The 143,886-nt window shown below is 40.9% G+C and overlaps 1 protein-coding gene across 3 annotated transcripts; it reads left to right on the forward strand.

Moving 5' to 3' along the window:
• Positions 1 to 1,970: 1,970 nt before the first annotated feature.
• On the forward strand, positions 1,971 to 121,612 carry EDAR (ectodysplasin A receptor). Of its 3 annotated transcripts, none has more exons than XM_056807974.1 (12): positions 1,971 to 2,101; positions 77,954 to 78,022; positions 79,599 to 79,721; positions 82,323 to 82,504; positions 90,249 to 90,334; positions 103,084 to 103,170; positions 105,408 to 105,536; positions 105,644 to 105,718; positions 106,036 to 106,108; positions 111,923 to 112,082; positions 112,575 to 112,635; positions 118,425 to 121,612. In XM_056807974.1, the coding sequence occupies exons 2-12, from the start codon at positions 77,972 to 77,974 to the stop codon at positions 118,745 to 118,747; spliced, it is 1,350 nt and encodes a 449-aa protein (XP_056663952.1). In that variant the 5' UTR covers positions 1,971 to 2,101; positions 77,954 to 77,971; the 3' UTR covers positions 118,748 to 121,612. The 3 variants fall into 3 exon arrangements, with proteins under 3 accessions (XP_056663952.1, XP_056663951.1, XP_056663950.1); XM_056807973.1 differs by lacking the exon at positions 1,971 to 2,101 and adding an exon at positions 39,385 to 39,583 and having other exon boundaries at positions 105,411 to 105,536; XM_056807972.1 differs by lacking the exon at positions 1,971 to 2,101 and adding an exon at positions 39,386 to 39,583.
• Positions 121,613 to 143,886: the final 22,274 nt, after the last annotated feature.

Here is a 143,886-nt window from a genome sequence, read left to right on the forward strand (position 1 = left end):
AGCCACATTTAAGCTCTTTGAGCCTCAGTTTCCTAAATTGTAAAATAAGTTATTTGGCCTCCTTGGACTCTAAAGTCCCTCATGATTTCCTACCTTGAGGCTCACTCTCCGCATGGGTGAGTCCCAAGCCTAGTTAACTATTTCAACGGAGTCACGTGAGGCCCAAGCCTTGAAGACTTCAGTCCCTACCGAAACCACCATAGCTCACTGATTGTCTCTAAAGAGACATATCATCTGTCTGTCTAAAGGTATTGTCTACCTAAAGGTACGTATAATTTATCTAAAGATATATAGCATTTATCTGCCTATCTATGTGCCGTCTATCTAAAGACACACGTATTATAAGCATTGCATATGTGTGTTTGTGTGTGTTTTAGCTAGATGGACCTTTATTCAAACAGGAAAATGGTTCTAATCTCACCAGAGATATGTAACAGCTGTGTGACCTTGGACGAGTCACTTAACCTGTTTACCTCAATTTCCTCATCTGTAAAATGAATATAATAATATCACTTACCTCCCAGGGTTGTTGTAAGAATCAATTGGGATAATTGTAGAGCACTTAGCATAGTGTCAGGTACATAGTAAGTATAATATTAATTTTAGTTATTTTTATTATTATCACTATAACATCTTTTTACCTGCTAACCTATAGAAAGATAGATAGATCTATCTAAAAATCTACATAATGGGGGCAGCTGGGTGGCACAGTGGATGGAGAGCCAGGACTAGAGCAGGGAGGTCCTGGGTTCAAATCTGGCCTCAGACACTTCCTAGCTGTGTGACCCTGGGCAAGTCACTTGACCCCCATTGCCCAGCCCTGACCACTCTTCTGCCTTGGAGCCAATACACAGTATTGACTCCAAGATGGAAGGTAAGGGCTTAAATAATTAATAGAAATCTACATATTAACTTACTACTAGCCTATAGATAGAAATATAATTTGTCTAGCAAAATACACCTTCTATCTGTCTGTAGATATGGATATTATCTAACTAAAGATATATATATATATATATATATATATATATATATATATATAATTCATGTACCTTTCTATAGATACAGGAATCTATTCCTCTGCCTTCCTATCTCTGGCTGGCTCTCTAGCTAATCTCTCTGAAACTGGGACCCAGAAAAGTAAAGTGACTTGCCCAAGGTCACCTCTATAGAAAGTCCAGCTCTTGAAGCTGACTCTGCCCCCCAAAGCCGCTGCTTTGGATCCTACACCATGAAAGGCTCACTCGGCCTTTGAAGATGTTTGAGTCTGAGGTTATACGGGAAGGGGGCGGGGGGGGGGGGGGGGGTCCCCCCCGCAGTCTCAGCAGTCACGGGCTCCCGCTGACTCAAAAGCCTGGGGTGAAGTATAGCAAGGGGAGAGCTGGAAAACATGCACACACGCGTCTGGGAGCTAAATGAATCCAGCAGCACCCTCGCCTGTGGGTGTCTCAGCGGTGGGTCCCTTCAGTAAATGAGATGCTTTAAAGCTGAGTTGCCTTTTGAGCACTCGGATCCCCAGGGGCCTTGATGGCTGTTACCCACAGAAGAAAGGACACCCCCGCCCAGCAAGGGGGGGGGGGGGGCTCGGCATTTTTCGCGGAGGGTAGCCTCTCGCACAGGGCAGGAAGCGCGCTGGCCCCGGGGGTGTGACGGGCAAACGGGGGAAGCAGGGGGCAGAGAACTGGCCTCAGGCGGCTGCAGGGAGGCTTGGCTTTTTCTCCGTGGCCGGGAGAGGCCTCTAGGGGGCGCGGGTGAGTTTGCCGTGAAGGAAAGCCCCTCGCTCGCACACGGACTTCTCCAAACTCCCAGCAGGCTCGGGAAGAGTTCCCGGGAAATCTTTTGAAAGTAGTAGAAACTGGAGTTCGGGGCTGAGACCAGAGGCGGGGTGCTGGGTGCTGCTGATCCCCGGGCGCAGAGGGACCCGGCACGGATTGACAGCGCCGCGGCCACCAGCTCCGGGAGCTGGCCATCTGTCTGCAGCTCGGGACGGACAGAACCCCGCGCCCAGAAGAAGCGGGACCTCTCCTGGTTCTCCCTTCCAGCCTCATCGACCCGCCTGCTGCTGCGGGGGACGCTTGCGTGGGACCTGCCGCCAGCCCAGGTGAGTGAGGGGCTCGCTTTCCTTGGGCGGCCCGTTTCTTCATGTCCTCCACCGCGGAGGGACGGGGACGTCTGTCGGGGGAAGAGCCCAAGTGCGCATTTTTGAAATGCATCTCGTGTTTCGTTGTGTTTGAACAAGCTGTACCCCGTGCGCCTGGGAGTCCGGCTCCGGGCTCAGAGACTCAATAGTCCGTCTTTGGGGGGGGGAACACCAGAAACCCGATTCCTGCCTGGGCTGAAGGCTTAGAGGGTAAGCCAGACTTTGCATGTGCTTAACCGGCTTCAAGCACTCGGCTACTAGAGCCAGAGTGCCACCGGAGAGCACCCAAAGGTGTGCCTTCCGGGGCACAGTCTGAGGGGGACAGTGTTGGCCGCTGCTCTGTTCCTCTCACAGAGCCCGTCAACAAACAGCCCCGATGCCCAGAGGGCTCTCCTAGGTGAGGTTTTGAAGAAAACTAAGAGAGATGGTACCAGAGCGCTGTAAAGTCATAGGACAGTAATAGCAGCAGCCCTGGTAGCGGCAGCAGTTCTATTACTAGGGGTAATAGCAGTAGCAGTAGTAGAAGAAGTCTCAGTAGTAGCAGTAGCAGCAGCAGTAGTAGTGGTAATAGCAGCAGCAGAAATAGTAGTAGCAGTAGTAGTAGCAGCAGCAGCAGCAGCAGCAGTAGTAGTAATAGCAGCAGCAGAAATTGTAGTAGTGGTAGTAGCAGCAGCAGAAATTGTAGTAGTAGTAGTAGTAGCAGCAGCAGCAGCAGTAGTAATAGCAGCAGCAGAAATTGTAGTAGCAGCAGCAATAGTAGTAGTAGCAGCAGCAGTAGTAGTAGTAGCAGCAGCAGAAATTGTAGTAGTGGTAGTAGCAGCAGCAGAAATTGTAGTAGTAGTAGTAGTAGCAGCAGTAGCAGCAGTAGTAGTAATAGCAGCAGCAGAAATTGTAGTAGTGGTAGTAGCAGCAGCAGAAATTGTAGTAGTAGTAGTAGTAGCAGCAGTAGCAGCAGTAGTAGTAATAGCAGCACCAGAAATTGTAGTAGTAGTAGTAGTAGTAGCAGCAGCAGCAGCAGTAGTAATAGCAGCAGCAGAAATTGTAGTAGCAGCAGCAATAGTAGTAGTAGCAGCACCAGAAATTGTAGTAGTAGTAGTAGTAGTAGCAGCAGCAGCAGTAGTAGTAGCAGCAGCAGCAGAAATAGTAGTAGTAGTAGCAGTAGTAGTAGTAGCAGCAGCAGAAGTAGTAGTAGTAGTAGTCACAGTAGATAGTACTGGTAGTGGTAATGGTAGTGGTAGGAATGGAGAAGGAGAAAGCTTTTCTATAGTGCTTTAAAGTTTGCAGAGCACTTTATGTGTTATTGCATTTGATAAAAAGGGAAGGCACCGGGCTCCTTAGCAGACTCAAGTTGAAATCCTAGTGCTGACCCTTAAAGGATTACTACCTAAGTCTCATTATCAAATCATTTCCTATCTTTAGGCTTCATTAGTACAATGATGTCAGTCTAGACGACCTCCAAGGTCCCTTCCCACTCTAAATCTATGATCTTGTGAAGCCCAGCTTTGCACATCAGCTCTGACCTACTTACTTGCTGGTGTGAACTTGGGACAATCCCTTCTCTGGATCTCTGTTTCATGATGTGCAAAATAATGGGGTTGGACTAAGGTACAACTAAGTTCTCTAAGGTGTCTTGCAGCTATAAATTCTGGTGGCTGGCCCTATATTTCTGTCTAGTTGGTCCTACAAGTAAAAGTCAGTTTTGAGCAAAGTCTTGATATTTCATTTCTAGCTCAGAGGGCTAGAACCCTAAAAAATAGTAGTTCGTGTCCCATTTGAACTCAGTGGGACCAACTTCTTACTACCAAATGTCCTAAGTAGTTCTCATTGGTGTCAGAGTAAAAGACTCAGCTACTAAAGACCAGGGAGACTTAAGTAGAAAATGCCAATAGGGTAGAAAAAAGCACCCAAATAGATGACATTTTTACAATATAAATATCCCCTAGCCTACAATGAATTGTATTCATTTAATGCCCAAAGTCAAATTAGAAGCAGATACAGACATTGAAGAAGGGATGGTGTTGAGAGAAAGAAAAGAGAGACAGAGAGAGAGAGAGAGAGAGAGAGAGAGAGAGAGAGAGAGAGAGAGAGACAGAGAGACAGAGAGACAGAGAAACAGAGAGACAGAGAGAGAGAGAGAGAGAGAGAGAGAGAGAGAGAGAGAGACAGAGAGACAGAGAGACAGAGAGAGAGAGAGAGAGAGAGAGAGAGAGAGAGAGAGAGAGAGAGAGAGAGAGAGAGAGGGAGGGAGGGAGAGGGAGGGAGAGGTTTAGAGAGAGACAGACCAAGAAAAACATAAAATGAAGTGAAGAGCTGGTCAGTTGGAGAAAGATGAAGTATTTGTCTGGATTTCAGCTAGACAGAGGAATGTATTACTGAAATGAATAGTACGGAGAATAGGGGAATACAGAAAAATAAAAACAAAATTAGACCTCTTGTGATCCTTCTTTGACAAAGTAATCTAAGAATCGAACAAATTGTAGCAAATCTAAGCCACGAAAAAGGTAGCGAGTTTTGGGAAGAGGGAAGAAGCCAATTCAAATCATTAAGGTCAGGAATATTTAGTTTGAGCTTCTTGCTTGTCATTATCTAAGAATGCCAAGTCATAACAACTTGAGCTCTTGAATATACAATTTACTAATTCCAGCAAAAGGAAAAATTGTCACCAAGTTAGGAAAATTACAACTTGTCACGATTCTCACTAGTGTTTACACTCTTCCAGGGATGAGGCAGTGAGAAATTTTGAGAATTTAGCAACAATCTGCTTTACTTCCTAGAGCATGCAGCATCTTGCCCTTCATAGACCTCTGCCCTCACCTTAAGCTTGCCCTATGGAGAACTCTCTGGCAACAACAGTACATCTGGAAAAGTCCACAGCAACTCGCCCTCATCTTTCTTTAGGAATACTAGTTATCTCAACATCAAAGTAAAGGATGGGGAAGGGCAAGGTTTCCGTCTGTAGATAAGTCAAGTGCCACTGGCATTTTCCTAGCAGTCAACATTTGCAAAGCCTGAGAATCAGACTTGGCTTGTCCTTCAAGCCATCAGGATGTCATGTCCTCATTCCCATTTCACAAATGGCACAACTAAGAGTCACTGGAGACCTTGTAGCAAAGTGCTTTTCTGTGTTTCTGGCCAAACGGCTCACTGATGAAGGAAAGGACCTTAGACAGGTACCTTCTTGAATGGGCAAATGGAACCTTGGTCACCTGAGTCCCAGTCCCGGGTCCAGATAAGTCCTATGGTTAACAAAGAATGGAATTCATGCTAAGGAAAATGCACAGGCTCATAACTTCAAAGAGTCAGCCAAATCTGAAATTCAAACACTTGCAGACATAAACATGATTGATTTTTGGAACTCAGCCCCACTGCTAAATGGCTCTTTTTTATGCCTCCCATTCTGTTTCCTTGTTCTTCACTTCAAGGAACATATCTCCCACATCCCCTCTGCCCTCGAGCCCAGTCCTTTTCGAATATCACAGAGGGCACCTACTCCATTCACTATGTTGGCAGCTTTTGTGTGATCTGAGTGACTCCAATCCCCTCCAATATCTTTCTTAATCTATGTGTAATGAGCATACTTCATTAGACTAATGGGGGGGCGGGGGGCAATTCCCACCTCTTCAGTAAAAGGTTCAGTGGTCAATGGCTTTAGATATATCATCTTCTCCAGTAGGGCAGTTCACTCCTCTCTCCCAAGTGAGTCCTTCTTTAAGAGAGCAGAATGAAGGAAATAGAATGTGAAGTGAGCTGCCCTGAGAAGTGGTGGGTTCCCCTCCTTGGACAGCTCTGATTGTTCCTTTGGAAGATGGATTGGATCAACAGGTTGCTGAGGTCTCTTCCAGTGCTCAAATTCTGTGAATTTTTACTCCTGTTGACCAAGTATTTTATATCTATTCCACACTAAATGTCTATACAGGTGAAGAAGGGACTGAGCTACCTTCCAGGTTGAAATCTATGATCCTATGACTTTTGCAGAATATTAGGTGAAATTTAAGTAGCTGATCAGGTTAATTTATTTTAACAGCCCCCATTGATCTAGCTAGCCTAAGTCAAGACACTTGATGAGACTTACTTTCAACAGAAGGAGCATAGTGTTAGCACTGGATTCAAAGGACCTGAGTTCAAGGCTTGGTCCTATTCCTTCTAAGCTGTTTGATCGTGGGCGTATCAGTTCACCTTCCTGGTCTTCAGTTTCTTACAAAATTATGGAACTGTACTAAGTGACCTGTAGAGCACTCTGCACCACTCAATCGATTGTCCTCTGAACTAGAATCTCTAGGAAAATCAAGAGAAGGATTTCAAGCCCTCTAAGTAGCAGACGTGATGCACAGAGAAATGTTGGGGTGGCAGGAGAGCTGTTGATATTGAATCGTGTCAATGAGATGTTGAAAGTAATCTTCAACTTCTCTTTTTTTTAAAAAAAGACCTTTATCTTCTTTCTTGGAATGAATCCTAAGTACTGGTTCCCAGGCAGAAGAGTGGTAAGGGCTAGGCAATGGGGGTTAAGTGACTCATTGAGGGTCATACCAGGAAATATCTGAGGCCAAATTTGAACCTAGGACCTCCCATGTCTAGACCTGTCGCTCTATCCACTGAGCCACCCAACTGTCCCTTCAACTTCTTTCCTAGATCCTCTTCTGTGTCCTCCTCAACCTAATCAGGAAAAAACGAACGGACGTAGGATTGGGTACTAAGGCAGGGAGGAGGCTAGTATACCTCCCAGTTCAAAATGAGGCAATCTAACCGTGAATCCCCTGCCATCTAATCTCAGTGATCCAGAAGCCGAGGACCCGACTGGTACGCCAATATCCACCCATCATTTTGCTATTTAACACTCCTCCTAGGCAATAGGCAAGAGCAAGTAGACGGAATGAAATTCAAGTCCAATGAAAAGCATGTATTAAGCCTTTCCATCGTAGCAGGCACTCTGTTAAGTACTGAGGATCTAAGGAAAAAGCGAAACTAGTCCCCTCGTGTTCTAATTGGAGATAATATATAGAAATGTTTCTAGCCAGGATACACACAGAGCAAATGTATGGGAACCGTCGAGGGAAAAGCACGAGCCGCTGGAAGAAGGGTGGGTTTCTAATCCTGGTGAGCCGTCTGGATGAAAGGCCCAGAAAGGGAGAAGGTTGAAGCTTGCACGTTAAATAAGGTTTGAACCCCTGTCTTTTGTTAGCAAAAAAAACAAACCTGGGAATTGACTTTTTTATTTCTTCCCCTCATCGGCGTTCCTCTCTGGGCTCTCAAACATTGCCAAGGATGGGTTAAATCCTTTCGGGAACACTGTGTGAAAGTGCTTCTGACGGAGCTGTCAGGGTTCAAGTAGGGTCCCTTGCTTTTCTGAGAGTGGGTCCCAGACCACCAAGATCCCCCAGTAAACAAAGACACAGACTCCAGCTGGCAGCTGTGTGTGTACCTCTTGGGCTTTGCCGTTGCAATTGGAGGCATTTAATATTTCTCAACAGTCATTAGCCTGAGGATGCAAAATCTCCTTGGCTTCCGAGAGGCCCAGCTGCCTCCGTATCTCAGAGCCTGCGGCCACAGCCATCTATTCCGGCAACTACTGCTCCCTGCCTGCCTGCTTCCCTTTGGAGCCCTCCTCTTTTTATTTAGACATTTGCATGTGTAGCCAACCAGGAATGCCTTTGTTCTCCATTTCCTACAAGCCAAAGGACTCCAGAATAAGTAACCAGGATAAAGATCCCCCAGGAAGATGCTGCATTTGTGAAGAGGCACCCTAGACAAGCCACAGTTCGTCCACAATTCACTTTACAAGCTCGTAAACCCCATCTCTGTCTTTTCCCCGTGGGTTAGTGGTGGAATCAGCAGGAAGGGCAGCGACAGCAAGACGCAGCAAGGCGAGCACGGGCTCGAAGATGAATCAAGGCCTGTTCTGAGGTTTCTCGGCACCGTTAAGCTTGGCTTGCCATTCATTTCCACTTAAAAGATCAAATGGTCCAAGCTGAACATAGTCAAGTCAAGAAACGGTATCATGCTCTTCCCAAGTGGAAGGAAGCTGTATTTTGATGTGTATTCATCCCGTGCCTCCTTTCCTGGACGTGCCATGGTGGAACTAAGCTAGAGATCCATTTGGCACCCAGTTTAGCACGCCAACCTGCAGTCGGCTTTTTATGGAGTGAGCAGAGTCTCCTTTTGGCCCTCTATTCAACAGAGCCGGGCATTCACTCCTATTAAGCTCTACAGACGACCGATAGAAAAAGATAGGTGATCTGTGGAGACCATGAAAACAAATGGCTGTCTTGTTATTGGAAAGGTGCCTAAGCGGATCATCAGAGAAGAACTGGAAGGTTGGATTGATGCAGATTCATGGTAGTGGTGCTGGTACCATTCAGGAGGGCCAGTCAAGTGTGCAGGGCTCTTAGGCAATGTGAACATCTCCTCGGATCATCGGTCTTATGTACTAGGAAGATAAGATTTCTTACTTTCTACGTGCATTGAGGTTCTGCGTCCGTGTGCAATATTAATTTTGGGTTTTAATTCTTTCAAAAAAAGGTAAAAAGAAAGGCGTGGAGCTTTTTTAAAGGCACCTTGGAGGGCTCTTAAAGTGTATTTTCTTAAGATTTAGTCCTTAATATTGCTTTGGGTTGCACTTGTAACAGCTACTGCTAATACTTCCTGACCATAATGAAAAAAATAAATCAGAGAGTACACATTGGGGATGTCGTTCTTTAGACACGCTATATCCTACAGAACTGGAGCACTTCTAAAAGAAAGATGGCCAATAGGATCTTTGGCAATAACAGTCTTTCCAAGAGTCAAATGTATAATGAGAGCAAATTATCTCTGTTGGGTTAGACTTGGAAGAATGTGGTTTTCTCCTGAAAGAGTCCTTTGCATAAAATAAAAATGACAACAATGGTAAGTTAAATGCAATAGTACTGCATCATAACGCAGCCCCTTGGTCCAAACAAGCAACAAATAAACATTTGTTAAGCCTAATATGTGCCAGGAATTGTGGTGGTGCTGGAAATACAGAGACAATAACAAAACCGTCCCTTCCTCTTCAAAAACTTACCTGTCATAAAGATAGCACACTGAAAAATGAGTCATATACAGAATTTTTAAAAAACCAAACTTCTTGCCTTCTATTCTAGAATCAAGACTAAGTATTGGTTCTAAGGCAGAAGAGCAGTAAGGGCTAGTTAAGTGACTTGCCCAGAGTCACACAGCTAAGACATGTCTGTGGTTAGATTTGAACCCACAACCCTGGCTCTCTATCCCCTGGTAGAAGGCAGATGGAAGAGGGAGCATTCAATATGTATGACTTAAAAAAAAAAACAACAACAACCACACTTACTTTTTGTCTTGGAATCAATACTAAGTATTGGTTCCCAGGCAGAAGAGTAGTGAGGGCTAGGCAATGGGAGTTAAGTGACTTATCCAGGGTCACACAGCTAGGAAGTATGAGGAGAAAGAGAGAAGGGAGGAGGGAGTGCACTCCTGGCAAAGGACATGGCCAAGGCAAAAATATGGAGGAATGAGGTAATGTTGTATAAGAGCATGAGCAATAAGATGGTTTGGGATGGACCATAGAGTATGGAACAGGTAGGGGTGGAAGTGAAGGAAATGAGCCTTTATATAGCACCTACTATATCCTAGGTATAATCCTAAGGGCTTTACAAATATTATCTCACTTCATCCTCTCAACACCCCTGCAAGGAAGGTACTGTTATTATCTTCATTTTACAGTTGAGGAAACTGAGGCAAGCAACGGTCAAGCAATTTGCCCAGGATCACACAGCCCAGTCTCAAGGCTTCATTTGAACTTGAGTCTTCTTGCTTACTCAAAGCAAGCAATAAAATACGAAATCTTCAAAGCTCAGCACTGTTATATATAATCCACTTGTTTGGAGAGGTAGGTTGGGGCCTGGTTGGGAAAGACTTTAAATGCTAAACTAAAAAGCTAATATTTGGTCCCAAAAGAAAAAGGAAGCTGTGGAGTTTACTGAGGAAGGAGTAGAATTCCAGTTTAGAAAAGCTATAAAAATGTGGATGAAGCATGGCTCAAATAACATCTTCTGAAATAAAAAATTAAGTCTGATAGAAGAAGTATAGAAAAACGAGGCAACTGTGGCATAGTAAATAGGGAACTGGCCAATAAGGTTGGAAGGTCTAGGTTCAAGTCTTGCCTGTGTGTGATTCTGGGTAAATAAACCACTTATTTTCTTAGTTAAACTCAAATAGAAAGAGGAGAATCACATTTTGACTTCGAAAACTATTTTGTTGTTGTTTGGGTGTTTCAGGTGTGTCCAACTATTCTTGAGAAAACCCACTTGTGGTTTCCTTAGCAAAGATACTGGAGTGGTTTGCCATTTTCTTTTCCAGCTCATTTTACAGATGAGGAAACTGAGGCAAACAGAGTGAAGTAGTTGTCTAGGGTCACACAAGCTAGTAGGTGTCTGAGGTCAGATTTAAACTCAGACCCAGATCCCTATGCACTGAGTTACCTAGCTGCCCTATATATTAGCATTATCTATGTTTTACCATATTTGTATTTTTTTGTTAATTGTTTCTTAATTATATTTGAGTCTGGTTTGGACCACACTCTGGAGTGTTGCAGGCAAGGCGTATGACACTTCTACTCTAGGCAACACTCCTGGATTATAAATTGCAGAGGTGCTTTCCTGCATTAATAGAAGGCGTTTCTTCCTCTAGGAGCTCTGAATACCACTGAAATCATAAATTCAGTCCCTATCCCCCATTATGGAATTAACCGGCAACAAAGTTTTATTGATGGTCTTTTCTTGCTTTAATTAATGTTTCCCCTATGGTCATTTGAAAGAGAGAAGGCTCTCCCCAATATCAGCATTATTCTATTACATATTTTCCAATTATTTTGCTCTCCTTTTGTCCTTCCTCCAAGGGATCTCTGAGTAAATTCATCTTACATCTTCATTTGCTAGGGAAACTGAGGCAAAGGAAAGCTTTAGTGTCTCACCCAAGATGACATCATTTCCTTTTTATAAAATAAGGGGGAAATAGCAAATGATTAAGCTGTGAAGGGAACTTGGGATTGTGGATCATTAGTCATCCCTGAAAATGAGGATCGAGACCAAACTTTCTCCTCCATTAGTGCCAGTGGGCTTTCAGCTAGAGGTTTCCACATGAAAATCATTATCCAAACAGACCACACACATCTATCCAACTCTATTCATTTGATGTGAGTGTGTATAAAGCAGCCGAGCTGGAGAAGGCTACACTGATGATTATCATAGTTGTTGCTTTTGAAGGCAAATATTTATTTTTGTGAAGATTGCAAAACCAAGAACAGTAGAATATGAAATCTTCCGTGTGTTTACAGAATAAATAGTGAGGAGGCACTGACAGATTCTGCTTTCCCTCCTCCCCAGGGAATGGCTATTTCCCTTCTTCAGATGCCAATTAAGTAGAAATAGTGGCCTCTGAGAGGTGTACAGCACTAGGGATGGTGAGCCTCCCTGCCTCTGGGGACATCAGTATTTCTTCCACCATTATTGTTTTCTCCTCAAAAAAGGCAACAGTGGGATGGTCCTGAATTTGGTGGGGAGAGTTTGTTGGAAGCCCTCTTTCATCTAGGCATTTGGGACTAGAAAGAAAGAAAACCATTTCAGTCCCTCCCAAGGTCATGCCTTCATTAAATTAGCAGCATTAATTAAATTAAACCCACATAATTAAGCATGATTAAATGAAATAACCAGCCTTTATTGATCCATCATGGTCTGGGCACTATGAAATAATCCCAAAGGCTAAGAAAACAGAGCCCCTGCCCTCATGGAGTTTATAATCCAAAGAAGCAGAAGAACACATCCTCATGAGGCAAACAAGAAGATAGAAAGAACAACCGAAAATTAACTTTGGATATAAATGAAGTGTTGAGGAGCCTGGGTTAATGGAGAGCCAATGGGTTAATAGTCAAGTGAGGCCCTTTTTAGCTAAATCAAATAGTCAACTTAGGTCAAGATCACTTTGCAGGCAGGATGGGGTTGAGTGGAAAGTATTCATGTGAATACACAATTTGGTAAATTTTCTTAGTAAGGGGCTGAATCCTGCAATGCACATAAACTTTCTAGATCTGTGCTTTGGCTGGCATCCAGATTCATTAGCTTCAGATGCAGCTGTGAAGAGATGGACTGGAGACAGGAATTTTAGGGAGGAGAGGGGAGGAGGAGACTTTTGGGGGGTCATCATCAAAGATGATAATAATCAGAGAAGCAATAGCAAAGCCAATCAGGAGACTGGGAGAATCTCACTATTTCTGAATGACAAATTAATTTCAACCTCAGAAATGGATAACTAGCCAAATCAAGTAGTAAAGTGAGAGTCGAAATCACTTTGCAAGGGGGGTGAAATTCTTCTTATGGATACAAAATTTGGAAAATGTTCTGATTGTTCTTTCTGGATACAGGGATGAACCGGCCAGCCTTTATTTGCTATGCCATGTTCTAGCATTCTGAGAACCTCTCTTTTCAGCTTGAGGGTCAGCTGGAATCCAGTACCATCTGAGGAGTGAGAGCCTCTGCCCTTGAAATGACCAGGCTAACATGATAAATTTATAGACTCAGATTTGGAAAGGCCTGCAAAGGTCTAGTGCAACCTCCCATCTAAATTATGACTTCTGTCTACAACATCACCAATAATAGTTCCCTTTTATATAGAACATTTTTTAAATCACCCTCTTTGTAATAACCCTGACATGTAGGTTATGTATCATTTCCCATTTTGTAGCTGAAGAAATGCCACTTGACCTACGCTGCATAGCTGTAGGTGGCAGAATTAAGAGAGATAGGTAGAATTAGAGAATGATGAAGAGAGAGGGGGGGGAGAGAGAGAGAGAGAGAGAGAGAGAGGGAGGGAGGGAGAGGGAGGGAGGGAGAGAGAGGGAGAGAGGAAGAGAGAGAGAGAGGGAGAGAGAGAGAGAGAGAGAGAGAGAGAGAGAGAGAGAGAGAGAGAGAGAGAGAGAGAGAGAGAGAGGGAGGGAGGGAGAGGGAGAGAGGGAGGGAGAGGGAGAGAGAGGGGGAGGGAGAGAGCCAGAGAGAGAGAGAGAGACAGAGAGAGAGAGAGAGAGAGAGAGAGAGAGAGAGAGAGAGAGAGAGAGAGAGGGAGGGAGAGAGGGGGGGTAAGGGAGGGAGAGAGTCAGAGAGAGAGAGAGAGAGAAGGAGAGAGAGAGAGAGAGAGAGAGAGAGAAAGAGGGAGGGAGGGAGGGAGAAAGAGAGAGAGAGAAAGAGGGAGGGAGGGAGGGAGAAAGAGAGAGAGAGAAAGAGGGAGGGAGGGAGAAAGAGAGAGAGAGAGTGAGAGAGAGAGAATGCTTCTTGAATTAGCAGGTCATATCTGAAACTCTGGAGGATTGGGGCAGTCTTCCAACTGGGAAGAAAAAATATCCTGGGGCAGTGGTCCTCCTAGAATGGCTGTGGTGGGATGTGTAATTGGGAAGGGCTAGGAACTGACTCCTTTGTTATCTATCTCCTGTCTTGTGCTTCGGAGTTCTCTTTCCTGTGGAACTCTATAGCCTCCTTATCTCCATGGTGACCGCCTCCCTCCCTCAGCCCTGAGTCAGGATGAGTGCTCTGCCCCATTGTAGGATGTACAATGGCAATCAAGTGCAGTCAAGTCAAGACTATAAGACAGGGTGTTGTCCGTGGTATTTCCTGGCCCTGGGGCTTCTGGTGCTCAGGAAAACTTCCAAGAGAATTCTGACTTTATTAGCCACATCTGTGGTATATGGTCGATACTGTTGAATGAGTGGCCATTTGAATCATACCCTTAGAGAGGGGCAATATTCAGAATCCTCTCATCTAAAATCCTACTTTTAACTCATGAGTGACTAATATTCCTTAATCAATGTTCACGGAAATATAACCATTAAAAGATGAAAATTTGGGGGGCAGCTGGGTAGCTCAGTGGATTGAGAGCCAGGCCTAGAGACAGGAAATCCTGGGTTCAAATCTGGCCTCAGACACTTCCCAGCTGTGTGACCCTGGGCAAGTCACTTGATCCCCATTGCCCTAGCCCTTACCACTCTTCTGCCTTGGAACCAATACACAGTATCAATTCCAAGATGGAAGGTAATTAAGAGTAAAAAAAAAAGATGAAAATTTGTTTGCAAAGTAACACACATCCCTTGATGAATATTCAATATATATGCAAGAGGGGAAACTAGGTAGCACAGTGGATAGATCATCTGGCTTTGGACACTTCCTAGCTCGGTGACCCTGGGCAACTCACTTAATCCTGTTTGCCTCAGTTTCCTCATCTCTAAAATGATCTGGAGAAGGAAATGGCAAATCAGTATCTTTACCAAGAAAATCCCAAATGGGGGTATGAAGAGTTGGACATGACTGAAATGACTGAAGAGAATGTATAGGAATAGGGGCTGGACTTATGATTTCATTGGCATCCTCCCAAGGGAGGAAACTCCATCTCTAAATGCAGGTTGCCACCTTCTAGGCAACTTATATTCTTAGAAAATAGCTTGTACACACAGGCAACGTGTACATCTATACATGTATAGATGGACATAAATACACATGTGTGTCTGTGTGTTGTGTATACATGTGTATGCAGATAGAAAAAATATAATATAAATAAACAATAAAACAAATGAACAAACAAATGAATGAATATATCTTTACTGTAAGGGCTAGGCAATTGGAGTTAAGTGACTGGTCCAGGGTCACACAGTTTGGACAGGTACAAGGCCAGATTTGAACCCAGGAAGATGAGTCTTCTTGACTCCAGGCCTGGCCCTCTGAACACTGGGCTACTTAGCTGCCCTTTATATGATAATATATATGTTATATACACATAATATAGATTTTTTAAAGTTGTAGGGGAAGGGTAGTGAATCTTTCATTTCCTGGTATAGGAAGCTCCTAGCTAAGAAAATTCCCTCGAATCACCCAAATTTCCACTTTCTATAGAGCACTGACTTTAGTGGCTTACTCAGGGTCTCACAGCCAAGAAATTCAGAGACAAGGCTTACACTCTAGTCTCAATATTGAAAAATGGGTATAAAGAACTGGTCTCAGATCAGTATGTACCTACACATGTATATATGTAGGCACATATGCACATGCATGCACACGGGTCTAGAACTGTGACTGCCATCACAGGGAACTATCAGTGAAGGAATTCCCTCTAAGCAACGCAGATCGTAGAGCTTTGCCCATACGGAAGTGACCTCCCGTGTCAAACAGCCAGCGTATGTCAGCCGTTGCCCTTGAATCCCCTCTTCCTGACCTCCGATACAAACTCTGCCCACGAGGCACAAGGACACGACCCTGCCTTGTGGAAGGCTGTGGGTTTGTCCAGCTCCCAAGAGGTCCTTGTAAGCCGAAAACGTTTGCGTCTGGGCCTGACTACAGATCGCGTCTCTATTTCTCAGGCAAACTTAGAAGAGAAAGTGGGGGGGTGGGAGGTGGGGGGGTTAAGTCTTGGAAACCATATTCCATAGGATCATAGACTTTAGCCAAGAGGAGCTTCAGAGATAACTGTCACATCCATCTTCATCTCACAGATGAAGACCATAAAGCCTAGAGAATTTCTGACTTGCCAGAATTTCTCAAGAACTTCAGAAAGAAGTTGTGGCATGTGATTGCAATGGAATACAACTGCACCACGTGAAATTATAAGCAGGTGAATTTCTTTAAAACATGAAATTATGAAGAGTGAAATAAACTGAACTGAATAAGGGAACATTATATACAGCAACAGAAATATCGCTTGAAGGATGACTTGTGTATGTCTACCTCCAGAGAAAGATACATAAAAATAAGCAAGATATAGTTTTATATTAAAAACTATATCTTGCTTATTTTTACTTATATACTTATATATATTTATTTTTATTATATATTATATATATATTTATTTTATATATATTATATATATATATGTCTTTTTGTCAGATGATGCCTCCTCTAGTGCAGGGAGGAAATAAAGGGGAAGGAGTTACTTGGGAATTTTAATGTAACAAATTAATTATTTTTAAAGAATTTTAGAAAGAATTCAAGTTCTCCATTTCCTACCAGACACTTCTACCTGGAAGTTCTGATGTTTCAAATTGAAACTACAATGCAATTCAATAAACACATTTATTAAGAACCTATAGTTTGTAAGGTGAAAAGTAATGTGGAATGATGGATGGATGGATGGCCAGCGATGGAATCTGGTAAACCTGCATTCAAGTATTGCCTTTGACAAATCCACACACACACACACACACACAAGCTTTATAACCATGAGCAAGCCAGGTGCCCCAGGCAATCGTCCTTTAAGGGTAATAGTGATCGTTTTCTAAAATTGGAAGTTTCAGAGGATGTGCCCACCTACAACTATAAAGGGAGTTTCTACACCAAAAATTCCCCACATTAATAAAAATCTTAAATCTGGGCCCCCAAATACTCACACACACAACACACACAGGACACTTGGGATCCATGCACTATAACCCTTGTCACTAACCTCATCTGCCCTCACTTTCCACATTTCTTCTGAGAATCTTATTTTATTGTGGTGCCATAGAAATCTCATTGGATTTCTCACCTGAGAATCTGAGCTCTCCATGAGACCTTATCAAGGCAATTGTTCCTCATTGGGCCTCTGTTTCTTCATCTATAAAATGAGAGGTTCGGTTAGATGACTTCCAGGATCACTTTCAGATCTCAATCTATGATCCTAGAGCTCTTCCTCTCAGATTCCTCCCATCATCTGGCACTCATAGCTTTCTCCTGAAGACATGACATCTCTTGGCACTCTCTCCAAGGCTGGCTGCTCTTTCTCTCACACCCTGACTCATAGAACTGGAAAAAGAATTTGGTATAACACTTTTTCTTCTCTGCCATTTTTGAACCTTCCCTTTGCCACCGTTTCTCAGCAGCCACTCCCCTCACTCAGCAATCAGCAAACAACCAAATGAAATAATATATGTTAAATCACTTTCTGGACCTTAAAAACTTCATATAAATGCTAGTTGTTGGTATTACTTATGAAGCTCCTACTGGGCACCAGGAACTGTGTTAGGCACTAAGGCTCGAAAATATAAGTGAAATAGTCCCTGCCCTCAAGAAGCTTGCATTCTATTTATAGAATCAACTCTTACATGCACAAGTATACTTAGAAGAGAGACTATATGTATAAAATACATCTGGGGGGTACATTAGCAGCTGGGGGATCAGGATAGACTTTGTCAAAAAGGGGGTGCTTGAAATGATTCTTGAAGGAGATGAGGGAATCTAAGAGCCCAAAATGGAAAAGGGATATTCCAAAAATAGGAGCTGGCCAGGATAAAAGCATGTAAATGAGGGATGTGTGAAGAAGGATAAGAAATCCATTTTGTTGGAAATGTGGAAGGAATAATGTACGATAAGCCTAGAAAGGTAGTATAGAGCTGGGTTCTGGAGAACTTTCCATGCTAAGCCCAAGACTTTATATTTGACCCTAAAGATAATTGAGAACCATGATTGTTGGACCAAGGAAGTGACAGGGGCAAGCTTTCACCCTTTATCTAGCTGTTTGTCACTGTCATTACCCATCCCTCCCTCCCCCACTCCACCAGGCAAAATCATCTCTGCCCCAACTCCTAACCTTTATACATCCTGAACTTCCAATTCTTCAACTTTCTCAACTCCTGTAAAGCTGGTCTCCAATTTAGCTTTGCCACAAACAGACCTTAGATGGTTCACCTTCCACCTCTCATCAACACACAAAGTTCAAATGAATTTGCCCCAGGGAACTGAATTCCTAGTTAAGACTATGATTTAAAACAGTATGTTGCAACAACAGCAACAAAAATAATTCACTTGGATGTGAGGTGTAGATTAAAATGCCAGCACTGACGCTTACTACTTGTGTGGCCTTGGGCAAGTCACTTCAGCTCTGGGCTCCATCTATAAAATGAGTGGGTTGCATTGGGTGACCACTAACTTTAAAATGATGATCCTCTCATCCTGCCTCGCTGCCTTTTCTGCTCTCATCCCCCACACACTTGGAATGGCCTCTCAGAATCCTACCCATCCTTCCACGCTTGAATCTGATTCCACTTCCTCCATGAAGGCTCTCCTGATCACCCTAGCCCTCCTCTGAATTCTTTCAGCATTTCAGATGTGCTTCATTAATTGCCGGATGGTGATTAATCATCTCCTGTCTTGTGTGCCATGACCTTGACCTGCTGATATTTGATATGGATAAAAATAAGAAATAGCGCCATTAGAGTTTTTAGCAGTTGGTGCCATCTTATCCATCATTATTCATCATATTCACATAAGTCTACAATAGACCGATTAAGGTGATAGTTGCTTCATGCCTTTTTTTTTTAACCTACTAATAAATGTTGGGAGTTTATAAAGCATGGCTTGAGGATTAGAATAGCGAAGCCCTGTTTCAGATGAGTCTGCAACAATGGAAGGAGTTTCCTCATTAAGAGTTCCCTACTCTCTGCCTCAGTTTCTCTCTGGAAATTAAAAATGAGATTAAAACTACCTCTCTCGTAAGAAAGCCCCAAGGATCTTTTTGTATCTTTCTTGGGGACGAAGATGGAGCAAGAGGATGAGGCAAACTATAGCTGCAGCAACCATATGTCCCAGGAATTCCCAGGTTTAAGAAAAGCCAATCCAAGAGAGTCTATTTTTTTCATCAGGCTTTGTAAAAGGAATGCCCTTTGTCAGATCATGAGGCTCGATTTTTTGGTTTGGAAAATACGGTTGCCATAGAGACAGTCTGTTACCCTGGATTCTCTTCCCAGTGGCCTAAATTGCAGGAATTTTCTGGACTTGATTTATGAAGGTCCCTCCACCCTGTCTGAGAGCCATTATAAGTTCAGATACTTTCCTTTTCCAGGGACACTTGACCTCAGTTTCTCTCTGTGCAAAATGGGACTAAAACTACCTTTTTCATAATAAAAAATAAAATGTGCCAAGGAAGGATTATTCAATTGTATCAGCATAGGAAAATGCTAATAGAATTTTAAAATATTTGTGCTGTTGTCTTTTTTTTTTTTGAGGAGAAAATAGTCATAAAACATTCCTGGAAGAAACTGTTTCCATGGAGCCTCCTAAAATATGTAGCTATTTAGTGACTGTCAGTCACCGAGAGGCATTGGCCCAGGTAACCTGGCTCTTTGTGGAGAAGTAAGAAGGCCTTAGGACCTATAATGTAATTATATCTCCGCTGAATCCATTCAGGATGTCTTCTGAATAGAAACTGCTAAATACAGCCATATCACATTTCCACCTTTAACAAATGCAGGCTAAGTGTTCTTGTTTCAATAAAATATTCATCTCCCTTGGCAGAGACACAGGGCTTTTGCCAGGTCTGAACAAGGTCCAGGACCAGGGAGTGAAAGTTCTTCCCCATTTTGAGGGTGGTCAGGTGCCTGGGTGAAATAGACCGGTGGCCTCGAGCCAGCTGCTTAGAGGCAGGCAGGCTGCTTCCCAGTAGGGAAGACAGAATGATGTCTTCAGGAACCCAAAGGCCAGAGCCTAAATGAGCATGGAACACTGCCCAGCGGCTGAGTCCCCTCATTCATGGGCTCGTATTCCTGTCCAGAGTTAGGGCTCGCTCTGTCTCTGTCTCTCTCTCTGTCTCTGTCTCTGTGTCTCTGTCTCTGTCTCTCTCTCTGTCTCTGTCTCTGTCTCTCTCTCTCTCTCTGTCTCTGTCTGTCTCTCTCTGTCTCTGTCTCTCTCTGTCTCTGTCTGTCTCTCTCTCTGTCTTTGTCTGTCTCTCTGTCTCTGTCTCTCTTTCTCTCTCTCTCTCTGCCTCTCTGTCTCTCTCTGTCCCTCTCTTTCTCTCTCTCTGCCTCTCTCTGTCTCTCTGTTTCTCTCTCTCTCTCTGTCTCTGTCTGTCTGTCTCTCTGTTTCTCTCTCGGTCTCTGTCTCTCTGCCTCTCTGTCTGTCTCTCTCTGTCTCTGTCTCTCTCTGTCTCTGTCTCTCTCTTTCTCTCTCTCTGCCTCTCTCTGTCTCTGTCTCTCTCTCTGTCTCTGTGTGTCTCTGTCTCTGTCTCTCTCTGTCTCTGTCTCTCTGTCTCTGTCTGTCTCTCTCTGTCTCTGTCTCTCTCTGTCTCTGTCTGTCTCTCTCTCTGTCTCTGTCTGTCTCTCTGTCTCTGTCTCTCTTTCTCTCTCTCTCTCTGCCTCTCTGTCTCTCTCTGTCCCTCTCTTTCTCTCTCTCTGCCTCTCTCTGTCTCTCTGTTTCTCTCTCTCTCTCTGTCTCTGTCTGTCTGTCTCTCTGTTTCTCTCTCAGTCTCTGTCTCTCTGCCTCTCTGTCTGTCTCTCTCTGTCTCTGTCTCTGTCTCTCTCTTTCTCTCTCTCTGCCTCTCTCTGTCTCTGTCTCTCTCTCTCTGTCTCTGTCTGTCTCTCTCTCTGTCTCTCTCTTTCTCTCTCTCTGCCTCTCTCTGTCTCTCTGTTTCTCTCTGTCTCTCTGTCTCTGTTTCTCTCTATCTCTGTTGCTCTCACTCTCGCTCTCTCAGTCTTCCCAAAAGGGCAATAAATAGCTAATGAGGCCATATTTGCTTGAAGGACCGTGTGAAAAGACCAGGACTCCAATCCAACCTCTGCTTGACATTATGGGAATCAACTAGCCTTCCCAAGCCTTAATTTCTTCCGCTGTCAAATGGGAATAATCATTGTGTCTGCTTGCTGGTACTGTGAGAATCAGGTGGGATCAGGGCAGCTAAGTGGCTCAGTGGATAGAGAGGCAGGCCGGGAGATGGGAGGTCCTAGGGTCAACGTTGGCCTGAGACATTTCCTAACTGTGTGATCCTTGGCAAGTCACTTAACCCCAATTGGCCAGTCATTACTACTCTTTTGTCTTGGAACCAATACTTGGTATTGATTCTAAGGCAGAAGATATGGATGAAAAAAAAAGAATCAGATAGGATCATGTTATGTAAATACATCTTAAGAGAGGATATATAGTGTTATGTATATAATATCTATGAGCAATTCTTCCAGAGACCTTAGACCTTCACTCTGATTATTATAAAATCATAATCAATACTAGAGCCAATTATGCTAGATGATATTAAACTTTAAATTGGGTAGAGAAGGGAAACTGCATTCAAAATGAAAAATGCTTAGATATCCATGGATCAATAGGTATTTATGAGCATTTACAGTTTAATTCAATTGACATTTATTAAAGATCTACTATGAGCAAGATACTACAGGGCAGCTAAGTGGCCCAGTGGACAGAGTGCTAGGCCTGGGATGAGGAAGACTCACCTTCTTGAGTTCAAATCCAGCTACAGACATTTACTAGCAATGTGACCCTGGGCAAGTCAGTTAACCGTTTGCCTCTGTTTCTTTATCTGTAAATTGGATCAGAAGAGGGAACAGCAAACCACTCCAGCATCTTTGCCAAGAAAATTCCCAAATGGGGTCAATAAAAGTCAGATACAACTGAAATGACTCAACAACAATAAGGGCAAAGTATTTTGTTAGGGGGATACAATGATTCAAAAAAGAAAAAATAACCAGTCTGTGTCCCCCAAGAAACTGACATTCTTCTGGACAACATGTACGCAGATGAGTAAATACAAGGCAATTTGAGAAGGACAAGAGCGTTAAAGACCCGAGGTGGGGCAGAGAGAATGGAGAAAGATCAGGAAAGGCTTTGTATAGTCTGTGGCACCTGAAGGAAACCAGAGTCTTTGGCATCTATTCCAGACATAGAGAAGAGCCTGTTTAAAAATATTGGGGCAAGAAATGGATGCCAAGACTGGGAAATAGGTCAGCCACTTTGACTAGAACATATAACATGATATGGAAAGTAAAATGAAATATCTGAAAAGATAGAGGGAGACACCATTTTCCCCTTTTTTTTTTAACTAGAACTGTCATTTCATTAGTGTCAGGTCTGGAATCAGGAAGACCTGAGTTCAAATCTGGATTCACATGCTTAATAGCTATGTGACCATGGGCAAGTTGCTTAACCCCATTTGTCTCAATTTTTCTCATCTCTAAAATGAGCTGGGAGAGGAATGCAAACCACTCCAGGGTCTTTGTCAAGGAAAAGAGTCAGAAACAACTGAAATAACTTAAAAACAAAAAAGGTAACTACTTTTACTACAGCAGATCAACCCCTACTATATAACTTAGTCTTAAAGAGATGGCCAAGGAATGAGGTTCCTAGGGTAATACAGCCAATTTGTGTCTGAGGCTAACCATGAATCCCCTCTTTTTGACATAGAAAATAATTTCTCTACACATCATACCATGTTGCCTTCAGAGTGAGGTGAATTATAGAAGCTTTTAATACTAGGATGAGATATTATATTTATATATATATGTATAGTTATAAATATATTATCTTGGAAAAATAGGAAGCTACTAAAAATTTGTGTTACGCCACCAAAATGCAACTAGTCATCATTTTAGAAATTAAATGGAAAGACAAGTTTAATTTGTATTTTGTGGAATTTGCATAGCTTGTACAGCGATCAAATCTGGGTCTCTGAAATGTTTTTTTATCAGGTAAGAGGAGGACAGATTGGAGGAAGGATAAACTAGAAACTAGGAATCTAGTTAGGAAATTATTATTATTCAGATGGGTAGTGATGAGTGTCTGAGTTATGGTGGTGGCCAAGCACATGAGACAAAGGGACAGATCCAAGTGTTTGAGGAATTTGAAACCACAAGATTTAGCTACTCTATGCCCAGTATTGTCCTAGTTAAAATCACAATTGGTCAGTACACTGATCAGAATTCTGAATTCTTTCAAAGTTTTTTCCCCTTTCTATTATTTTCACCTAAATTGGTATTCTTTCATCTTCATTGTGCCAAGGAATTTGATCAGTGGTTTTTATCCTTTGTACTCAAAGAAGACAAAAATGACACCATGATGTCAGAGTTAATGTACTGTGTGACCAACTGTGGCAGATCAGACTGACACAAGTAGGTCAGGCACAAATAGACCACATGAGCCAATAGTCCATAATCCAAGGAACTTACACCCTCCCTGGATGCTTTTCCCTGCAGCCCATGCATCAAGTTTTGAATCCTAGGACAAGAAATTTCCTCCCTTGACATGTCAAGCTCATAGATCATCTCTTAAAAAGGGCTTCCACCTTCCTTTTCAACAGGTGATGTTTCCTTGAAAGTGAACTGGAGTTTGCCACATAAAAGATATGCCCAGTTAAAGTTGGAAGACATGGAAGTGAAGGGTGATTCTGGAAAGAAGAGTGACTGGGAACATAGGGGACTGTAATCAGATTTTTTAGACCATTGCTTGGACCAGTGACAGTGAACATTTTAGAGACAGAATGCCAGATCCGACCCCCACCCCAACTCCCAGACTGAGTGCCATGCTCACCCCCACATCAAGTGCCAGGTGAGCCCTGAACCCCCTCCCTTATCTCACACAGGGGAGGAGAAAAGGGCTCCCATTGGGCTGCTGGGCAGGTTAAGTGAGGAATGTCCTTAGTGAGTGTAGAAAGGGGGAGGTGAGTGACCCAAGCACTCTGCTCCCCTCCAGCTCTGCCACCTGTGAACCTCCTACCTCACCCCCTGTGTGTTCCCACTGGACTGCTTGGCAGGGGCAAGTGATATTAAAAAATGACATCAAGCTCGGTGGAGAGGGGGAGAGGAGCAACTCCCCCTGAGTCCCTCTGCCTTTCTAGCAATGAACTAGGTGGGGAGGAGGGCAGCTACATACCCACAGAGAGTGCTCTGCTTGCCATCTTTGGCACCTGTACCATAGGTTCACCACCACTGGCTTGGACCATGGGCAGACTCATTGCAGAGTAAGGATGCTTATTATTAAACTGGGCAACAAAAGAGGCTTGGGTAGAAATAGAGCAAAAAATGACTGTCATTGAGAGAAGACCAATCTAGTTCAGAGGATTTCTGTGCTGAAACTCTTTCTTGTCCCACCCTAGAAGAGCATCTCACCCATGCAGAAAGATACCCCTGAGATGGCGAATATATCAACATTAATACAGTAAACATTTATTATGTGCTTTTTTAAGATGTTAGGGGAGTAATAATATCTTGATAAGACACTGGCCTCTAAGAAAGTCTGCTTGATGCTACTGAAAGGAATAACTTCTGCATGGACTGTCTCCTATCTCTTGCTAACTGTGTTACCTGAGCAAGTCACTTAACTTCTATTAATAATAGCACCTACCTCTTAGGGATGTTATAAGGATCAAATGAGTTAATAATTATAAAGCACTTAGCACAACACTGAATGCATAAGTGTTTTATCAGTCATTTTCAGCCTTTTCTGACTCTTTGTGACCCAATTTGAGGTTTTTTTGGCAAAGATACGACAGTCGTTTGCCATTTCCTTCTCTAACTCATTTTACAGATTGGGAAACTGAAGCAAATAGGGTTAATTGACTTGCTCAGGGTCATACAGATAGCATGTGTCTAGGGTCAGATTTGAACTCAGAAAGATGAGTCTTCCTGACTCCAGGCTCAACACTCTATCCACTGAACCCCAGCTAGTTATCCCAAGTACTATAAAAGCATCGGTTATTATTAGCTATTATTAAAAAGTGCCTATTAATGTACCAGACACTGTTTAAAGCACTTTACATATATTATTTATTTTAATCCTAATAACAACCCTTGAAGGCAAATGCTATTATTCTCTCCCTCCCTCCCCCCCATTTTAAAGTTGAGGAAATGGAGACAAACAGAGGTTAAATGTCTTGTCTTTGGTCATACAACTAATAAGTGTTTGAGGCTAAATTCGAGCTGAGGTCTTCCTGACTTAAGATTAGCCACTATACCACCTTGCTGCCCCTACCTCCTCGGATTAAGCCTCAAAACAGCCAATTCCCACGTTGTTGAAATCAGAGATCTTTGATGTAATATTATAAATATTATTCTATATAATATAATATTAAGTTACAATAATAACCATTCTTCTAAGCTCATCCAGGAGTGCCTGGCCCAACTGAAGCCTGCCCAGTTCCAGAGCTTTGTATTTTATGTTGGAGTTATTCATTCATATTAGAGCAAACAGAGTCTGCTTTGTCGGTTAATAAAGACACACCCAGTTGTGGGTTATTGCTCACAGAACCAACTCCTTTAAATCTTGTGGATGGGCTAATTGTCTACATAGTAGACCGGTGGAGTCTTGCCGGGCTCAGTCCTTAATCTGTTGCTGGCCTTGATTTATGGATGTTTGGATTCTTTTCCCTCTTATAATTGCAGAGTCCCAATACTCCTTGGTGATGTACAGCTTTATAATTCTATCAAAGAACCTTGGCACCGCCAGCCAGCCCAGCCTCTGGGAGCTCCAGCTGAATAGCCTTTCCTATTGCCCCGAACATCTCTGAAGCTGCATCTACTCAGCTTACAAAGTAGACACTTGAGCCCTTCATTTCAAATGGAATTTCTTTTCCTTATGCGCCCCTAGTGAACAGGCTTGCAGCTTAATAGGGTCGTTTTGGACGCCGTTCAAATTGTATCTGTTCAGGTTTACATAATCTGCTTCCCTCCGCCCCATTTGTGGATTATTTCTCCAGTTGGGTTCATTTAAGCAGATCTGCAGCTGTGCTGACAAATTCATTGATGCTTTCCTGCTTCCAGAACCGATTGTCATCATTCTTTTTTTTATGGCTTTTCTAATATACTAGATCCATCTTGCCCTGGCCCTGGAGTTAGGTAGCATCGTTTCTGATTACCGTTTATCCCCAATGCTTCTCCTCTGACCAACCTTCACCTCCCCAGGTCTGACCAAAGCTACTTATTTGATTTTAATTGTACAAATTAATATTTTAATCACTGTAAAATGTGCCCCGTCTTATGACTCTCAACCTCCATGTTTATTAATATCACATTTGTGTTCTGTAAACATTAAGATTCCTTGGAGCTCTGCTCTTTAGAAAATGAATGTGAAGTTGAATCTTAAAAAGAAAAAAAAATCTTATAAGGCATACCAGGCTCACCACCACAGCCAACTCCAATCTTTCTGTGATTTTTAATTAGTTCTTCTGTATATAATTAGATTTAATGGGAAATGTGGCCCCCTAATAACATCGTGCTTCCAGAGTGGCCCAGAAATGCAACTGGGCGCCACGAGCCTTTTGCCTCATCTGCCTTTGAACTCAGACAGTGTATGCCATCTGCTTGCTCCTTAGTAGCATCTCTGCACCCTGCTGATGTGCCCCAGACCCCAGCCATTCTAAGTCTCAAAGAATGGTTTCTTGGGGACACTGGGAGCTTGAACAGAGGCAGCTAGGTGGCCCAGTAGATAGTGGTCTAGAGTCAGGAAGAACAGATTTCAGATGCAGCCTCAGACATTTTCTACCCTTGGCCGAGTCACATAACCTCTGATGTCTTCATTTTCTTCATCTATAAAATGAGAATAATCATAGATAGCCCTTACGTCCAACGTTGTTATGAGGATTAAATGAGATAACATGTGTAACGTGCTTAACAAACCTCAAAGTACTCTATAAATATTACCTATTATTAATTAATATTATAGTGCTCCTTCTAGCCCCAAATCCTAGGAAGCTGTGACTGTGTACTCCAACCACTGGGGAGCTCACCTTTGAGATGGATTAACTGGGCAACACGGGCAGCAATCATGATTAGGCATCTTAGAGTCTTCCTCTTGTAAGCGTCAATCGATGCTCTCAACCATGAGCCTCCATGCCACTGGCTGCCTTCCTTTGGGCATCTATTTCTTTCTGTGGTGTCCATTTTAAAAGGATCCAACTCCACCGTGTTGGGGAGAAGAGCAGGCGCTCTCACGTCGCCCTCAAATGATGATTGTCGCTTTCCTTTCTCTCTCCACACATACCACCCTTTCTCATCTTTGAAGTGATCTTGGGTATCCGTTTATATTCTCCACCACCTCCTCCTCTCCTCTGCTGAAGCAAGTCCTTTCTGTGCCTAGGATCTTTCTAAGTTCTCTTTTGTTTAGGATCTTTATCCTCCAGGCTCCCATCCAAACCCCGCAGCCCTGCTACCCAGCTGGGTCTCGGCCCCCAGCTCTGACCCAGATTCCTCACTCTCAGACACCTACTAAGACAAAATTAAAAACAAGTGCTACCCTCAAGAAGTGTATGGTTAGGGACAGGCAGCTAGGTAGCTCAATGAATTGAGAGCCAGGCCAAGAATGTCCTGGGTTCAAATCTAGCCTCAGACACTTCCTAGCTGTGTGACCCTGGGTAAATCATCTAATTCCCATTGCCTAGCCCTTACCACTCTTCTGCTTGGAACCAATATACAGTATTGATTCTATGACAGCAGATAAGTGTTCAAAAAAGAAAAAGAAGAAAAAAGCTTATGGTCTACCAGGGAAATAAAACATGCAAACAGGTAAGTCTATAGGGGTGTATTTATAGAGAGAACGAGACAACACTAACAACTAGGGAGAGGCTTCTGAATGTCAGAGGTGGCATATTGATCAAGCCTTGATGGGAGCTCAGAATTGTAGGAGATTGAAGTGAGGCGTGTCCATGGATTGCGGGTCCTGGGGCCTTTGCAATGTCTTTGAGGCTGGAGATCAAATGGAAAGTTCAGAGAATAGCAAGTAGGCTGGAATATGGAATTCACACAGGGCAATAATGGTAAATTATTGCCAAGTTAGACTAGAAATAGATTGAGGATGTTTTTAAATGCCAAACTGAGTCCATTGCATTTTCTCCTAGAGGTAATAGAAAGCCATTGAACATTACAGAGAAATGGGGTGAGGTGGTCCTACTATTGCTTTAGGGAAAGTATCTGGGTCAAGGGATGAAGAAGGATTTGGAAAGGAGAGAGACAGAGAGACACTGGAAGCCAAGAGTTCCGTTATCTATACTAGAGGAATGATAGCCATTGAGTTAAAAGAATTAGATGTAAGATACTGTCGAGGTAAAATGTGTAAGATTTGGCAACTGATTTGATATGTAGGGTTAGGAAGAAGAAGAGTTGAGGTTGACTTGGCAACTGATAGGAAGGTGGTACCTTCAACAGAAACAGGGAAGTTAGAAGAGAGAAGGCAAGGCCTTCTGATTGCACTTGATAAATTTGAATTATCCATTTAGGGATGGTGATGTGAGACTGGTGAGATAGATTAACATCCTCAGGACAGTTCCATGCTCTTTCTCCCCCTGTCTGAGCTTCTAGCCTTTGGGGGATAGGTTGGTGGTAGGGAGAGAGGATGGATAAATGTCTGTTGAGCCAGTGTTGACCCCCTCATACTCTCATCCTTGCCCTGTCATCTCCCCTGAGCCCAAGCACCTAGCTTATCCCAGTGTGAAGGTTTAAAGATTCAGGGTTACTCTCATCACCTCACCTGCCTCCCATCCTCATTGTAGATTTGGGAGCCACAATACCCTTCAGGAAAAAAGAAATGCCTGACTCCCACTTTCCTCAGACCATGGAGGAGAAGTAGTAGTAGAAGAACTTCATTCGTCAAAGGAAACCAGAGTGGTTTCTAACCCTACCTCAACTCCCTCGTCACCCTCGTAAGCCTAGAAAGCCAATATGGTACCCTTTACCTTCAACTACAGATAGGACACTTCCTAGCTCTCCTTGGCCTGGTGGTGGCTTTTTCTTCTAAGTATGTGTGAGTTTACTTGATCCTGGACTTAACGATGGAAAAAAGAAAAAAAATATGGAGCTGACTTAAGCACTTTAATTAAGGTCCTCCTAAAGCCAGAGGCCAAGGGCATGGTAGAAAGAATCCAGCCTTCCTGGAATTCTGATTATGATAAGGTTTCTAAGGTGGAGTTGAAGAGAGTGGGATGCTCCTTCCAGATGATGTCCATTTTTTGAAGGGAACATGGAACTAGGAAGAAAACCATTCTGTGAGTAGCCACCCGGCCCCACATTGTGATTTGTCTCCATTGGTCTTTGAATCATAGCTATACCAAGAAAGAAAATTCTTCTTTTTAGTACAATAAGCAAATTGTCAGCTGGTTGGCAGGCAGAGGTGAGAAAATAGTGATGTTCCAAGTTCTCTTAGGATCTCCTGTGACTGGAACCAGGCCGACCTCTAGACAAAACCAAAACAGAAAATGAACAGAGCTGTTCACTGCCATGGTTCAAACCCAAGTTACCGAAATGAAAAATAAACCATCCTAAAACCAAAAACTCGGTAGACAGTGGGCCCCTCCACATGATTTACAAACGTTGATTCTATGAGCAGTAACTCCCAACAACTGGACCTTTATTAATCAGCAAAGTAGATTTGCCTTGCTTCCCTACACCAAGATAGAGAGCTGAAGTCCAGAATCTCTGAAGAATTTACTCATAAACTGGTGTGAGCACAATTCTGGACGCCACATTGCAGCAAGAACATCTTTCGATCTGGACTACATCCAGGAGAGGGAGACCAGAATGGTCAGAGGATTCGGGATCCTGACAAAAGGGTCAAAGGAAGCGAGAAAGAGAAGACTGTGAAAAGACAAGACTTAGGGGAAATGTGGTTAAGTCTTAATGTATTTGGTGGATTGTCGTTTAGGAAAATTAAACTGATTCTGCTTGGGCCCCAAGTGGTCTAGTTGCTACAGAGCTGTTTTTATCCCTATCTATCAGAAGTAGAAAGAATGGGTAGACATTATAGAGTGGAATTTTTTTTTACTCTTAAACTTTTTTAAAATTTTAAATATTAGGGTTTTTTAGCTTTCTGCCAATTAGAGCTGTCCAAAAGTGGGACAAGGAGCTATGAGAAAGAGTGAGTTCTCCACCCCTGAAAGTCCTCAAGGAGAATCTTAATTGACACTTGTCAGGGATGTTGTAGAAAGGAATCCTATTCAGGTAAAAGTTGGAAATAAACAGCCTCAAAGGTCCAGTTTCTTTCCTTTAGAATTCTTCACTATTGTGAGTGTCCCAAGTTGCCTAGTTGCTAGAGAACTGTCTATACTCCTATCCATCAGATACTTTGTCATAGAAGAGAACAGAGAGAGGCTTCTAGGGGCTGCTTTCTTAACAGCAGATGCTAGCCAACCTTGCCAGCAAATCATTTCAAGGATATGTTCAACTTAAAATGATTCATTCACTTAGAACAAAGGGAGGCACTATTATAGACTGTAGCTTATTCACTGTGGTATCTGCCTCCCACAATGGTACCTACGGTAGTGTGTTGCACACAGTAGGTGCTCAAAAACAATATATACTGAATGAATGCACAGCAAAGATGTGATCTATGGAAGAATTGTTCAAGACTTAACTGCTGAAGGTTGTGGCTCTGGGCCATGCCCGGCTCTGACAATTCAATTTAATCCTAAGGACCGAGGGAAGAAGGCAAGGGATGGTGCCAAGCTAGCAAGCAAACTGGAGGAAAGCCAGGGTGGAGACAGGGCAGGAAGCAGGTAGGGGGCACAGCAGAGAGGAAGAGTCACCAGCATGAATCACACTTGGCCTGAGGCTTGAGCTCATTTCGAAGTCAGTTCCTGTAGTGAAGCCCAAGCTCTCTCTTTATGTCAGCTTCTCTCTCCTGGATCCCCCAGGACACTCCTGGCAAAGGAATGTGAGGAGGATGATAATAATAGCTCACTTTAAGGTTTGCCAAGCACTCTACCTACATTACCTCAGCCTTGAGATAGGTGCTATTATTATCCCGACTTTACAAGTGAAGAAACTGAGGCTCAAGCCCCTTTTGTTGTTGTTCAGGTGTGTCTAACTCTTTCTGATCCCACTCGAGGATTTCTTGGCAGAGATCTCGTAATGGTTTGCCATTTCCTTCTCCAGCTCATTTTATAGATGAGGAAACTGAGGCAGACAGGATTATACAGCTAGGTGTAGATGGCCAAATCTGAACTCAGGAAGATGAGACTTTCTGACTCTAGATTTGGCCATCTACACCTAGCTGTAGGCTTTTACACCTAATGTTTGACCTCCTGAATGAAGGTGCTGATTCTTAGCTAATGCATCTCAGCCAATATGTTCTTGATTTACTCAATAAAGCAAGTCACTTTATTTCCTGAATTCAATAATTCATTAAGTTCCATATCAGCCATTTAACCATAAAGGGGCTGGCCATGGGGGAGGGAGATTCGGAACTAACAACAGTTGGCTTGGTCCCACTTGCTTTGTGACTGCACCAGAGATAGATTCATTTCCTTTCTTGTGTATCTTTGGCCCAACCCTGTTCTCAGTTCCATCTTTAAAAGAGAAGATCAAGTGGGTATCTGAGGGAACAACCGCCAAGATCATGGAACCCACTGCAACTGTGTTCCTACTGAAGCCACTCAGCCAGACCTGTCTGTGTGCCTTTGCCCATACAAGACCATTTTTTTGTTCTTCACCAGGATCCAACTCTTCGTGACCTCATTTGAGGTTTTCTTGGCAAAGACACTGGAGTGGTTTACCATTTCCTTCTCTGGCTCATTTTCCATAAGGAAACTGAGGCACAGGTTCATATAGTTAGAGCTGGAAGGAGACTCATTCATGTAACAGATGAGGAAACCAAGACTCAGAAAGGTCAAATGACTTAGAAGTGTAGCTCAAGGACTATTTCCTACCAGAAGCCTTTCTTCATCCCTTTCCCCAATATCAGTAATTCCTAAAATCACTTTTATTTATATTTTTCCCACATTTTTATATCTGTGAACATATTGTTCTACCTCCCAGTAGAATGTTAACCCCTTGAGGGCAGGAACTGCCACATTTCTGTCTTTGGGACATGTACTAGACATAGAATAAATGCTTACTCACTGACTGACTAATTGATTGTTCAAGATCACATGGCTGGTATGTAGGACAGTCAGAACTTGAACCTGGGTCCTCTGACTGCAAATCCAGAGCTCTTTCCACCCCATCATAGTGCATTGTTATTGTCTATTTACAGCATGTCTCTAACGAGCAAATTTAAATTTCTTCCATCCAAGAAGACTGTCCCAAAAGCTACATCCAAGCTATACGGATCCAAGAGCTATGTCCCCTTCCCTGAAATGGTAGAGAAGATTGTGGGCACCTGGTGTCGAGAGCATGAGAAATCTGGGGATCAAGAAGGCTGGATTCTAGTCCTGGCTTTCCCGTAGACAACTTCTGTTCCATGTGATACTTGCAGTAGCCTCGTGAATTGTTTTGCCCATTTTCTAGATGAGAAAATGGAAACAGCGAGAGTGACTTAGCATCCCAGGGTGGCATGGGGAGTAAGTGGCAGAACCAAAACTGGAATCCAACATGCCTCTTAACCTCACTATGTCTTAGAATATTCCCATGTATAAAATGAAGAAATTGGATTAGGCAGTCTCTAAAGTCTCTTCCAGTTCCAGCTGTATATGAGTCATTCCTCCAGTCTGCTATTCATTCATCAAATATTTATTCAGTACTATTTATGTGCATGACACCGTTCTTAGTGTTCTGGGAATATCTGGGACCTCACACAGGTCCTCTCCTTCCTGTCTAGCTTAATTCCTGCCAAGGTGAGAAGGGATTACATACATTCAGTCATAGCAAGCCTTCACTAAGCATCTCCAATGAAATATGCTGGCACCCCCTCCTCAGCACCTAGCATGGTGCTCAGCACTAAATATATAACTGTCTAATTAGTCTAGGTAGTAACTCTTGCTTAATTAAGCAATTACCCTGAGCAATAAGACACTAAACAGAAGCATAATTCAAGGAGTGGCTCCTCATTCTTTCCTCAACAGAACAGCCATTCTTTAACTATCAAATCCATAAGTCATAGAAATTACTACAGCAGAAAGGGGTGCAGGGAGCCCTGGAGGTGCTGGGGAATCCTGTAATGCCAAGTAAGCCCTTAAAGATGAAGGATAGAGGAGTATATTTAAAGTCAGAGGGGAAAACAAACCAAGAATCACAAAGCTGGGAGGGGAGGCAGGAGAGGCAGAGGGAAAGAGAGAACTCATAATACTTTGGGTCATATAAGTTTTCTTCTCGGATACTTAAAACCAAGGGAAACAATTCCCTCCTGGCTGGTCCTCGGTACAAAAGATGCTCGGTTACAACTCACTAGCAGATAGATAAAGAAGGGCTGCCAAAGAGCCTAGCTGCTGCTGCTGCTCATAGAAATGAGATGTCAAAGCTAACCTGGCCGAGGATCAAGCATTCAGCAGAGGGCAACCCAGAGGGACCAAAGGGAACAAGACTTTCTCTGCAAAACAGTATGGTAGAAAATGTAAGCCTTTCCCCCGTAGCTAGAAAAGAAAACACAGTACCCATTATCGGTAGGCACGATAAAAACACAGATCTCTATTCACGAACAATACACCTAGTCCCATTATATTGCCACAGAAGAAAATATGAGAGTGCCAAGAATTTCAGGCCAGCCGGATGCTTACACTTCCCAGTCTTTATCTGTAGGCTGTACTGACTGCTAGGAAGTAGCCACAGGCAGACAGCATGGTGCAATGCTGAGCTCAGAGTAGAAACTCAATAAATAGGTACTGACTGATCCACAATATATCCAGTGTGATTGTATTGGATGGGTTCCACCACCTCCCCACCAAGTATCTCCTTCACCTTTTCACCAAGATTCTAAACCAAAAATTTATTGAGGTCATCTTAGCTTAACAGCCAAAGAAAAGTACACCTCCCAACCTTTTCCCCCTTTTCCTGAACAATGATGCTAGCCTTTAATAACTGGCAGATCTTAATTGTAAGAAAGGAGAGAGACAGAGACAGAGAGACAAATGTAGAAGGGGAGAGACAGACACATTCACACAGACACAAACAGACAGAGAGACAGACAGAGACCGAGAGAAAGAGGACAGAAAGAGAAAGAGGAGAGAGAGAAAGAGAGAGACAGAGACAGAGACAGAGACAGACAGAGAGACAGAGACAGAGAGACAAAGACAGAGAGACAGAGAGAGGAGAAAGAGAGAGGGAGAGAGACAGAGAGACAGAGAGAGGCAGAGAGAGAGAGAAAGAGAGAGAGAGACAGAGAGACAGAGAGAGGCAGAGAGAGAGAGAGAGAAAGGGAGAAAGAAAAAGAGAGGGAAGGGAGAGAGAGAGAAAGGGAGAGGGAGAGAAGGAGAGAGAGAGAGAGAGAGAGAGAGAGAGAGAGAGAGAGAGAGAGAGAGAGAGAGAGAGAGAGCACAACAGAGACAGACAGAGAGAGGGGGGAAGCAAAAAGGGGAAGAAAGGAGAAACAGAAAGACGAGAGAGCACACACATTTACAGGGCCACAGGGAAAATTAAGCAATTAAAGACCAAAGGGTGTAATTAATCAAAGGATTCATTTTTCAGAAATGCTTTTCAAAGGAAAGGAGGCTGTAGCATAGTCTATATAATAACACATGAAGTTGGCCTGCCTGCTAGTTATATCTAAAGAAAAGCCTTTTTTTTTCTTTTTTTTCAAATTCTATTGTCTCTTTTATTCAGTTTCTCAAAATGACTATACTTATACAAATGGGATGGGGAGAGAAAAATATTTTTTAAATGGCAGGTGTTATATCTTTTTCCACAAACACATTTCTTAAAGGATCTCTTGACTTGTGTGTAAAAAGAATCTGTAGACTTTGTTCTTCTTGTGTGCATAAGCTATTTCCTATTAATGTGGCTACTGGAATGATAGGCCATGTTTCTACAAAGCTGGATCTGACAGCTCTTAGACCTTCTAATCTCAAGACTATTCCAGCTTTTGTCTTTGTAAAGTCCTTGCACTCACTACCATTGTTCCATAAAGAGAAACTATATCTTGGTGGGTTTGGGGTTGATTTGAATTGAAAACCACGGTTTGGGTTTTTCCTAACACAGGTATCATACCTTCAAACAGAAATATATACCTAGTTTTTATGTCCTAGATCCTGCTATCTGAAGCTTTGTGGGGAGGGAGCTGAGGGGAAGGGGAAGGGAGAGGAAGAAGTTGGCCTATGGAATAAGATTAAAGCAATTAAAGGTTCAAACTCACATTTAATTTTCCTACAAAGATGCAATTTTTCTTGCAGTGACAGCATCGAAATCGTTTCAAGTTTTATAGCCACTTCGTTTTGGCAGAAAAATGAGGAAACTGCTTACTTCAGTCAGGATTGTAGTAAACCAATTTGGTCATAAAAAATGGTGGGGGGTGGGAGTGCAAGGATTAAAAGAGAAGTTAGAAGACCCATAAACACTAACTTTAAAGCCTTAGGGAGCAGCATACCTTCATTTTTCTGTTCTCTCTCTTTTTTTTTTCACAAACCCCCAAATCATCTTTTCTACAACAGATTCACTGCAGCTTCAGGGGAAGGTGAATTATTAAAATCAAAGAAAATTCCAGCCTCTGGTTTTTCTGCTTCTTTTTCTGTTTTCCTCCAAGAGTTACAAATCCACACATAGTCCTCCTAGGTTCTTGATCTTGTCAGCAACATGCTCCAAAAATGCAAGAATCTCTGACGTATTAGAGAAAATGTTTAGTAAAGAGAATTGGACTCTTCTCCCTTTCTTCTCCCCCTTATTTTTATGATGTCTTGGAATTTTTTCCAAACTGATCTTTGGGCAAGATGACTTGAAGCCCTTTAAGGGCTCAAAGCGTCATCACTGAAATAATCGAAATCTATTTTACTCTCTCCAGTCTATACTACGTGCCTGAGTCCCAGCTCCTGTCTCCTCTCTCAGAGGCGGAGCCCCTTTAACTCTGTACCCATTGGTCTTGGACTTTACATATTAGCAAGAATGGCTGGCATGAAACCAACCACTCCAACAAAAGCAAGGGCCATTGATTTGGAACTCAGATGATTCCCTATGGAAAAGTGGAGTTGGGTCCAAGACAAGTTTAGGCCCCTTTTAATGGTTTATATTCAGTGATATATACTAGAATTAACTGAAATCTGCAAGCCAAGATAAGAGTCCTTCGTGAATATTTAGAAAAGGAAGTAATGACCACTCCAAGAAAAGCTTGGATTCATCAGAAACTACTTTCAACAGCCTAATTCCATTTTCTTATTGACAAGGCTATCAATCTAATAGCTAAAAGTATTGTACTTATATAGCAGCTTTAAGAAATTATATATATGCATATATATGTAATATCTTACTTTATCCTCACAACAAACTTTGGAGGTGGGTGGGTGCTATTGCTATCCCCATTTTACTGATGAGAAAACTGAGCTAGTTAAGTGACTTTCCCAGGATCACCCAGCTAATACAAATCTGAGGCAGAATTTGATCTCAAGTCTTCACTAACTCCACATCCAGCACTCTATCCAATTTTTGACCTCGTGGTCAAACAGAACAGGTTGTGCTTTAGATACACAAGCAGAGATCTAGAGTTGTTGTTCAGTTGTTTCAATATCGTCCGACTCTTTGTGGCCCCATGTGGGGTTGGTTTTCTTGGCAAAGACACTGGACTGGTTCGCCATTTCCTTCTCCAGATCATTTGACAAATGAGAAAACTGAGGTAAATGGGGTTAAATGATGTGCCCAGGATTACACAGCTGTGTCTGAGGCCAGATTTGAACTCAGCAAGATGAAACTTCTTGACTCGGGGCCAGGCACTCTAGCCATTGTGTCACCTAGCTGCCCTTTGATGATTAATAGGATGTTAATTTTGTCCATTTGGAGGGATCTCAGAGCACAAAGTCCCAGGGCCCTGTTCTGTTAGACATTTTATCTGTAGTTTGAATGGAGGTATTGATGTATACTTTTCAAATTTCACTTGAAATGAAAAAGAAGAGCTAATCACTGGAAGACAATAATATTAAGAACAGTCACTCAACAGGCATTTACTAGGAAGTCATATGTAAGCCCAAAGAAAGGCAGCCCCCTACCCTCCAGAGATTTAAATTCTAGTGGGGGAACTCGACTCATAAAAGGGAACTGGAGTGGATGGGGAGAAGAAAGTAGAGAAGTCTAGAGTGCAAACTGATTTTAAAAAAATTAACCTGAGCATCCTTTTTTTAATGGAGATTCTGAGAGAAGCCATCCAATCAGAGTAAAGGGCCAAAGGATCAATTGTAGCTGCAAAGTGTGAATTCTGAGACTGATGAAGTTTTTAAGACTTTATCAGAGAAAATCATATCAGATCTTCCTAGGTTAGTACATGGGTTAAATCAATAAGATGAAATTTAATAGGGATCCATTGGTTAAGAAACACCAACACTCAACTGTCCTGCACATTTTGTGAAAAATAATGAGGATTTTGGTGGACTCTAAGTTCAAGTCTAAGTTGACTTAGCAACCAGAAAAGCTGAGGCAATCTTAAACTCTATTATTACAAACATAGCATCCAAAATAAGGGACATGGTTGTCCTGTTGTAATCCACATTTACCACCTTCTATCTGAAGTATGATGTCCAGTCAGGGAGAGACCTATGAGGAGAGACATTGATAAGCTAGACTTTATCCCAAAGAGAATAGCTAATGGGCAAAAAAGTACACACTTCCTAGCTGTGTGACCCTGGGCAAGTCACTTTAACCCCCATTGCCTAGCCTTTATTGCTTTTCTGTCTTGGATAGTGTGATGGATAGAAGATAAGTGTGTGTGTGTGTGTGTGTGTGTGTGTGTGTGTGTGTGTGTGTGAGAGAGAGAGAGAGAGAGAGAGAGAGAGAGAGAGAGAGAGAGAGAGAGAAGAAAGGAAGAAGGAAGGAAAGAACAGAGGGAGGAGGGAAGGAAGGAAGGAAGGAAGGAAGGAAGGAAGGAAGGAAGGAAGGAAGGAAGGAAGGAAGGAAGGAAGGAAGGAAGGAAGGAAGGAAGGAAGGAAGGAAGGAAGGAAGGAAGGAAGGAAGGAAGGAAGGAAGGAAGGAAGGAAGGAAGGAAGGAAAGAAAAGAGATAGAAAAAGAGATTTATACAATCCTTCCATTCATTGGTAAGCATATATTAAGCTCCTGCTATATGCCAGGCACATACTAGGCACTAAGGATTCAAAGACAAAAAGAGACAGTCCCTCTCCTCAAGTTCATATTCTACTGGGGAAAAACAACATGAAAGCAGATAATAAATACAAATATATCCACATCATTTCCAGGAGGGAGGGAATTAGCAGCTGGTTTGTTCAGGCTAGGGCTTGTGTAGATGCGCCACTAGAGTTGAGCCTTTAGGGGAGCTAGGTATTAGATGAAGCAAAGGTGAGGAGAGAATACATTCCTGGCAGGGGGACAGCCCACAAAAAGTCAGAGACTAGATGGAATGTCATGTATGGAGAAGAACAAGAAAGCCAGTTTGCCAGGAATGTAGAATACATGAAGGAGATTGATGTACAATAAGCCTGAAAAGATGGGCGGGGGGCCAGATTACCAAGATTACCAGATTTTACTTTAAATACCAAACAGAGGAATTTATATTTTATCCTAGAGGCAATTGGGAGCCATTGTAGCTTCTTGAGAAGGGGGCTGGCATGGAATGAAGTTTGGAGGTCTTTAAACAAAAACTTCCGGGTCCTTGTTGGGGATGTTCTTGAGACAATTCAGACTTCAGGTTAGAAGAGATGACCTGTGAGGTTCTTTCCAACTCTGTGATTGAGTCTATGAGTTCATTATAATCTTGCTATAATGGGCAAGGGCAGGTCTGTGTTCTTAGAGGACATGTTTGAGACAAAGTCTCATACATTCGTGGCTTAATGAGGCACCTTATATTGGTGTCTTGCCAATCTAATTCTATTTACTCTATAAATTTTACTAATTATCCTACAAATAGGACATACTAATACTAGTGATATACCTAATAGACATATTAATGCATACTAATTCATAAGCATTGTGCTAATAAACAAAAACAGTACCCTACTTTACTTTTTGTCAAAAAGCTAAATGGCAAGTGGTGAGTCCATTTTATCAATACAAAAACCATGAAAGTAGAGGCAAAGTGGTGTAGGGAAAATTACAGTGGCTCTGGAAGTCAGAGTGCTGGGCTAAAATTCTGCCTCTTATTTCCTTTGTCCCCTTAAACAAGTCACTTAATTTCCTCATCTGTAAAATCAGTGGGTTGCACTTGGTGCCCTCTGAGTTCCCATCCAACCCTAGATCTCAAATCCTTTCATCTTTTACATTGTTAGCAGGGTGATCAATTTAACTTGCAGCCCTGGAAATCCATTGCCATTGTCTGCTTTTAAACCAAAACCAAGCCCATCAAACTTCAGGAGATGACTGATTTCAATGAGCATGATCAAAGGCTGTCACCTCAGTGAGGTAGTATCTTTCTCCTCAGGAAGTTCAGTTGCATAAATGACTCGAGGTCCAGGAACATGCTAACGTCATCCCAGTTATCATCCATCCAAGTTAAGAGTTGGAAGGCATCACTCACAGCCGAGGGAAACCATGACACGACACGAGATCTATATGGCTCCGTCTCATTCGTTCTAATGTATTGGAAAGTGATCTGTCTCAGGTTGCTGCTACCTGTTTTTCCAGTTTTCAGGAAATGGTCTTTTGGGAGAGGGAGCGCACACCCTGGATGGGAAGGGGGGGCTACCCTCAGACATTAAAGGTTTCCATATTCAAATTTCATCTGTGCTTTGAGGTGGCTGCTCACTTTCCCCTAGCTACCTGCCCATGCAGAGATAGCCCCACCTCCCTAACATCAAAGGTTCAATTAATATAAAGACTAGGAAAATGAGCAGAAAGCTTTCAACTCTCAATCACTAAAATGGGAAGCCAAGAAGTACACAGCCAGGCAAAGGTAAGAAAAAAACGATTCCAATTCCTCCCAAACCTGCAGAGCTTAGGAAGAGAAAATCCTTCTTCTTTTAAGGGGTTGTCTATTTTTGTGAGAGCTTAAGGAGATGTCCATCTGGTAATAGTTAGGAATACGTGGCTCTGTCCAGAAGTCAGTTTTAAAGGGATTAGAAGGATGGCATTTTTGTCTGTCAGAAGCAATCTCCATGTAGATGGGACAGCTTGGAAAAATGGAAGGCACAGTCACTTAAGGTTGACTGAGATGATAGAAAAGCATTGTGATTGCTAATTTCAGCTTAACAGAATATCACTAGATTGAGAGTCATTTACATACCTTAAATGCACTATTAGATAATATGATTTTGCCTTAAAGTGTTTTCCTGAGATACTGTCTGCATGCAAATTATTTCTAGCTTACTGTAATTAAAAAATGCTGCTTGAGGTAGAATTTTATGTAAAGATTGGTGCATTTGTGCACAGAAGCACCCACGGATTTACACTCAGTGCTTTTTTATTTTTTTCTATAGCCCTGAAGAGAGGCAAGCACTTTATTACCTGGATGCTCAATCCTATCATATGAGCAATGACAACACTAATGTTGGTGTTGGTTTGCTTTCATGATTATTTACTATCTGAGAAACTTAGTCATTTATCTCTTCTTCAAGCAGTAATCGATCTGCCATTTCTGGAAATAGATCCCGTTTCATCTATCCTTTTGTGAAATTACTTGGCTTTACTTTGCATGTATTTTTGTGCAAACATATTGTATCTTCTAGTAGGAGCTAAACTCCTGACGGGCAGGAACTGTTTCTTTTTTTGTTTGTTTGTTTGTTTGTTTTTGAACACCATTGGTTTGCACATAGTAGGGAACTAATACCTGTTTCTTGAATCCAACTGAACTGATTGAAGAAGGCTATGTGGTGATTCAATAGCTGAATTATGGTGTCATATTTTGGCTTGGTCTTGACTTCACTCTGTTTTTCTCAAAGATTGACATAGATATACACAAAGCTATTCTTTTTTTGTGTCATCCAAATGTTTTTTGGCTTTATCTTACCCCAGCTCTCTTCACATTCAGATGAGATTATTCACCATGTCATCTTGAATAACTCAAAAGCATGGCAAATACCCATAGGTTTAAATAGATCCCTTCTTACTTTTCGGAGTTGGGTAGATTTGTGCTCTTAGGCATTTATCTCCAGCTCTATTTCTGTCCATGCTAAAGTTACAAAGAAAGGCCGATCGTAGAAATGGGCTTCATCATTTGAGGTAGACCAGTGTAGGGAGTAGAAGCGGCCACATTACCTTGACCAAAAGGCTCACTGGCAGAGTCACAGAGGCTAGACCACAGATCCCAAGAATCTGGCCTTCAGGAAGCAAGTGCCGCATCTTCAGGAAGCCCTTTGGCTCCCTTTAAATTCTGAGACTTTTAACTTTATGAATTCATTCATTAAGCCTGTGGACAGCCATACTGTAAGGCAAATTGAATATTCTCTCACCGCTGTGGCCTTCAGTCTCTTGAGCCAGAGGACATGGTTTACCTTCTGTCTATTTTTTATTTATTCATTCTGAAATATGAATACACTGAGTACAATTGTGAAAAAATAGCCGTGCTTGACTTTAAGAAATCTGCTTTATAAATGCAGTTTGTAGATTATTCCCAAAAATTATTTCCAGCCTATTTTTTTATTCCAATCTCATTGATAAAAGAAACCCTCAGCAAGAATATTCCTTTACCATCTTAAGTCACTACCTTCTCTTTCTTGAAAAGTTCAGTAACAGCCAATATAGTAGATCAGGGGTAGGATTTGAGTTCAGATTTTGCAGCTCTCCATGGACCATGCTATGCTGCCATTTATGCAGTCTATAAAGTTGTTTGTTTGCTTTTTTTTTAACCCTACCTTCTGTCTTAGAATCAATACTATATATTGGTTCTAAGGTAGAAGACTGGTAAGAGCTAGGTAATGGGAGTTAAGCAACTTGTCTAGGATCACACAGAGAGAAAGTGTCTGAAACCAGATTTGAACCCAGGAGCTTCCATCTCTAGGCCTGGCTCTTAGTTCATTGGGCCACCTAGTGCCTCCCTATAAAGTTTTTAAAAGCACAAGGATTTCAGAAAGATTTGGTGCTAGTGGCTAGAAGTGACAGCATCTAATCTTGACAGTAGAAATGGAAAGAGTTCCGGGGGAGCTGCAAAAAGAGCTGGCTTGGCACCTGGAAGGATGAGTGAGCTCACAAGGCACACCTTTCCTTCAGCATCTCAGCCCTTCTGACTTTGGGAGATTAGTCACTACAGAACAATACCTCCTTGATTGCATGTAGAATTTTGCTCTTACTCTGAAAGGGTGCCTGGGATGTCTTCTTTTGTCAATTCAACAATTCTTGGTCTCTTGAATGAAATCAAGAGAACTTTCTAGGATTGGACTACATGACCCAGAACTCTAAAGGAGACTTTTAAAACAAGGGAGGCTAACATTAAAGAGTGATCACCTTGAGGCAGCAAAATGGCTCAGTGGATAGAGAACCTAGAAACAGGAGTACCTGGGGTCACATCTGACTTCAGACACTTCCTGGCAGTCCGGCCCTGGGCAAGTCACTTCATCCCAATTGCCTAGCCATTACTACTCTTCTTCATTGGAACCAATACATAGTATGGATTCTAAGAGGCAGACAGGCAGACAGAGACAGGCAGAAAGAGAGAGAGACAGAGAGACAGAGAGACAGAGAGAGATAGACAGAGACAGAAACAGAAACAGAGAGAGAAGAAGAGGGAGAGGGAGAGACAAACAGTGATTGTCTTGCAGTTAAAAATAAAAAAGGTACTGCAGATATTTTTTTAAATATGTGGCACAAGGTGGGGATCTGTGGGTAGGGAATACTACCCAAGTTTGGTTCAAACTTGTTAGATGTATTAGCTAGTTCTGCTAAACTACTTTTTCTCTCTTTTTTAATGCTTTGTTATAAGGGATGATTCTTCCAGTGAGGGGGAGGGGAATTAGTATTAAGAGAAATTAGAGATGATGTTAAAACAAAAAATGCCAGTGGGGAAAAAATTTTAAGGACACAGAAAGAAATATCTTTTATAGGCGTAGATTTTTTTGCTATGTGACCTCTTCATTTTAACCAGTAAAATTGTCCTTGGAAAAGGCCTCGTCCAACATATTCCCCAAACTCTGCGATGTTTTGGGTGTGTTTCAGAGTGACCCTAATTCTCGATTCAGTCTGACACCTGTATTTTTACTTTGATACTTTTTGCTTCCTGAATATGGATATGTGTATATTCATGCATGTATGTATATCTGCTTTTTTTCTGGAACTAAGGCAGTTTTCAGTGCTGCTCATTAAATCTCCTCTTTAATTTATTAAAGCCCTTGATTTGTGTAGGACCCATTGTTTAGAAGTAGTTTGACAATGGAAAGCCCACTGGATTTGGGGTGAGAGAAGCTTGGTTCAAACCCTGCCTCTGGCAAATGAAGGGGTAGACTAGATGGCCTCTCCGTCCCTTTCTAACGCTATATGAATGACCCTAGAATCCTATGAACTTCCCAACCTAAATCCTGAGGTGTTAGTAGTAGCTTGACAACTGGATCCTGGGGATAAATCACTCCTTCCAAGGGGCAGTCATGGGATTGTCCCAAAGCCAGCCAACAGCCCTCGTGTTATGTTATAGAGAAGAGAGGAACGTTGGGACCCAAATAGCCCCTCAGCCTCTGAATATTGAATGTGTGTTTCACACACACTTTGGTACTTTCCATAATATTCATAACCAAGGAAACAATTTCATGTTGGCCTCATGAAAAGTGATAGGAATCAGATGTTTCTCAGAAATAGTCTTTGAATATTAGGTCAGGTGATAAACAGGGTTCACCATGGAGAATTTGGCTGGTCTTGTTCTTGTTCCATTGTGGTTTTCTCCCCCTCTCCCTGTATATGGGTCATCTCCTAGTCCACGTTTCAAATTCTTTCAGTGATCCCTTTGCAGAAGTCTGTGCTGAAGTAGCCTGGTTTCTTGAGAAGCACCAACAAGGCAAACCAAAAGAAAAAAAAAATCAAAGCAGCAAAAGGCACTAACTAGAGTTCTGGAAATCTTTACGGGTAAACATGGGCCACCTTCTTCAGGGGAAATAAAGGCATTCACTGTGTCAAAGGAGAGATAGAGGGTAAAAAAATATTAACTCTTTTTTCTTTTTTTTAAATCCCTCCATGTTAGAATCAATATTGTGCATTGGTTCCAAGGCAGAAGAGCAGTAAAGCTAAGGTCACACAGCTAGGAAGTGTCTGAGGTCAGATTTGAACCTAGGACTTCCTGCCTCTAGGTCTGGCTCTCAATCCAATGAGCCACCTAGTTGTCCCCAAGAGTATTAACCCTTGAGTCTGAAAAATTGAATATAAATTTTATCCCTGATGCTTAGTGCCTACGTGATCCCACGCCAGTCACTTTACCTACCTATGTTTCTGTTTCCTCACTTGCAAAATGAGAGAGATGGAAACTTAGGTGGCCTTTAAGCTCCCTTCCAGCTCTCTATCTAAATTGATTATTTAGATCCTCTGATTCTTCAAATCTGCCAGTGCTGTTGGCACCAAAGACCCAGAGAGTCAGGTTGTGAGAGGCCAAAGTGAGACTGGCAGTAACATAATGGACAATCCAGCCACAAGCAAGAAAACCACAACTCCCACATCTGTCTATTCAGCTAGCTGGGTTCTGTAGCCCTGAGCATACCTTATAACCACTGGGAACCCCATCTATATGACAGCTGTAAAAGACTGTGCCGAGTTTGTGGTTCCAGGCTGGCAAAAGCAGGCAGGTCTTTTTTCTTGGGTTACATAATTCCTTTTAAAGAGAATCCCCCTGAGTCGTGTCTAATTGTTTAAGGAAAAAAGGGTTTGGAATACGTTCATCCTTCAAATGTATTCATTTGTTCTTTCGTTACCTACAAAGCTCCAGATCATTCCTTTCTTGTCCCTGGGTCTCACTCACAACTATTACCATGAACTAATGTGGCTTCTTGACTGTGCTCAATTCTGTCCCTGCTAACTTGGTTATAAACCATGAAACGTCCAGGAAGGAAAGACGATATACCTCGTAACGTTACCCTTGGGGGAAAGCCTAGAGCTGCCATAGGCTTTCCCAGGGTTGAAGAGAGTGTGTGTTGGGTCTGTCATCCTCTTAGTTTGATTCTGAATTACACCTAATCTAGGGTTTTGAGAAATGGAGGGAGACAGATCAGAACTCAAAATGTAACAAAAAATAAACAAAATAAATATATTTTTAATTATATCTAGATCCCTTCATTTAGTTATGTCCCCAGTATGTGTTATTTGGAACTTGGGCTCACAGAAAAACAAACATTTAAAAAGAATGCCAATTGCCAACTAGTCCCTATTCCAATAAAACTAACAAGAGGTCATCCAATCCTTACTTAAAGACATCAGATGAGGAAGAACCAATCTATCCCAAGACAGCCCATTCTACTTTTGAACAGTTCTAATTATTAGGAAATTTTTCCTTTTATCAAGCCTAAATTTGCCTCCTTGCCACTTCTATTCATTACTCCTGATCTGGCATTCTGGGGCCAAAGAAAGAGTTCCCACATTCCCAAGTTCCACTCAGTGGAAGGTCAGGAGCCCATGGAAAAGGAATTGAGAGAATAAGGGAAGAGAAGGAAGCAAGAAGTTGGTGAGGATTAGAAAAGTACTTTATGTACCTACAACTTAGACTTCTAAAGTGTGTTTATCTCATTCTATATCATCACTGTCCCAAGGAGTTTGGGATAATTTGGTTTTGAGATATTATGATATTATCTTAGTTCTGTATTTGGGTACATGGAATCATAAGCTTGTCTAAAAAAAGTAGTCACAGAATTTGAACGTGTCCAGATAGTTCTATTTCTATATCTTTCTTTAAAAAAAAAAGTCTAAGAAGCAGAGATTCAGTTTTCCTCAATAATAAATAGATGGAAAATCTGATGTTTTAGAAGAAAACTGCCTTCCTAACAATTTTCAAATAGCCCTTTGAGCCAAGAAGTTGACTCTATTCCAAACATTTGGATGTAGTCATGTGACCTTACTCCTGGGGGCTGCCTTTTCCTCAACCCCATCTGTGAAACTGATTTCTCCATCTTGGCTGCTTCATCAGATTCAACAACCATTAGCTAGGTGTCAAGAGTTATACTTGCAGACCTCTGCTTGCCTTCCTTTTGGGTGTGCCCATTGTGAATGCCATGGGGCACACTACATGCAGCATGGCACCCTATAGACTAACAATCATCATCTTGGAAACCCTGAAAAATCTATGTTGCTTTTGGCATCTGCTCAAAAATATTCCATTTAAAAAAAAATACCAATAGAGAATCCTTGGCGAAAAAGTCATGAGGTCCACAGAGGGGGAAAAAATGCCAGCTTCTTGGGATCAGGGCTCGATATCCCCTCATTTAAATAGCTGAGGCTCTCCCTCACAGCATAGCTTTAGCCTGCCATCTCCCCTGCCCACAACCATCAGTCTCAGGATTAGTTCTTAACAATGGCTAAATCACAATTTGTTGTTCCCCCATACATACTCCCTCAAAAATCATCTCCAGGATTCCTAGACCTGTCTCCTAGCTCTCAGCTGGAGAAAAACTAAGAAAACATCAACAAATACTAGGAAACTATGATTTCCTTTCACATGGACCTCTCTCTGGAAAATAGATCATTTTATTTAATGCCTGTTAAATTAAGAATTAAATTAAATTAAATTTAGAAAAAAGAAAGAAGATTGACATCAAACCATATTCCCAGGTTGGACTTGGGCTCTCTCTCCCTTCAACATCACTGAAGTTGGCCAAGTCATTTAACTATGAGGGCCCTGGGGTTATAGCACCTGTGTTCCTCCCCAAATGGGGCAGTCCAGAAAAACCTCTGGATGGCCTTCTGTGGATCCTGGAGTCCTTTGCTGCCCAGCTCTCTCAACTCCATTTAGGCATTTTTCCAGTAATGTTTTCCAGGGTCAGAAACTGATGAGAAGCAGCAGGAAGGTGTTGACACAAAACGTGTTCCTTTTTTTTTCTGGCTTTAGCCCATGTTTATAGCAAGCTGAAGAGAGCACACTGTTCCATTTTTTGTGGGTTTTTGCCAGTTCCAATTGCCTCATTGCTGACAGTGGTTTGTGCTTGATTGGAACCTGACAGAATTTGGATGCTCTTTATGGGAAGGAGAAGGATCCCAGGACCGAGAACTAGAAAGGACCTTAGAGATCATCTAGTATAACCCTCTCATCTTCAAAGTAAGGAAACTGAGGCTAAGGAGAGTGAAGCAGCTGGTGCAGAGGTCTAGTGCCAGAAAGGAGCAAAGGTGGCATTTGAATCCAAGTCTTCTAATAACTCTAAATCTCATCCTTTTTCCACTGCCCTTCACTGTATCCAGGGGCTCCAGGAACAAACTCGTGTGACATGTCAGTATCATTCCAATAGCCTATGCCTCCAAGGACCCCTACCTTAGATCTTGAGCCAAAAAGAATCTTAGAGACTATTTGGTTCAACTTTCTTTTTTGACAGATGAGGAAACTCAGGCCCATCACGGTTAATAGTGATTTGTTCGAATGTCAAATAAAGAAGTACATAAACTCCTAACTCCTCTGATTCCAAAGTCTTCTCTTTCCACTATACCAAGCTGTCTCTAGAGCCCCCCCCAAAAAAAAGACTCTTCTTACTTTCTGATTGACTTAAAAACCATAATACTCCTGGCCACCATGCCTCAGCCCCTACCCTGCATTCAGAACCCTCTCCAGTCTGGTAGAAAACAAATTACTGCCACTGGGAGATTCCAACTCAGCTTAATTTGCCTAGTAATTGGAACCCAAGTGGGAAAGGTAAAAACCTGAGCACTGGGTCTGCATCTGGAGGAAGTGTGGTGAGAGCTGTATTTTTCCAACTTCCTAGATAGATTTCCCAATGGATGAGGGTAGGCTTGATAATGCAGCCCCCTCCCCACAACATATACTTGTTCTCCAGACCCTTCTCACCCAAGATCTGATTATAAGGTGCAGACAGCCTCCTTCTTACCCTCTTATCCAAACCCCACTCTTCTTACTCCATGATTTTAAACTCGCGGAGCCCATTTCTCAGCCTCTCCTCTCTCCCAAGTGCTTGGGCTTGTTTTTATTTTATTTTATTTTTTTACCTGCTGAAGGAAGGCCTATTTCATGGTTATTAATGAAAGTGATAGCGATCCCTGGTGTATTTATCTTAGATTATGTGGTCGTTATAAGATGAGGTACCCAAAGCAGTCAGTCTGCGGTTGATTTGAAAACAGACGAGTCTCAACAATGAGCTTAAGGAAAGGTGTCAGGTATAAATCTTGCCTTCAAACAGCCAGGGTGCATTCCAGACTTCAGAGACACTTCTTTGTGTAAAGTCTTTCTTTCTATTTTTTTTCCTCTCTCTCTCCCTCTCTTTTTTTTTTATTCTGCCTTTCTTTTCCTTGGTCTGGAAGAAGATGAAAGTGTAGGGGTGTGTGCATTATTTTAGTCTGATAATGAGGGTGAGGCCCCCAGGCACGGTAATTTGGCAGGCCCAACACTTCCTGTAACAGTTAAAAAAAAATTTTTTTTATCCAAAGGCTGCTTAAAGACAAACATTTTTTTTGTTGTTGTTGAACTGCTGGTGGTTCATTTTATGCAGGAACCGTGCAATTAATCTTGTTTATATTAAAGAGACAGGTTGCCTTTGTCAGCTTTCCTGAGCTATAATTAATAAAGATCAAAAACGTTACAAAGACATAATATTTGGCTTAATGCAGATGAGGCTGTGCAACATCTGCCCCAATTAGAGAAGCCAAAAGAAAAACAAATATCTTGTGCCCTTTGCAATAGCTCAGTTATATTAGCAAAAGCATCTGATCAGGAGGCTTCTCTCAACCTTAACCCCTCCCATTAATTCTGGTGAAAAACCGGGGGCAGACATCAATTAAATTGTTATTTCCCAACTTCTAGTGCTAAAGACCAATTGAATTTTATACATGATTGGAGGCGGCAAAAGTTTCTCCATGTGAAGGCAACCGAAAGTTATTCAGGTGTGTGGGTGTAAATTAGAATGGCAGAAAGCCCAGGGAACTGGGACAGGGGCTAAAGAAGAGATCCTTCACATGATATTTCATGTGAAGAAATCCCAGGTGGCATTGCCAATAGGACTTTTGTATAACTGTCCTAGTGGTCCACTGTTCCCTACCCCCACTCTCACCCCAAACACTTTGGTTTAGGTTATTTCAAGTCTCCTGTCCAGAGAACTGTCATTAGAAAATGAATCCCAGGAGCTAGCTAATCAGATGAAGCAGAAATCTATGAATTGTCTTTCTGTAATAGTGTGAGCTTTTGCTAAGGCTTCCCGACTAGGATTGCAAAAGCGTTAGCTGCTCAGCATTAATGTAAAAGGAACTACTGCTACCAACAAATGAAAGATCTCCCACTTATTTCATGCTGTAAGTAGCCACCATGGTCATCACTAATGCATTTTCATGCCACAGACTAAGGGACAGGGAAAACCAAAAATGCCTAAACTCTAGGGAACCACTAGTTAACTGGTAAGTGGAAGGAGATGCCCATAGTCAGAAGATTTAATCCTCACCCAAAGGATTTGTGGAGCACCCTACCTACTACAGGATTGATCCATTGGCCTCTGACTGGCAAGGTCCCATGAACTATGACAAAGGCCCACCCAAGAGAAAAGGGACAGGTTTAGAAGATATGGTCGATAATGTCAAGAAGGTATTGTCAAGTTGTAGTGGCTCTTTTGAGGCAGGGTCATCATTGTATCTCCAATAGAATGCAAGTTCTTTGAGGAAAAGAACTATTGCGTTGTCATTTTTGTATCTCTAACACCTGGCGTGATACCTCGCAAGTAGTAGGCTTTTAGTGAATGCTTATTGATTGATTATCACCAAGACCCTTTTATGCTTTCTGGACCCAAGACTTCAAGTGTCTTGTGGCATAGTTCAAGGCAAAGACATACCCACAACAGAGGGAACACAAACACTGACACACAGAGAAAATCAATCAGGGAACTGCACCACCAAAGTTGTCTGGCATTGCCACCAGGAAGTCTCATCCTATTATCTTGCTCTCTCCTCTATTAAGACATCCAAATTTGTGTTTTCCATCCAAAGGGGTCTGAATGTTCATTCATAACTAAGGTCTGTGGCTGCATGACTTTGGGCAAGTCACTTGACCTCTCTGGACCTCAGTTCTCTTATCTATCAATTGAGGAATCTATAGTAGAGGGCCTTGAATGTCCCTTTGAGCTCCAAATCTATGAACCTATGACATTCTCTTGCAAAGGTCTGGAGTAGCTTAATAATGGAGAAAGTAGTTAAGTCACCTGCATAGTTTAATTTGAGGACTGGCCCTCAGAAGAGGATTCTTTACAAATATAATTTAGAATTTGGACTTGATAATATCAAATTATAGTCCATAGATATGGATGTTCTAGCAGAGTCCATAAGGCCTGGGTGCTGAGGCTGAAGTAAGAATAGGTTCCTATCACTGGTCTCCATATAACAATACAGCAATATTTCAGAGAAATTGAGAAAATGCCACCTTTCAGCACCCCAGCCCTTGCAAATCCACAAAGCACTTTGAGGCAAAATAGATAACTAACTCTCTTTCTGGGAAAAACACTAACCTTCTCCTATAGCTGAGACTCGGGGCTCTAAAATTAAGGATCACATATTCTAAGGGGGGGAAATGGTCCAGAATAACAATAGCTAACATGTATATAGTGCTAACTATATGCCATACTTGTCACCTTTCCACCTGGAAGCTTTTCTCGTGCTTTTTCTTCCACCTAAAATGCTCTCCCTCCCAACCACCATCTCTCATCTTTCAAGGTCCAGCTCTAATGCTATCTCCTCCACTATCATTCCAATCACTCCTTCCTCTGAAGTTCTGTAGCACTTTTTAATGTCTCATTCTTGTGGAACTTACTAAATTATAGTCATTTGTTTACATGTAGTTTCCCCAGTTAGAATGATAAGCTTTCTTTCACATTAGTATATTTTTTATAACCTCTGTGCCATCAGACTCATAATTAGAGCCAGACCTAGTAAACATAGTTATTGTCCAAAAATCATCTATTAAATGATAAGGGATAAAGGAAGAAAGCTCAATAAGGGAGGAGAAGAAGGCAAAAGAAGGAAAAGGAGAAAGGGGAGAGGCATTGGGGAAAGATGAGGAGTGATGACCATGGTTAAATCCTGACTCTGCTCCTTATTTATACGAATCTGAACAAATCCTTTAGTTTATCATGAACCTGTTTCCTCATCTATGGAATATGAACAATAATACTTGTGCTCTCTATTTTACAGGGTTGTTTTGAGGATAAATTGAGAAAATGGGCACAAAGTTCTTTGTGAATTATTTTATACACACACACACAAACAATTGAGACAATTATATAGCAGTGAGCTGTGATTATTTCTGGATGCTCCCCTTACCTACTCTGGGCTCTTGAGCAGGAATTCTATACAAGGCTCAAGTCCTTCTCCACCATGGAGCTACTATTCTATGACAAACTAAAGAGCTAGACTTAAATTTATCTCATTGTCTCTATGCTTTTCCAATGAGGAGGCAAAAAAAGTTTCTAATTTCCTCAGAACTTAAAGTATTTCAAAAATGAAAAGCTATTTTCCCTCTTATGAAGAGGTGACTTTTTTCTAGTAATATATAAATTTATGTTTCACACGGACAAATCCACACAATTTTATTTTAGAAATGCCTAGTGAGAACAAAAATTTCCAACATCTTTTGTTTTAAAAATTGTGTTTACCAAGTTCCAGGAAATTTAATTCAGCAGGAAAATAGAATGTCCAAAAATGTAGGTCAATTTCAAAGACTGGTTAAAATAAAGTTCAGTTGTGTCTCCCCAACCTAATCAAATCTCCTATAAGCAAAAGACAAAGCCCCATAACATATACCGAAAGGGTATATCTGGCACTGGTGTAACCTTATGGTTTTAAAAGGAATTAGTGAAAATATAAATAACCTGGTCCCCCCAGCTGGCAGTAATTTCTCTCTCTGTATTTACATCTCTCATTGAATCATTCTCACGTTTACCCTAGATGTGTTGCATTAACCATTATATGTTGCATTATCTATTTTTTTTATTTTTACTATCATGCAAAACACATTTCCCTGTTGGCCATTGATATGAGATACATATCCATATCCAAAACCCCCAGATAAAACCAGAAATACACTGATGTGAATATGGTATGCTTTGATCCACAGATATCCAACTCCAACAGTTCTTTCTCTAGTGATGGAGGGCATTCCTGTCTTAAGTCTTTCCGGATTGTCCCAGATCATTGCACTGTTTGGAGTACATTATCTATATTTATCTTGTTCATATTTTTATCCCTCATTATTCACAGTATAATTTCTTGCATATAATATGTATGTAATCAATGTAAAATTGTTGGAATAATATTTATTATGAAAGAAATCACCTGTTTGCAGTGTGAACCAGATTTAATTCCAGTTTTATGAAATAGCACACATTTTAATCCATATCTGAATACAATAGAAATGTGTATACCAGATCTACTCACATGATCCATTACTCTGAGTCAGATTAGATGCCCAAAAACATTACTTTTAGGTAACCAGGGCTGTGTTAACTTGGTTAGCCAGTTGTTAATGACAAGAACCGAACCAAATTGGAGAACTATCATGGTATAAAACTGCCTCCAGCATTTACCACCTGTGTGACGAAGGGCATCATTTAATCTATAGGTCTTACCCCACTCAGTTGTGAAGATCAAATGTACGTAAACTACTTTTTTGTTGCTCTTTTCTCACTAGCTTGATGATTTGGGGCAAACCATTTTACCTCAATGAGCTTCACTTATAATGATAGAGGATTAAATGAAAGGGTACATGAGTGAATGACTAAATAAACGAGTGAAGGAATGAATGAATAAAAAACTTAAGTGCTTCCTATGTCCAAAGATCTCTAAGGTCCTTCTACCTGTCATAGTCTCATTGTTTGATATAGTTTCCTTGCTTTGGCATTAGTGGACTATTCTTGAGCCAAATCACTGGTCATCCTGCCCTGTTATAACAAATAGAAAAAGGACATGGATGAAATAGTCTACCAGCACTGATCTCATTGGAGTCTCACAACCATTCTGTGAGGTAATTACAACAGCTAATATTATTCTGAAGTTCAAAGATTAAAGGATTTGCTCATGGCAGATATGTCATCCCTCACAGGTCCAAACCTCACAGCTATAAATCTGGACATTTATATAATAATGAAATTATCGGGAGCAGTTAGGTGGCTCAGTGGATTGAGAACCAAGCCTAAAGATTCAAGGGTTCAAATCTGACCTCAGACACTTCCTAGCTGTGTGGCCCTGGGCAAGTCACCTAACCCCCCTTGCCTAGCCCTTACTGCTCTCCTGCCTTGGAACCAATACAAAATATTGATTATGAGGTGGAAGGCAAGAGTTTAAAAATAAAATTATGAAATTATGTCCTTGTATCCACAAGTCTGCCCACCTGAGCTCACCACTATCAAAGGACAGTGTGTGCTGCCCAGGGAACAGTTCTCAGGTGATAGCCAAGTGGAGGAAGGTAATCACAATGGGCAGAAAACAGGTCTCAGCACATGCCAATCATGACTGGATGTACTTTAGTGCTGATGTCTAGATAGCAGTGGAAGAATCGTATTAGCACAATGCAATTTAGATGAGATAGGGATGAATGAATCGAAGGATCACAAGCCAAAGCCACGAACATCTATTGATAAAGAAAGGATTTTCAGATGCATCGAGGTAAGATTATCATAGTTATTGAAGGGGAAAATCCCAGGATAATAGATAATACTGTGTAGATATCCACAGGTGTCAGGTTTTCCAAAATTGCTTGGGAGCATTCAGTAAAAAAGGAGGGAACGTGGTAATACCTGAGAGGAGTTTGCTTAAGAGCTCTATTAGGGGAAGAGTGCACATTCCAGGAGAATATTTCACAAGGGAGTATTTTACTTTGACTCATTAACAAGAAACAAGCTTTCTATAAAATCCTTAGTTACTCATGATAGAGATTAGGTATCCAATTTCAGGAGACTGTCTTCATGTATAATATATCTAGTGTATATTAAATGATAAACATGCAGCCTCAGTTTCCTCCCATTTGTCAAGATGATCTCTGATGACCTATTCTAATTGCTATGATCAAAGCAGGTAGGGGACACGCAGTAAATAGCTTCAGGAGGTCCTGAGTTCAAATCTAGCCTCAGACACTTCCTAGCTGTGTGATCCTGGGCAAATCACTTAACCCCAGTTACTTAATCCTTACTGCTCTTCTGTCTTAGAATTGTGACTAAGACAGAAACTCACAGTTTAAGTGGGGGAAATGCTATGATCCTATAGTATTTATCTATATGGGCATAGAGAATAGACCTGTGATTTCTTTGATATTGGAAGCTCCAATGTGAGGAAACACTTTTTAACAGTGCAAGATGGCATCTTCTCTAAAATTTAGTCTTAGAGCATCACTAGAACTCTAAGATATTAAAAGGCTTACATGGCTAGTATGTGTTGGAAGAAGGATTTGAACTCTGATATTCCTGGCTCTGAGACCAGCTCTCTACAGAGCACTGTCTCTCTGTAGCATTTATGATAGTCAGTCAACAGGAATAAGAGTCTCCTATTTGCTAGTTATTGGGCTAAATGCTGAAAATGCAAAGAAAAGCAAAAGACAATCACAGCTCTCAGAGTGATCACAATCTAATGATGTGTGTATAAATATATAAAATTATCTGTAAAATAAATGTGTTGATATAGTCTTCTGAGAAATGTCATGGGGAAATTATCTATATTGTGTTAGGATAACAGAAGGGAGCCCTTTGTAATTGCCCAGGTCTGTAGGTAATGAAATCAGTTGGGTATTCATTTGAATAGAAAATGAGAGGTGGAGAAAAGTCTAAGAAAAAAGATTTAGAGGGAAAGACAAGGAAAGAGGAAAAGAGAAAAGATGGACCAAGAGGAGAGAGAAAGACAGAGAAACAGCGCCAGAAATAGAGAGAGTGAGAAAAAGACAGAGACAGAAATTATTTTCCCAAGTTTATTTTAAATCTTGACTTCACCTTAATTTCATTCAAGAGGAATTTTCAATACAGTTATGGGGGATTGCCAGCAGGAGAGGGAGATCTTGTGTCCTTATAATTGTGAATCATTTCACATTCCTCACAATTGGCTATGATTCTTTTATGCCTTAAGGATTAATTCTTCAAATAACAATGCAGAGAACTGGAGTTAAGCTAGTTGAATTCCTCTCCCCCCTTCCCACTTCTGACTTTCAGAAATGTATCAGGAATTGAAATATCATCATCAGGGTTTATTGAGCATGCACTCTTTTCTCCTCCATAATCTTGTCATCTTTGATGATTCTTTCTTTTGCTCTCACATCAAGTATGTCAGTAGGACTATTCTTATTTTCCATTTTCTCTCCTGTCCACTCTGCATTTGGATTTGCAGCTTTCTTCAGGCCTCTGGCCTTCCGCTTCCTCTCCCAGTAAGGATTTTTAACTGATTTTGTGTCACAGACCTCTTTAGCAATCTGGTAAAGTCTAAGGACCTTTTCTCAGAATAATGGTTTTAAATAGTACAAGGAAATGTTAAACGTCAGTTAGAGATTAGTAGAAAATGAAGATGTTATTTCCCCCCCTACTTGTTCACAAATGTCTTTCTATCCACAGACTGACTCCTAGGAGGTCAATGGACCCCAGGTTTAAAACCACTGCTCTAATCTACTCTCCATGCATCAATAAATATAGTCTTTCCCTGATATATTTTTGGTCTTGTCTCTCCTTTTCTCAGAACCTACTCCAATACCCCAATATTCTAATCAGTCTGTGATCTCATGAATTTAAGTATTCTCTCTAACGATGCATACCACAATCTCGTAGAGGAAGTGTGTATAGTGGATGGGGTATTGGACATGGTTCTCATGCCACCCCTGATACTTATTAGCTATGTGATTATGGGCAAGTAACTTCCCTGAGCCTCAGTTTCCTTATCCATAAAATGTGCAGGTTGGACTAGATGGCCTTTAAGATTATTTCCATTTTTAAATTTACTATCTCATAATCTATTCATGTGTGCCCATATTATTAGATTACCATCGATATCCTCCCAAAAGCTTGCAACTCAGTGGGCATAAAGCCTCCTTCACATTCCCATGATCAATGGATAACTTCTCTACTCCATTGGATTTTCTCTGATATATGTGTGTGTGTATATAATATATATATATATATATGTATGGAGAGAGAGAAGGAAAAGGAGAGAATACATATATATATGTGTATGAAGAGAGAGAGAGAAAGAGGGAGGGAGAAAGAGAGAGGGAGAGAGAGGGGGAGAGAGAGAGAGAGAGAGAGAGAGAGAGAGAGAGAGAGAGAGAGGAAGGAAGGGGAGAGAGGGGGGAGAGGGAGAGAGAGAGAGGGAGAGAGAGGGAGAGAGAGAGAGGGAGAGAGAGGGAGGGAGAAAGAGAGAGAGAGACAGAGAGAGAGACAGAGAGAGAGAGACAGAGACAGAGACAGAGACAGAGAGACAGAGAGAGGGAGAGACAGAGAGAGAGAGAGAGGAAGGAAGGGGAGAGAGGGGGGGAGAGGGAGAGAGAGAAAGAGAGGGAGAGAGAGGGAGAGAGAGAAAGAGAGGGAGAGAGAGAGAGGGAGAGAGAGGGAGAGAGAGAGAGGGAGGGAGAAAGAGAGAGAGAGAGAGAGAGAGAGAGAGGGAGAGAGAGAGAGGGAGAGAGGGAGAGACAGAGAGAGAGAGAGAGGAAGGAAGGGGAGAGAGGGGGGGAGAGGGAGAGAGAGAGAGGGAGAGAGAGAGAGGGAGAGAGAAAGAGAGAGAGAGAGAGAGAGAGAGAGAGAGAGAGAGAGGGAGAGAGAGAGAATATATTTATATAAATACATGTGTTTATATAATCCATTGGATACTGGTAGAGTAGAGAAGTTATCCATTGGTTATCCCTCACTTTTGCTATACAACTGGCTCATCATCTTCAATCATACCTTTATTTGAAGACTTCCTTTGCACTGCAGCTAATGGCACAAGGGATGAAGTGCTGGACCTGGCATCAGGAAGATTTAAGTTCAAAGATGGTTTTAGGCACTTACTGGCTGTTTGAACTTGGGCAAGTCAATTCACCTCTGTATGGCTCAGCGCCCTTATACGTAAAATGGATATGATAATAGCATCCCTCTCTCAGGGTTGTTTTGAGGCTTAAATAAGACATTTATAAAGCTCTTGGCACAATGTCTGGCACATAGTAGGCACTTATTTAATACATATTCCCTTCCCTTTCTTCTCAAAGCCTGCTTTCTCCTTCTAGAGCACAATAAACCTTGATCTAATACTGAAGTCATTTCTTCTCAATTACAAGTTGCTTTATACTCTCTAATCCTTCTAGGAATTTTGCTTTTTCCCATATGACTTGCCAACTCCAAGTACCCTTAAGGAAACAGCTTTTTCCCTTTGCCTTTTTCCTAGTCATGCTCTTCCTCCAGCAAAGCTCTGTTCAAGTCATACTTTCCCAGTGCTTTCTACTTCCTTTGCATTTCCATACGGGTCTCAGAAAAAGAGGTGCTTAAAAGTTTCCTCTAATATATGTAATTATAGAGAGAGGGCGGGAGAGAGAAATATATTTATATAAATGCATGTGTTTATATAAATCTATTAGTATGTATGCTAAGTAATATATGTTAGTATATATGCTAAGTAATATAATATGCATTATATATACACATATTTATGTTTATACATATATATATATAGACACTAAGTGATTTTGAGCAGGTGTGGGCTTGTGATTACGCTGCTATACAGAACTCCCAGCATGGACCAGACTCCTTCTACCTCCACTTATCATCTTGAAGGTTCGTCTGAGGCATGGAAAGGACCAAGAATTTGTCCATGTCTGACTCCTCACCTTTCTGTCTAGCCACCGCCTCTACATGGGGCTCCACAAGCTTCAAACGATGACGTATCTGGGCGCTGTAACATTTGGCACAGTCCCTTTTCCTGGAAAAGTAAGTGGGGAGAGTGCGAGTGCGAAGGGGTCCCTTGTGAGCCCCAGTGCAGTGGGAGAACGCAGCAAGGTGTAGCAGCCGGCCACCAGGTAGAGGCCTCGCCAGCCCTGCATCAGAAGCCCCGCACAACCTTTCCCCTCATCAGGATGGATCAGTCCATGGCCGGCTGCTTTTCTGTGCCCAAGTCACTGTGGCTGCTTAAGCTGAAGGCAATATTTGTTCTTCCTAATTTGGGCAGATCCCTTGGAGTTTGTTTTAAGTGAAGACTGCCTTAAAAGTCCTTGCTGAGTCAACGAACTGGTGCCGGTGATCACCCTTGCTGAAAGATCCTTTGCCAGCCTCCCTCTCCTAGCACAATGAAAAGCTTTAGTCTTCTTCCCTTTTGGGTCTTTCAAAGACGTTATATTGCCAGCAGCGTAAACTTGGGACTTCAATTACACGGTAATTTGGTTGAACCACGTGTCTTAAAAATATGCTTTTTAAATCCATCAGATGCCCAAGTTTGGAGATTGTCTCCTCTTTAGACACGTGTTTGATGAAAGGAATATCTTTAAGAAGTTAGAAACCTTCAGGAATGACGGTACTCCTCCCTCGTCTTCATCTAGTGTGCTCTAACCCAGTCTTCAGGGTCCAAGGCAGCTCAAATGCCATCTTCCCTCAAGACGAGTGCTGGGAAGGTGTGACTTGAACAGAGCTTTGGAGAAGCTGCTTCCGGTGAGAGTCATGTGGGGAAAGGAGGCAATCAGAATTCTAACTCTCCTGGGTATTGGTTCGGAGGCAGAAGAGTGGTAAGAGCCAGGCAATGGGGGTCAAGTGTCTTGCCCAGGGTCACATAGCTGGGAAGTGTCTGAGGTCAAATTTGAACCCAAGACCTCCCCTCTCTGGGCCTGACTCTCAATCCACTGAGCCACCCAGCTGCCTCCAGGTTTGTTTGTTTTTTAATTCTTATCAAGTTCTATTCTTTAAGATATGTTTGAGGATTGTACCCCAAAGAGATAATAAGGAAAAAGACTTGTACAAGAACTTGTACATAGCTGTGCTCTTTGTGGTGGCAAAAAAACTGGAAAATGAGGGGATGTCCCTCAATTGGGGAATGGCTAAATAAATTGTGGTATATGTTGGTGATGGAATACTATTGTGCTCAAAGGAAAAATAAAGTGGAGGAGTTCCATGGAGACTGGAATGACCTCCAGGAAGTGATGCAGAGCGAGAGGAGCAGAACCAGGAGAACATTGTACACAGAGACTGATGTACTGTGGTACAATCGAATGTAATGGACTTCTCTACTAGCAGCAATGCAATGATCCAGAACAATTCAGAGGGATCTACGAGAAAGAACACTACCCACATTCAGAGGAAACACTGTGGGAGCAGAAACTCTGAAGAAAAACAACTGCTTGAATACATGGGTCAAGGGGATATGGTTGGGGATGCAGACTCTAAATGAACATCCTATCGCAAACACCAACATTCAAATAGGTTCTGATCAAGGACACAAGTAAAACCCAATGAACTTGTGCATCGGCTGCAAAAAGGGTGGGTGGAGGGAAGGGAGGGAAATAATGATTATTGTAACAGAGGAATCATGTTCTAAATTGACTAAATAAACTTATTCAAATGGAAAAAAAAGATATGTGTGTGAGTGTGCAAGTGTGATACTTCCTATCTAAGATTTTAAGCCTCATGGGACCATTTCTTAGGGTTTGTTTCTCAGCCAAAACATACATAGCACAATGATTTGCCCATGTCAGCAGCAGCTAAGTCACCAGATGAGAAAGACTGCCGAACCTGGAGTTGGGAAGATCCGGGTTCAAGGTACATAGACACTTACAAGTTTTTTGACCCAAGGAAAGTCACTGAAGTTCCACAAGCACCAGTTCCTTCATTTATTAAATGGGGCTAATAATACTTTCTGTCACATGGGGTTCTTATAAAATGAGGAAGGAGAGATAGATAGATAGATAGATAGATAGATAGATAGACAGAGTGGTAGATAGGTAGGTAGGTAGATAGATAGACAGACAGACAGATAGATAGCACTTTATAGACTTAAAGTGCTTTACAAATTTCATCTACTATTATTACAATAGAAATAATAAATTTTGTTTGAATGAATAAATAAGGACTATACAGCCTGACATACCTTCAAAATATATGAAATTCCTAGTGAAGCTGAAGCTTTTCCAAGGAAGGTCAAGGAAATGACCTTTGGTCAGTAAAGTGGCCCTATTTGAATGGAAGCTTCTTGAGGGCAGGGACTGTCATTGATTGATTTTGTGTTTTTGTTTTTGTTTTTGCATCTATATTCCAGTACCTAGTGTAGAACCCAGTCCATTGCAGGTGTTTAATAAATATCTGGTGATTGATTGATTGATTGATTTAAAGTGGATATATGAAGGTTGAAAGATATTCCTACAAGAAATCAGTTTAATACTAGCCAGCAGTCTCATGTAGGCTGAAGCTATTTGCTGCTCATTCAGAGATAATCTGAAATCTGCAACACCTTGGAATAATATTTCATTTTGTTTTTTAAAACCTTACCTTCTGTCTTAGTATCAGTACTTTGTATTGGTTCCAAGGCAGAAGAGTGGTAAGGGCTAGGTATTAAGTGACTTGCCCAGGGTCACACAGCTAGGAAGCATCTGAGGCCAAATTTGAACCCAGGAATTTCCATTTTTAGGCCTGGTTCTCACTCCACTGAGCCACCTAGCTGCCCCTGACATTTTCCACTTTTCAGATGTTAATATTTTTGCCCTAATTAACAGGTTCATGGGACTTATTATTTTTACTCTAGCATTTTCAGGCTCCAAATACTTTGGCATTGCTTTATGGGGTTTGGCATGGAAGTCAATGGCATTCAGACTGCTGGTGAATATGAAATTCATAATGAAACACCTCATAAAAAAAGCATCTTTAAATACTACACCCTTTGATTCATAGGCTGTCTTCCTACAGGCCATGGAATAAACAAGAGCCATCTTTTAGATGTGGAGAACATTGAGAAAACCACAAGAAGGAGAGTCAGTGCTAAAAGCCAACCCTTTTGTTTAGTCTCCCCATGGAACAACGGTTTGCTTCTTCCTGGATCACTAGGACAAGTCCAGAATTACCAAGGCACCTGGCAATATGGAGCTACCAGCCAGCGTGAATACAAACTCGGTGATCAGATCATGCTACTTACTACCTGGGTGACTTTAGGCAAATGTCTTCAGGTTGGTGGCCTCGATTTCCTCACCTATAAAGGCTGAGATTGAGGGAATTGGATTAGGAGACGTTCAAAGGCCAACTCTAGGGATCAGAGAAGGAAAAAGAGAGACAGAGAGAGACCAAAACAAAGAATTGTTTTATGCACCAACATGTTGCCATCACATTGGAAGAGTGGATAAAGTAATGGACTTGGACGCAAGAAGAACTGAAATGAATCTTGCCTCCGACATTTGCTAGCTATATGACAAGTCATCTCATCAACTTGTCATCTCCTTTCCTCGTCTACAAAATAGGAATAAATTAGCACTTAACTCAGTGGTGTTGTGGGGACCAAATGAGATAATATAGGCAAAGCACTTCACAAAACTCAAAGTGCTACATAGTATTAGCTGTTGTTATTAGCTTTAAGTCTAAGAAATTGTTATCATCCCCTCATTCCTCCAACTCCAGGAACTTCATTGATTCAAAAAAGCTTACTAACAAAAGCAGATACCCAGAGAGCCATTTTTCTTTTTCTTTTTTCTAAAATCACCAGCTTTCTTTAATAGAGAACTCCTGAAACCCAGGGCCATTTTCTACCAATAGAAATCAAATCAAATGAACCTGCAGTGATGAGTTGATGGTCGTGCTCACTTCAAAGGACTTGGAAATGCTTCCCAGCATAGTGCTAAACAGAGACCTAAATCTGCCTTTTGAAGGACACACTCTACCTTCAGTAGTGGAGTTTCTATTCTTTCCATAGCTAAGACAGTCAAGAACAAAAGGACGCTGTATAAATCCCATTTTCAAAAAGAAAATACTATTCCTTCAGAGCAAAAGGACTCTTTCAAAGACCTGACTTAACAGAAATCACATGCACATCCCACTGAATAATGGCATTAATAACCTGTGTTTATTCAGTGCTCTGACCCTGTGGCATCCAAGACTTTCACATTTGGTCTCCATAATGGAAGGGATGGCCAGTGTTAAGACAGAGGGGATAGAAAGTCAGTGCTGCAGTCAGGAAGGTTTGGGTTCAAATTCTGCTTCTTACACATACGGGATGTATGATCAGTAAGTGGCTAAGATAGTCTTCCCACAATGTTCTTTCTGCCATACTCTAGAGAAGACACAAAGATTCAAGGAAAACGCTGGGATCATAGAATTAGTTTAGAGACTTTGGGTTTTGTTTGACAGAGGCCAACCAAAATGTCAAATATTTAGTCTTCTCAGTCACTAAACATTTATTAAGCATCTATTATGTATCAGGGATGGGACTAAGTTTGCTCTGCTCCAGAAGCCTTCCTCCAAACACCTTTGATTCTTCACTCAAAAGCTTATTCCACCTTTTCCTAAACCAAACTCTCTCCCAACTAGCGGTGCCTTTCTTGAGGTGAGTGCAAGGCTCATCGCTGACTAGTTTCTACCTGCCCTCCCTCACCTGTGGTGATGCCACTGCTTTCCATCTCCTCAGAACGAATTTGCATCCAGTAGTTCAGCCATGACATCAGCCCCATGAGTGCCTCGGAAGAAAGGCACGGAGTGTGATGGGAATAAAGTGTAATTACAATATCGTCTATATTACAGAAACGTATAGCCTAATTACATTACAAGGAATGAACTCAACCACTAATAAGAGGTTTCCATCTCCTCTGCTAATTCCCAAGTGCTCCGGCTTGGAGGGTTGCAAAGTCCCTTCTCTATTTTCCAGCCTGATTGCATGACGAGACGTCCAGGCGGATCTGGGCTGATGGAAGGCATCGCCAAGCCCAGGCTCCTCTCTGGTGCCCGCACTGATTCAGCGACAGCCTTAGCTGCTCGGGCTCCTCCCTCAAGGCCTTCGTTCCTTGAAAAGAAAGCGAGCGCTGAAAAACAAATTCTCTTTTAAACCGGTAGAACAAGGCCCCTGCATTTGACAGGAAAGATCCAAATTTATGAGTTTGCTTGCTTCGTGCTAGGACTCGAATTTTCTCAAACGGCCTCTCCAAAGGGGACAGTAAATGGTTATTTATAACCGCGGGAACATCCCAGTCACCTGCATGATCAAACACCAGCTGGGGCTGGGTTATTTCCCTGTCAATCCCAGCTGAGGGGGTGAGGGAGGGATTGGCTTAATCCTGAGACTAGGAAAGGGAGAAATTTAACTGCTTGTGAACAAACAAACATATGGAAAAATCTAAGCCTCTCCAGTCTAAAAGGTTTGGGAGCGCCCAGTCTGAAGGGAGGGGGGATGTGCTCTTCACTCTTTGGAGTAAGAAATATCTCTGGCCTCTTGGGATAGGAATTCTGACTTTGGAGGGGCAGCCCAGAGAGCTACTCTGTTTTTTTAAATATTTTATTGTGATTTTAATTTAATTTTTTACCTTTAATTTAAATTTAAAACTAAATTTGAATTTAATTTTAATATATGATTTTAATGTCTTGTAACCAACAGAGCTGGCTTGTTGAGTTGTGTGTATGTGTGTCAGTGTATGTGACAGAGAGAGAGAAAGACAAAAAAGAGAGACAGAAATAGAGAGAGGAAGGAGAGAAAACACTCTAGGTTCTTAGCCTCTTGCCATTGATGATGCTTTATTCAGAAATAACTACTGTCAATATAGCACTTTAAGGTTTACAAATTGTTTTCCTCAGAACAACCCTGTACTAGTATTATTATCCTGATTTTACAGATAAGGAAACTAAGGCTACTGGAGCTGCCTAATCATAATTTGCTTATCCTATGCCAATAATTTTCAGAAAATCATTAAGTTCACATTAAGTTGGACAGAATTATGTCCACATGTACCAAATGCATACTGTTCCCCCACCCCTAACTTCTTCTTTTTGCTCCATGTCACCAGAGAAAGACAATGAAGTTATCTGCCACAGCAAACACTCAGCATCCCTCCAGTTACACTCTCTCCAATTTAGATGTTTGGGGATTTAATTTAAATTTAAAATCCTGTGGCTGGGGCTTTTAATCTACTTACCCTGCTCATATGTCTGTCTGTCTGTCTATCCATTCATCTCCCTCCCTCCCTCCTTCCCTCTCTCTCTCTCTCTCTCTCTCTCTCTCTCTCTCTCTCCTCTCTCTCTCTCTCTCTCTCTCTCTCTCTCTCTCTCTCTCTCTCTCTCTCTCTCTCTCTCTCTCTCTCTCTCTCTCTCTCTCTCTCTCTCTCTCTCTCTCTCTCTCTCCTCTCTCTCTCTCTCTCTCTCTCTCTCTCTCTCTCTCTCTCTCTCTCTCTCTCTCTCTCTCTCTCTCTCTCTCTCTCTCTCCCTCCCTCCCTCCCTCCCTCCCTCCCCCCAGAGGAGAACATACTGATTTTTTTTTTAGGTTTTCCCCCTGATTTCCTCTCTGATCCTGATTCAGTTCTAGAAGAATTCTAGGACAAGTTGCAAACTCATGGGGCCCATCTCCTTCATCTTGCAGATGAGCAAACTGAAGCCAAAGAATACCCATAGAAAGGTGCCTCTTTTCCGCCCTGTCTTAAACACCAGTGGAGTTTTTAGGATAGCAAAGTTCCTTTGCCAGAAGTAATGAGAAAAAGGCAAATGCGTGCACTCTGTTATTACTCTCATTACTTACACTTGTTCCACAGTGCCTGTTAGGAATTACTTCTCAGCCAGCTAGTGTGCCGACTTGCCATTAGGAACCAAGAGACAAATATTTCACTGAGGAAAATATGAGCCTTCTTGCCGCTTTCTAGACTCTCCATCCCATGTTATTCATGAAAATAATCCCTGAAGCACAGTTGTTAGTGGGAATCGCTTGCAAGAGGCAGTCTGCTGTTCTGAATAGAGATTGGGGTCTAGAGTATTAAGCAGTTAGGATGGAGCTCTGGGCTTGGCCACAAAGTCCTAAATTCAAATCTGACCTACGTCAAGCTGTGTGACCCCTGGGCAGGCCACTTCATAGTTTCCTCATCTATAAAAATTGTGGTGATAATAATAGTAGCACCTACCTTCCAGAGTGATTGTTAGGATCAAAAGAGATCATATAAAAGTGTGAAAATGTTCTCTAAATGTTAGCTACTATTATTGCTATTTTGGTTCAAATTCTACTGTGAAACCAATTAGCAGCATAAGACAAGGCAAGTTATTTAACCTAGAGGACTGATGGATTAAAGCACAGATGAATTAGGGCTATAAACTGGGAGTTAATAATAATAATAATAATAATAGCTAGTATTTACAGAGCACCTGCTATGTGCCAGGCATTGTGCTAAGCGCTTTACAAATATGATCTCATATGAGCCTCACAACAACCTTGGGAGGGAGATGCTATTATTAGCCCCTGTTTACAGTTGAAGAAACTGAGGCAAACAGGGATTAAGCGACTTGCCCAGCTAGTATATATCCGAGGGTCCGCTTTTCTGTTTCCCAGTCTAGGCCACCTAGAGTTTCTCAAAACTGGTGAAATTATAGATCTTCCTCTTATGATAGATTTAATCATTTATAATGGCCAATATGCTATTTCAATACACACTCCAATAATCTTTGATATAGTGGCGCCTGTTGTGTATTCAGGCTCCATAGAGGTTAAAATGGTTAAATTCACTTGACAGGCTTTGGCCAGGCTCGTCATTTCACTTCCTCTTTGATGCTATTCTCTAGCCACACACCATAGACGGTACAGAAAGGTTTTGTATATTTAATTCCTATGTCGCTGGTAACTGGTGTGTAAAGTTTTCCATGGTAACCACCTGCTGAGCTAAAAGTATTATTTATGTAGGTCCCAGTAAGCTGTTCAAAGAGACCAATTCAGGGAAAGCAGTTTGTCCTGGAGGGGAAAGGGAAAGGGGACCTGGTGCTTTCCAATTGCTGTGGGTGAATTGAAGAGAGGTGGCTATAGCCATGAGGTGTTCTAGCGCTCTATTTATTGTGGGGCAGACTTAGACAACGAACAAAGGGATCTCGGAATCTCTGGAGCACTAAGAGCAACAAACCCATATATGAAAGTATTGTGTTAACACTTCTAAGTGGAGACTGGCCCATTGACACATTAATTGGTGAGCCTATCTCTGACGACCAGATGAGATTTTACCCAAGTTTGGGGAATCTTTAAGAACCCCTGAAACATAATCAGTCATCCAGTCAATGAGAAATTATTGTCCGTTACTGTACTGAGGGCTGGGAATACAAAGAAGGCCAAAAGATAGTTCCTACCTTCAGAGCTTATAGTCTAATGGGAGAGAATAAAGGGAATGTTGACAAACTTAGAAAAGCCTTTTTTTCATAATGCAAGAAAATAAGTTTCTTCTGGTTTGAAAAAAAAAAAGGCAGAATATGCAAGACAATGAAGCCCAAATGTCTAAGGAAATTTTGAGAACCCTGCTTTAATAACTGTCTACAGCAATGGAATTTGGATGTACCTACCTATAAATGGTCAGGCATATTCATGCAGGTCGCCCTGAGACACTCAGGTGGTTCTCGAATTTCACTGATGCCGTTGGTGCACATTATGAGGCACCCTTGCCTTCCTATCCAGTGCAACTCTTATCCATATCCTCCCATAGAAAGTCTGGTTTAAAGGAGATCTTTCCTTTTTGAAGCCAAAAGCTCCTATTGCAAGCTTTAAACTTATGCCATCTTCTTTACCCTGAGGAACATACAAAGGAGGTTCACCCTAATTTGCTAAAAGCCTTCCTTTAGAAGTTAGGGGTTCTTACCCTTTTGTGTGACACGGACCCTCTGGATCCACGAAACCTATGATGAAACCTATGGTTCTCTTCTCAGAATAATGTTTTTAAATGCACAAAATAAAACTATATTACAAAGAATTACATAGGAAAACAAATACACTAAAATAATTATCTATTTAAAAAGTAAGTTCAATGGCCCCATGTATTAAGAACCCCTGCTTTAGATCACTTGGCCTTGTATGTTTACCGGTGGACTCCATGAGCCATCCATTAGTTTCTCTTGGCTCTTGCTATATAACCTGCTACCCCTCTCTGATGGCATCCTATGGACCATTATTCCAGCAGAATTTGTCAACAATAAAAGCTAGGCAATTCCCAAGATTTACCTCTTCATTTCCCTTTGCAACTTTAATTCTTCAGAGGTTGTAGGAGATTCCATGCTCTGAAGTCATTTGAATCACTGGAAAAATATTGGTTTTTAAAAGAGGGGTCTTTGTTTAAAAGCACTGTGGGTATCCCAAAGGCAATCCAAGCTACTTCTCTTCCTCCTGTGCAGGTTCATACAAAACAATGTAATAAAAGGATTTTTTTTCTTGCCTTGACACCTTTTCTCATATTACAAGTGTTATAAATAATTCTATATTAGCATTATTTAGTAATGCCGAGCTGATGAACTTTTCCAAACAAATGCTACTCATAGAATGTAGCCCCATGTGTATCTAGGTGATTTCATCTCCACCCAACTGATTTTGCTCTTCAGAGGCTATGTATGGGAGTGCATGCTTACCTTAGAACAGTGGAGCTCTAGGCATTGGCTCTGGGCCAAACTTGGCTTCCTCTCCGCCCACTGAATCCCTTTCCTTTTCAGAGCTCCTATTGACTTCAAAGAGAGTCAATAGGCTGAGGAAAAGAACTGAAATGGGTGGGAGGATGGGAAAAGATTGAAGAGTGAGCCCTAAGTACCCTTTGTGTGTCAAGTAACCAGGTCTTCAACCCTTGCCTGGGTTTGGCATGCAGACTTTCATTCCAAAACCCAGGTGATTGACAGCAATCTTTGAGATTCAGACAACACCCCTTCACCCACTGGAATCTCCTCTGGCCCCCACCATCCATGACAGAAACTTTCTAAATTGCTACAGCACTTTTACAATCCTTGAGATGAACATCAAACTCTAAGAGTTCCTCCAGGGCTAAATAGAAGAAGAAGAAGAAGAATTTTAAAGCCTCTTTGCTTCATTGCTCTCTCAGCTTTGTAGCTAATTTAGAACCTATTGATCCTGGTGCCAATAAATGGTTTATCTCTTAAAATTGTCGTCTTCAAGGGATAGCTTTGCTGTCAAATTAATGCCTTATATTTGATGAACATGGTTCATTCTCCAAGTGGTATGTCTTACAGTAGCTATTATACATGTGTTTTGGTTTTGCTTTAAAGCAAAATTAACCTGATTGAAAGGCAATCACACAACACGCCTCATTCCATAAGCCAGTACAAATATTTAAATTCATGTGCTAATTTGCTGCCATCCAGTGGACTCTGGATCCAGGATCAATGGCTGTGTTTGGAATCTATAGACTGACCACAGGCTGGCTTGGACCCTATCTTTCTTAACCATCTCAGCAATCAGAAACAAAGAAATAATGCAGCTTGAGTTTGGGAGTGGGGGCAGGGACTTGACAATGCACTATCTGATGAGCAAGGAACAGAGAGCAATTCTTGATTTCATCCAAATGCAGTTGCAGAGACAATTAGACTGTGACATTCTCTTCCTTGCTAAATGGGAAAGCACAGCATTGTTACTGGAAAGGGATTTGCCAGAGCTATATTGCATGTCATGCATCACAGGACACTGGGAAATGAATTATTTTAAGTCATTACAAAAAGACTGACAAATCAACTCATTCTTTGAAATAATAAATTAGATAGACAGACAGACAGATAGATGTGTGGATGGATGGATGGATGGATGGATGGATGGATGGATGGATGGATATGCCGGCAAACAGATAGATAGATGGATACACAGGGAAATAGATGGATGGATGGATACACAGGTAGATAGATTAGACAGATAGGTAGATAGATAGATACATAGAGAGAAAGATAGACCAACAGATGGGGGAGAGTGTGTATGTGTGTGTGTAATGGATGGATAAATGGATGATGGAGAGAGAGAGAAATTAGATAGGGAGAAAGACAGATAGGTAGGCATACAGGGAGATAGAAACATAGAGAGATAAAGATAGACAAATAGGTAGATAGAAATAGATAAAGGAATGAATAGATGGATGGATAGATAGATGAATCGATAGAGATACATGAATAGATATAGATGAATTAATAAATAGATAATGTTTGTATGTATATATATATATATATATATATATATATTCAGGGAGACCCCAATTTTAAAAACTGGAAAGGTATAGAAAAGTTCATTGATAACTGTTTAAAACACAAAACTTGTTTCAGTCAGTCAATAAACCTTTGCAAAGCACCTATCCTATGCCAGACACTGTTCTAAGTCCTGAGAATACAAAAAGATAGCCCCTGCTCTCAAGAAGCTTACAATCAAGTCCACAACTATTTCCCCATAGAACCAAAGTGAGTAATGATAGATAGGTAGGTTGCCAGTCAGACTTATTGCATCCAGAATGTACTGGAAGTATAGAACCCAACCCCTCTATGGGAAAATTTGTTGATAGTTCCAGGCAGGAATATGTCTTGCCCTTTTGGTGTTCCTCTCTGGCCCGGAGCAGAAACTCCTAATTAGAGTGGAAGCTGGGAATTAAGAAAAGTTAAAAATGTTTAACATTGAAAGAGACTTGTGAAATCATCTGACCCAGCCCATTCATTTTACAGATAAGGAAAGTAAGGCCCAAAGAAGTTATTTGACTTAACCAAGGTCACACAGCTAGTAAGTAGCAGAGCTGGGAATCAAAGGCAGACCTTCTCACCCTAAATTATCTTATTTTTTTCTGTTTTGCTACATGTGAAATGGGAGCAGGAATGGGATTCCAGAAAATCAGAAACAAAGATCTATTAGGAGATTAGAATCTTCATGCTAGAGACATTTCTCCTAAAGAATCCTCTGGAGAATCTCTTTTTCCTCTTCTGCCAAGGGGTTCAGGGATTAACCCACACATTTTCCTCTCCACTGCTACTAATCTAGCTTCATACCAGGGAGTCTCTCCTCCCTTCCATCTAATGAGGAACAGAATGTATCTCATTGCTTCTTCTCTGTGTTCCTGTCCCTAAAATAAATACATATAACAAACACCCTAGTCCTCTTTTCAGTTTTTCCCTCGGTTGAAAAAGAGTCTCCCACAAGCACTAATCCTGGGTCTTTGTTCTCAAAGGTCTGAAGTTAGCTTTATTTAAAATTTGGAAGTTAACCAAACTGGTATTTTTGTCCAGGAGCTGGGCAGGGGTCGGGGCTGTGAAGAGAGGAGAATGAGACTATGGCTAGCGAAGGACACATCTTAAGAGTTCACAGAGATATTGGTCAGGGACTGGTAAAAATAAGAGTCACCCTTTTGTTCTCCTATGTACTTTCATCAATTCCTAGCCCTTAGACATCATCCTAATCTAGCTGTGGGGTGAGGTGAGATTCAAAGATGGAAATGGGCATGAGAGGGTAAAAGAAAGTTTCAGGTAGCAGCCAGAGAAGGCAACAACTAAAGAAAACTCTTTAAGTGATGCGTGGGGAGAAAAGGGGGGATTCCTGTGGTCACCAGAAGCAACCAAGCAGCTGTTCCAAAAGAAAGGAAATGGAAAAGATAAGGAAAAAAGGAAAGGTATATCTATGATGGTGATTGCTTCTAATATGTTTTATTTGCATCTCCCTTCCTAGCTTCTCTCTGAGAATACTTTGCTTTAATTTGAAGGAGGCGATGAATGAGGAGTTGTTTGTTTTGACTTCAAGGCTCATAATACCTAAAAGAAGACAGGTTAGGAGAATAACTGCCCTCTTGGTGCCCTCTAAAGATGAAAGTTTGTTAACTGTATTCTTTTCATAAGAAAGCCTTCCATGTAATAGAAGCATCCAATCCCAAGCTCCCCTGGATATTTGGTTTGTATTCGAGTCTAAATACTGGTGAAAGCTTTTCTTCACTGTTTATTCTCCATCCCCAATACTGTCATTTCACGGATCCCTGTTCCTGTAATAATGTAATTAGTGTTCTGGGCAATTCAAGCCTTCTCTGACAATGCCAATAATCATGTTGGGCATTTAGAGATGCTTTTAAGCCAAGGCTGTCTGCAGCACTTCAGAAACAATTAGAGCTGTCATCATTGGTTTATATGTGAAGAAGCTGAGGTTGCAGAGCAGCTTGGCAACTCGACAGATCCATCAGAGAATTGACAGTAAAGGTAGAAAAGTTCTAGACTCTAGATTCCTCCCTGAATAGTACCACGGAGCCTCTGATTCAAAATCCTCAGTTGAATGGCTCCTACCCTTAGACACCAAATAGGATCACTCAGCTATGACTACTGTCAGTTCTAGGGTTCCGAAACCAATGGATTGAGCTCTACCAAGAAATCTTGTATCTTCATCGTGTATATATACGTGGTACCATGCCAGCTGACACCACCACCACTATCTCCTGTTTTCTGGGATTTCTTGGGGGAGAGGAATAGCCAGAAGCAATGCCCTCCTTCTGTTATGATCAATAACTTAACCCATCCCTATTCACAGCTAATTCTTCCCAAATGATCTCAGTGCTTTGGAGCAACATAAATATCACCACCATAAAGGCTGGGGTTCTCTATCCTATCTTACAAATTATCTACTCAATCAACAAGTATTTATTAAACATCTGCTATGTGCTAGTCACAATGCTAAGTTCTGCAGATATAAATACAGAGGATGATACGATTTCGATTCCCAAGGAGCCTACATTCTAACAGGGATAACAACAAAGACATATAATTATATTTTTACACAGGCACATATATGCAACATAAATATAAAACTAATAAATACATGAATGTAGATATACAACATTGTTCAATACAATGTAGTCTGGGAGAGAAGACTTCAGGAAAAGTACTTGGTCAGCAATATATGGAATGGAGTGGAATATCAAGAACCTTGAGATAAGGAGACAAATTAGAAGTTGGTTGCAATAATCTAGATGAGAGATGATGAGAGCTGCCCAAAGGTCCAAAACCCCTCACAATGCCTGGTTCAGAGAGGACCTTCTAAGAGTCTGTAGTTCTATGGAATTGGGGCAGTACCATGCATTCAATGGGTACTCAATAAGTATTTTAAAGGCATAATCATAAAGAAAACCAATTAGGTTGAAATGCAGTTACGAAGATATCTTAAAAATCAAGTTCAAGGGCCCCAGGTTAATAACCCTTCATAGACATAAATCATGTCAAATAAAATTATTTTATGTTGCTCTGATAATGAGATCCACAGCCTCCTGGAGGGTGAATAAAAGGTTTGTTCCTAAGTGTGGGAAGTCAGAAAAAGCCTCCTGGGAAGTCTGGGGAGTGGAGAGTCTTATTGATGATATGGGAAGGCCACCAACAGCCTTCTTTTCTTTCACCCCACCCCAACCCCTGGAGGTTTTTCTTGCTTGAAGATGGATGGGATAGAGTTAGGAATAAGGGGAGGGGCACTGGAGACAGGAAGTGGGGAAACAAGCAATATGACTGTTTTCACCCACAACATAAGCAGCTACAGGTTTGAAGAGTCAGTTGCCAGCTGCCTCACCTCTTTGTCCAAGGAGGCGACAGGAAGGAAGAAGGACCTGAGGCTCACAGAACGGGGTTGTCAGCCAACAGATTTCCTTGTCTCAAAGATCTCAGGGCTGAAGAATCAGCTGTAATCCTTTTCCCACTTCCCAGTAGGAAATGCTATTGAGATAGGTCAGACTGGAGAGCAAAGGTTCTTTACCTGGAGTCCAAGATTAGATTTCAGGACATCCATGAACTTGGATGTGAGGGGGGAAAAAGAAAAATTCTACCCTTATTTCAAAAAATTGGTCTCCTTTGTAATACTATGTATTTTATGTCATACAATGAGAATCACGATTTTTAGAAGGAAGAGGACCGTTGTCTTCCCCAGCCTGCCAAATAGGTCTATAAAATGAACCATTTGTGTTTCACTCAAAAATGAAAGATTAAAATATCTGTCATTAAACTAGTTGGGTATACTGATGGTGCTAGCAGCAGCACTGGGAAGGGTCAGTTCAGTGGGGTTTCTGGAAGCTGCTCACCTAGAATGTGGCTCCTGTTTAATCTCTAGGTGAATTCTGTCTCGAGGTTGCTCTTTCCCCTTCACCCTTCATCTACATCAGTAGGTTTCAGGATGGAGATTTCAGGGCATCCAGTTCACAGCTTTTTGATGTTAGTCACAGCTTGCTAAAAAAGAATGATAATTACCAGGGAAATCTGATATCTGAAAAAACAGCAGCCCAGTGGCCAAGGATGAAGTGAGCATTTCAGGCAGTGGGGTAAGGGAGGGATAACTAGAGTTTGGGAATTTGAGAGCCTTCCCTCTTTTTCTTCCTTTCTGTGCTGAACCTGCTAGACTAGAGCCAGCCTGGCAATGACATGCTGGATGCTGTCTGAATTGCTTTTTTTAGGTCCTACTTCATATTCTCTGTCATGGTATAAAATGGGATAGGAAGTGCCAGGAGTGCTTAATGAATGCATAATGCCTACAGGTAAATAAGTAGGTAGATGGGTAGGTAAATGGTTAGATGGGGAGAGAGGGGGGGGGAGAGGGAGGATGAGAGAAAGGGAGAGAGAGAGAGAGAGAGAGAGAGAGAGAGATGGATGAATAGATAGATAGATAGATAGATAGATAGATAGATAGATAGACAGACAGACAGACATGTGAGCAGGGTAAGTAGGTTAAAATCCCCAGCCACAGTATTTTAAATTTAAATTAAATCCCCTAATATCTAAATTGGACCAGGCACTACACTAAGCATTGGGTATACATCGGATATCCTGAAAAGGGACAGACAGAACAAGAGAGACAGGCAGAAGACAGAAAGAGAGATAGAGACAGAGAAAGAAGAGAAGTCAAGAAAAAAATATTTTAAAAGTAAGTCAGCAGTGTGTAAAAGACTGGCCATGGAGCCCCAAATACCCAAATTCAAGGCTTGATTCTAATACTATTAGCTCCTCTATCCTGGGCAAATCAGTTAACCTAAAGAAACTCACTGAAACAATAAAGTACCTCATCTTAAACAATTCTCCCAAAATATTGCCTCCCATCTTAACAATGCTTTTATCAGAATTGTTAATAAAGTAGAAAAATGAGCCCTTTTGGAGTTACTTCTCCTGGAAGTGGTATAGTAAGTAGGATGGAGATGGCACAGGCTATGGTGTCAGAAGACCTGGGTTTGAATCTCAGCTCATCCCTAAAATGATCAAATGAAAGGATTAGATTAGGTGAACTTGAAGGTCCCTTTCAGGTCTAAATCTGTGGTTCTAGGATTGCTTTCTATTCTCTAATGGAAAAGGTAAGAGTAGGAAAATGACCTAAAGGCAGGGAATTGAAGGGTGAAAAGAAAAGGGCTGGGCTAAATGTTCTTCACACCATTTCTAAATCCATAATTGTGGAGTAAATGAATGGATGGATGGATGAATGAATAAATAAATGAATTGTACATGACTAATTCCACAAATTAAGTAAACAAGATTTGAGTGGAGTGAGAAAATGCAGTGGACCTCTGGAACTATTTGAAGAACTATAGCCTGGAAAGCAAAAAGTTTCTTCACTACTACAGGAGACAGTAAAGGATAATGGGAGAAGAGTGTTAATAGCTGAACCTGGTATATTGTGGAAGTGATTTGTGATCATCTCATAATCAAATTCTCAAAGCTAAAACGAACAGGATGCCAAAGTAGAAGGCAACTCCTAACACTGGTTCCTGATGAGAATGAGCTCCGTTAGGTAGAAATCTCAAAGATATCCCAGTCTATTTTCTCCCCTGAAATTCTAACGACAATGTTTCATTTTGCTAAGGCAGGTCTGGCTTCAGAAATGGAATCTAACTACAAAAATATCTTATATCTCCCTTATATCTCCCCTTACTTTTACAGAAATTATATCAAAACAATCATTCTGTCTCTGCCTCTCTCCCTCTGTCTCTCTGCCTCTCTCTTTCCCCCATCACCACCCCAACCCTGGTCTGCCTCTCTGTCTCTGTCTCTGTCTCTCTGTCTCTGTCTCTGTCTCTGTCTCTGTCTCTGTCTCTCTCTCTGTCTCTCTGTCTCTGTCTCTTTCTCTGTCTCTCTTTCTCTCTCAATCTCTCTCAATGTGTGTGTCTGTCTCTCTGTCTCTATATCTCTGTGTCTGTCTGTCTGTCTGTCTCTCTGACATAAGGGTTAGGGTGATGGTCTCAGCTAGGAAAACCTGGGTTTGAATCTTGCCTCTTGACATTTGCTAAGTGAATGACTATAGATAAGTCAGTTAACAACTCTCCACCTCCAGTTCTTCATCTGGGAATTCTTCCCCAGGGGAAACAGTTCCTACCTATCATAGGCTTGTTGTGAGGATCAAATGAGATGACCCATCAAGAGCATTCTGCAAGCCTTAATGTGTTATATAAATTTTATCTATCATCATTATTAGTATTAATTATTAAAAGTAGCAAGATGGACAGCACCCTCAAGTAGCCAGGGAACCTGTTTCCATAAGCCTCTCAATAAATGTTTCTGGTTTATACGAAATTGAGGCAGGCACAGCCCTCCATGGTATTTATAGGGAGCCTCTCCAAGGCCCTGCTATAATTAGAAGTCAAATTAAATTAGAAGCCATTCCTATTACATTTGGAAATCCTCCAGCATACTTGGGCTCTCTGAGGGGGAGCCTCTCTGTCTCTTCTCCCAACTTGATGGAAAACCCAACTGGAGCTAACCATTAGGCCTCAGAGGGAATGGAACAGCATTTAGAGAGCCCCACTCCAAGAAAGGAGGGATTCTACCCCTTTCCAGCGGGTTCCCTTTTTGCTCTTGCTCCTGTTTTCATTTCTCCCCTTCCCCACCCTGTCACTCCCTTCACCCCACCTCTAACGGCCCCCCTCTCCCCTCCAGCCCCGGGAGTCATTTCCTAAAGAACCAAAGGTACCGCATCACTCCAGCCTTTCCCCTGAGCTTCCTGCCCTGACCTGCTCCATGGCTGGGAGGCAAACATACTGTGAGTTCACTGCTAGGGTGGCAGGGTTCTTTAATCTTGTCTCAATCTATTTAGTGTTTAGAAATGTAAACTTTGGGGCTCTCTAAGTTAATTTAATCGTGTTGCAGGCTGTACTCAAGAAAAGCAACAGAAACCAGTCATTAGAATTTTTCTAGGAGGTTCTAAGAAAGAAGTTTTTAACAGGGGGTTCATGGATCCCCCTCCCAAGAGGTCCATAGATTTCAGGGGGGGCTGTGGGCTTGAATGGGGGGGCGTGCATCTTATTCTCACTTATGTTTGGGATGGTTTTATATATGTGTATATATCATATATATTACTATGTAATATATATGATATATAACTATATGTCAGATATGTCAGAATATATTATATTATATATATTATTATGTAGTACATATAATATATGTTCTAGTATATTATTATATTGTATATTATATATTATTCTATTATATTTATATAGTATATATCTTTATATAATATAAAAATATTATATTATATATTTTGTGTATTGTTTATATTTTGTTATAGTATATCATATTATATAGCATATAATATATTGCATATTATATTATGTATTTTACATATAATTTGTTTTATTTTATATCTAGTATATGTGATATATGTTATATATTACATGTAATTATATGTATGTTGTATATTACATAAAATGCATAAAATATAATATATTTATGTGTTTAAAAACATTATTCTGAGAAGGGGGCCAGAGCATCACCAAAGGGAACCATGATGCCAAAACAAGGCTAAAAACCTCTCTCTGTGAGAACCTGGAACTCTTTACAAGAGATATCATAGGACCGTCGTTGTGACTGCTGGGATCAAATGTCAGAGCCACGCATCATATCCAGGATGTTTCATTTGCAGGAAGTCCTGGAGCACTGCCTCAACTTCCCATCTTTACTTTTAAACGTCTCTCTTTATCCCAGGAGTTACTCTGGGGAAGGGGGTGACTTTCCATAGCAGTGGTAATTTGGACTGACTCCATCGTCATTTCTTACTCCAGACTAAAGGAGGGATGCCCTTTAAAAAAGCAAACAAACCCTTGCTTTCCATCTTAGAATCAATACTCTGCCGGAGTTCTAAGAGCAGTAAAGACTAGGAAATGGGCATTAAGTGATTTGTCCAGTCACACAGCTAGGAAGTATCTGAGGCTAGTTTGGGACCCTGGATGTCCCTGCTCCAGCTCATGCCCTTTTAAAGTTCTGCTCCTGTGGACAGCTGGGTGTCTCAGCGGATGGAGAACCAGGATGGAGAGGGGAGGTCCTAGGTTCAAATCTGGCCTCAGGCACTTCCTAGCTGTGTGACCCTGGACAAGTCACTGAACCTCCATTGCCTAGCCCTTACTGCTCTTCTGCCTTGGAACCAATACACAGCATTGATTCTAAGGTGAAAGGAATTAAATTAATAAATAAAGTTCTGCTCCTATTTACATGATGATTGATTTATGAAAACCACGAGTTGAGAGCCTAGTGCTTTGGATACTTTATTGGGCCACGATAACAATGGGTAGCCTTTTCAGAGAAAAGGATCCAGGGGTGACATAGAGGGAAGGGAAGAGGTTAGACTACTGAACTCCCTTCTACATGATTACATATTTTATGAAGCGTTGCAATGGACGGACTCCCCTATGACCCAAAACTTTGGCCAGCTCTCTTCCTGGGGGCAATGGGGGGAGTTCTCATCTTGGGTGTTGTGTTAGAGCCTCGCCTTGACCAGAGGCCAGGATGGGACCTCGCAAGGCCACAAATGAAAAGACCTGACATCTTCAAAGCCCATCCCAGGGATTAAACAACTAGCCACTCACCAGAGGGCTTTGTCATAGATTCTTCAGTGTTCTCCTTTTTATTTTCTCTAGGATGTACTCCCATGAGTGGGTGCACTTCTGGGTTAGGGCCACAGAATCAGCCCCAAGGGAGGAGGGATGGGATTTAGTTTGAATAAAGCTTTTTTCTTTCTGTGTGCACTGTTTATTCCTCTGTTTAATTAGGGCCACATAATAGCTTCATGGATCACACATCCCCTTAACCTGCATTTTTCCTAAAGGCAGTCTTGTTGAACAGGTTGGCAGGAAGAGAGAGCATTCATTCATTCATTCATTCATTCATTCATTCTTTCATTCATTCAACAAATATTTATCAAGAGTCTACTCTCTCCAAGGCCATGTGCTAGGCATATCTCCAGGGGGCATGAAGTTGGTTCCTGGAGAAAAAAACAACACTGCTTTGTATTTAAAAATAGAGGCAAAGCATCCTGGTGAAGTAGGGGCATCCTATGATGTGTTCAAGCCTGTCCTGCCTTGTACTAATGAATCATGTCTTTTCAGGTGACTATCCCAGAAAACATGGTCCACGTGAGGGACTACAAATGGACCCATTTCCTCCCCTTTTTGGTGGTAAGTATGTCTCATCTCTAAGATTAGATTTCTTCTTGACTATTTCAATTCATTCTTTCTTCAGCTCACTTTAAGTGGCTTCATATTTTGGTGCAAAGAAGACTGATTTCAGTTAAGTTCTGTGAATCTAAAGATTTTAGCCCTATTTTCCAGCCACCCCCAAACCACTCAATGTAGAAGCAGCAGTTGGTATGAGAGGTGTGAAGTGCCTCCTTTTACATGTGTGTCATACCTGAGGGTGTAGGGATGCCTAGCTGTGGCCTGTAGTGCTCCGAGAGCCAAGGCCGCAGACTAGCATTCACCTAAATACATGGGAGCCACGTTGGGGTGGAGATTTGGGGACAGGAAGAAGCCAAGGTGAGACTTTCCCATCAAGTAGCTGATTATCAAAATAACCTGAAGAGTAGGCCAGGCTGGCACTGGGCATTGGGCTCCACCATTTATACCTTCCACATACAAAGAGCAGAAGGACTCAACTACGAAGTTTACAAATGTTAGCCTGGCTAATGAGTGGGCATAAGCCTAAAACAGGGTATATAACATTGTGTGCGTGCATCCTTACTTATTGTCTAAGCTTACCAAAGAACCAAAAAAAAGCAAGAGAGAGAGAGGAAGGAAAAAATAAAAAAGTGGTAGAAAAAATATCCTTAATTTCACAGAAAGGGGAAAAAATTCACAATTAAGTTTGCTTATTAAGAACTTCCTTTTAAAAAAAACCCATTATATTTCATCTGCTCGTCCCATTAGAGCTTCTCTCAGGCTCCAGATGAGGTCCCAAACACCTCAGTGATTTGTCCAAAGTCATACAGGTAATATATAGCCAAGCTGGAACTTGAATCCAGGTCCATAGACTAAAATCCAGAGAGTAGCTATCTACTTTCTACAGAGTATACAATTCAAAGACTTTATTGGATCAAGTGAGATAATATATATGATTGGTTTTCTAAACTTTAATGCCTTCCTTAAACACCAGCTATCCTCAACATCATTATTGCTATTGCGGGTATTATTGTTATGTACCTACACGAACGGGTCCAAAGACATTTGGGAAAATGATTACACACCAACAAGTGACTACAGGCTCTTAGTGGTGACTATGTTGAAAGAAAAAAATATGAAGGTAAGCTCATAAACTGAAGAAACATTCCACTGAATGGAGCCCTTCGGAATACAAAAATACTTCTACATGCCACCTCACCTTTGCTTCCTCCTCTACCATCATGCTAAAAACTACGAAAGACTTAAAGGCTGCTTCCCTTCCAAAGGTGACCTCTTAGCTTTCCATGCACTTGTCATTGGGCAAGTGTACAGTATTTAAACTGAGTCAAGGGGGGCAAGAGTGGCTCAATGGATTGAGAGCCAAATCTAGAGACAGGAGGTTCTGGATTCAAATCTGAACCCAGACACGTCCTAGCTGTATGACCCTGGGCAAGTCACTTAACCCCAACTCCCTAGCCCTTACTGCTCTTCTGCCTTGGAACTAATATTCAGTATTAATTCTGAGACAAAGCATAGAGATTTAAATTTTTTTAATTGAGTCTAAGAAGGCCAATGTTGATTCCTATTTTGGTGGCAGGTTTCCCTGATGTACCCGGCCAATGCTGAGTATTCAAACTGTGGAGAGAATGAGTATTATAACCAGACCACAGGGATGTGCCATGACTGCCCCCAGTGTGAGCCTGGAGAAGAACCATACATGGTAAGTCCTAAATTCATCACTTCCACCAGGTTGTTTCCCAAAGCAGACTAGCCAGAGATCACTCCTGGATGAGCACAACATGCCAAGTCCAAGGGGGATAAAAGGAGCAATGGGTTTACCTGATGCAAAGGTTCCAAAATATGCATGAATCTCTGCTCCGCGTTCTACATGACGTGGGTATAGCTGGTCTTTCTCATTATTTAACACTGAGATTGAATAACGTGATAGATCCTGCACTTAGAATGACGATCACTGACACCTCCCTGCTTGATTAAACATATTCCAAATCATCTTCACCACGTTTAACAGGAATTCGTTTTTAAAAAGATATCCAAGGGGGCAGCTGGGTAGCTCAGTGGATTGAGAGTCAGGCCTAGAGACCAGAGGTCCTGGGTTCAAATGTGGCCTCAGACACTTCCCAGCTCTGTGACCCTGGGCAAGTCACTTGACCCCCATTGCCTAGCCCTTATCACTCTTCTGCCTTGGAGCCAATACACGTATTGACTCTGAGACGGAAGGTAAGGGTTTAAAAAAAAAATATATATATATATATCCAATTATAGTTTCTGCATCTATTTTCTTTGGGTAGAAGGTCTACTACATATAACTATGCATTGGACTAAGAATTCTTTTTTTGTAAAAAGAGGTAAAGAATACTCGTTTCATCAGCACGTATACTAAAAAATTAGAACAATTAGCATGACTCCTGTGCAAGGATGACAACAAATTCGTGAAGTAGTCCATTAAAAAATTAATAAAAGAGGCAACAGACAGTTGCCCATCATGGAACTCATAATCTAACAAGGGAGACAACAAGCAAACAAATATTTACATACAAAACATATATTTACATATATGTGTATATAAATTTATATATATATATATATATATATATATAAAGAGGGGGGGAGAGAGAGAATAAATGGGACATAATTAACAGAGAGAGGGCACTAGAAATAAGAAGGGAAGGTTTCCTGTAGAAGATGGGATTTTAGTCAGGACTTAAGCTGATAGAAGGAAATGAGGAGGGAGAGCATTCCAGGCAAGAGAGACAGCCAGAAAAATTAGTCCAACCTTCCCTCTCATTTTTTACAGCTGAGGAAACTGAGGCCCAGACAGATTTGATTTGATCATACAAGTTATAAGTGGCAAGATTGAGAGCAGAGATAGGATTTGAACTCCAGCCCTCTGACACCAGATCCTCTTTCCAATGTAGCAGGCTACCTCACTTCACAGACAGGTACCAGAAGTTAGGTGCCAGGACCCAAATTTACTAATGATTACTACTGTATTCTCCTTCCACTCCCCTTCCCCCTCTACATACACACACATACAACTGCTGGTGTTAGTGTCTGATGCTGAATGTAGTGTTGAGGTCTATTCCTTGCCCTTATTAGGAAGCCTTCCTCACCCTGGCTGGGGACAATCTGGCTGAGCCAAAAGCTTCATTATTTGCCTATTGAAAAGTTGCATTATCAGGCGTTATGAAGAACAGAGTGCCAAAGCAGTCAGAGAACAACCATCACCCCACATCAAGCTCCCATGGCCAAGCCAAATATGGTGGCTGCCGATGGTAAACTTAGAAGAACAACCTGTTAACCTTATTCACAGGGACAAGCTGGGGCCTCGCACATCTCTGAGGCAAAAGCAGGCCTTGGTTACACTGTAGACTAAAAAGAGTAAAATTCTTTTTTTTATTTGAAATTTTTTATTTAATTAATTTAGAATATTTTCCCATCATTACACGATTCATGTTCTTTTCCTTCCCTCTTCCCACCCTCCTCCCATAGCTGACATGCAGAAAAAAGTAAAATTCTGTAAAATAAAGATGGCAATATTAGAATCATATGGGTTACAGGATTTTGAGGACCCAAGCATGATACAAATGCTAGTTGTTATTATTAATAATAGTAATAATAAAACAAAAAACTATAAGCAAAGGTATGGGCATTCCAGAGATTCAGTGATAATGTTAATCAGATAATCCACGATTAATTCTGCTTCTTGTTTTCTCCTATTGCTCTCCTCCCTCACTTTGCCCCTGAAAAAAGGCCGGGGAGGTGGTAGTAGGGTGTCTCAGTGTCTCAGTCTCAGTGGTTTGAAAGCCAGGCCTAAAGATAGAAGATCCTAGGTCCAAATTGGGCTAGTCACTTAACCCCTATTGCCTAGCCCTTACCTTACACAGTATTGATTCTAAGATGGAAGGCAAAAACAAACAAACAAAAAACCTTAGAGAAAGTCTTCAAACTTATTAATATTTATGGGGGGAAATGAGATAAATTTTTAAATAATTTTTAAATTGTATTTAAATTTAATTTAGTTTAAAAAGCTGACTCTGGTCTTCCCATAGGGGAAAAGAAAGTTATAAACAGGGTTACATTCATGTCCAGTTTTTTAGAGAAATTACCCAAGGGGAGGATGGTTGCTTGAGATACAGATCCTGCAGGCAATGGCAGCAAGCAGACTAACCAGTAGGATATTTGCTGCCTGCTGTTCCTGCAAGAAGTAATACCACGGGGGCAACTGGTAGGGCATTCTTGGGACAATTGAAAATAGAGGCATTACAGCTTGGGGCCTTCCTGGGTTTTCTTGTTGTTCCAGACCTGTGGCTATGGCACCAAAGATGATGACTATGGCTGTGTCCCCTGCCCTTCAGAGAAGTTTTCCAAAGGAGGTTACCAGATTTGCAGACGCCACAGGGACTGTGAAGGCTTCTTTCGAGCCACTGTCTTGACTCCAGGTGACATGGAGAACGATGCAGAATGTGGACCGTGTCTCCCTGGGTAAGGACTAAATGTTATTGGATCTTCTTTCCTTTTCTACAGAAAACCTTGAGTTCTCTATAAGGGAAGGACTCGAGAATAAGATGAGATGCATATGTATTTGTAGTATTTTACTGATGAAAATGTATTTTGGGGGGCAGCTGGGTAGCACAGTGGATTGAGAGCCAGGCCCAGAGATGGGAGGTCCTGGGTTCAAATCTGGCCTCAGACACTTCCCAGCTGTGTGACCCTGGGCAAGTCACTTAACCCCCATTGCCTAGCCTTTACCACTCTTCTGCCTTAGAACCAATACCCAGTATTGATTCCAAGATGGAAGGTAAGGTTTGTTTGTTTGTTTTAATGCATTTAAGTATTTTACAATGGGTGATTAAGTCATTTGGGGATAGTTAGGTGGTTAAGTGGATAGGGTGCTGACCCTGAAGTCCCAAAGACTCATCTTCCTCAGTTCAAATATGGCCCCAGACTCCAGCTGTGTGACCTGCCAAGTTACTTAACCCTATCTGCCTCTGTTTCCTCATCTGTAAGATGTTAGGTAAGGAAATGGTAAATTGCCAAGAAAATTCCAAGTGGAATCAAGAAGAGTCAGACAAGACTGAAACAACTCAACAACAACCAATTCAGTCAGTTAGAATATTATTTATATAAGAGGCAGTTTTATTATTAACAGCTCAATCCTGGATTCAGGAAATGTGGATTCTGGTAGGGACCACACTAGTACAGTCCAGCTATGGAACAGTAGGCAAATAGCTCACCATTCTGTGCCGTGGCATCCCCATCTGTGAGATGCTACCTGCCCTGAACTGGAATCCTTGAGAGATTTCTCATGAGAATCAAATGGCAGGAAAATGCTTCGGAAAGTGAAAGACATTCTATGAATTCAAGGTGTTATTATTCATATTTTATAGAAGGCAGTTTAAATAACACTGGCTCTGGAATTTAAAGACCTGGTTTCAAATTCTACTACTGATAACCTCCATAGTCCTTAATTTCCTCAGTTTCCTCACTTGTGAAAATGAGGAAATTGAACTGAGTGACCACAGTTCTAAATTGTTCAGATTTCATTGTTCAGAGGCTATTAAAAATATTAACATTTAAATTAATTTAAAATATTTCTAAACTAAAAATTAACCCAAGTTTGGGGTTGCAAAGGTGTTGAAGCATGGGTTGTCTTAGAGCTTGAAAAGCCTCCTCTTCCAAAAAAGGCAAAGATGTCAAGACTTGACCTTCTGGCAAGAGCCTGAAAAGGTTGTTCCAACTTGTGGATGTTGTTGCTAGTACCCTCTAGTGGCCTGATATGTAATAATCCTGATATATGGTGCTACCACTTAGAAATGGGGAGCACAATTTGGTACTTCACTAAAGGAAAGAGAGAGCAGGATTTTGGAGTACACAAAAGTATCAAAAGTTACAAGATCTATTTTAGATGAGAAAAAGAATAGAGGTTCTATCATTAATTCAACTCAATTCAATTCTATTTGACTCAAACATTTGTGGATTGCGTACTGCATGGAAAACAACCCTCATTCAGCTTTGTTTCTGGGATGCAGAAGGTCTATACTTCAACCTGTACTTAAAAGTTGGGAAAAGCCAGGTGTGGTAGCACACACCTGTAATTACAACCACCAGAGAGGCTGAGGCAGGCAAAGCTTTTAAGCTTGGGAGTTCTGAGCTGTAGTGAGCTGTCTGCAGTAAATTTGGCATTGATGTAGTGGACCGGTGGGAGTGGAGAGCCACCATTTTGACTAAGAAAGGGTCAACCAGTCCAGGACAGAAATGGAAAAGGTCTTGTTTTGTGTCAATCAATAAAGAGATCTGGCTCATGAGTAGGTTCTACATTTTGAGCCTGAGTAAAATATGAGGGAGTAACAGTATTGTTGTGGGTTTGTTTTTTGTTGGGTTTTTTTAGAAAAGCATGTGTGGGAGTGTCTAGAAAAATTAAAATAAGCATTTTGAAAAATTGGTATAATAAAAGTCATCATCATATAATAATGTCCTCATGAGAACTTGAGAAGAAATTGAAAGGGAGAACAGAATGGAAGATTTAGAATAGATGCTTAAACTTTGCTCTAATTCTTTTAAAAATGTGTTTAAATTTTCTCCCAAGATATTTCTTTGAATTTTCTTTCTGTTTCCAGTACTTGTAGATAACAGTTAGCCATATTTCTTTCATGGATGCCAAGAGACAAAGGAAGGGAATGGATCTGGCCCATTACTAAAAATAATCCATCCCAAAAGCCTGAAAGGTAATGTAGAAAGGTAGATAGACTACTGGCCTTGGAGTCAGAAATATTTGGATTCAAATCCTGCCTCAGGCTCTGACTAGCTATGGCCCTAGACAAATCCCTTAACTTTCCTGTGCCAGTTTATTCATCTGTAAAATGGGGATGCAGAGGGGTGTTATGATGAATCCTAAGGTTCCTTCCAGCTCTCAAACTATGATCCTAAGAGACCTACAAAGAACAGAATTGCTAACAGAGGTGGAAGGTAAATCAATACAAAAATTAAGTCAGTAAGGCTACAAATTCAGCACTGTCAATGCTGAGACAAGAGAAACCATGGAAGAATAAGGGCATTTTGAGCCCTCTTGTGCTAGCTGTTCATTTAGAGCTCTAAGTCCCATATCTACTTCTGTAGCAAGCAAGAGCCTCTATGCCATAGCTGGGCACATGAAAGAAAATAGTAACCTGTACACTACATGAAAGTCTTCCCTTTATGAGTTTATGACAGCCCTTTCCCTCTTCTGCAGGGTTGAAAATTAGGAAGAATAAGAACTAGCCAGAGGCACAGTTCCAATAGATTTCTCTATAAACCAGGCATGCACAGCATCAAACAAACAGATTTTCATTCAGACGTTATTGGTCCAGATGCTGACCATCTTATCAATCCATTTATCTGGTTGTTTCACCTGTGTAAAATTCTGCCCTCCAGTGCAACCGAGCAATGTGGACGGTGCAGTGAGCATATAAGAAGAGCTGTGCACTTCCTTCTAACATAAGTTAATCTAGGGGTTTCTGGCCAAGTTTTATGTGGCTGCAAATCATAGAGCACAAAGGTCTCAGAAGAAGCAAGATCACAAATAATCAAGCTCAGTGGAAAGAAGCTCTGTAGGCAGTAGATAAAGTGTTAAGTAAAGTGTAGTGCTATGCATCTCCAGGGGAAATTTGCACCTCAGAAATGGAAAAATAAAAATTTAGGACGAGGAAAAAAAACTGTCATAGCAAGAAAGTCAGAAGTCAGACAGACAACTTGTGTATTATTTTGGAACACCCATTCAAAATGAGCTAAAGGAAGGCTTTTAGCATATCTAGTAGAGAACTTGATGGAGAATTATGGGAAAATGTGGGCAAGAATTACCCAGGATCCAAGGGCTGCAATCTATATCAGTGGGAGAAGTTCCCATACCAGTAAAGGTAGACCCAATAAATGTTGGCCATTTAATATGAGCTCCCTCTTCTTCAGTCTCTGACAAAGAAGTGGCCCTTCTCCTTGGCAAGGTCAGCCCCTCTTTGCCTATACCCAATCCCCTCCCCTCCCATCTCGCCAGCAGATTATATCCTTCTCTTACAGGAAAAGGGGAAAGGGGGCAGAGAATCAGTTTCCATGTTGGTTCTGAGTTTAAAAACTAATATTTAAAATAGGCCCAACCAGTCCTATGACCACCAAATCTAAAACAATGTCTTCCTTTCCAGTTTCTTCCTTACCACTGTGTTAAGTCTTAAAATGTTACCTCCAGTATTCTCTAAGCCATTCTTTTGAATGCAAGGCACATTACAAATAACTGCTTCCCTCCTTTTCCCTCCCCTCTTAAAACTAAATCTTTGGCCAGTGTTTGATTCACTAGAACCCTTTGAGGGCAAGGACTGTTTCTCATGTCTACCTGTATTCCTAATGCCTTGCCCATAGTAGGCACTTAATAAAATGCTGGCTAAACTACATAATGATGGAACCTCCCACTTCCCATTTTATACTCCTACTTTGGAGAATAAACCTTAATCTTCCATGGCATTTTACTGGGAAGAATTGGGGAGGGAGGAGGGGAATTGGCAAGTTAGTTTAATTAGATTTATGAGAGGCTGTTTATCTTTTCCCAATCCACTGTGGCCATTAGGCTGTGGATCCATATTACCTTTTATTTATCTTATAACTCCACAAGTATCTTTGGCCTTCCCTTCTTGATTGTGGTTTGGCAAAAGGCTCTTTCCTCATTCACTACGGGCTTTGCTGTGAATCAGAATGTGGCAGTGGCACTCTCTTGAACAATAGCCAGTACATGGGGCTTTCCTGCCCAGAAGGACTTGGGGGATAGACCAAGGGTTGTGGGTACAAAAAACAGAAAGAAAGAAAAAAGAAAAGAAAAGAGGAGAGGTCAGATTTCAAAACCACTCTCAGGCATCTACTCATGTACTAAAGATGCTCAGCTTGCTCACTGACGTGCCTTACCCTCTACCCTTTAACGAGCTTCTAAGGTAGGATGAGAAGAACAGCAATGCCCCACGTGGTCCTCTCTGTGATTCAACATTTTTAGAGGGATGTAGCAAGCCCCCGGGGTGTCTACTATAAGTCATATTTCTAACCAACTGCATCAAGTGCCTTTTTGGCGTAAGGGAAATTGGTCACCTATATAATAAAGCCAAGGGGCCATATTTAACTGTCCATTTCTGGCCTGTGTGCCTTAAGAGAAATCCAAAACATTTAGAAAGGAATTCACCTCCATGATGCCAGATCCATATGCCAAGCCCTGGAAGACTCTGGCTCTGCCTTCCCCATTCATCCCACCTCTGGGGACTGCCTCAGTCGCCTACTCCATGTAGACCCAGGTTCTAGCCAAGTTTTCCTTCACTCTCCAGCCATCTCCTCATCAGCCACCATGCTGCCTGCGTAACCCAGGCCTCCACACAATGCTTCGTCCACACTAAGAACTTAATATTATTCTTATTCCTCCCCCCAAAAAAGAAAGCTCAGAGAATGTCTAAGGAAGAGTCCACATATGACCAATAAGTTAGAATTAGACGATAATGAGAGATACAGAGGAGTATAGACTTCAATCTAGAAGGGTCCTGAGAAATCATCTGGTCCAACTGCCTACTTTTACAAACAAGGAAACTAGCTTCCAGAGAGGGATTGGTGACTTGCCCACTGTCACATGGCAAGTAAGTAGCAGAACTGAAATTTGAACCCAAATTCTCTGACCCTATGCCAGAGCACTTTCCACTGTACAACTGCAGAATATAAGATTACTTAGCATGAAGTGTATTAGATGGTTCAGTGGCCTGGAGTCAGGAAGATTCATCTTCCTGAGTTCAAATCTGGCCTCACGCACTTACTAGCAGACCTTGGCAAGTCATTTAACCCTCTTTGCCTCAGTTTCCTCCAGAGAAGGAAATGACAAACCACTCTAGTATCTTTGCCAAGAAAACCCAAATAGGGTCATGAGGAATTGGACACAATTGAAATGACTAAACAACAAGGGGATCATTCATTAATAACTGTAAACTCTTTGGTAGATTACAGAATAATGCATTATTTCAAACTGCTTTTCATTTCCATAAAAATGGGTCAAGGAGAATAGAAATGATGGTTATAGTTGATATAAATAAAGAATTCTCAACAATAAAACTGTTAAACACTAACATATGCAAGCAAGAGAAATAAAAGCTATCCTCCTTCTTAGGAATTATTTTTAAATGACATAGATTCACATATGCCCAAGATGGTTTTAGGTGTGGTTTTTCCTAAGGGCTGATGGGCTATACTAAACAAAATTTGAGGTCTTTTTTCAACCCAATGATAAAATAATTGATCAATACGGATGCATAACTCCTTAGTTAAGTTGAAAACTTGAGCATTACAAGGGCTGTCTTGAGGAATGGGAATTTAACTTTCTTTTTGGTCTCAGAGGGTTGAGTTAGGAGCAACAGGTAGAAGTTGAAAAGAGATAAAATTAGATGATGCTTAGAAAACCTTCCTAATGGAACTATCCTAAAGAGGAATGGGCTGTTTTAAGAGATAATGTGTTTCCCCTCATTACAGTCTTATAGTCATTTGCTATAACAGAGCTTCATTTGGGGCACAGGTTGGGCTAGATCATCACTGAACAAGTTTAAATTCTGTGATTCTGTGTGAATATTCATTACTTTGCCCATACTACTTCCTGTCTCACAGGAAAACAGATGGACACTTTCCTTTAGGAAGGTGTGTTTGAGAAATGAGAAAGCTCCTAGCCCATCTCTCTTCAGAAAGGGTTAAATATGGACAGCAAGACTAGTAGCTGTGTATCATCAGAGAAATGTTTTGCATACTGATTAATTAATGTTTATGAGAAACAAAGGGATCCTAACATTTTAAAAAAAACACATCGGAGAAAGGCAAAACAGTAATTATAATAATGTCATTGGTAGTGTTCCAAATTTATTAAGGTCTGGAGTTGAAATTCCTATACAACCACCACTGTAGAGACCAAGCTGTCAATAATAACTGCTATCAGTTGGGTGTCTGACTCTTTATAAAGCCAATGGGAAAAAGGAAGGATAAAAAATTATTAAATAACAACAATGGAAAAATCCAATAGCAGGGAAAGATTTTTCATTTCTAGAATTGTAATAAAGGAAAATGTTGGCACTCACTCTCTTTATTTAATATACTTTTCAGATTGTGATAAATAACATTCATGATCTCCGCTAAATGTTTATGTTTCTGGAAAACTGGCGCACATTAAGACAGGAGCCAAAGTCAGTGGTTAAAAAAGATCTGTTGCAACAAATTCAGGCTCTAAAAGATGAGAACCACCTGCTCTGGCACCGAGAGGGAAGGAATGAAGGAACAGCGGGAGGGAGGAGAAAGCATTTATTAAGCACTTACTGTGTGCTAAACACCACAAAAGGAAACAAGAATAGCTGGGGCAGATATCTCTGTCACTTGTTCTAGAGGGAATTGATCCCATAGCCATTTGCTCTGATTCTTGGGTCTGTCTTTTAAAGTTGGGAGGTCATAAGGGTATCCCAGAGTGAGTGCCATTTTGGGATAAAGAATGCAAAAAGTTTTCTCCTCACCCTATGATAAATTGAGCCTCTCCTTTAGCTCTATGTCATCTCCTTTCCACATTTCAATCAAAGTTTTGCAGTTATATAGATCCTTAAGGCTAGAAACTGCCCTCTGAGGAGGAAAAGGCTGGATTTAAAGTACAGGCTGGGCTGTATTTCATGCTACCTTAAAAAACCGACCCCTAGAGACCTACTTGAAACAGCTGAGGAGCCATCCTTCTAACTTCTGTCCCCATTACTGGCAGCCCAGATAAACAAGATTATCTTTCATCCAAAGGGCTCCTTCTTTCCAGGTTGAAGCTGCAGCAACATTCAGTCCAGGGACCCTGAACACAGTAGGAGCTTCATAAAGGTTTATTATTGATGACAATGATGACAGGAATCAGCTCAACCTATATAATGCCAAAGAAATCAAAAAGCAAAGAGAAAGAGAGGATATTCATTCATAGGTGGGGGAGAAATCAGTTCAGTCCAAAGAATATTTATGTGCCCTAGAATGGATAGAGAACCTTTGGATTGGTGGGGAAGATGAAAGCTGAAAATAATCAGTCACAACTGATAGGGTCATCAAATTGTCAATAAGGAGCCTGTTAAATCATAATGATTTTTATCTCTTACCATAATGAGTCGCCTCTTATTTACTCATGACTTTATGCTCACTCACCTACATTATTTGTTTTACCTTGTCTTGTCCTTTGGTGCAGTTACTACATGCTGGAAAACAGACCAAGGAATATCTACGGAATGGTTTGCTACTCCTGCTTACTCGCACCCCCAAACACCAAAGAATGTAAGCTGCTTTTTTAGTTTCATTTTGCATCTTTAAATAAATTAGAACAATAATATTAATAATGATGACAATAATCATAATATTAGCAAGATCATTTGCATTCTTTCCAAGAGAGATGACCCTAATGCATAATCAAGAAACAGCCTTAATTAACATGAGTCTTTTTTCTAAAGTTTTGGAAATTGGGACGTTTGGGGACATGGGAAAAATTAGTCTACCTGGCCACTAATTACTATGTCAGAATCTTAGAGTATTCAATAAATAAAGAATAAAAGATCACATCCTCTAATCCTCACATTTTCCAAAAGAAGAAATGCTCTAGAAAGTTTTTCAAGACACAAAGCTAGAGAATATCAGCAAGCCCTTGGGGAAAATCTCTTCCTATTTTCTCTGAGGAAACAATCCAGATAAATTAGAACCATTGATATGCAGCTAAAAAGGACTTTTAGAGGACATCTAGTCCAACTACCTCTTTTTAGGGGTGAGGAAAGTAAGGCCTAGAGATGTGTTTTGCCTGGGCAAATCATGTATCCTCTGTATCCTAAGCCAGTGGTGTCAAATTCAAATAAAAATGAGGCTACTAAATCACACCTAAAGGTCTCTTTAGGTCACATATTGACAGAAAAATACATATTAGCATTATCTGAGTTCTAGCATCTTATTTGTTGTCACAAATATTTCTCATTTACATTTTAATCTGGTTCCATATGCAGGAGTGTAGTGGGCCACACTTGCTTTATGTGCATTATACCTTTGCTCTAAAACAGTTCTATAGAGTTGCAGAAAAGGTTCTGACCTGCATTGATGGAGGAAGTTTCCTTTCCTGGGACTACCCTCTACCCATTAAATCACAGGTCCAGTCCCTATCTCTACCTTTAAGGAGCAGGCAACAAACTAAAGATCTGAGCTCCATGAACCAATCCAGCTTGGGACAAAAAGGGTCGACTACTTGGGTGATGAATTTTGGGAAGAAAACAGTAATTCACAAAGGCTTTATAAATTAATTAGTAATTTAATTTTATCCCCTCTTCAAGAAGAAAAATAAAGGCAACATGATGTATCCTTCCTGCAAATCTTTTAGCACACAGTAAGATAAGACAAACTTTTACCATTCCTTTTCTCACAGTATGTTGCCTTGTGACAGGAGAGAATAAGGAACAGCTTTTTGGTTAAAAGTTTATTATTTGGGGGCAGCTAGTGAGGTTCTGGCCTTAAAACACTTTCCAGCTGAGTGACCCTGGACAAGTCACCTTTGCCTAATTCTTACCACTCTTAGAACTAATACATAGTATTAATTCTAAGATGGAAGGTAGGGTTTTTTTTTAATAATTTATTTGTTTATTTTTAAGTAGCAAATACCTTTAACGTGTTTCCCTTATAACCCTCCCAGTTGAGCAAATTAAAACAAACAAAAAACAAAGCCTTCATATGTGGCTTTGTTGGTCCAGCAAAACAAATTCCCACATTAGCCATGTCTTGAAATGCACATCTTTCTGCATTTTCACTTTATTATCTCTCTGGGAGGAAGTGAGTGGCATATTTCATTTTTCTTCCTTTGGACTCATGATTTATCACTGCAGTGATCAGGGTTCTAAGGTCATGCAAAGTTATTTTTCTTCATAATGTTGTTATCATTGTGGAAGCTTCTAATTCCATTCACTTTGCACTATGTGCATTTTAAGACCTTTTCATTTTTCTCCACAATTGTCCATTTCATCATTTCTTATGGTCTAATAATATTTCATTACATTCATATGATACAATTTATTCAAAAGTTCCCCAGGAGAAGGGCACCCTCTTAGTTTGGGGGTATCAAGAAAAGAGCTGTTATAAACACAAAGCTACACATAGATCCTTTTCCTCTTTCTTTTATTTCTTTGGGATTTTGGTTTAATAGTGGTAAAATGGCAACTTTCAGAAAAGAAAGAAGAGAAAAGGGGGGGGGGGGACATAGAAAAATATCTCCTCCCTCTCCCTGCCTCGAATATTGAGAAGATCTACACCCAGCATTCTTCAGCAGCTCATAAAAGACTGTACTGGGTTGGGACAGGGAGTATCTCAAGAATGGTATAGAACAACCTCCCTCTCCCTCTTGGCAGGTCTTCAAAAGCATTAAAGTAGACAAACATGGTGCTGATGGATTTGCTTGCTTTTTCAATCTGAGAATGTCTACACCACAATATATAAATGGATATACAAATCAGGGGAAACCTTGGCTTCCCAGGAGGTTATCATAATGACCCATGAGGAAGAACTGGCTACCACCACCAACCAAATGAGAAAGTCAATGGAACTTTGTCCTCAAATGGGAAAGTCAATCCAATTCAATCCCAAATAACTTGGCAATACATTCCTAATTTGACAGAATGGTAAAACACTACCTCCCTATTTGAAAATATACTTCCTACTTAGAAAAGAAGAAATGTATTTTGTTTTCTTCCTGGAGGCTCATTTGCTTGAATTCTTTCCCAGCTCTCCTGAGTTTTGCACTTGTGTATCTTCAATGAAGGTCGAAATTATTTGGTGTTACCCCTTGCGAAGAACAAGGGTTAGTTTCAATAAGTATGTCGTAGTGGAAAAAGGGGATAAAGTCACTGAGTTCCAAAGAATTTAGACTTGTTCTTTTGAATACACATGGATTGTGCCATGGAATGCCTGTAATTTTGACAGGCAAATCCTCCAGAGAGTGATGAAACCAGACCTAATATTTGAAGCTTTTAAATCCTGTGTAAGTTAAATGTGCAACAACCAATTGTTATTAAAGACACAGTCCTGGGAAAAGGTAGAGTAGCATGATTGATAGAAATCAATGACCATTTATTAAGGACCTACTATGTGCTAGAAAGAGCTTCATGCAGACCCAGTCCTGCAACCAGCTAATTATGTGATCCTTGAACAAATTATTTTACCTCTCTAGTTATCCTACATTTGGATTTAGAGAGGATTTGGAATAGTTGGAGTTTTAGAGGGTAGCATGTAGAACCGAAAATCTAAAACATGTTATGAAAACATGTTTCGTGCAATTCTCAGTTGAAGTTACTGTTCTCTGCCTAACAATCAGGTCACAAGTTTCCCTTTCAATGTTAGATAGGCCTAAATCCACAGTTCTTTTCTTAACTAGGACTTTTTTTTCTGAAGGATTAAGGATTTTCATAAGCACAACCATATGAAAAGCCTTAAAATAGTTTGCTTTAGCCATCTTCACTGAGATTTCAACTCTCTTTGTAGTTGAGTCCATTCAAATAAGCCTTAAGTGACATGGAAGGGTCCAAAGGTCTTTGTTATTCAAACCCACTGAAGTTACCAAGAGGATCCTAAGAGTGCCAGGAAATTTGAGGAAAATAACAAAGTGGATAGCTTAGGACTGACAGTCTTTGAACACTACAGTCTCCAGAGAATTATAACTCAGCATCCCACATAGGTGTCAGTAGGAGGTGTGGGGAGGCTATAGTAGAAACCAAATTGAGAAGCTAGGTTGGCTTATAGACCTCTATTTAAAAAGAGTCCTTTTCCAGAGGCTTGAAGCAAAAGAGCAAAGATTCCAGGTCCACCTCCTCTCCCTCCCTCACGCCCTTACCTCATCTATATCTTTCCATGTCCAAGAAGATGCCACCCAATTGCCAAAGCCAGCCTAACCTAAACAATCCTTAATTTCTGTTTTACAAGATGTACTTGGTGGAAGAATCTGTATATAATTGTTATCTTATCTCCTTCCTATTTGTGATATGTTTTCCTATTTGTGTGTATGTATGTATGTATATATCTACATATACAGGTATCCTAAAGCTTAATGCAATTTTAAGCTATTAAAGATATATTTAATATATAACTATTTTATCTATATGTGAAATACATATTTATTATTTATGTTTTTAACCCCTGCCTTCCATCTTAGAATGAATACTCTGCATTGGTTCTAAGACAGAAGAACAGTAAGAGCCAGGAAATGGGCGTTAAGTGACTTTTCCAGGGTCATACAGATAGGTACGGGTTAGGCAATGAGGGACGTGACTTGCCAAACACCTAGGAAGTATCTGATGTCAGATTTGAACCAAGGTCCTCCTGTCTCCAGGTCTGGCTCTCTATCCACTGAGACACCTAGCTGTCCCCAGTTTACTATATGTGAAATGATAAATTACAACCTGACCACTGATAATTGTGGAATCTTGGACCCACTCTGCTTGCAATCTGAGAAGTTCACCACTCTTTAGGCATCCTGGTACCCTCTTCCCCTGCTCCTGGAGGCTTACAATGTCACTGCTAGATTTGGTGAGGATGCCTTATTGTGTCCTGCAGCTGAAGAACCTGGAATGTGTAAAAACACTAGCTAAGCTATGATCTCTAAATAGGGAAGTTTGCAGGGAAGAACCTGATGTCCCCAGCCTTTATGGCTGTGGTCCTAATGGGTCTTCTTATCCTCTCGTCTGCTAGTCTTGTCTAGCGCACGTCTATAGCGCACATAACCCAAGCTGAGACCACCATACTCTTCCCCGTCCATCCTGAGCCTGACAAGACAAACTGCAGTCTACGTACATTCCCTCGTTCCTGCCTGAACCCTGTTTAAACCTCACGTCTACTCTAAGAGATGTCAGAATTTCAAGCAAGGTTGAGGTTGAGGTTTGGTCACCAAGCATACCTTAGAATGTTGTGATGTGTTCGTAACCCCAAAGAGAATAAAAACTCTTCTTTTATGGAAGAGGAGGAGGAGCAGGAGGGGCAGGTGCTTGTCTCCTTTGGGGATTTTTCCCTGTTCCCCCAAAACTTTCAGGCATAATTAACAAAAGATCTAGAGAAACCGGCTCTTTTGGATTCACCTTGTACTGCAGGTGCATTCATTGGCACGCTCTTTAAAACCACATCCAAGGCCTGAAGTTGGCACTTTTGGACAAAATCTGCCCAATTATTTTCATTGATAATAGGCTTAGCACACATGTAAAAACTGTAACACCTACTTATAAAAATGTGAAAGATGCTGGTGTTCTGGGGCTAGGGAGGAGCTCCAAGGGCACATGGTCCATAGCATTCCCAAGGATATTAACATCCCATTCTAGCAAAAGGGGACAAATAGGGAGGGGGTTCTAGCTGGACGGTTCCCATCTGCCAAGGAGGACACTGTGTAAAAGCCACAGGTGCATGACATAAGGCATGATTTGAGAACATCGTAGTCTTTCGTTCTTTGTGTTCTCATTGAGGCCTATAAAAACGTCTGGTCCCAAGGCTGCTCTATGGCTCATGGATAGAGAGCCAGGCCTGGAGACAAGAGGTCCTGGGTTCAAATGTGGCCTCAGACACTTCCAAGCTGGGTCACCCTGGACAAGTCACTTAAGCCCAATTGCCTCATCCTTACTTCTCTTCTGCCTTGGAGCCAATACACAGTATTGATTCTAAGACAGAATATGAGGGTTATCGTTTGTTTGTTTAATGTCTGGTTTCCCATCAACCAGTTCTTCATTTTGTAAACTGCGCTAGCACTAAAAATAAAAGAACCCCATAGGAATGGGACTTGGGCATGCTTGTCAGTCTGAGGTCACAGAGTTGGCAAAAGGAGAAATAGACGCTGAGGTGAGCACGCTAATTCTACAAAATTAACTCATCTTCTGTCCAGTATGTCATCCATGCCTTCTCTAGGACCCAAACGATAGAGGAGCACATTGGGCTGAGGGCTAAGAAAATGTTTTCCAGAAGATCTCACGCAGAGTCAGACTACCACAGATAATCAGGCATCTGTGTGTTTTTCCAGCTTCAAGAGGGAAGGAATAGCAACAAATGTTTTGAGACATACTGCCTCGTCCTCTAGTGTGTTAGAACCTTCATGGTCAGCTCCATGGGACTCCTTAGACACAAATATACTCCAAGGGAGTTTGGGAGGAAATGCTACCTTGGTCACCTGAAGCCTTTCTTAGCAAGAGGTTCTGATCCCTCTTTCCTCTCTCCATTCCCAACTCTGAATATGCTTCAGGAAACAAGCAGATAAATTATGTCTTTGAACCAGTGGAGATCAATTCCACAGAAAACATGCTCCAATACTACGACACTTCTATGATCTCACTTATACTCCATGGCACAGATACTCCAGTGACACAGATCATCCTTTCTCAACCTATAAGATTCTTGTTCTTGTCTTTTCATGGATCTTTCAGACACTTGTTAAGAGGTCTTCCTAGAATTCTAGATCCTAGAGAATCTCCCACACCTACTAAAGTTCTCCCTTTAGATGTTTTCACATTTCTTGGCTACCAGTGAAACATGCAAGCTATCCATTTGCCATCTCTTGCTCTCTTCATATGACCAAATGACCTCCTTTTCTAGCCACTCATTTCTTCCAAGCTGCTACTGATAAGTAGGTCATCTTGATATGCCATAGACTACTCCTGCTACCAGGCAACAGAGAAACAGAACAAAGAAAGGCTCAAACACATGAAATATATTGGATAGCTCAGGCTTCAGGATGGATGGATGGATGGATGGATAAATGGATGGGTGGATGAATGGATGGATGAATGAAAAAAATATTTATTGCTTACCTTTGTAAAGCACCAAAATATTGGATATATGAGTGGAAAAGTAAAACAATCCCTTTTCTCAAGGAGTTTTTGTTTTCTAATAGAGAAAACACACAAAGGAGGTTTCTGCTGCAAGGTAGATGGGAAGATTCAGTGGTACTTATAGGGCACCAGCAAATGTAACCTTATTAATCATGAAAGGGGCAAAGTAGAGAAAAGGGGATAAGAGCAACTTCCAATGTCAACAAATGAGAAAAAAATGTATTATTCTCCCCAGCAAGTTTGAAAATAAGCACAGAATCCAAAACTTGCTATTGATTGAGTCTTTGTCAGCCTAATGTCCTCTTAGAAAAGTATGTTGGTTTTAAATGAATTCTCTACTACTCATTCATCTGTACATGGCATGAAGGATTCATCTCCATGGACAATTAACCATTCCTTAGGCCATTATACTTTGCTTTTAGTTCAATCAGACCCAATCCTAAGGTCATTCTTCAGAAGATTAAGTCCTTTAACATTCTCCTGCATCTCTAGCTATTTGTTTGCCTCAGTTTCGTTATCTATAAAATTGGGATGATAATAGCATCTACCACACAGGGTGGTTGTGAGGATGAAGTGAAATAATAATTGTGAAGCATTAGCACGGTGCCTAAATACTACATAGTAAATACTACATAAATGTTACCTATTGTTATTTTGTTGTTATTGTTGTTAGCTGTACTTCAGTTTTCTCCTCTATAAAATGGGGGAATGTGGCTTGGATTCAGTGATCTCTTAGGGTCCTCCTCTCTCTCTCTCTGAACCCATGATCCTAGGAAATCTGTTGAATAGGTAAGTTCCCTACCTACCTTTACAAAGATACTCATTCTCTGACCAATCTCAGAATTTGGCAAAGCAAAGCTACCCCACAGATCATAGGTATACAATCCATACACAGTGCATATATACAAAGCCCTGCTAGCTCCATAGGACCCGCTAGACTTTGTGTTCCTCTGGTATCATCTTCAAAGCTCCAGGACTGCTTCCACAACACGACGAGGCATTGGAAAAGGAATTTAATGGTGGTCCAAAAAAAAAAATCACCAACCCTAAAAGAGTTTGGGATGAATGGTACCTAGAGAATATCACTTTTTTCTCCATTGGGTGAAATGCAATTGGAGGGAGGGGCAGCTAGGTGGTTCAGTGGATAATAGGCCAGGATTAGAGATGGGAGGTCCTGGGTTCAAATTTGACCTCAGATACTTCCCAGCTATCCTTGGAAAGTCACTTAACCCCAATTGTCTGCCCTTACCACTCTTCTGTCTTGGCACCAATACTTAGTAATGGTTAAAAAGAAAAAATAAAACATACACCACCTTATATATTTCTAAATTCCATTAATATATTTCTTCATGTTATATCTTTATGTGGTATAATATTATAATAATCCTTATATTATAATTATAAATAGACTACATATTTGATTTCTTATATATGGACTTTTACCTCATCCACTGTCTTTCATTCATCAAGACACAGACTAATCAGTGGATAAATCTTCATCCATGAAATCCACTGAAAATATATATCCTATAGCTTTATTGATACAGACCTCAAAGAAACCACAAAGGCCACTGAGTTCAAACCCTTTATTTCATGGAAAAGACAACTGAGGCATGTGGTGGGTTAAGTGACTCATCTACAATCATATAATTAGTAAGTGATAAAGGATTCCTTGATTTATGACTCATAAGATCATAGATTCAGAGCTAGAAGGGATGTCAAAGGCGATTGATTCTAAATGCCTCATTTTACAGATGAGGAAACTGAGGCATAGGGAGATTAAGTGATTTGTCTAAGGTCCCACAGCTAGTAGGTGACAGAAGGTCCCTTGGCCTATGACTCATAAGATCATCGCTCTAGCATTTTAAAGGACCTCAGAGGCATTCTAGTCTAACAGGTAAGAAAACTGAGGTCCCGAGGAGGTTAAGTAATTTGTACAAGGTCACACAAAGGAGTAGGCATCAGAGATAGTATTTGAACCCATTCTCGGTCTCTGAGTCCTCAGGCTCAGTTCTTTCTAAACCATTCCTTCTGCCTTTTGTTGTTTGGGTTTTTTTTTTTTTTAATTCTCATTACATCTGAAATTGTTTAAAATCCATCACTTTCTTTCCATTTTTTCACTCTCTCTTTAATCCCTTCTTCAGACCATTGTGCTCTTTCATTTTTAAACTACATATATAAGTATTTGAGAAAACCGCTCTAACGTATTTTCCTTTAGAATTGTCTCTTTCCTCTCTATCACTGACCTCTTCCACCATGAGGCTAATTCCATTCCTGGCTGCTTAGCTACCATAAAAGAGGCCATTTATGTGGAAATAGCTCTCAGTCCTTTCCTCAACTGCCTATGGAAGAAGGCAAGGGTTTAGGTACCATTCAATTCCTCTCCTTTGAACCAGGAAGCCATTCTCAACACCTCTTTCCCACATCACGCTGGTTAAGATGCTTTGGGGAGCACCTAACCCCATTCCAAGAACTTCTAGGAGATTCCTTTAGGTATTAACTCTTTGCTGAATGGAAGGATGGAAAACAGAGCACGGGAAAGGAGGCAAAGAAAGATGGTCAGGAAGTGAGGAGTAGCTTACTTAATTCAAGGTCAGAAGATTAGAAATACCATTCAGATAAATCAGTAAAAGGTAAAAGACCTTTCCTGTTACATTCCTTCCCACAATCTGACCATTTGCACTCTCCCACTCGTCATCTGTCTCCCACCCAGAATGCAACATTTTCTTCTTTAGAACTTCAGGATAAATGAACCACTGGACTGTGTCTGATGTTGCAACTGAGGCCAAAGAGCAGAGCAGGAATCGTTCAATTAGCGTAAGCCAGAGTTCTGCTAAAGAAGGGAAAGGGGGGAAAAATGCAGATCCAATTGGGGAGCTGGCAAGCCCCAGCCTGTCACTTAATCCAAAGGGCAGACAAAGCTGCATCTAGTCTATGCTGTTTGGTTCGGGCTAAGAAAAACTATTGTTGACTTGTTGCAGCCTGCAAGAATTGTTTGGCATCATAATTGTTTAATCAACTTTTGCCAGAGGACGCTAAGAAATTTCATACATTTGATGAACTGCGTAGGCCAAAGTCTCAGCCCCCTCCCCAGGCCACAAGCCTGCAGTTCTTAGTAGTCCTCTTAGCCTATCTCAGCCTCACCTGGAAAGCCATGGCCAGAAAGAAATGAGAAGATGGAGAGAGAAGATCCCTTTCTATACTGTCCAGGGCCCTGCAGGCCTTTCTTATGATCCCGTCATTATCTAACCAAAGCATTAGGAGATAGATTTTTAATGGCTTGTTTGCTTTGAAAAGAAAATTTGGGCATGGCTAAAGCTAGTTCTTAGTATTGCTTCTTTTCTTACATGGTATCTGTTAAACTTTGATAGGGTGTAGTCTGATGCTGCACAAATGTGGCACAAAACACAATACTCATGTTCCTTGGACAGCACATTCACTAAATTTAGATTTGTAAGCAGAGGGCCCAGATTCAAATCCACACTCTCACTCACCACCAAGTGTAGCCTCAACCAAGTCATTTAATCTCCCTAAATCTCAGTTTCCTTATCTGCAAATGAGGTAGTGATATTGGGTGGCCTCTAAAGCCCCTTCTAAAGCTATAATCCTTTGAACTGTTTTATAATGAACAGTGGCTAGAGTGCCAGGTCTGAAGTCAAAAAGGCCCATCACAAGGGCAGCTAGGTGGCTCAGTGGGTAGAATGCTAGGTCTAGAGTCAAGAGGACCTGGGTTTAAATCTGAACTCACATGTTTCCTAACTGTGATCCTGAGGAAGTCACTTAATCCCAAGTGCTTAGTCCTTGCCACTCTTCTGCCTTGGAACCAACACTTATATCAATTCTAAAACAGAAGGGAGAGAAAGAAAGGAAGAAAGGAAGAAAGGAAGAAAGGAAGAAAGAAAGAAAGAAAGAAAGAAAGAAAGAAAGAAAGAAAGAAAGAAAGAAAGAAAGAAAGAAAGAAAGAAAGAAAGAAAGAAAGAAAGAAAGAAAGAAAGAAAGAAAGAAAGAAAGAAAGAAAGAAAGAAAGAAAGAAAGGAGAGGAAGGAAGGAAGGAAGGAAGGAAGGAAGGAAGGAAGGAAGGAAGGAAGGAAGGAAGGAAGGAAGGAAGGAAGGAAGGAAGGAAGGAAGGAAGGAAGGAAGGAAGGAAGGAAAGGAAGGAAAACTCACCTTGGTGGTGTAGATATTAGGTCCATCCAACCCCACTTATGACAAACAAAATACCCCAGAGTTAGCTAAATTCCTCAAGACAAGAATAAAACAGATTCATAGGATAGATAACTCGCTTTCTAAACTTAATCCATTACAAGCCAGATGAATTCTGAACCAAGTTCAGAGATAGAGACCCATGACAAATGCAGTTATAGGACACTATCAACTAACTGTAAACAGGATCAATAAGAAAATAATACAGAATAGATTTTGATCATTTCACCATTCTCTGGTGGAGGACCAATAAAATGACTCAAAGTCAAGAATAAGAAGGGAAAAGGGGAAAAAGTAAAAAATGAAATTGAGAAACAATAAGAGCTGACAATAGGGTCATTAGTGTCAGATTGGAAGACTCTTTGCAAAGGAAATTCGTAGAAATGAACTAGGGCAAGCCTCCAAGATGGATCCGTTGGCTCCTACGAGCCTCCAAGGATTAGAGGAACTAGCCAGAACATTTAAGAAAATCCTTCAGCTGATAATGTGTGGTGTAAAGGGGCAAAGAACAGGAATCTCTGAAGAATCTATGGACCCTAGAACAGGCCCTAGAGACATGTATTAAGCCTTTATAAATCTTTCAAAAGCTCTTTTTCATTTGGTTTTGAAAGGGGCCTGCTTTAATAAATGACTCTGTTTGGGAGTTTTATAAAATTCAAATCTGGGTCTGGATTTAATAGATGACGAAGTAGGAAAACATATCCCTTCCCTTGACATTCTGAGCAAGTTTGATTCTCTCTCGGGTTTTTTTAAATCCCCTTATTTAGAAAGAAAGTCCTTTGAAACTCATTTTGGTTGCAAAGTTATTAGCTTGAAAGTGCATATATCATCTTCTTGATAGAGCACTGTTTCATGCTATGCAATGTTTCATAACATTAAGGTTCGTTATTTAAAGAGCATGTATATTTTGCTTCTTAGCAGGCCATATGACATTTTTCATATACTAGCAGACAGTTTAATTTCCTGTCTAACCTGAGTGATGGGCTAGGGCCTGAGAGACTTTATGGTACTTAGCAGAACAGCAGAATATTATAGCATTTGCCATTTTTCAGTTGTGACATAGACCTGCCCAAATAAGTCAGCCTGCCGCTCCTTTGCCTATTCCTCTTAAAACATTTTGTACAGTTTGTATTTGTGCTAAAAGCTGCTATTATTCACGATGCTCTGACATTACCTCCCCAAGCATGCCAGCCTTCATGCCTTCTAGACAGGTGAACTGAGCAGACATTTTTCTCTGTGGTTTTCTGGGCGAGAATAAGGGTTTGTAGCCTGTGATCCCTAAATCACTAAGGGCTCCATTGAATAGATTTTGGGGTGGGAGGTGGTCTGGGGGAGGGGAAAATGTATTTTTTTGTTTTCATTATCATCTAACTGAAGTTAAGCATTTCCTTCAATTAATTAGCAACATTTTTTCAAAGAATATTCAAAGAACAAAATTCCCAGTCTTCCATCTTACTGTAGTATCCGTTTCCATTCCCCTCCTCACCCCAATCCTCTTCACCCCCATTAGAGGGGTGTTCCATAAATCATTTTTCTGTAGAACTACAAAATACATTTTAGCTCTAAGCGACTGAATTAGTCACTTGTCACTACATGGGAACCAGGCCAAAGCCTCCTGTTAGCTCTACAATATAACAATTGTTTACAGATTTTAAAATGCTTTATCTATATTCATTGGAAAAGTTCCTTCCTGGAGTTTTTGAAAGCCCCCAAAATGCTGGGATTTGGTTTTAGGAGGAGGTTATTGTTTGGGTTTTGTTTGGTGGGTTGTTTAGTTGTTTATTTGGTTGGCTGGTTGGTTGGTTGGTTGGTTGGTCGGTTGGAAAAAAAAAAAAGCAACCAGAGTTGTGAAATCTCCTTAAGAGCAGATGACGTTTCCAAAAACTGAAGTTCCCTGGCCTCCCCCCTGCATTGCAGTATCTCCTTTACTAATCACTCAAGAGTGGGATCCTTCCCAAGAGAACTTCAGAGGAACTTATAGCAACTTTGTTCCCCTCACAGGTGTGGGAGCCACCTCTGGAGTTTCCGCCAGTCTCCCAGGTACCTCTGGCACCAGCACCAGCTCTCCTTTCCAGCATGCCCATAAAGGTAAGGAAAGTGCTTGGGTATTGATCTTCTGGATTTAACATCCTCAGAAATCTGGGGGAGGTTGGATGAAAGTTAAGAGGAAGAGAGGAAATAATTATTAGTAATGCTCCTGAAGAGTTTTCCCCACCTCAAATCACTTTTCTAACATGAGTTAATCCACTAAGCTGGGCTGGGTTGCTGGAAGTTAATAATTATCCTAGTGTGGCCCAGGATTGATCACTCCGTGTGTGTCCTCTAGCCATTAGCCTGGGTTCTAAAGAAGAGCAAATTTTTTTTCAGGGTCTTAACAGTTTCCTAAAGATATCGATTAACAGGAAACCTTCCCCCTCCCCGTCTTCCTCTTCATCTCTGAAATGTGTGGTTGTAGCGTCAAAGTGGTGTGTCTGACAGGAGGGTCTTGAATTAATAAGCTAAGAGCTAAGAAGTTAACAGCTGCCAGCTTTATGGGGCTTTAAGGTTTGCGGAGTGCATACTTACATAGTTTCTCATGTTAAGTACTTTAAGTACTATGGTCCCTATTCTACAGATGAGGGGATTGACACCTAGAGAGGTAGAGTAACTTGCCTACGGTTGGTCGCAAAGCTAGTAAGTGCCAGAGGTGGGATTTGAACCCAGGATTCCAGGATTCCCGGGCCAGCTCTCTGTCCTCATTTAAGATGGAAGAGTAGAGGGAACATCTGTGTATCGGTCTCAGGCGCTTTTTTAACTTGATAGCAAGCTTTCATGAGATTGAATGTTCATTTTAATAACCGCAGCTACTACCCCTAAACCTTTGGGTTTGTAATGGTTGAGAAGGGTTAGATTCTCTTGTACCCCAAAGCCTAATAGTCCTCTCAAGCAAGGCTCTAGTGCTGTGCCTGCCCTCCTTGCCGCTGCCCTTGCCCTTACTACATTCCATTGTTTCAACTTTTTAAAACTGAGTAGTTTAATGTCTGTAATGCCTTGAGAAGCTGACCCACCCGTGGACTTTGGTGGAGGGAGGCTGAAGCCAGGAAACCTTGTGGAGATATATGAATCTCATTTTCCTCAGGGCTCAGGGGAAGTAATGCACAATGCTGAGAATATTAAAAAGATTATATCATCCCTACCTGGCAACCAGAACTGTTACACATGCTCTTAAACTCCCATACTGAGACCAATTACCCTGCATGCGAGTCCTCTCATCAGCAGAACTGCTCCCCATGGAGCATTCCTCCGAAGGAAGAAGGATACGGTTAGGCTGCCAGAGGGGGTACCCGGTTCTGGACACACGTTGGGGCTCTTCCATCAGCCAGAGCCACACGTGTTTTCGGGAGGTCCACCTGCGTGAACTGGTCCCTCGGTGTGGGGAGAGAGGAGCCTCTTGGCTTAGGAGAACTTCTGCAAGATTTCCTCCACAGAATTAAAACTGGCTTTTGTAATGAGTGTCCGACCTCCACAAAGGAAGGAACTCGCCAGTACAAGGGTCCTTGGAGGGGAGGAGCGGGGCGGAAGACACCTGCAGAGGCAGAATTGCCATAAAAATACAAACTGATGGGACAGTGTCTACGTAAGTCAGTCTGTGAGATGACCGTTACCCCATTGCCTCACTGTGTAGAACGCTCTGTACAGACTAATGAGGAACAGCATATCTGAGGAGATGACAAGCCCCGGGTGGCTGGCCCCAAACAGAGACCCCGATCTTGGGTTTCCGCTCGCTCGCTCGCTGGTGTCCCTTTCACACTTTCATCCCAAAGAACTGCACAGGAAGTCTGAGTCCTCGTGGTGGTGGAGATAGCATTTCTATCCTCACTTTGCAGGGCTGAGAAAACATTTTCAAGGTCTCAGTGGAACTGGGGCTTAATATCTTGCTAAAAGTCCAGAAACCTGGATTACATTTTAGTTAATTCACTGCTTCATGTGTCTGTCTTTCTGTCCTCAACACCCTGCCTCAACCCCTGGTCCCCCAAATAACTGAGCCAAGAAAAGGAGCCTGGGAAATAGGAGTGGACATGAATCCTGGGTCTCCTGTGAAAGTCCATAAAAGCTGCATTCAATTGGGGAAGGAAAGTCAAACAACAACACGTGACGTCATGGTCAAAGCTGGTCTTAGGTTCAAATCAACTTCATGAGTTCTTGGAAATAAAAATAGAAATCAACTATTGTAGTCCTGGCTTTCTAGGACTAAAGTCAACTAAGTCAACACTTCAAATTTCAGCAAGGGTTACTTTATAGCCCTCCAATGAGCCTCATTTCCTCCTTCGTTTCTCTGACTCCAGCAGATCTCTCAGGACAAGGGCATCTGGCCACTGCTCTGATCATTGCCATGTCCACCATCTTCATTATGGCTATCGCCATCGTCCTCATCATCATGTTTTACATCATGAAGACAAAGCCTTCTGCCCAAGGTAGCGTGCCCTACCCCAACTCATGACATCTCCATGAAAAATGACACCCGTTTACTCTGTGCAACCCCCGAGTACGGCCACTAATGAACTTCTTGTTCATGTTCCAGCCTGCTGCACCAGCCACTCCGGGAAAACTGTAGAGGCCCAAGTCAGCAAACAAGAAGAGAAGAAAGAAGTTCAAGGTTTGTGCAAACTGCTTTATGCTTTTCCGCTTTCTCCTGGAGACCAGTAGGGATTAGATTTCCCTTTTATCAGCCACCCCTCAACAGCCTCCCCTCCTAATTGCTTAAGCTCTTGTGCCATTTAGAAAAGAGACTAGGGGAAGTGGTATCTGGAGCACCCAAATTTCCCTTAATCCTCGGGGAATAATTAGAAGAATAGCAATCATTCAGGGGGATTTACCTGGCACACACAGACTGCCAACAAGGTAGCTTACTCTCCCAGAGCCCCAGCATCACTTTCAACTCATCTCTCCTTAAATCCTTCTATTCACCTGCAGAGAATGTCGTGATTTTTGCCGAGAAGGATGAGTTCGAGAAGCTGACAGCAACGCCAGCAAAGACTGCCAAGAGGTGAGGTCAGACTGGGTGTCAGGGATGCTTTAAATGATGTTAAGTGGCCAGGCTTAGAGGCAGCTCCTGGCAGGGAACAAGAGAGACAACAGAGGAAGGCAGCCACTTAGTGAGCTCAGAAGTTAACCACACCAGCCATTCTATCCGGTTCAGAGCTCCAGGCTTCTGCTGAGGGGCTTGGGAATTCAGAGGAGAGCAAGGAGAGTCCCCAGCATCCTGGGACTGGGCTGAGGAAGGACCCCAGTGAGTATGGGCCATGCTAGCTGATCATCCACTGAGTTACTGTAGTCATCTAAGTCCAGATTTACCTTCTTAGATTCTTGCCTCCTTAGCCTAGTAGCTGGGATCAGAGGCTGGTTTAGGGGATGGAGTTTTATTTCTGCTTGTTTTGGATAACCAAATCACGAAGCTATGGTCCTCCTAATGAATGAAGAAAGACATAAGGCTGAGATCAGGAAAGCCATGGCCCCATTTCCCTGGTCAGTCTACATCTCCTAATCCAAAGCATGCAATTTCTAGGTGGAAAACAGAATGGATTTAAGAAAAAAGCCCTTTTGTCATCTGTAATGTTGAAAGCCACAAGGTTGGCTCAACAGTCTGATAATGAATTAACTAGACACATTTTTACCTGACAAAATAAAGCAAATTGTCTACCCGTTGAGGAAAGAAATATGGTAACAACCCCAACGGACACGTAACAAAGACTTATTAAGCAACACTGTGTATGGCATCTGGGGAGACTCAAAGCTTAGACATGGCCTCTGCCCTGAAGGAACTTACAGTCTAATAGGGCATAAAACACCCATATGGAGAGCTATGATGCACAAGATTCCATGTCTTGGGGTTGGTTCATTAGAGAGTTAGAAAACAAGGAGCTATCTGAGACCTTACCAGACCCCAGGGGTTCCTTCTTGAAATAAGTAGCATTTGAGTTGGTCTTTAAAGAAGGAGTAAGGATCAGGTTAAGCAAGGATGAGCTAAATTGAATAAGTCAAAATTTGACAGGAACTAATGTAAAGTTCCGTATTGGGAGAAAAAAAAAGTCAGCTTCACAAATATTGAATGTGAGAAGCACGACTAGACAAGTGAATGGAGAAATGGGCGCTTTAGTGGACTACAAACTGAAAATGAATCCACAGTGGGACCTGGTAATGCAAAAAGCTAATGTCACCCAAACCCTCAGGAAAGTATAGTGCTCCAGACCAATATTCCCATTGTCCCTTATTCTGATCAACCTCCATCTGGAGAAGTATCGTGTGAAGTTCTCACTGTCATATTTTAGGAAGGGTATTGAATGGCTGTAATGTGTCCTACAGATGATAGCCAGGATGTTGAGGCAACTGGAGGTCAAGCCGTGTGAGGATTAGCCTGAAAAAGAGAAGACTGAGGGGGCTATGATATGTGTCTTCCTGGACTGGAAGGCTAGCATTTGGACGAGGGATTAGGCTTATTCTCTTCAGTCCCAGAAGGAAGAATTCGAATCAATGGAAAGAAGTTGAAGAAAGACAGATAAAAAGAAAAACTTCATGACAATTCAGGGCTATGCAAAAGTCACAACAATACTAATAATAATAGCTAATGCTTACATAGTCCTTTAAGGTTTGCAAGGTGCTTTACAAATATGATCGTATAACAACACTGGGAGACAGAGGTTATTATTACTCCCATTTTTACTGATGAGAAAACTAAAGTTAAGGGACTTGCCTAGGGTCATACAACTCATGTATGCTGGAGACTACATTTGAATGCCACTCCCTGTCCTGACTGCAAGCCTCTCAGCATCTGCTCTCTGAGATAGCTCCTCCCGAGTCGTTTTGCTTCCAGCAGACTCTTGGAGCTAAAAGAGCCTTACGGATCATTTAGTTCAAACACTCATTTTGCAGATGAAGAGGTTGAGGTTAAGTCCAAGGTCAGGGAGCTAGGAGCTGGGACTTAAAAGAGTGTTGAATGTGCGAAACACGACTAAACAATTGAATGGAGAAATGGGAGCTTTAGTGGACTCCGTCCGGCGTCTTTTCTTGGCTCAATTACTTGAGGGACCTGGGGTTGAGACAGGGCGGTGAGGACAGGAAGATAGACACATGAAGCTTAGTCTAATAAGGACTGCTAATCGCCCAGTGATTTTTTTTTCCATTACAGAGCTCTGTAAGCTCTAACAGATAGATCAAGTTTGGAAAACTACAACCCTGTCATGAGGGCAAGGAGGAGGCTTCTGTGATGAAATCTTTATATAGCATTAAATAAAAATTCATAGTAAATGTCAACAGAACAGTAAAGGCATTTTCTGGGAAATGTCCTAAGATCATCTGCTATATAAATAACCTCACATTAACCAATATTCATATTTACATCTGGCCATTAACATCCATGAATGAGTTCAATGTTTCAGCATTTGGGGTCTTCAATTTGGTTTTTAATCACTGGATAGAGAAATAATCCTGTTGAGGGTTCATGATTTAAATTTGTTTACTCATTTCTGTGGTAATATTTTCTCCTCTGCCACTTTCCCCAACTTTTCTGTTCTCAAAAGAGTAAGGAGAGAGATCTAACTGGAATACAGGAAGTACTACACTACTTGGAGTTTAATGTAGGGACAAGGGAACAATCAGTCAATGAGCAAGTATCCATCAGGTGCCTGCTATGTGCCTGGTACTGTGCTAGACACCAGAGATAAAGAGAGAGACACAGACAGAGAGACACAGACACAGACAGAGAGGGTTGGAGAGAAGGGAGGGAGGGAGGGAGGGAGGGAGGAAGGAAGGAAGGAAGGAAGGAAGGAAGGAAGGAAGGAAGGAAGGAAGGAAGGAAGGAAGGAAGGAAGGAAGGAAGGAAGGAAGGAAGGAAGGAAGGAAGGAAGGAAGGAAGGAAGGAAGGAAGGAAGGAAGGAAGGAAGGAAGGAAGGAAGGAAGGAAGGAAGGAAGGAAGGAAGAAAATAAATAATGAAATAAATAGTCCCTGCCATTAAGGAGCTTATTAGGATATGAGTGTGCAGGGAAAAATCTTTTAAAGCATATGTTCTAGGAAAGTAGAAACTTGAAAATGGAACCCTAAAAGCCACACCAAAGCACTGGTCTTATCTTTTGCTGCCTGCTCTGAAGTCGTTAGTTAATGGATCTGAATAAGGGGCATGGGAGTGGACTTGTCGGTTCCCTTCTTTCACCATTGCCTTCTGTCACAGGCAGACAATGGATGTGCATCTGAGCTGACTCCCCATGAGAGTTTGAGATCAAATTAGAAAGTGGGCACATCATACATGCCTTTTATTTTCTTTTTATCACTGTGCCTCCAGGGTTGCTCTTGAGTGTGGGCTTTATTGCTATAACCCAGTTACCCACGAATATAATCCTTTTCTTAAGGCTTCAGCCAAACCACAAAAGAGCAGAATCCTTATGAAAGAATATTGTTTTCATATATTTTGAATGATTTTAATGAGCTGTGGAAAAGCTTTTTCTGAACATCACCCTTTTGCTAGCTTAAAGCCCAGTGCTCACATGCTTTGGGTTGGAAATCTGACCCAGGTACCTACTTTGGAGCTTGGCAGGGAGACTTGTGGATCGAAGACAAATCATCCCTCACCTGAGATTTGGTCCATCCCTCCCCTCCCTATGACAAGGATTCCAAAGGCTGGATAGAAGTGATGCTTATCAAAAAGTGGACATCTGACAAGCTTTTCTAACAATAGACTAAATCTTCCTTTCTGTTTTCTCTACCCTTTTTAAAAAAGTGTCCACCCCAGAGTCCAAACAGAACCAGTTGAGACAAGCATTCAAACACTTAAGGATACTTACTCTGTCCCTTGTAAATGGGTTGTTTTTTTCTTGGTTAAACCTGCTAAGTTCCTTCAACTGATGTTTCCATTTCTCTTACTCCTTTTTATGAATAGGCTCCAATTATCTAGTGTCCTTTCTTAAATGTGGTATCTACAAATCTACTCAGCTGCTAAGATCATTTCTCTAAAGCATTCATTCTGACCATATCCTTCCCCTAATCTCACTGGACTCCAAGGCTCTTTCTTATGCACAAGTATCAAATACAAAGTCCTCTGTTTGGCAGGTATGGGTCTTTGCAACCTGACCCCTTCCTAACTTCTTACATTTTACTGACCACCATGCAATCTACTATCCAGCAGAGGAAGAGAGCCTTGGAATATTCTGCCCTCTCCCCTTTGTCCAGGGGTGTGCTGGGGCTCATGAGACCCAGTTGTTAGACTTACAATTCAGAAATCAGCAAATTCTACAAGTCAAAGCCTGATTCATTGTTTTGTTGCTTTTTAAACTTAATAAAGTGATGGAGAACATGTTAATAATGCAGGATGAATTTGAGTATATGTTGTCCCCACTTTTTTTCTGGGAAGCTGGTTATTAAACATTTACCAGGATACCATTTTCTCTGCCTCTTAGCTTCCCTGGATTACTTAGTCAATTCAAAGCTGATCTTCTGGTCCATCTCATTTCTAATATTCTAATAATGCCTTCCCGTTCAAGATGACCATCTATTCTATATATAGCTTATATCTTTCTAGTTATTTTTGTATTGCCACTGCCATTAGGATATGATCTCCTGTAGGGCAAGTACAAGGGCTTTTTTGCCTTTCTTTGTATTTGTATCTCTAGTGCTTTCAGTACAGTATCTGGCATATTCTCTTTAATAAACACCAAACATCTGACTTGTATAGAATACAATGTGATGCTCACCTCCCTGGTTCTGCCTTTTTTTGTGCAGCCAAAGGCAGCATTGAGTTTTGGGCCACCATGTTACCATGTTCTTTCTTATTGACCCTGTACTCCATTAAAACAACAATAACAAAAGCAAAAGCTATCTTTTTTTTTCACATTAACTGATGTCTAGCCAGAGCTTTTAGATCCCTCTATCATCCACCTGTACAGTTGATTATTTTTAACTCAAATATAATACTTCACATTTGTCCCTTTTAAAAGTCATCTTATTGGATCCGACCTGTCCTTCTTGCTTCTCAAAATTTTGGGTACAATAGAAAGATTGTCAGATTTTGTCGGATATTCAAGCCTGGACTATGCCATGTAACCTTGTTTCCTTCCTCCCAAAATTGTCTTGCGACATGGTGTTTAGAATGATGGGCCTGGAGTCAGGGAGATATGAGTTCAAATATGGCCTCAGATTCTTCCGAGCTGTGTGATTCTGGGCAAGTCACTTAACCTCTGTTTGCCCCAGTATCCTCATCTGTAAAATGAAGTAATGATAACACCTGCTTCTCATGGGTGATATGAGGATCAAAGGAGACAATAATTGTAAAGTGCTTAGCACAGTACCTGACACTTAGAAAGTGCTTTATAAATATTAGCTATTATTATTATATGTATCTATTTATGCATTATCTCTTCCTGTAGAAAGTAAGCTCATTGAGGACAAGGGCTATTTTTTTTTGTTTCTGACTTTGTATCCCCAACTCTTAGAAAACTGCCTCACACATAACTAACTAGTCCTTAATAAATGCTCGACTAATCAAATTAAATTGAATATCAATCTTTCCTTGTACAAACAAATTCCAACCAATTCCTATCCATTTTGATCAGAATCTTAAAATCATCTGGAGTTTGGATACCTTACAAAGCTGGCTCAAAGACTATACTGAAACCAGGCCATGTAGTGACTTTATTTCAGCCAGAGCATGATGACACAATGTTGTGGATCTGACATATCTGGAATAAATAGAACATATCTATTAGTTATGTGTTCTGGCAGTGCTGACGCTGGCAATAAATGCAGTCTACGGGTTGAATTTTAGATGATTCCACTTTGAAAGATGCTATTAACATTCCCTTTATCTTTCCCCAGTGAGAATGATGCCTCTTCTGAGAATGAACAGCTCCTTAGCCGGAGTATGGACAGTGATGAAGAAGCTGCAGTTGACAAGCAAGGGTCCCCAGAGCTGTGCTTGTTATCATTAGTCCATTTGACAAGGGATAAATCTTCCACGAACAACAAATCAACTGGGGTAAGTCTCTGGCATGCCCACCCCATTCTTTTACCAATACCACAATTTATGACTACATTAAAATGATGCCAGGCATCGCTAATGGCGAGTCACCTGACTGATGGGAATTTATGGGGAAGAAACTTCCCTTCAGCAATGACTTCTTGTGCCAAAGTGTTCCTCCATGAAGCCATGGATATTGAGCATGGATGTGTCCTGGTGCACTGAAAACTAATTCCTCCTTACTGCATTGCCTCAGTGATAGGGCACATCAATGAACCACTTTGCAAGAAATAACATGTTTATGACTAGATTTTGAGGCAAGCCTAATCCAGTCTTTAATGGCTCCCAAATTCGCAACACACAAATTCCTCATACTTGACTCCACATTGGAAGAGCAAAGTTGGGAATGGTCAAGGGGGTCACTGGGAAGGGTCCCCAGCAGGCACTGTTTAGAGCCATTTCCCCATAAATAGTAAATCATGGGTCTCTTCTGTTTCTGTTTTTGCTCAGATTCAGAGTAGAAGAAAAAAGATCCTTGATGTGTATGCCAACGTGTGCGGGGTGGCAGAAGGTGAGCATTGAGTCTTTTTTGCTTTTGTCTGTCTCCCTAGGTCCTGCCACAGTAGCTGGCAAATAGAAGTCATCTAATAAATGCTTATGGAATTAAACTAAATTGAATCACTCACATGATATGCACATTCCAAGTAATTAGAGAGATAATTAAAGTAGGTAACTTTGAGGTGATGTGGTAGGGTGAATAAAGGGCTCATCCCAGAGTCAGAAAAAACCAGAGTTTGAATTCTGACAAATTACTTCACTTCTCAGTGATTCCAGAAATGCTCTTAAGATTTTAAGTTGCAGAGTTGGCCTAGGCAAAATGATTTTTCTCCTGAGGAGCTACCTATGTCACAGGTCAAGTCAGCCCCAATTTCATGATCATAACTCACTTTGGGTGTGTCCTATAGGGGTCCCTTTAACCTAATATCATCAGTAAGAGAGTTTGGCTCAAGATTTCTGGTATTCTGGGGCAGCTAGGTGCTTCCATGGATAGAAAGCCAGGCTTAAAGAAAGGAGGTCCTGGGTTCAAATATAAGCTCAGATACTTAATATCTGTGTGAACAGGGGCAAGTCATTTAACCCCAGGTGCTGAGCTTTACTGCTCTTCTACACTGGAACAAATATTTAGTATCTATTCTAAGACAGAAGGTTTCTTCTTCTGCAAATGAGGGACTTGGATTAGATGGTACCTAAGGTCCCTTCCAACCATAAATCAATAATCCCATGATCGAAAAGTAAGAGAAACAGATAGGGAGACTGAATTCAATAGTGATTTATTAAGCATTAAATTATATATAATCAAGTCACCTATATAATCCTTTCCTAAAGGCAAAGGGATTCTGTTTGGAATACATGGCTTTCGAAACTAAATCCAAGTTGGCACCACAATCATCATCAGAATTATTTGTGAACCTCCATGTGCTGCAGGAGAAGCAGCCTGGGGTAACAATTTAGTCAGGATGACCTTAGTTCAAGTGTTGAGTCTGGGTGACCCTGGGCAATCATTTAACCCTTTCGTGCTCTCGACAGCTCTCTAATACTTCCAGTTGCTGCGATGTTGATCTTCATTGGTAGAGGAAGCTTCCTGGGCTGAGAGTAACCTATACCAATGAAATCACAGGTCCAGGCTATCATCAACACAGTCCCTGATCTTTAGAAACTTATCATGTAGAATGAATGGGTACAGAAAGCTCAATACTGACCCATTTCTCTGTGGCAGCCTGCAGCAGTTCAGTGTAATTGCCCAAACTGCTCCTCTGAGCCCTGGCTCATGAGGAGGGCAAGTGGCTAGCTCAACCCTCTCTCTCCAGGTTTCCCCTTTTCTCTGGGGCAGCTATATGGTACAGTGGAATGAGTAGGACCTGAATTCAAATTCCACTTCAGATACTTCCTAGATCTTCGCCCTTGGACAAGTCACTTAACCTTTCTTTGCCCCAGTTCTTACTCTCATAAATTGGAGATAATATCACCAAATTCCCAGTGCTATTGTGAGAATCAAGAGATAATAATTGTGGAGTGCTTTTCACAATGCCTGGCCCATAGTATGCATAGTAAACTATGTTAGCTAATATTCTTATGTGCCACTTTTACACATCTTAGTTCACAATGCAGATCTGGGCTTAATATACCAAATAACAGAAAAAGAAACAAAAAACAAAAAAACAAAAATACCTACCACCCAACTGTCAAGTCAATAAAACCATTCAAAGTTTCCAAATTAAAGGACAGCCTTCCAGGTAATGCAGATCCTCACCTCTGCATATAACAAATGGACAAACACAAAGACTTGGGGAAAACTTCCATTCAGTTCACAAGATTGAACAGAGACTAGACACAGCCTCAACTAGACCTCCACTTTCTTTGTTCTATTCATCAAAGTATTACCAGCCAGAAAAAAGTGAGCTCACAGACCCAATTTGTCCCCCTTTCTTTATATTCCTAATATACAATTCCTGGTACATAGTAGGTACCTCATAATACTTAATAATAAAGTCTAAATAATAATACTATGAATTAGTATTTTATATAATACATAATAAATATATTTCTATAATTTTATATATTTGTATGTTTATGTAATTTTTTATATTTATATGTTGTTAGATATAATATATTAATATATTTGTTATTTATATTATATTTTCTAATATATTAAATATTTGTTTTTGTATATTGTACATTTATATTGTTTTTTGTTGTATATGATATATTCTATATAACAAATATAGAATATATCTAATAAATATAGAACAAATCCAGTATATAACATATATAAGAAATAAAAAATGCTAAATAATAAAATGCTAAATAACTTGACTGACTACTAGATTTGGGATCAGAAATCTTAAGTTCAAATCCTGTCTCTGCCACTTAGTACCTGTGTGAATTTGGACACACAAGTTCTTTTAAAACCCTTACCTTCTAAAGACAAAAGACTAGTAAGGGCTAGACAGTTGGGGCTAAATGACTTTCGCCGGGTCACACAACTAGGAAGTATCTGAGGTCACACATGTATCCAGAACCTCCTGTCTCCAAGCTACCTAACTGCTCCAATTTTCATCATCTTTAAAATGAGAAGGTTGGACTAGATGGCCTCAGAATCTTTTTCTAGGGCTAAATCTATTATCCCTCACCCTCATTATATATAAATGAAACAATTTTTTTAGGGCACCAACATTCTAGAATTTTTTTCTTCCAGGATGGGCAAAAAGACAAAATTTTAAGTCTTCCTAAGGAAAGTTAGAATAATAGTAATTGCTTGTTTTAAGTGGGTTGTTTTGGGTTTTTTTTACATTTCTAAAGGAAAAACAATTAAGGATCCTTGGGATGAAGGAAATGATGCTTCTTCATTCTAGAATGAACCCTAAAGGAACTAGATACAGCTAGTAACTAGGTAGAATTAGCTCCCTAGACGTCTCAGAGGTTTTTGTCTTCAAGTTTTATCTCAGACTCTACAACTTCAGTGGGGTTTTTTTTAAGCAAGTTGTGTGAAAGCAATGTTTCTGGGCCTAGTTTCCAAGGGAGCCTCTAAGGACAGTTCATTTCTTTGTTTATAGCCTCTTCTGAGTATTGTACTAGGAAGAGGACGTTTGCATTGCATTGATTTGGGCAGTATGTAAAGCTATTTGTCCTTTCTTCTCCTTGTAGCATTTTTCATGGAGGGAGCTAGCAACATTTAACAAATGGGGGGGGGGGGGGCCCTCCCCTTTGCAGAGAAAGAGAGTGGTGGACAGCTCCGTCTTAAGTGCTGTGAATCCATCCTATTGATCCCCAGAGGGCCCTTCTATCCAGCTGACCCTCCAGATTAGGCTAGGGCTTATCTTCTTTTGGCCCAGTTCCAGAACTAAAATCTGGAGAGGCCCGAGTACTTGGGCAAAGGAAAAAACTCAAGTACCGGGATTGGATAGAGAACTAGGCCTGCTGTGGCAGAGAAACTGTGCCACCATCAAATCCCTGGAAACAAATGGCTCCAGATCAGGTCCCTCGGAAGGGTGGCTGCTACAGCTGGCCGATCTGGACATGGCTCAATGGAACACCTGTGATCAAGAACGAGACACAGCTGTTCTCGGATGCTTTGTCTCCAGAGATTTTACCTTTGCCAACCCAAAGCTTGAGAACAGAGAAATTAGAGAGATAGAAAAGCAAAATGAAGAGAATTGGAGAAAATATATCACAAAAGTAGGGGGAAGATGGCCTCTGCCTCCAGGCTGGCCTTTTCTGACTTCTTTGCCCCCTTCCTCAGGTCAAAATTCTGTTTTCTCGTGTGACCAAACTATCATCTGAGGGAACCTTTGGCCTAATGGAATAAATGGTCCTGTGGAGTCATTTACCTACAAATGAGAGGGTAGCCGAGTCAGACCTATCAGGAATGTTGCCAGTGGCCTTTCTGGGGACGTTTCAACAGACATCCATATGCCAAATCTTTTTTTAAACTTTTTAAAAATATTACTTATTGATATCTTTTGTTTTTACATCATCATCATCATCATTTCCTTGCCCCCTTCCCTGTCCAGTGAATCATCTTCATATGATTCAGACATGAAAAGTGGCATAAAGGACAGATAACCTCCCTCGTTCACTGGTGAACAAACTAAGGCTCCGGGAGGTCAAGTCATTTGCCCAAAATCACACAGCCAGTGAGCATCTGAGGCAGAATTCAAACACAGGTCCAGAGTTCTTCCTAATACACCACAGTGTCTCTTGAACACAGATTAAAAAAAAAAAGAGGGGGCGGAAAATAACTCAAAAAACAATGTGCACATGACCTACATCTAATGGTACATGCAATATTAGACACCAGAATTCCCCATCTAAGCAAAGAGGGGAGGGGGTACATTTTCTCAATTGTTCTCTGGGGCTGGGCTTGGCCATTATAATTATATATTTTGTTTGTTTTTCCACACAATCATTCCAAAATTGGATCATTCTTAGTCTAACTAAATAACCACATTAGCTGCCAATGGATCTAATGACATGACAAGCAAAAGAATCCCAACTTTTAGACTACTTGAAATAGCATGGAAGGATATACCTAAGCAGCTGGTGATGGCAAGTAAAAATGGCAGTGACAGATGACGTAGAGTGCTTTATAGTTTACAAAAATTTACCTAAATTTACAAAAAAAACTCACCTGATCCTCAAACAAAACTTCAGGCCTTATTATTAGCCCCATTTTGAAGGAAAAGACAGACAGGTTGCATGACTTGCCCAAGGACACACAGCTAGTCATAACGAGCAGAGAAAGCATTCAAATTCAGATCTTCTGAATTCAAGTTTGGTGAGTAAGAAAAAGGTGGTGTTGTTAGAGCAAAGGAAGGGCTTTGTAGAAACCTTAAAGCTTTATGTATAATCCATTCAATATATAAATATATATTTATGTATATATTATTGCTACAGAAAGCCCAGAATCATAGCTAGTAAGTAGCAGACAGAGCTGGGATTTGAACTCTGGTCCTCTGACTTCATTTGTTGTTGTTCAAACATTTCAGGAGGGTCAGACTTTTCATGACCTCATTTGGGGTCTTCTTGGCAAATATACTAAAGTGGTTTGCCGTTTCCTTCTCTAACAGATTAAGGAAAACAGAGATTAAATAACTTGCTCAGGGTGGTACATAGCAAGTAAGTGTCTGAGGCCAGATTTGAACTCTTGAAAATGAGTCATCTTGACTCTAGGCCGGGTACTCCATCCACTCTCCCACCTAGCTGCCCTTCTGGGATTCCATGCCTAAGTCCAAACATGGCAGCAGAGAAAGACTTGAAGAGTCCATCTCCCAGATCCAAGTTGGGGAGATTATTATTCCATATTATTGCACCATTATTATTATTAGTCAACAATCATTACTTCAAGAACTCCTGAATTAAAGAGTTGTAGAATACAACTCTTTTCCTTCCATCATTTTCAGTTCCAAGGCAGAAGAGCGGTAAGGGCTAGGCAATGGGGGTTAAATGACTTGCTCAAGGTCACACAGCTAGGAAGTGTTGAAGGCCAGATTGGACCAGTCCTGGCTCTCAATCCACTGAGGCACCTAACTTCCCTCAAGACTGCATATATAATATATTTAAAACCTTTACTTTTCAGCTTGGAATCCATATTGTGTATTATTTCCAAGGCAGAAGAGTGGTAAGGGTCAGGCAATTGGGGTTGCCCTGCTAGAAAGTGTCTAAGGCTAGATTTGAACCCAGGACCTGGCTCTCAATCTCCAAGCCACCTAGCTGCCCCATGCAATACTTTTTCAAAAAATTATTTTATGCTTTTGTTGCTTAACCCATGTGATTTCTGACCTGGACTCTTGGCTTTCCCAGGTCTCAGCCCCACGGAATTACCGTTTGACTGCCTGGAAAAGACAAGCAGGATGCTCAGCTCCACCTACAACACGGAGAAGGCCATCGTGAAAACGTGGCGCCACCTGGCTGAGAGCTTTGGACTGAAGAGGGATGAAATAGGGGGTATGACGGACGGCATGCAGCTCTTCGACCGCATCAGCACCGCGGGCTACAGCATCCCGGAGCTGCTCACCAAACTCGTCCAGATCGAGCGGCTGGACGCTGTGGAGTCTCTGTGCGCCGACATCTTGGAGTGGGCGCAGGTCATGCCGCCCACACCTCAGCCGCCCGTCACGACCTGATGAGCCTCCTCCGGAAACTGCCTCCCTCTGTTCCGGCCGGGATGTGGCTGCACTTCCTTCCGCTGGGAACACTCCAGCGGTGACTGAGGCGGGAATCCCGGAACCAGCCGCCGTGCCTCCTCCCGCGCTTTTCGCGCGTCCCTGGGTCTTCTCTTGGGCTGCTCTGAGGAGCCGGGGGAAGCACGACGCGTCTCTGAAAAGCAGCCAAAGACCAAGCCAGTGACGTGTCCGCTGGGGACCGCCTAGCCCAACACTGTACCTCAGGAGGCTGAATGAACAAGCACTCATTCATCACCATTATTTAGCACCTACTATTTTTTTTGGTAGCACCGTGCTGGGCACTCTGGGAAGATGGAAAGATGTATAAAACAGGTGTCTGCTCCCCGGGAGCTTACGATCTAGTTGGGGACATGAAATACCCATCGTGGCAACACCGAGTGGGTTCAGGTATTTGTTTGGTGGCGTTGAGAGAAGAAAGAGAGGATTTTCTCCCTGGGGTATAATCAAGGAAGACTTCATAGCAGAGGTGCTATTTATGGGAAGTTTTGACAGATGGTCCTGCTAAGCACATGCTTCTCTCTATGCATCTTTCCATTTCCGAGTGTCCGTTCAGATTGGTCTATTTATATCCTATCTGGCTTTGCAGGGAAATGGTTTAATTACCCTTGAGTTTGTGCAAATTCCCTGGCCTCTCTCCAATCCATAATTTAGCAGCTCCCCCTGTGACATACTCTATGATGCAGATCCACAAAGCCAGCGTTGTGGGTACAAGGGGTCACTACTCTGGTTGCTTCCCCGAATTATCAGAGAGTATTTTATTGCAGACTAATCACTTTGTGTTTTCATAAATAGTCCAACTCAAAATGATGGCTTACCAATGAAGGCACAAAGACCATCTATAGTTCATGGAGGGACTTTACATGAGGAGGCCTTCATCCTCCAGGGTACCATTTCTGCAGAACCAATCGTGAAAGGGCAATGACTGAAACTCATTGGAAGGGAGCCAGTCCAAGCACGGTATCAGCCTAGGTCCTAGCTTTAGCTTACGCTCCCCTTACCCAGGGAGGCAGTTACTTCACTTCTCTGGGCCTCAGGTTCCCCCTCCGTGGCAGGGCTGTGCTCGCTGATTTATGAGATCTCTTCCAGCTCTGGAATTCCATGATTCTATCATCAACCAAGTGGAGGCTCAGCAGAGTTCAAGAAGGTAGAGATTTAGGAAAACAAGAGTGTTGGAAAAGCGGCACATGGAAACCATATGGATCTGAAATGCAAAATAGGGACCGAGGCCATAAAGACCTTTTGAAGTTTTCCACGGCAACTGTCTGCCATAACATTTAGAGATAAAGTTAGCAAAGTGACATTGTTCTTGGCAGGGTGGTGTTCCCAAACCTATAATTGCAAAGAGAGCGGCAGCCAGCCCCAGTTATCACCCCAGTGGGTTAATTTACAGTTCATTGCTGAGATGCTGTAATGACAGGTTTCACCAGAGCTATTCCTAAATTAAAACAAATTCCGTCGCTTACAAAGTGATATTTTTTAAATTGCAAGTTGCATGACTGAGCAAATGCTTGGGGGGGTGGGGGGGCAGAAGGGAAGAAGAGGGGAATCAGTTGTCTGCTTGAAGCTCACAACTAATTTTCCACTGTTGAAAAAAGTAGAACTTACTGTGATAGGATCATAATTAGGTCCTGAATATTTAATATCATCATTTACAGTCTCTGTTTGCTGCTGTTTCCAGAACCTATTTTGTATATCCTGTGAGCTACATACTCTGAGGTGAAACTTAATTATCCTTTTAATTCCTCTTTGAAATCCTGCTGTGCACCCTCTTCACCTTCTTCCCCCTGCTTTGTGCTAATGATGATGAAAGTCTCTTCCTTAATTAGGTGGCAAATACCATACGTGATGAACACTCTCTTTTCCAAGAGCAATTTTGTATTTCTTTCCTTTAAAAATTAGCTTTGGGGGCAACTAGGTGGCTCAGTGGATTGAGAGCCAGGTCTAGAGCACAGAGACCCTGAGTTCAAATCTAGCCTCAGACACTTCCGTTTGTGTGTGTGTGACCCTGGAAAAGTCACTTAACCCTCATTGCCTCGCCCTTACCACTTTTCTGCCTTGGAATCAATACATAGTATTGATTCTCAGACAGATAATAATGGTTTTTTTAAAAAATTAGTTGCAATAGAGAAGAGAAAACTGCCATTTCTGACTTAGAACATTTGGTCACGTCCAGTGTTCGTATTCTGCAATCATAGATTAAGGCTGAGTCTTGCCATCTACCATCTTGTGGCCACAGGCCATTGACTCATACAAAGGCAGAAACACTTTAAATGAGGAATACAGATGGACCTTTATGGATATTCTGGCTTTCAGAATCAGTGGCCCTACTATGATGATCATGCCTTTGACTACCCCTGTCCATTTCCAGAGAGACGGCCATAATTTTATTATGCTAAAACACATAGAAGAGGAAGCACGGTGTGGTGGACAGAGAGTGGATGAAGTAGGATCTAGCTTTAAGCCTTGCCTCTGACACACACAAGCTGTGTAAACAGGGGCAAATCCTCCAACCTCTCAGTAATCTCACCCAACCCTTTAAGGCTACACATTATAGACTAGTCATCAATCAGCACTGATGGAAGGTGTTTCCATACCAGGAGCCCCCAACACTGAGGAAATTGGAGGTTTGAACAAAAAAAAGAGAGAGAGAGAGAGAACCAAACAAGGATATGCCTGTTGTCGGTGAAGTCTTAATTGCTAATAATTTTGTCTGACTCTGTATTTATAACTTATTATATTGTACAATCTAAATACATAAATAAGCTAATAAAGGGGACTTAATATGGTCTCTTACATTATGGAAAATCCCTGTCATGTATGAAAATATTGAAGGCAGTATGGTACCAGTGGAAAAAGCTATGGGTTTGGGCTAGAAGATGAGTCTGGCTCTCAGCTCAGTGACCTTGAGTGATTTGGCTTAACTTCTCTGGACTTCGGTTTCCTCAGCTATAAAATGAGGAGTGGACTGAATGACCTTTCAGATATCCTTCAGCCCAAATCTATGATATTCTGGGAGTAGAGTTGTGAGCATCAAAAATTATTTGCCCACAGTTCACTGTTTGGGGGCCATTTGTTCCAGAGAATGAGATATTGAAATATCATTGCAGCAGCCATGTGGTTCTTCCTTTGCCAAGTTGCCATGACTTACGGGGGTGGTTTTGAAATGGATTGTGAAACGTAACGAGGCAATATAACTTTCAGGGCAGTATTCTGTCACCAGCACACTATCCAGCTGGATTTATTTTATCACATTTATGAAGTGCAAAACAAGTAGTGGGCCAGCTTCCCAATGGAAATTCTGGGGAGAATTTGTGGGTAAATTTCCAAATGGTTATATAGGAAGAAAGTTGAATCCAGCCACTTGTGATCAGTCAGGGGATTCTCAATGCCAAGACCCTACAGATGGGCCCTACTCTGCCTTTCTCCTCTGTGACAAGGATAACTTTGTCCCAAATCCAAGTCTGTGTGAAGCTGTGAGACCACTCTCTTATCCATAACCTCCTCTATGTTGGTTGAGTGAGTCCTGAGTTCTTCCATTTCATAAATAATAGCACACTTCATTATCCAGGGGTATTTTTTTAGACATTGCTCACATTTGCTAGTACATTACTCACTTTGGCTGTAATAGTGACCTTGGGGACCTAAATGTGAGCTATTGGCCTTATATAGCCCAGGCCTATGAGGTGAAAGGATTCCTCTGCCTCTCCATCCATCTATTTGGAATTCCAATCCATCTCCCACTCCTTTGGCAGCAAAATTCTGCCACAGAATTTCTTTCTGTGGGTATTTAAGTACTGCTTTATGATTGCTTTGTTTTTGTTTTATAATGAAGAAAAAATAGGAACTGAACAAAGAAATAAGGTAGAGTGACAGATTTTTTAATTCAATAATAAAAAAACCATCAACAGGCAAGCTTATCAGCTCTTTAGCTGTCTTTAAAGAGATGTCTTGGTTGTAGTGAATACACAGCTAGTCTCAAATTCAGGAAGACCTGGGTTCAAGTTTTACCTCTAACACATCCTGGCTATATATGATTCTGAGCAGGTCACAAAAACCCTTAAATGCTCAAGGCAGCTCTCTAAAACTATACATTACAAAAAAGGATACCAAATTAGATTGGTAGATCTTCATCTTTCCAGGATTTCCTTATACCAGTGAAATCACAATTCTAGTCTCCATCCTTATAAAAAAGAAGACACTTTACAATTAAAGCTGTCTAAAAAATGGTATTGGGTGTCATTTGAAAATGGTTCCCTTTTACATGAGATTTCTAAGCAAAAGTTCAATGGATAGATGGATGAAGGAAGTGGGGAAAAGGAAAAGAAAGAAGGGGGAGAAAAAATAAAAGAAAGGAAGGAAGGAAGAGAGAAGGAGGGAGAGAGAGGGAGGGGGAGAGAGGGACAGGGAGGGGGAAAGAGAAAGAGAGAAAGAGAAAGAAAGAAAGAAAGAAAGAAAGAAAGAAAGAAAGAAAGAAAGAAAGAAAGAAAGAAAGAAAGAAAGAAAGAAAGAAAGAAAGAAAGAAAGAAAGAAAGAAAGAAAGAAAGAAAGAAAGAAAGAAAGAAAGAAAGAAAGAAAGAAAGAAAGAAAGAAAGAAAGAAAGAAAGAAAGAAAGAAAGAAAGAAAGAAAGAAAGAAAGAGAGAGAGAGAGAGAGAGAGAGAAAGGAAGGAAGGAAGAAGGAAGGAAGGAAGGAAGGAAGGAAGGAAGGAAGGAAGGAAGGAAGGAAGGAAGGAAGGAAGGAAGGAAGGAAGGAAGGAAGGAAAGAAGGAAAGAAGGAAGGAAGGAAGGAAGGAAGGAAGGAAGGAAGGAAGGAAGGAAGGAAGGAAGGAAGGAAGGAAGGAAGGAAGGAAGAAAATCAGTGTTCACTATGTACCAAGCACTCTAACAGTTGGGAATACCAACATTGTAATTAGGAAGACTATACCTAAAAGAAAGTTCATTTACAAGTCAAACAGGTCTGGAAGTCCTAAGGATATAGTAGCAAGACAGATGGCAAGGTTGAGGGGTCTTTAGGTTACATTAGTAGGTCAGATAATGGTGCCAGGGAAATACAGAGCCACTGGTAAGATCCAATCTCCATCTCCTTGGAAGGAATAGTCTAATAACTCCCATCTTAACTAAGCCTGTTATATTAGGTAGCCTGAATGAGATCTAGGGGTTTTAGGCCAGGGGAGGGGCAAACAGAAGAAAAAGGGAGAAAGTTGATAGGTCCTCCTGATGCAAAATGGTCCCAGATGGGTTCTCCAATATAATGGCAAAAATACATGAGGATATTACTGAAGACGGATGACCTCTTAATATTTCTACCAACCTAAAGATTCTCTAATTCTATAACCATCTAGGAAGGTCTTTAAATAACTTCTTCCACTGAAAAGATCTTCAGAGGACTCTTTTCAAAGCCAAAACTTAGGGATGGGTTGGCTTCCTCAGCTTCTCATAAATGTTATCTTATTACCACACCTTTCAACAAATGGAAGCAGGTAAGAAGGAGACAAGGGGGGGGGGGGGTTGGGGGGAGAGAATGGAAAAGTTTAAAGTATTAGCTTGAGAATAATTCCATAGCATTGGGTAGTGTCAGTGAGCAGAGGTCATAAAGAAGGGCTGGATCCAAGTCCTTCCTCTGTCACAAACTGGCTATTTGACCATCAGTTAACCTTTTAGTGCCCCAGACAACCTTTAAGACTAAGTTACCCAGCAGGTGACACATAAAATTTGCATTCAATTAGGGAATTTTCCCTAATTGTTCACTATTCCAGTGAAGTCACAGATCTGGGAAAAATAAATAAATAAATAAATGAAAACCTTTATAAACATGCTCCAGATCTTTCTATTTTTTCTCTCTGCACTATCTCAAAAATCCCTAATGGTTCCAAACGAAAGGTTTGGTTTTTTAGGGGGGGAAATTAAAGATGGTAGCATAATTTATGCTGGATAATTACTGCTACCTGTTATTTCTCTACTAGGGGGATTAATTTTGTTACATCCCCAGGTGGGGAGAAAGAATATTTTTCATATAGACAGTTATTTCTATGAAGCTAGGTGATTTCCCCCCAAACCCTCTATAACATCCATCTAACACAGTGGTTCTTATTGTGTGTGTGTGTGTGTGTGTGTGTGTGGTCAATGCCTTTTGGCTGTCTAGTTAAACCTATAGACCCCTTCTCAGAATATTTTTAAATTATTAAGTCAGACTACAAAGGAAATCACTCATTAAAATAGTGATCAAAAAATTTTTTAAAGCTTGAAAGGTTTAAACAAAGCAAACATCAAGCAAGCATATCTAATAAACAAAACAAAAGAAAATCTAAAAGCTTAACTGTAAATACATTTGTACAGAAAACTGGGCATTTTGACTGCTCCATGGACAGAGACAACACCTGGTTTTTTCTCTTCATTTCAGAAAACATCTTTTGTCTGACTCCCTCCAGAGCCACAGGTCCACAGCCACGGCCCCAGCATGGCCTGGGAGAGAGGGCTACTTCACATGCTGGCCATGGAGGTGGGGGAGGAGGAGGGGGCAGCAGGCAGTGTGCTCTAAGCAGCTGGAGTACATGGGGCTCCCATGGGGGTGGGGAGGAGCAGCTCCAACAAGGAAGGAGGGTGAGCAGGCAGGCAGGCTGGTGGGCAGCAGCCACTGTTCTTGTAGCGCCCCTGGGCCAGCCAGCTGGGGAGGAGTGGAGCTGAGCATGGCTGGGTTCCTGGAAGACTGGGCAGGGCTCTGGCCCATGTGCAATGGAGAAGTGCCTGGAACTGATTACCAGACACTTTTAGCACCCTGAAAAATATAGCAATGGCTTTACTCACAATTTTTCCCTCTACATATTTTTGTGAGACCTTATTCTCAGCATTAAATAATATCAAAACCAACAAAAGAAACATTGACGGATGAAGTTAATAGTGCTTGCTTGGGCTTGAAGTATACAAAATAACAACCTTCATTGAAGATTTAGCCAATGAAATTCAGCAACAAAAAAGTCACTAATAGGCAGGTTAGTTAAAGAATTCCCCCTTCCCCTCATTTATATTAGTTCATGGCACCCCACACAAGTTAAATAATATCAAGACCAACAAAAGAAACCAACTGACAGATGAACAAAGAAGTCACTAAGCAGGTAAGTTAAATAATTAGTTTTTGGTTTATTGAATACAGATATGTATTACAATTATACGTTTTTGTTATTTAAATTTTAAATATTGTGAAATTATATTTTTTCTCAAAGTGACACACCACCCAAGTTATGCTCGTTTTTTTGGCAAATTTTGACACACCAAGCTCAAAAGGTTGCCCATCACTGGGCTAGGCATTGGGGGTTAAGTGATTTGCCCAGGGTCACACATCTGAGGTTTGTGTTCAAACACAAATCTGTTTGAACCCAGGACCTCCCTGTCTCTAGACCTGGATTTCAATCCACTGAGCCACCTGGCTGCCCCCAAACTCTTAATTTCTAACAGTCATTACAAGTAATATGAATGTAACACCTTGGTAACCACAGGAACTATTCCGGTACTGGAGCACTTGTTTGACTATCTGGAGTCCCTTTCATATTCTGGAATGAAATCCACATTTCATATTCTGGAATGAAATCATAACACTATTCACTATAAAAGAGATTTTGGAATAAACCCATGCTGCCTTTGGGCTCCTCCAAGAGATCATTGTGTCCCTAGCATAAGGACTTCATAAAATAGTCTTGTTTCTGAATGGTGCCATGACAACAGAACCCAAGGGCAGCATTTCTTGCATGGTCTCCTTATAGAGCTCCATCTTGGCATAGTCTCTACACTGTATGGACATCAAATGCAATGACAGACATACCATGAACAATTCTCCTCTCCCATGTCAATGGAACCGTATCCTTCATCTTCCCTTTTGGGCTTGGGTAAGGTCCAAAACCCTTTTAGGTTCATTGACAGACTAAGGAACTAGGAGGCAATCTACATATGTAGGATTCTTTTGATTAAAGCTCACTCACATAGTTTCCTCAGGCCAGATGGTTATCTTTGGAGAGTATTGTTTATTCCTTACTTTAATGAGATAGCCTTAAAGGCAGTGGGGATTAATAGATAACTGTAGAATGAGACCTTTGATATTTCCTGTGGTATCCAATCCAACCAGGCATATGACAACCCACCAGTGCCTTCTCATCCTAGGCAGCTCTTGTCCATGCCTTCCTATATTTCTCCAAAAAGGAGTCTACCCTAATAGTCTATAAGCCTTCCTCCTTTTGGGGGTGGAGGGAGGAGTCTGTCTTAATGTGACTTTGAGCAGTTTGTTAACTCAGATGGGAAAAAAATTACATCTTTATTTTCACTCATTTTGGGATTCCTTTGCAATCCTATGTATTTTAATGTATACAATTAAAGAATATTACTCTGAGAAGGGGTTCATTGGCTTCACACACTAAGAGACCAAAAAAAAGATGAAGAATCCTTCACCTTGACCTCTTGGCAGTATGCAGTTACCAAGGGAGCACACTGATTAGCTATTTGTTATGTTATCCTTTAACTCCCAGTCATACATTTGTTTAATGTGATCTTTAACATGATTTCTGGTGCCCAGTTATTCATTGGGAATATGCTACACTCTATCTGCACTCACCATGTGTCTCTTGCCCTTTGGATCACCCGCAGCACTCATCAGTAAATGAGCTGTGCCATGAGTCACATCCGCTCAGCATTACCAAAAGACCATTGGCATTAAAAAGATGGGTCTTTGCTTCATAGAAAAACTTTGTCATTAAAACACTGACATTTTCCCCAAAAATAATCCAATAATACATGTATAACCCAGAGGAATTGCTTGTCAACTCTGGGAGGGAAGAGGGAAGAGGGGAAGGAAATAACACAAATCATGTAACCATGGAAAAAAATTAAATTAAAAAAATTACACACACACACACACACACACACACACACATATATATATATATATATATATATATATATATATAATCCAACCCACTCACTTTCTCCTGTTAAGTTCTAGTTCTAGTTAACTAGTTCACTATCTATGACCAAGATATCTGTATTGTGAGATGGATTCTACAAACTATCCATTTAATTGTATATCACAGTCTGAATCATAGATATTCTTCGGATGCTCATTTATTTTGCTTCTGTTTTTTTCTGAGTGAATAATTTTCAGTTCCTGCAGCTCTCATTTAGGAAACTCTGCAGTGTTCTGGAATTAGATATAGTTGGCCGAAAGAAAAATTCACCACTTACAGGGGATCCCTCTTACATAGGGTCTCAGGGCAACACATCTCTGTGACACCAGGCTGCCCTCCTCTGGACTTCATCATGATCCCAGGAACCTCGTCATCCTAAAAGATTACATCAGTCTTGGTACTCACATCTCATCAATATCTTGAAGAACCCCCTGATTGGAGAATGGAGAGTTCCTCTCAGAATTTCATTTAAGGAGGGCACCCACATTAGCCACCTTGTCCTTGCCCTGAAGGCAGCACTCTTTGAAGGCAGGGATCATCTTTTTTTTCATATTTGTATCCAAACTGTTTAACACTGTGCCTACCATATGTTAGGTCCTTAATATGTTTATTGAATGAATATGTGTCAATGGTAGATATTTCTAGTAAGCATTCACCCACCTATTTTATGCCTTATTAGATATTAGTAATCAATGACTCACTGAATAAAGTTATCTTCTTTGTCTCATCTCTCAATAAGGTGCCTTGCCTGGTTTTTTTTTTAAACCCTTACCTTCTGTCTTAGTATAAATTTCAAGACAGAAAAGCAGCAAGAGCTAAGTAATTGGGGTTCAGTAACTTGTTCAGGGTCACACAGCTGGGAACTGTCTGAATCCAGATTTAAACCCAGGTCTTCCCAACACCAGGTCTGATGCTCTATCCACCAGGCTACCTAGCTGCCCCAGTAATTATTACTTCTATTACTTGTGTCCTCCAGTCCTTTCAGACATGTCCAACTCTTTGTATCCCATTTGGGGATACTTGGCAGAGATGTGGTTTGCCATTTTCCTTTTCCAGCTTGTTTTGCAGATGAGGAAACTAAGGCAAACAAGTTTCAATGTCACCCAGGATCATGCTGCTAATGTCTAAGAACCGGATTTGAACTCGTAAAGATTTGCATAATTTTCATTCACACACCTTTTGGAAATCAGCCTTTCTAGAAAGTATGTTGTTCTCCTCAATCAAATGTGTTTTTTTATTTTGGTTTGTTTTTCCTTTTATATATTATTTTATTTGGTCATTTTCAAACATTATTCATTGGAAACAAAGATCATTTTCTTTTCCCTCCCAAAGCCAACCTGTGATTCCTCTGGGTATCACATGTGTCCTTGATCCGAACCCATTTCCATGTTGTTGGTTTTTGCATGTTGTTTTTCATAGTCAAAAAACAATAAATATCACAGGACCCTAAATTCATTACCCAACCTGCTATAGAGTATTACTTGTGAACATTTTCCTTTTTTCCCCATGCTTTCTTCCAGGGTGTCATTAACGCACAAGTAGTTTATTCTCATAATTCTTAGACACAATAAAGAAGGCCCATGGACCAGTAGTTACTGATATTTTTCCTCAACATTTTATTTTTCTGTTGAAGTGATATATGTGGGAGGCAACAGAGCCTAGTAATTGTGAGGCTGGGCATGAAGTCAGGAACATCAGAATTGAAGTCCTGACTTAGTTATATACTCACTGTGTAACTGTTGGAGATTCCTGTTGCTTCTCAGTGCACTAAACAATTCTCTAAGATGATAAATTATGGAGAAATTTCTGACCGCCATCAATAGAGGGATTTTCCAAGTGGGGAGCTTCCTAAGTTGAAGGAAATCATAAGATAGACTTAGAGTTGGAAGAGGTCTGAGTCTATTAAATCTAACCCTCTCATTTTACCAATAAGGAAACAAGCCCTAGAAGGCAAAGGGATTTGTTTGCACAAGGTCATACAGGCAGTCCAATATTTGAGCAAAGGTCTCCCAATTTCAAACCTAGCATCTTTTCCATTATACCACTCTATCTCTTCCCAGACCACTCACAGCTGTGATTTTCCCTGATATGTATGTTCCTATTTCCTTTCAGATATCTTAAGAATTTGTCTTCCAATTCTATCAAAACTGTGTTGCTTCCAGCATAGATATCTTTTAAGCTTGATTGACCACAGCTGCAGCTCCCATCTTTGTTTTCTTTAATGGTACTTACATTGTGCAGGATGCTAGAAACCGTGATGCTAGAGTCCAAATATGATGACTCCATTGTTACTGATGAAGAAAATAGTCATGAAAGTCTTGACAGATTTATTTTCCTATTCATTGTTGCTGTTTTCTGGGATGTGGATTAATTAAATTTCATCATAATTTGATACACACAAATAATTATGAATATTATTTTTACCACAAGCATTACAAAACAGGATTAGGAAATGTTTTAGTGATATTGTTGTTTTTAATCAATTCAATAACCACAGTTTCTAGTTAGGACAAAAGACAGGAGTAATATGAAGTAATATTATGGTCAGTTTTAGGAGGGTCCAAAAATTCCAAAACTTGAACCTCTTAGGAAAAGGAGAGTCCAATCTATGATAAAGTGAAAGGTTTGCAAAAACTGTTGCAAAAACTGAGAGATGCAAATCTTAGAGAATGAGAGAATGATTGACAGGAGCATGTGACTAAGGGTCATATGGGGCCTAAGCCTTGGGATCTGGGAAAATTCTATGCCCAACAGTGCTTCTTCTCAGTCTGCTCCTTGCTGTGATCTGTGGGTGTATTGTATACAAGTCTCATGCCTCTGTGTGCCTTTGTGTAAAGCGTCTTAAAGATCTACTAACCTGGTTTAGAAGGGATTCTGACTTAAAGCTGATGGTTATACAAATGAAACATCAAATGGATGCACTGGAGCAATTTATAAACAACATGAATATGAATCAAGGCTGTGCACATGATAACAAATTGTACAATAAAAGGAAAAACCTAACTAGCGTGATAGAGACATGAAGAGAGAGAGGTTTTGCAGGACTTGTGGACCAAGATGCAAGAACCAGGATTCCAATGGAATCAGTTTACTTCTTCTATTTCATTTGGAACCCTAGTCTGACAGTACCCAGCAATCCCACAGGCAGGAAAGATAGTAAAGATATTCAAGCAAGTAGTTTTTGGTGTGGCGGTTTTGGCACCCATCACTTGCTTTTGGGTTTACCATATTCTTTACAGCAAACTGACTCAAATGGTAGTGGAGACTATGGATTATGTAGGAAACTTGACAATGACTATGTTACAAATACCTTTCCAAAATGAATTCATTCTCTGGCAAGTCCTGGCACAAGTATATGTACTATTCATGGCTGTGTTGTAGACTCTAACCCAAGTGAGGAAAGTTTTTAGATTCATGGCAAGGTTATGGCCATTGATAATGACTTAGACAAGATGATTAAGGCAGTGTTTGAACAACTCATTAAGGAAAAAGGTTTAGATCTAGTTATGGGCAAGGACAATAGGCAATCAGAGAATGCACCTCAGGAAACTGAAGGTAGCAGTGAAAATGAAAACCAGGCTGGCTAGTGCCCCTGAAAAAATATGTCCATTGAAGGAAGTCACCAAGTTAACAACTAATGCTGGTGTTATTCACTCCACAGGAACTTGAGTCCATTAAACATCATTTTCCAAAATTTGTGGACAATCCTTTTAAAGCCCACAAGGAGCTAAAAAGAGCATTTTGAATCTTTGATCCAGACTTCAAAGATATTGATTTTCTTTTATCAGAACTTTTCAGCTCCCATAAAAAAAGGAAATTTGTGGAGACAACATCTGAAAGCACTTTGACCAGGTGGCCCACTCCAGATCAAAGAATGGATTTTTACTTCACCAATACAACCTGCATGTCATGCCTTAAACAGTACAGGGGAGATTTTCTTCAAGCCATTAAGCAATGCTGTTCCAAACCTGGTGCATGGTCCAAATTTGATAAGATCAGGCAGGAAAAAGGGAAACATTCTGCCACATACATAGACCGTCTGTCAGAAATGGCAGAGGCGATCTTAGGTTTAGAAGCAGACAATGAAGAGACAGCTGGCCATGTACGTAGACAATTTCTGAGGGGATGCACACCAGATTTGAGGACATTTTTTAAGAACTACTTCCCTAGATATGACTCAGTTTCCATAATTGAATTAAGAGAGGCTGCAGGGTACCTATTTGAAAATAGTTCAGATCAGAGCAAGGAAGTTAAAGATCTTAAGGAAAAGTTAGAAAGGATTGAAAAGGATTTGAAGCAGAAGGAAATTGAGGAAATCAAAAATTTGAACATGGTCAGAACATACACAAAACCTAGTACACAGAAGTTACCAGGCAAGATCAGTGCAAAGAGAAACTAGGGAGTGTTTCTTTTGTCACCAGAAAGGGCACTTGATCAGAAACTGTTTCTTGAAGAAGAAACATGAGAGTACTAGCAGAGACAAACATAATCAAGAAACTAGGTACAAGAAATCCACTTGCTGTTCAAACTGCAAGTTAAAGTCCTCACAGCAAGCTCCAGACTTGAGGGAAATGCAAAAGGCAATAGAAACTTGAGCAAAGCCAAAGTATTCAAAAATGGTTAGAAGGGAATTATGAAGCCAGGCACTTGGAGGTAGAAGAAATAGTAATACTGAGGCTGCAGATAAAATTAATAGAAGAAACTGGGGAAATAGTGTAAAATTGGTGCAAGAAAGTGATTCTGTGAATGATAGCCATTGCAATAAGGCAAGAGAAAGGCAGAGCCAGATTAAAGAAAATTAGTCAGAAATTAATGAAATAACATCTCAAATTGCAAATGAGATGAAAGAATTTGATAAGACCTATACAGTAACCACACAGAAAAAGTCTGTAAAGGAAATCAAATCATTCCTAGAAAACTTTTTCCAGTGTAGAATGGATAATATGATTGAATTATGCAAAAGAAAAAGAAAGAATAAATCACACGAACTCAAGAAGACGTCTGTGACTGATACAAAGACTCATAATTTCAATTCCCTGAAGGTTACTGTTGATAAAGATGACAAGGCTCTAGAAACATTCACAGATGAAGTCCCACCAAGCTTAGTTTTAATTCTGCAAATAGCTTTATGGCAGAGCATACCCTTTGTAAATACATCTAGTTTGTAAATACATCTAGTTTGAATCCAGAAGCTAATACCTTTCATCCAGCAGTGAGTGTTATAGATAAGGAAAAGCTAACTGATAATGAAGCTGACATTACTTTTGAACACAAAGATTATCATATTCAAAGTAGTAGAGGTGACATATCAGTTAAATTTGAATCTGGGGATGGAATGGTAGGCTTAGTCACAACCAAGGATTCAGTTAGTGCCAGCATTCTAAATGGTAGAGGGGTATCTGGCCAAAGCAAAGGTTCATGTTCCATTGAAGATTTCATTGGGAATGAATTAAATCAAGAGGAATTAACTGGGTTACATATGCAGCTGGCAGAGGTTAGCAAAGACAGGAGTACAAATTTGGTGGCAATAAACTCTTTAGCTACCCACAGGCCAGAACCATATGTGTGGATTAAGGTGGGAAAGAAAAACTACAAGGCTCTCTTGGATGCTGGTGCTTCAAAATCTGTCCTAAAGACATGTCCAGGGGATACTGACATAGGGGGTATGGTGTCTATAGCTGGAGCAATGGGACAACTTCAACAGGTCCCTGAGCTCAAAAGCACTATGGTTAAACTGGGTCCTCTCACCATAGATCATACTTTCTTGTTGATTCCATCATGCCTAGACAACCTTTTAGGACGAGATTTTTTGTGCAAGATACAGGCAACACTACAATGTGAAAAATCTAGGGAAATGTATTTGCATCTACCCAAGAATTCACTGAAACACTATCCTTTGTTATACTTAGAATAACTCGAGGAGGAACTTGAAAAGATTCAAATTGTGACTTCTATGTATGACTTACACATAGATATACCACAGGGGGTGTTTGCAAAACATCAAAATGACGTGGGTCGAATTAAATCGATTACTCCTGTTAGGATTGAGGTCAGGGAAGGAATACCACCTAAGTAAGATACCACAATACAAGCTGAGTAAAGAAGCAAGAGAAGGGATAACACCCATTATAAATAGCTTGCTTGAGCAAGGTATATTGAGACCTATGGTATCTGAATATAATAGCCCAATATTAGCTATCAAAAAGAATAAGCTAAATGAAGATGGCACTCCTGCATGAAGATTTGTGATGGATTTGAGGGCTGTAAATAATTTCATTAGAAGGAGACATACTGTAACACCATCTCCAAATGATATTATAACTTAGATACTTGCAGAAGCTTGGTGGTACATCATACATATGGAAAAACAGAGGCTTTAAAATACCGCACAAGATAAAACCAGATGATAAAGTCTGTGTCAAGAACTTTATTTAATAGAGAATTTCCTACAGAACCTAGATGGATCGGACCAACAATGGTCGTAATGACAACCCCAACGTCCATAAAGGTTGATCAAAGAGACCCATGGTTACATGCTTCACATGTGAAATTGCATCACACCCATAATAAGTACTAGTCACCAGAATACAATAGAGAGAGCCCTGCATATGTTGTAATAATGAAAGGATGGCACCCATGACAATATATAGCCATTAACACAGTAATACAAAAGGAAAACCTTGCATTTGAAAGAGTAGCAGCCACAAAGAAACAAAGTCTCAATGTAAAATATAAAATAGTCTCTGCCTGACATAGTAACAAATCAAAAAGAACTATCTCCAAGTAATGCATACAATAACCATTCAAAAAACTACATACAGTAACCATATGATAGACCTCCTTGATGAAGAAAAAAGAAAACTTGAAAACTATACTCTTAGGCATAACACATACACCCATGCAAGAAGAAAAACACAAGCTGACCTAACCTGCAAGCACAAAGAGATACAAATGCATAATGCTTACCCCCATGCATGAAAAAATATTGATAAATTCTGCATGCACAAAGATTTCAACTCACTTCCATGCAAAAGTAATTTTTCACTCTTACTTGCACACACCCGTATAAATCTCTCACACATGCATTGTTCGTGTGTTTCTGGGTTCCTGATTATTGCAACGGATCCTGATTTGAAGAGCACAAGTCTTCAATCAAGTCTGGACGATGGCGAATGGCATGCAGACCAGACGAAGGACCAGAGTGGAAAGGAGGAGAATTTCTACAAGCAACATGACTGGACATGGAAGGACTTTGGAACTTTGAAATTTGGAACTTTTGGCCATGAAGGTTAAAACGTCGTACATGTGAACATCACATATATTTGAACGCACATCCTACATGGCAAAGTAAGATATTCCATGGATTGGGTAAGTATACAATGTACACAGTGACATGACAACAAATGAACACACTGACAAAACTTTCTGTGGGAAATTCAAACAGAAAAAGATTTTCCTTTCTGCATGAGTTTGCACAAAAATCTGCAAGGATGTACATATGTAAAGTTGTACTAAGTTACCAACATGCTAATTTTTTAGAGTAAGTTCATTAACAATTTAACTACTATACAATAGTGATAGCTTAGTGAATTGGTCTAAGGCTTAAGAAAGAGACATAGAAGTCTGTAGTATAGAAGTTAGATTGTATTATGATTGTAGGTTAGCAATTGTTAGTGTTAGGAAAATTTTCTTAGTGACTATATAGACATTAGAATAAGAATGTTTGCATTTTCAATGTTAGCAACATTGTTGGAATGATTTGAATATTGTTACTTGTTTTGTTATGGCAAACGATGTTCATGTAATTCCCCTACCTAAACCATTTTCCTATGACCCATTCTTAGCTTAGCATTTAGAGAGATAGAACAGCTAAGATGAGTTTAGGAGTTTGTTATGGGGGGGTGGGGGGGGTAAGAGTATATTTCATATAGCAAAGAGTTAAGATAGAATTGTTATTAATAAGGTAAATATGAAAAAAAATAAATTTCAAGTTGCATTTTATGCCTAATAAAAGGGGGGGGGGGCGGGTTGTAACAGAGACATGAAGAGAGAGAGGTTTTGCAGGACTTGTGGACCAAGATGCAAGAACCAGGATTTCAATGGAATGTTCCCAGGGAGTGGCAGTTGGGGGCTTTTGCTGACCACACTGAGAGGAGAAACTTGGCTTTTGGACTTTGTCTCTGACTGGAAGTCACACTCTCTCTTTCCCTGGAGGTTTGAAGCTGGCTGAAAGACCTTTGTGAGACTGATTTGGTTTTGGGGGTTTCTCTGACTCTGAGCAGTTGAAGTTGACACTGAGAAGAGAAACTTGGCTTTTGGGACTTGGTCTCTGTCTGTCTGGCTCTGAGCAGTGGAAGCTGATCAGGAGAGAAGCTTTTGAGTTGGTGGTCTATGTGAGAGTTGAACTGGCCAGCAGAAAACTTAGAGACTTTGAACTTTGTTTTTCTCTGGGGTTGAAGCTGAGAAAGGAGAACAGCCAGGCTGAATTTGTGAAGAAGAAAGAAGATTTTGAAAGGGCTACTGTCCTCCATCTTCCTAACTGTCTAACAGTCACAGTTTGTGACTGGAATACTTCCTCAAACCTTCCTAAAATTATCCTCGTAGTTTAGGGAAATCCTCATCCCTCTTACCTCAGTTTCCCATCCTGTTATCCCAATAAACCCCTTGTCTTGAAAAAGGAAAGGAAAAGAATATCTTTATAGTTTACTCAAGTGGGGAGGGAAGGAGACAGAGGCTTCAAGAAGAACTGGGTGGAGAGGGTTGGTAAAGGGAGAGAGTGAAGGGGGGAGGAGGTTAGGAAATAGATTGATTCATCAGCAATCAGTAGGGATCAATAGGCAAACCCCAGAATATCCTCCAGTATTTATCTAGAGCAGTATTCCCTGTGTACCATCATCCTTGTGTGGCAGCATTCCCTCAGCATTTCTCATTCCTACCTCCATTATAAATAAGCAGCATCAGGGTCCCTATAGCAGCTCTCTAGTCACAGCCAGTCAGAGGACAACAATCATTGTAAAAAGAGACAGTTCCCCTCAGTTTACCATTCTCTATTCATCAGTAGTAGTTTCCAGTCAGTTTACATTCTCCATTTCAATAAGTAATAGTTAATTAATAGTTAATAGTTAATAAAGTCAAGTTAATTCTTCTATTTCACTAGACTAGAACAAGAAGAAGCAGCAGGAATAATACATTTATTCCCATTAAGAGATATGCCAGTGGTTAAGTAAAATGAGGTACATATAGTAAAGATACATAAGAGATTTTCCCTGGAGGACCTTGAATCCATCAAAAGGAGGACCTCAAATTTCAATGACGAACCAAATAAAGTAATTAAAGAGATGCATAGGGCAATTGATTTATACAATCCTGATTTCAATGATTTTACCATATTAATGAAAGAGGTCTTGACAAAGAGAGAGATTACCAAATTTATACAGGAGACAAGAACAGATCCCTTATTACAATCTTGGCCAGAGGACTTAAAGCTGGATATGGCAGATGAGGGGGTTTATGATATGTTAGTAGAAGCAAGAGATGCAATCCTAGAGGTAATGGGGAGATATACTAAAAGGCCCAATTCGTGGTCAAAATTTGAGGCTATAAAGCAGAAGATCTCTGAAGCTCCTGCAATTTTCCTGGAAAGGATAACAGAGACAGCTGAAATTTTATTAGGGATGGATTCACTGGAAGAAAACACAATTGCACACATTAAAAGGGTCTTTGTAAAGAATGCAGTCCCAAAGGTCAGACAATTTTTTAAAACAAATTACCCCGACTGCGAAAAGTTAGATCTGGATGACTTAAGGAGAAAAGCCACATATTTGACAAATGACTTAGAGGATAAAAATGATGAGAGAGATATCATTGTTGAGGACTTGAAAAGGAAATTAAAGGAAGCTAAAATGAAGGCTAAAGACAGTGAAATTAAAGAAATAAAAGCTGTGACTGCATCGAGATCTGTACAGTCAAGGTATAATAATAACAATTATAAGCCTAATGAAAGGAGATCAGGCCCTAGGCACTGTTTCCTTTGTGATCATATTGGACATCTGTACAGGGACTGCAGATTCAGGAATCAGGTTAGAAGACAACTAAATAAGGGGTTTAATAAATACAATAACTGGAATAGTAATAATAATTATAATAACAACAGATAGAACACAAATAATAACAATAATCAAAATAGGTATGCAAATCAATGTCAGAATGCCTGTTGCCAGGAACAATAAGCATTGGATCTTAGTACTATGCAGTCTTGGGTAAATACTGGAGCTAGACCTAAATACAGTCAAGTAGTAAAGGGTGACCAGAGTAAGAATGCTAGTGCCTTATGAAGGTTTCCGCTAGAAACACATCAGAATGAATCAAGAAATGAGTGTGGTATAATTGAAAATGAGTTGAGGATAAATGAAATTAGGAGTTATAAAAATTTTTTAAATGGTGATACGAATGAATTAATTAAATCAAAGGAGGATATAATTAGTGTAAATAATTGAACAGAGAAAGAACATTGTAATATAAATTTAATAGAAAATACTAATGAATATAGAATAAGAGAAATTAATGAAGAATATAAACTAAATAATAATGATGAAATTGTAAATGGGAACTGTAGAAAGGAAACTAGACTGACAGTTTGTGGGGGAAGGGGCCAACTGGGTGTGCATACATTTCAAAAGCCTGTGTGACTGTGAAAAGTAACCATTTTGAGAGCAGTGCTGAGTGCAACTAATCTGCCTAGTGATATCACACTGAAAAGAAACCACTCCTCCTAAAAGGAGGAGGCAACTCTTAAAGGGCCAGACTTAAAAACATTTTTTCTGTTGCAAAAAGCTTTTTAAAATACAAGACTGCAAAGAAACTATTACTTGTCATGGGTTATCTAGCCTGGATTGGATATTTCTTGTATATGTTTTACTCAGTCAATATTAAATGAAATTTATAAAAATCTAGGAATACAAGCAACATACCACACACCATATCATCCCCAAAGTTCAGGGCAAGTGGAAAGATTAAATAAAGACAATAAAACATTGATAGGAAAATTTTGTGCAGAAACACACCAAAAATGGACAAATATTCTGCCATTAGTTCTGTTCCATCTTAGAACACAACCCAGTGGAGATGTGCACATCTCTCCATTTGAGATGCTATATGGACACACAATTTGGCAAGGAAGGACTTGTAAACCAGCTTATATTGCCATGATAGGTAGAGACTGTCAATTAACAAAATATATACAAGCTTTACAGACAAGAATAGCAGAATTGCATGAAATGGACTTGATACAACAAACAATACCCCTGGATTACAATTTGCACAACAGCAAACTAGGAGACATAGTATACTTAAAAAATTTCAATAGAAAATTGGCTACAGACATAAAATGGACTGGACCACATGAAGTATTGCTTACTACCCCAACAGCTATAAAAGTTGCAGGGAAAGACTCATGGTTTCACTGTTCCCACGTGAAACCAGAAAAAGTTCAACACCACTGTAACAGACATCGAGGATAATTAGACAACAGATAGTGCTAAGAAATAGAAACAAAAACTGATTAACATTAAAATACAGCACAAAGAAATAATAGTGACAAATAATGTTCGAGACAACTTCCCAGCCCAGAGGAAAAGCATCCCAGAGGAGAAGCATCCCAGAGGAAAAGCAACCCAGAGGAATAGCAACCCAGAGGAAAAGCATCCCAGAGGAAAAGCAACCCAGAGGAAAAGATTTTAAACCAGCCCAGAGGGAAAGCATCAAGAAAAGATGATAGAGACAAGAAAAGAAAAAAAAAAAGCTGAAATGGACAGTTAAGACTTTGAACTTTGTAAATATGTTTATATAAGAAGAGGACAGATGGAAAATGGGACTTATGTGTAAGACTGAGTGTGTTGAAATAATAAAACAAAAGTAATTTCACATATTAGAGAAATAGCATACATCACTACATAACATGGAAGAAAGAAGAGATCCAGCAGTCAACATGAGAAGTAGAAATCTGAAGAAACTTGATAAGTATTAATTCAACACAACACTATTAGACACAAAACACAAAATCACAAACTGACATATTGAGAGACCTTGTTTATATAAACAAATGTCTGAAATTGTATTTATGCAAAATGTAAATATGTATATAGTTAGTTCCATAAGGTCTTAGGCAAATAGAAAGATCAATAGATATTTCTATTTGATTGACATCATGATGTAGAACAATGTATATTGTTGTATTATATGTAAATAATTTCTATAAATAGTATATTAGTTTTAGTTAACTTAGAGTATTAGCACTAAGATTCAAATTTCTTGTAATAGTTTTGTTCAACATTTATTGTACTGAATTTATTTGAAAAACCCCAAACTTCCCTTACCCAAACTTTCCTGCTAAGAATTCCCTAGAGTAGATTTATTAAATTAATAACTATAATATAAATATGTGACCTTGGGAAGGTCACAACAAAAAAAGGGGACGATTGTAGAAAGGAAACTAGACGAACAGTTGGTGGAGGAAGGGGAAACTGGGAGGGGCAGTTGGGTCTTGTGACTAGCACTTCCTTCCTGCTGTGTGGGACTGGCTTCCGGGTGTTGCAGGAGAGAGGAGCTTGTTCAGCCCAGTCTGGAGTGGCATGCTCTTCTTGGTTCAGCTGGAAGATTCAGGCCCAGTCACTTCTGAAGGTTAGACCTGTTTTTGTTTGCTTTCTGTCTACTACTAAGATTTCTAAAAAGACAAAACTGGACTGATATAGAGTAGACGGAAGTGGGAAAACCCTCCACCAGCCTCTAGGGCCTGGCCCTATACTCCGAAAATAAAGAAAAACTCCAATTCCAACTGGAGTATTAAACTTTATATTATTTGAATTCGCAGTCAGATAAGTGGACTATCTTTTCTGTGCATAGAGGGAGCTGAACTTCAGTTCAGTCATTCAAAGACAAACAGACCTCATTGGACCCCTGCTGCTTCCTCTCAGCAGGGGGCATATCACTCCCTTGCATCACCAAGCAATATTCCCTCTCTCCCCTTAACTCCTCCATACCCCATACAAACCTCCCATTACCCCCCATTTTTCCTATTCAATTTCCTTTTCCCAATAAATATTACAGAACAATGATACTAAGATGGAGAATTTAAGGACCAATAAGAGTAATATAAAAGCTGATGAGGCAAAATCCTGGGAAAGTCATGTAATTCAAGCAGATGTAGACTTGGATGGGCAGGAAATGACTGAGCTTTGTACTGATGTTATTGTGCTTGCACCAATTCTTGAAACCTTCCAACCTCCAAATAGTACTGAACCCTATGTTTCTATAACTATAGGGGATCAGATATATAATCTTTTGGTGGATACTGAAGCCAGTAAATCAGTTTTGCAAAGTCTTCCTAAAGATTGTAAAGCTGTTGGTATTATGGAAGTGATTGGAGCTACTGGCTGGAAAACCAGAGAGAGTAGAAAAACTACAACCTAAAATGATAACTTTGGGTCCACTAACCATGGAGCATGCATTTCTTTGTATGCCAGAATGTCCAGTGAACCTTCTTGGGAGGGACTTGCTTTGTAAATTGCAAGCAATGATTCAATGTAGTAACACTGAGGATATATCATTACAACTCCCAGAAGAGTCTCAGAAAGCTTTTCCATTGCTGTTCTTAGATTCATTCAGTGCAGAGAATGACTTGAATCCCATCTATCCTATTCCTGAGGATATACCAGAAGATTTATGGGCAAAGTCTTCCACATATGTAGGCCTATTGAAATCAGCTACTCCAGTAATAGTGAGAACCAAGGAAGGACCACTTCCTTGTGTTCCTCAATGCCCTTTGAGTAAAGAAACTATAGACAGAATAAAACCTATTATTGAGTCCCTAATTCAACAAGGGATCATAATACTGTGTTTCTCAGAATACAATACTCCCATACTACCAATAAAAAAACAAAACTTGATCAAGATAGAAGAATTGTCTATAGATTCATACTGTATTTGAGAGCTGTAAATGATCATGTAATAAAGACTCATCCTATAGTACCAAGTCCAGCTGCTATAATCTCATCCATTCTAAGTCAAGCAAGATATTTCACCGTGGTAGATTTATGTTCAGCATTTTTCTCTATACCAATTCACGAGGATTCTCAAAAGATCTTTGCTTTCACATGGGACAGTACCCAGTGGACTTTCACTTGTCTTCCACAGGGATATTGTGATAGCCCAAGCCAATTCTCTCAAATTTTGAACAGAGACCTTAAAACAATAACATTCAAGGAAAGTAAAATAGTAAATTTTGTAGATGATATCCTCCTAGCATCTCCATCTGCTAAAGTGTGTTTATGAGATAGCAAGACTCTTTTGATTGAATTACATAAATGTGGACATAAAATCTCTAAAGCAAAACTTCAGTGGGTTTTGCCTCATGTTGAATATCTTGGCTTTGTGTTGTCAGAGGGTTCCAGAAGTATCACTAAGAAAAGAATAGCTGATATCCAGAAACTGAGTGCACCTAAGACCAAGAAGCAACTCAGAGCTGTTAGTGGGACAACTGTTTTTTTTAGACAATGGATACCTGGGTATAGTGAAATTACTAAATGTTTAACAGATCTGATCAGGAATACAGAACAAGAACCTCTAAAACTCAAACATGAACATCTGCAAGCCTTAAGTATGCTTAAGGAAGTGATTTTATCTGCACCAGCACTTGGAATCCCAGACTGTACTAAACCTTTGCAATTATTTGTGAATGAGATTAAAGGAATTGCATCTGGTGTACTGACACAGACTTTAGGATGAAGTTATCATCCAATTGGATAGTATAGTTGTCAGTTAAATCCAATTACTGCAAGTACAGTTCCTTGTTTAAGGGATGTAGATGCTGCAGCTCTGTTAGTTCAAAAGTCATCAGACTTAGTTTTGGGATGTTCATTAACAGTATTTTGTTCACATCAAATAGAAGCACTAATGAGGAACTTTCTTTGGTACTGGCTAAGAGATAGAAGGGAGTATCAGTGGAATAGACTTGGGATAAATGACCTCAGCAAGATAGTCTATGATAAGCCCAAATATCCCAGCTTTTGGGACCAAAATCCACTATTTGATAAAAACTGCTGGGAAAATTGGAAGACAGTATGGGGGAGATTAGGTTTGGATCAACATCTCACACTAAACTCAGAATGGATGAAAGACTTGAACATAAAGAAGGAAACTATAAACAAATTAGGTGAACACACAATAGTATACTTGTCAGATTTGGGGGAAGACTTTAAAACCAAGCAAGAGCTAGAAAAAAAATCACAAAATGAAAAAGCAACAATTTTGATTACATAAAATTAAAAAAGTTTTGCACAAACAAAACTAATGCATCCAAAATCAGAAGGGAAGCAACAAATTGGGAAACAATCTTCATTACAAAAACCTCTGACAAAGATCTAATTACTCAAATTTATAAAGAGCTTAACCAATTGTACAAAAAATCAAGCCATTCTCCAATTGATAAATGGGCAAGGGACATGAACAGGCAATTTGCAGTTAAAGAAGTCAAAATTATTAATAAGCACATGAAAAAGTGTTCTACACCTCTTATAATCAGAGAGATGCAAATCAAAACAACTCTGAGGTTGTTTTGCAGACTGGCTAACATGACAGCAATGGAAAGTAATGAATGTTGGAGAGGATGTGGCAAAGTTGGGACATTAATGCTTTGCTGGTGGAGTTGTGAATTGATCCAACCATTCTGGAGGGCAATTTGGAACTATGTCCAAAGGGCGATAAAAGACTATCTTCCCTTTGATCTAGCCATAGCACTACTGGGTTTGTACCCCAAAGAGATAATAAGGAAAAAGACTTGTACAAGAATATTCATAGCTGCACTCTTTGTGGTGGCAAAAAATTGGAAAACGAGGGGATGCCCTTCAATTGGGGAATGGCTGAACACATTGTGGTATATTATGGTGATGGAATACTATTGTGCTAAAAGGAATAATAAAGTGGAGGAATTCCATGGAATCTGGAACGACCTCCAGGAAATGATGCAGAGTGAGAGGAGCAGAACCAGGAGAACATTGTACACAGAGACTGATACACTGTGGTATAGTCAAATGTAATGGGCTTCTCCATTAGTGGCAATGCAGTGATCCTGAATAACC

Source organism: Monodelphis domestica, chromosome 8 (genome assembly GCF_027887165.1).
Source record: "Monodelphis domestica isolate mMonDom1 chromosome 8, mMonDom1.pri, whole genome shotgun sequence".
NCBI lineage: Eukaryota > Metazoa > Chordata > Mammalia > Didelphimorphia > Didelphidae > Monodelphis > Monodelphis domestica.

What these genes read in the sequence shown, in the direction of transcription:
- EDAR (XM_056807972.1), top strand. Translation starts at nt 39,551, where the DNA reads ATGGGAAGCCAAGAAGTACACAGCCAGGCAAAG. An exon ending in TTTCCAGCATGCCCATAAAG is followed by an intron (nt 103,171 to 105,407) that starts GTAAGGAAAGTG and finishes CTCTGACTCCAG; the next exon opens with CAGATCTCTCAGGACAAGGG. An exon ending in AGAGAAGAAAGAAGTTCAAG is followed by an intron (nt 105,719 to 106,035) that starts GTTTGTGCAAAC and finishes ATTCACCTGCAG; the next exon opens with AGAATGTCGTGATTTTTGCC.